The sequence below is a fragment of the Meriones unguiculatus genome, chromosome 16 (assembly GCF_030254825.1).
Source record: "Meriones unguiculatus strain TT.TT164.6M chromosome 16, Bangor_MerUng_6.1, whole genome shotgun sequence".
NCBI classification, from domain to species: domain Eukaryota; kingdom Metazoa; phylum Chordata; class Mammalia; order Rodentia; family Muridae; genus Meriones; species Meriones unguiculatus.
This window is the reverse complement of record NC_083363.1, coordinates 39,300,117-39,424,989: the sequence shown is the minus strand read 5'-3', so window position 1 is coordinate 39,424,989 and position 124,873 is coordinate 39,300,117. Positions and strand designations below refer to the sequence as shown.

The window sequence follows — 124,873 nt, the reverse complement described above, 5'->3', positions numbered from 1 at the left end:
TCTATATAGTGGATTTCAGGACGGCTAGAGCTACATAGTGAGGCCCTGTGTCACAAAACAAAGCAAACAGACAAAAGGGCCGGGGATGCCCCTCTAAACATTCCGGTCCAAGGTGTGGTTCGGCCCTACAGAGACTCATCACCATCTGGGCTTCAGTCTCATCCGTAAGGCGGCCCTACAAGTTGTCAAAATGTCCGCAAAGAAGACAAGTCATCTTTACCCACTCCTCCACATGGGGACTCTTACTTCTCCTAGCTTGAGATTCCTGGGGAAACTCCCATTTCCTTAAGGTTCATTGTTTCTGATAGTCAAATTGAGAGCTACAGGTGTACCTTTAGAATATCTTCATTTCTGCCTGGCCTCCATAACCCTAACATGTCAAGGGATGGCCACTATACGCTGACTTCCTCCTAAGTGTCTCAGTGTTCTCCTTCACCTGTTCCTGCGGTAGTTAGTTGTTCATTTTTTCCCAATCTTACTCTCCTGTGGGAAAGAAAAGTGGATATTATTTTTTAAGTTGAACCACTACACTGTGATGATTAAGGTCCAACTAAGTTATCTACTGTTCTTTATCATGCAAAATATTTTCATTCCTATTAAAAAGTATGAGCTCCCCTCCCCCCTATTAGTCCTGAGAGGCCTGTGCCTTCAGTAAAGTAGGGGAAGGGGATATTTTAATTCTAATCCTGTATTAAGGGTTAAAGGCCAGAAATGAGATGAGATGCAAAATATCTGAGAAGGGTTTGAGTTATTTTAATGTTTTTGTGTTTTTTTTTTTTTTTTTTAGAAAATGAGATCCCCCAAATTGGGAAAAATCAAATGATACTTTTCGCTATGCTGTTCAGATAGCTCTACATGAAGAACTCTGAGCCAAACAAGGCAGAGTCTAGTCCATTATGTTTATTTTTAAAATTGGTATTAGGTTTGTATATTTTATGTGAGAGTGCTTTGCCTGCTAATATATCTGTGCACCATGTGTGTGCTTGGTGAGAGCGTCAGCAGTCACAGACAGTTTAGAAGCACAGTGTAGGGGCTGGTAATCAAACCTGGATCCTCTGTAAGAACAGTCAGTGCTTTTAACTACTGAGATGTCTCTGTAGCATGTTTAAAGATGCTTAGGTTACTGTTCAGTTAATATTTAAGAAATAATTCAAGCAAGAAAACATTGTTGTGAGAATGAAAACCGTAAGCTACATATTCTGAGAAAATCTGTGCAAATGACATCTTCATCCTTATACCAACAACATGTTCATCCTTTTATCTATAACCTGTTCAGACTTATATCTACAATACATAAAATAACTTCCCAAAACTCAGTAGTAAAAAATCCAATGCGAAGCTGGGCATAGTGCTACAAGCCTTTAATTTTAGTACTCAGGAGGCAGAAGCAGGGAGAACTATGTGAGTTCTAGTATACAGTGAGTTCTAGGACGTAGAGAGACCCTCTCTCAAGCCCCCCTCTCACACCCTCCCACTCAAAAAATCTCCACCAACCAAAAATAATCTAATGTAAAGGTGGGCAAAAACCATTAGCCTCAAAGGCCAACCTGACACAGCCCGAGATCTGAGTAAAACCTCAGCTGAGGAGTTGCCCAGATCACATTGGCATGTGGGCATTTCTGTGGGACACTGCCCTGGTTGCTGACTAATGTAGGAGAGACCCAACCACTCTGGGAGAAAACCTCCCTAGGCAGGTGGGCCTGGTTGGTGAAAGACAGCTAGCTGAGTTTGAGACGGAGAGCAAGTCAGAGAGCCAACTGGCAAGCCATAAACTGTTGGTTTATCCGTGGTTCTTACCTCCAGATTCTGGCTTGAGTTCCTACCTTGACTTCCCTGAATGATGGACTGTGACCTGAAAGTCTACACCAAATAACCCCTCCCACCCCATCCCCCAAGCTGCTTTTGGCTGTGGTGTTTATCACAGCAGCAGGAAAGCAAACGAGAACAATTTCAGAGTGACATCTTACCAAAGAGGGTATACAGCTGGCAAAGAAGAACACGAAAATGTTTCAGTCTCATTAGCTGCTGGGGAAAACAAAAACACAGTCCTAACAACTAAGAGACAAGGCGTTAGATCCCACACAGGGAGAGGGCACATGACTACGCAATAAAGGTGGTGATTTTCCAAGATGGCCAGCTTCTTCCTCACTTAAGCTGGGCAGCTTAAAAGAAAGGCCCCACAGGCATTTTCTCTGTCCATAGGATGCCTCAGCCTGTAGACAGATCAAGATGAATTTACCCCTGACTCGTGGATCTACCAGCTTCCTTGTCTTTGTTCAAACCGACCAACCCTAAGTTGGGGGATAAAGACACTTCAAACTCCCAGCCCTCCAGGAGAGCCAGAGCTCCTGCGTTTGGCCTGCAGAGTGTCCTTACCGTATGTCTTTCTGTGTGTTTCCTCACCCCATAGTAAGAAAAGCTCTTCCCTCCTGGCTGCTGCTGGCTGCTGCTCTCTACTATGTCTGCAATTTCCCCTTTGCTTCCTGCCACACTTAGGGTTATTTCTGCTTTTTCATTCTTTAATTGACACAGATAATGAACCAGTTGAGACCCCTAGACAGTAACATGTCCACCCTTAAACTGGCACTGACAGGACAGTGAGAAGGCCTCTCAAGTAAAGTTTGCCAAGTCTGGCTCACTGAGTTCAATTCCCAGGACCCATATAGTGGAAAAAAAGAGGCAACTCACCCAGGTTGCTGTGGTCCTCCTCCACACAGGCACTGTGCCATGCATGCACATACCTACCACACCTATAAATAAACAGCTTGATTTTCTTTTGAAATTTAAGGTGATGGTAATGTCAATAATGACAAGAGCACGGAGAAAGTCATGTACAGTGCTACTGGGAATAGTATGGCTAAAATTTACAAATCTAGATGTGTAGTTCCTATGTGACCTGCACTGGGAATTTATCTTAGAGGAGTGAAAACTTGTTCATGAGGCAAACCTCACACTGATGTGTGTGTGTGTGTGTGTGTGTGTGTGTGTGTGTGTGTTGCTAAATCTGTAAAAGCCTCACACTATAAATAACCCGAATAACTTTCACTAGACAGGTGGTTAAACAGAAACTGTTTTTATCTTCGTATTTTATGAGGCAACTCAGCAACAAAAAAGAAAAGGAATGATCTATTAGGTGTAAAGGCTCCTCAGGGCCATAAGCTCAGGCTGCAGAAAACCAGGCAGAGGCGGCCTTTCTTTTTCAGATACCAACGGACACCTCCCTGAGGGCTTTGTCTGCGAATCTCTAATTTCTAGAGGCCAGGATCTCTCACCTGGGAAGACAGTTGACATCAAAGGAGTTACTGATGGCTGCATAACCTGTTCGCCATCCTCTTCCCTGCCTCCTGCCTGCAAAGTGGGGTCTGGCTGCAGGCTTGTGTGGTAAAGCACCCCCAGGGTCAGACTGTCTCTGTCATGTGGACTCTGAGAGACCCCACCATGCTGTCAGCCTCTGGTGCTGGAGCCTGAACTCTTCCCAGAGTCTCCCTATTGTTTGCCTGTCTGTCTGTGTGCCCATGTTAAGTAACTCTTCTCATGAACCCCGACTCCCCAAGGATCCATTGCAATGCCTCACAGGCCTTCAACCTATGAGTCGTGACGGCTTTGGGGTTATGTATCAGATACCCTGCACATCAGGTATTTATGATTCGTAACAGTACGCAATTACAATTATGAAGTAGCAATGGTGTAATTTTATGGTTGGGGGACTATAGAACATGAGGAGCTACATTAAAGGGTCACAGCGTTAGGAAGGCTGAGAACTACTGCCTTGTAGGTAACCCACCAGAGATGATCACTAGCTACAAACTGTGTCTGAGTGATCATCTCCGTTCACTGAGACTAGACCCAGGCATTCAGAACCTAAGTGTAGCCCTGAACATTTAGAGCAAGAGGCTTTTAAAGACAAAAATCATGTCTTTATGTTCCTCACTCAGCAGCTGCAGGGGGAGGTTTGCACAAACAGGCAAACAGGCAGTTTAACAGATGCCAAATTAGCCAGGGCATCATAACCTCGGAGCCTAGTCAAACCTGAAATGGCCTCATCAAGAATACAAGATGGAGGAACCTCTGCACTGTCCTGCCCTCTCACAGACGTGCCTCTTAAACCCCCATCCAAGACCTTTCAGCTAAGGGATGGAAAATAAAACTCAAAAGACTACCTATAGTATAATTCTCATTGTATAGTATTAGTAGATTGACAAATCTGGAGCAATAAAGAGGTCAGTGAGGGTGGAGGAGGCAGGAGTATGCCTACAAAGGGTGGAAACTGTGCCGAGATCACTATTTGGACTTGCTACTGAAGCCATGCAGAGGTGATGGATTGAATATAATGAGCCCCACCTCTGTCCCTCAAATGGGTAGAAATGCGTGTGAATGGGTGAAATCCAGGTTTATTGAGAGCCTAGTACGGGTGTGGGGTTGCCAAACTCAGCATAGACGTCACAGAAACCATGTTCCTTTGCAGTCAAAGTGAACAAGCTTTGCAGCAAAACTTTAAGGAGTTGGAAGCTAGGAGAAGGTGATAGAGACAGACCAGCAGCTGCCAACTTCGTGGAGGATGACGTGAAAGGAAGCAAGCCAGGAGTGAAGAGTAGATGTGGTGTCAAAGATGCTCTCGTTCTGCAGCTGATGGCTGTCCTTCTGCCAGTGATTGTGCCCAGAACAACTGCATGAGCTGGGAATACTCATAACATTGAAAATTTTTTTTATAGCTACAAAATATAACTCCCTCTTTGGCTGGTATTAAATACTTCAAACCCAAGACCCCAAATCAAGCCTGTTTCAATTTCCACGATGAACGGTAAAGTTTAAAAAAGATAAGTCCCTACGTTGTGATTATCTCGAAACCATAATGGATCGAAAAATAACCACTTACTCAATCAGTCATTTAAGAGCATTTATTTTTAAAATCCAGACTAGCACACTTTATTTACTTACATATATTCTTGTTCATTACCAGGTATTTTCAGCAAACACATCTCTTTAAGCATCTTCATCTGCTTTAATCAAACCTTCAAAGTGGCTCCTGCTGCTTGCTGGCAATCACAGCAGCCTGTCAGGGGTAAAGTATGGGGGGTGGGAGGGGATAGGAGGTGTAGGGGAGGGGAGGAAAAAAAAACAATCATGCCATGTGCTCCTCACTGTTCAGAAATGCTGAGATGCTTGAGTTGGGGCGGGGGAGGGCGGGGAAACATGCATTTGTCGGGTATTAAATAAAGGCCACATTTCCAGAGCCGCTCTAAAATGAAGAATGACAATCATATTGGTTTATTAGCTATTGACCAACTAATTGAATGTTGTATTATGTAAAAATACCCAATTTTAGCCTATAGAGGAGGCATTTTTTTTAACTTTGTGTGTACGATGTGTGTATTTGGGGGGGGGGGCATGAAATGTGTCACAATGTGTGTGTAGAGGTCAGGGGGGTCTATTCTACCGTGTGGGTGCTGGGGGTGAAACTCGGACTGTCAGGCTTGTCGCAGGTACACGTGCTCACCGACCCATCTTCCCAACCCACTGCGAAAGGGTTTAAACAGATGAAGATGGTTCGTCTTAAAAATTATAATCCATTTGAGCACCAACGATCTTTTCAGTGGGAAACTAAGCATTTCACAAATAACTTAATGAGGTTAGAGGTGCTACTCAGCATAATTCTTTCGAAGATAGAGCGAAATAAAATATAACCATCTGCCCCTAAATATTTTCTTCTCTATGTCGAAGAAGAAGAAGAAGAAGAAGAAGAAGAAGAAGAAGAAGAAGAAGAAGAAGAAGAAGAAGACCTCCTGATTTAACAGATGTCCTTCATGTGGCTCACAGTGAACTATTATAGAATTGTTATCAGGCAGCTCCATCGTGTAGGGGAAAATGGCACTTATATCCACTTAGCAGGGGAAGCAATGGGACCCATGGGTGCTATGGCTCTTGAAAGCTTCTGATAGACAACATCAGCAATAAAGAGGTCAGTGGATCTAACTAGCCAACCAAAATGAAGACAGATGGGTGGGGTGCTCAGAAGGCAGTCAGGTGCAGGACAGGCAAGTGGACCGAATCTCTATGGAAATGAGCAGAGTGCTGTGCATCTGAAAGGGGGAAGAGATGCAAACACAGGGAGGGGCGGAGGTAATGCTATGTGGTGATGCATCCCAATTACTAAGAGAAATTGTCCTGAGAAAAGCAAAATTCATGGTGAGAAAGACTAGATCAAGGTGCTTATATTAAAGAGTCTGAATGGAGCTTTTTCTAACCTTTGGAATAAGAAGAAATAATTACACTCAGGGTAAAGCAAATCTAAATGTAAGAAAAAAACATTTTTTTAAAACAGGGTATCAGAACCTGTTCAGAGCAGGTTAAGATACAGAGAACAGTGGCTTCTCTGTTCCTTCCCATGAAGAAACAGAAACCTAGAGATGTGAAGGGCTAGACCATAGTGTCAAAGTTCTGCTCTGTTAAAAGAGCCTAGACTGTGAGGAAGGTCCTGGGATTTCAGGGCCAGGCTTCCTTCAAGTTAACTGGCTGGCACTTAGTAGCAATATGTGCTTGCCAGGTAATCATTGAAGTAGAGCATTGGTTTAACTTGGAGGAAGAGAATGGTTTTCTTTTTTGTTTCTGTTTTGTCATTTGAAGACATGGTCTTTCATGTAGCCCAGGCTGGCTCAGGACTTACCAAATAGTCAAAATGACCCTGAACTCCAATCCTCCTACATGTGCCACCATGCCATGTCAAAATCCATATTTGAACCATTAAATATTAAAATGATGCATTTTCTCCAAGAGATGTCTTGATGACATCTGTTTTTGTTCATGGGCTTTGTGTGTGCAACCCTCGCAATTGCAAATAAATGTAGTTGAAAAATCTGAAGTTTCAAAATCAAAGTTTTTCATTTAAATCTTCAATTTGTTTCCTTTTTAAATTAAAAAGGTGAAAGATACATTTCAGACTCATATGACAGCAAGTCTTAAAATAATGAAAGCAAAACTAATATAGCAATAAACACTCTGAGTGCCTAACAGCCAAAACAAACAAAGCTATTAATGAAAGCTGAGATTCACAAAGAAAAGAGAAGACCTACCTAATCCTATCTGCAAAGGATTATGATCCATTTGGGGCCTGGAGCTATGTAAAAACATCTGCTACTTCCCAGGCTGGAGAAATAGCCTTGTGGTTAAGAGCATTGGCTGCTCTTTCAGAAGGTTTGGGCTCACATTTCCAACACCAACATGGAAGCTCTCAACTGTTGGTAACTCTAGTTCCCAGAGATTCAGTGCCCTCTTTTGGCCTCTTTAGGAACCACATGCAACTGGTACATACACACACAGGCAGGCAAAACACACATACATGAAAAACAAAACAAACAAAAACTCGTATTATTTCTAACTATATCAGCCTGAAGAAAGGCGATCCCTTTAATTAGATACACTTGTTAATTTGCCTCTAAAGATTAGAACCCTATTTATAACTAAAAGATGTGTAGATTTTTTTACAAAGGAAAAAGAAAGGATCATTTGACTAGAGAAAACTGTGAAAGCAAAGGAAAAGAAAAAAAAAAAACGCCTAGCGTCATTAACATCGAGCTGCAGAAAGCTTAAGAAGCTCCACAAGGTCACACAGCAGGGAAGTGTGAAAGTCACAGACAGGATGCTTCTGATGTGTTTATGGTGGCAAAGGACCAAGCATGTTCCAAGCAGGTACCAAAGAGTCGAGTTCTCTAGCAAAGCATCAGTGTCATGGTCTCTCCATCACAGACACCACAAGTGACCAGATGATAAAGAGGCTTATGTTCAAGTCCATTTCACCCTAAATGTTTTGTTGCAAGCGACACAGATTTACAGAAAATGCATGAGATAAAACAACAGTAATGTAAAGAAAAAAGAAAGAATAAAAATAAAAAGCTTGGAGATGACCCGGAACCTGTGATGGGGCTGTTCTGAAGCCACGCAGTAAGGGTTTGGCAACTGGACACCATTAGTGTGTTATGATGGTCCATTGGGATGGTATCATCATCAGGATCTTAGCAGTTTGCAGCAGGAGCAACCTTTTTTTTTTTTTTTTTTCCAGGTTTCAGCTTCCAGAGTTGTAAACTGACAGGCAGGATTCAATCAGATGATCCCAAAGGATAATTTCAAACAATTCCAGGGATTCACACTGATTCAGAGACCAAGGAAAAACAGTCGGGACATAGCTGGTGTTCCTGTCCCACGCCCCCAAAAGAATAAAGCTACGCCGATTGTTAACAGTCCAGCTTGGATATAATTATTTGATTCCATCTTTACTTAGTCATAAACATTACAAAACATAGAAAAAAAACAACATTTCCCCAAAGTGATTCAGTTTGTGCACAGAATACTCGGGGACCTTAAGCACATAATACAGACTACATGTATATTTTGCAACTCAATTACAGACTGACAAATGCAATGGAAAGACAGGCAACCTGAAGATGTAAAGAGATCGAACTCCCCCTCCTGCAAGTAGAAAAAGGAGACGGTTACACACATTGAAATGTCTTTAAAAGTGTGTTTCCTCCTTTAAGATGGCAGTGATTTTCCACCCGCACAGTCGCGCAGCACAGGTGCAGCTGTTTCTGTGGCCCAGCACCTGTGCGATCATAGCAGCTATTTGGTTGGCTCTGAAATCTTCCCCTTAGGCCTGAGTGGTTGGAGTTTTCCTAGTAACATCCCCAGCCTTTACCCCTAGCTGCAGCCATCCATCCCGAAATGCCCTGGGTCTGAGGCTGGGCGAGCAGGCGTCTACAGGTGAATCTGGAGAAACCTTTCTAAAACAAGAAAAAGGACTGAGTGCCAAGACTGGGGAGAGTCTCATGGACCGCAGATGGTGTGCACTTGCCACATTTCAGGCAAGCATGCGTAGGATTCGAAATGACTAATACTCAGGCTGCTGATCCCTCTCTCTGCCCTCCCTTCTGTGGAACAGAGAGATATGGAAGGAGAAATCTCAGCGTGGGCTGCCTTCATGTCAGTCCTTCTCCCAAAACATCCATGAAAAGCTGATGACCTAACGGGGTGCTTCGTAAGAAGAGCCTGAGAGCTGAATCTCGGTCAGGTATGCCGTGGTTCCCTTTGTTAGGATTTTCAGAGCTACCAACAAACGCGGCTGTAAAGGAATGTGTTACACAGCAAAGGTTCTGCCCTCACCACGTGATAGTCTGTGGCTGTCAGGGGACATTACTAGGCTGTTGCATGCATGAAGGGGTAGCAACCAGTGAGCACACATGTAAAGGTGGACCCCGTAAGCAAGCAGCCTCTTTCCTTGCAATCCAAACATAATTTCAAGTTGCCTTTGTTTAATCTTTCCATCCTCCTTGCAAGAAAAGGTAAAGCAACTTCTTTCATCACTAGGGAAACTCAAAAATGTTTATTTATGGATTATCATTTGCCTCCCTGTAGATTACAATATGAGCGCTCTATTAAACAGAAAAGTGACTTGTCAAGCTGTAACAATGAATACAGGCGCACAGGTTAAATGTGTATCCGGGCGCACAGGTTAAATGTTTATCCTAAGCACTGTAGTCTTCCACATCACTGGCGTCTACCCAGGTCTGAGGTGCTGGCTCCTGCTGGTGTTCCTCTAGGCAGAAACTTCTGCACAGCTCAGCAGGTCCAAGTCCAAACCTTCTGGCCCAAGGTCAAAAAGAGGTCCGGGTTCCGTTCTTTAGAAAATGCCACGCTGGGTCTCAGTGGTTGGTCTTGAGAGATTTGACAAGACAGATCGCTCTTAGATAAAAAGAGGAGTCAAAGAGAACTCGGGTTTCCATAGAAAGATAAACTGCTGCCCCCTGTAAATCGCAGTCTCTGTGGAGTAAAGTATCTTCCTAGAGAGGTAGAAATAATAGGGGTGTGTGTGCTGCAGATGCCCTTGTTCGGGAACAACGAGCACTCTAGCTTTAAGGGCTTAAAATGGACTGACTCCACTCATCTCTCTGATTTTTTCATAAGTGAGCCAGAACACCATTGACCAAGGGGTCTGAAAGATTAACCAAAGAGGTTAGTGCATATTTCAAAGCAATTATAAGTCTACACAGACACATATACATCTTTGAGTGACACAGTCATTTTCAATCCACTCATAAAAACAAAACAAAAAGCCTCACAAATAGCTTATTGTTTATTTCTAGAAATCACCTTGAAACTTACAAAGCATTCTCATGTCATGTTGACCACAGCTTTCTCTAAAAGCAGCTTGCAATAGGAACAGCAGCAACACAACAGAAAGGCCAGATGTTATCCCTATTTTACAGATGAGGATTCGTTGGCTGGCAGTCCACTGCCCACCTGCCCCAGTGCGGAACTGGACCACGGGGTGTTTTCTACCGGCTACAGCTATGATGTGGGATGCCTTGACTTTTGAACTAAGCTGCTGTTTAATTAGATTTTCAAGAGGTGAGGAAGATAAAGATCAGCCTATAAAAGCTGTGTCATAAAAAAATCAATTTCAGATGTTTTGCATAAACAGGTTCACACGAAATAAGAGAAAGGAGCTCCCAGTTCAGAATGGCCTGACCTTAATCTGCCTGGCCAAAGGCAGAGGAACTAGGATAAAGGGGCATGGATACTAGGAAGTAGGGATAATCGGAGAAAGAGTGCTTAGACCAAATGGTTTGGTTCGGATCAGTGACTAGAGATGATTTCCATTCTAGAGCGGAGTTTAGCTAGTTAGAACCTAGACTGGAGTTGCTAGATGTGTTTGTAAAGGAATGCATGTGCCTGCACTGGGGATTACTGAGCATGTTACACTGGCAGACTGATAATTTACCAAGTAGCAGTTGGTTGATCCGTGGAGACATAGCTGAAATAAGGAGCACAAAGCTGTGACTGTGCCATATCCCCATGTCATCAGAAATGGGGCAGTTAAGGAGGCAACTGCAGAGAGGCCAAGGAGGCAGGAGTTCTTGCTTAAGAAGGACTGGGCAGCCATTTCTAATGGTGTGGCGGTTGCCAGTTTTGCTCTTCACATGAATACAACATTACAGGTTCAAAAACGCAAGGGCAGGGTGAAGCAACTTCACGCCTTCTCTAACTAGGGAAGAGGATTGTGGTGGAGTTTAGTGCCGGGTATTAAATGAACTCATGACAAAGAAATCATGTTGCCAAAGATGGTGGGGAGCTAATGTGTGGGGTTGATGGAGCCTCTGTGCACCCTGGCTTCGGGCACACTCTCTCTACATACTGAGTTCCCCACCAGCACAGTTGTGACTACTGTAAATAATACAAGTGTGTGCATGGTTGTGTTGATGCCTTGGGTTGGTCCTGAGCCTACTGCAGTCATTTCTCATTCGTGATTCTGCAGAGCTAGCTATCCAAAAGCTCTCTTGGCTTGACAGCCTTGCATCTTAAGTTTATAAACAGACTCCTCCAGGTGTGATGCTTATCAAGTGACCTTCTCATGCTGACTTGGGCCCAGATAGGGCTTGAGCTTAGGGAGAACATGCTGGCCATGAGGCCCGCCAGGTACCTGCATACCAAATGTGTTGTGTAGTGTAAACATACTAGCTATTCTGACCCAGTTATAAGCTTCAGTGAATCTAGTACCTGAAGGTGCATAGGAGGCAGATGTCTGGGTTCAGTCATGCATAGCAGTGATCAACAAGACAGTAACGGGCACCACGATGATGACTGCTTGATGGGGCTCTACCCACTAATCCATCTCTTTGACCCCTGCACATGGGTATGCGTGGGGAGTCTTTGAAGGGTGCATCTGTCCCTGGCTTTTTCCTGTGGACAGCTCTTTACTTCCTGGACAGGGTGTGCGTGTGGGTAGCGGGGAGTCTTTGAAGGGTGCACTCATCCTCTCTTCCTGTAGGGAGTTTTCCACTTCCTGGCCATCATAAAGTGAGCAGCTTTGCTTTGCTATATCCTCCTGCCAGGATGTTCTACCTCACCAGCCCACAAAAGCAATGGAGCCAGCTGGCCACAGATTAAAACCTCTGAAACCAGGAGACCAAATAAACCCTTCTCTTCTTTCAGGTTGTTTTGTCCGGTGTTGGGTATTTGGTTACAGCAATGAAAGTCTGACTGGCGCAATTTATATCAGACATTGCTAAGAGCTTTTGCTGTTAATTTCTTACTAATAACCGTCTACAACCCCATACTGATAGACAGCGCATCTTCCCAGCTGCCATCTGTAAGCAGACAGTTCTTACTCTCCCTACATCTCCGTCCCTACATTCTTATCTAAGATTCTGCTATTGATCTAATTCTGGTAACAGTCTTTTGTGTAGCTATCTATTCAGATGTCCGACAGGTACCCAGAACTTTCTGTATCAAAAACTAAATTTATTGCCTTGCTCCTCCAGGTCTCTGCAGCTTGTCCAGTTTGTGCTTCCCATATTTCCCTGCCCTTAGCCTCTCAGTAACGCCTCTCTCTCCAGAGACTGTTTTCTTAGCATTTTGCATGGTCAAGTCTTACGGATTCTTCAAACCTCAGTTCAGAAGTCTCTTGTAGGGAGGCCTTTGGCATTTCGGAGTGTAAGCTGTCCTTACTTGCTGTGTATCTCCAAAGCACTAGGAATGCTTCCTGTGGCTCCCACCATTTACAGTTTCTTATCCAAGGCTAAGCCCTCTCTACAGGGCATGTACTCGAATGTGTGTGTGTGTGTGTGTGTGTGTGTGTGTGTGTATTATTACTATATTGTGTTGATTTTCTGATTATTTGAGTTTCTAACCCCATGACTCATCTACATTTTCATATTTATAAGCATATCTTGCTTTTCATTATAGTTGCTACATCGCTAACTCTATCCAGTGCTATACTGAAGGGCACGGCAGTAAATGACAGAAGCACAGGGCACTCTCATTTAAAGCAGGATCTCTGTGGTATTAATGCCCCTATAACTCTGTCATCAAAACAAGTTCTGAAGCAGTAAACGCTTCTAGAAAATCTGAAACCTATATATCCATCCCAGCCTAGGATGTTTTAGCTAAGAAGACTACCAAAGGCTTTATATCAGTTTTTGAAAAACTCTGCCTTTATCTACTTATGTAATATATTATGAACCTGCTTATTAATAAATGTAACAGGTTCTCTTAGCCTTTAGTTTGTCAAGAAAAAAAAAACATTATTCTAAGACGAGGTAAAAAAAAAATCAAAAACCTAAAAAAATATTTTAAAAAGAAAGAATGGATGGGCCTCTTGTGTGGGCCATGCCACACATCAGAGGAGAGAATGAAAAGTATCTGCAAAGTACAAGTAATTGAAATACAAAGAAAACAAAAATAAAGGAAGAAACAGAAATATCCTCCATCTTTACCATTCTCAGCCATGACGGTAAAAAGCCTTTATACAGGCTCAGGAAGCCTTCCCCTTGAACAGCCTGGAGCAAGCAGTCAGTTGATGACTTATACAAAAGTCCTCTGGAAGAAGAAAGAGACCTTTGTCAAATTTCATCACATATAAACATAGATGTAAATAGAGCCATCCAAGGAGGGTCATTATGAGCTAAATATTTTCTGCTCATTTAGAACAAACAGTATCACCGTTCCGTTTACATAGGTATCTTCATTTGGTCTTAGGCATGTCCCTGCTGACTCTTTTTTTTTTTCCCATGACCCCCTTGGTCCTCTCTAGAGTTCAGTCCATCTGACGTCTTCCAAAGAGAACATGCTGTTTAACACCACATCAAAATCTGTTACCTGAAAGGCCCACGCCTTGCAGGGTGGTCTGCAGATTCTCAGCAGAGTATGATCTCTGAATGCTTTGAGAACAATAAAGTCACAATGCCTTCTTTGTGTCTAAATAACATGACTGTTAGCTCAACTCCCCAAAGGCTTAGTGTAGTTTCATCAGATAAAGAGAAGGTAATTTTATATGAACAACTGCCTTGCTCAACAGGAAAACACAGGAATACATCTCTATTGCATAAATGTTATGGGATGGCTTTGTGAATAGTGTTTTTATTTCTGTACCCAGAGATCTGGTTGCCATCCAAATGCTGGCATTTGTATTTCTATGAATCATCTCTTGTCTCAATGTTGTGTAAGAATTGTTCTCCAACACTTCTGATTGTTTAATAAAGAGCTGAGCAGCCTATGGTTGGCATGAGAGTTAGGGCAGGACTTGCAATCCCAGGAGAGGTTCCCAGGTGGAAGAGGGATGAGGAGGTCACCGTGACAACATGGATGAAGCATGAGCAGCTGGGGTGAGACTAGTTGGCAGGTAACAGGGCATGTGTCTGAGAAGTAGGCCAGGCCAGGCCAGGCAGGTCAGGTTAATATAGGTGAGTAACTGCCCAACTATAGTGATTGAAACTTATTAATAAACGTAATAAGTCTCTGTGTCATTATTTGGGAGCTAGAGCAGGCATTTAAAAGACCTTTAATTGTAGACACAGATCTAAAAGAAAGCATCTTTTAAATACCCCGAGTGCCACAGACACTCCAGCCCATGGGCACTAAGGGCTTTATCTACCTTCCTTGTTTGTCTCGAGGCTGGTTCATTATTCGGCTTTTGATGACATCAGCTGGTGTTCCCAGGATAGAGGCTACCAGTCCAGAACACAAACTGTAGGGCACAAATAATGAAATTTAAAGAGAATAGTCCATATCTCCCAAATTCTAGGTATAGGCATTTGACATTTAAAAAGAACACAGTGCAAAATACTCCTTGAGATTAAAATGAATGCTTAATTCAGTAAAGAGAAAAAGGCATTTAAAGCCTGATCAGTCAGGAGATATGTACCTCCTGGAACCAGGCTTCTTTTTATAGCAGGCAACAGGAGAGACAATATTCTCCCTTTGAGATCGCTTGGGAAATAAAGGTGCTTGTCAGGCAGGCTTGATGACCTGCATCCTGATTTCAGTTCCTAGAACCCACAGAAGGAGAGAGCTGAGTCCTGAAATTTGTCCTTTGACCTCCACATGCATGCTCTGGCATGCACACATACCTCCAACCCCTGCATAAATAAATAAATAAATAAATAAATAAATAAATAAATAAATGTTTAAGAAGATCCTGTTCTGGAGCTGTCTACACTCTATTCAGGGAGAGGCCGAGTGTCACTCACTGTAATAGAGAAGTTGAAAGTGTGTGTCAAGGAGAAGGAATGCCAGAAGAGCTGAATTCCCTCAAACCTTCATGTCTCATTCCGCTTCCTCTGTGTCCTCTTGCTTTTGTTTTGTTTTCCACTCCTCTGAGCCCTGAAGTAACTCATTCTTTTCTCTCCTTATTTGCTGTTCATGGTTTTCACATGTGTCTAGTGTCTAGCTCTCCCTGTTGGTGAGCTCCCTGGGCAGGGGCCGCTGCAAGATGAAGACTGGGAAACTCAACACAGAAGGCCACACAGATCTGCTGAGTTGAGTTAAAGAGACCACCATCAGAAACTGGCCCTGGGGCAGCCCCATCAAGTACAGATGTTGCTGAGTTTAGTCTGAACTATGCGGTGATTTTTATCTGTCTCTTCCACGTTTTAACCGCAACAGACTTGAAGGAAATGACTCTTTAAAAACATAGCATCATCCTTCTCACAGGGTGACGGCATGACAGTCTTGACGAAAAGATTCCCAAAGTTAGAATCTGTGCTGACAATTCAAGACCAGCTCATATACGTGTCTGGAGAGATGGCACGGGGATTAAGGGTTCTTGCTGCTCTTGCAGAGGACCAGCATGTGGTTCCCAGAACCTGTCACTCCAGCTCAAGGGGGTACAACAAACACTTCAGGTCTCAGGGGCCACCTGAACTCACATGCACACGTCCACAAACAGACACACGTGAATACACATTAATTACAAACCAAATTAAATCCTAAAGAAGAAAACAAGACAAGTGCGAACAGCCACCCACCTGGATAAGCCATGAGTGGCGATGTTCTCCTCAAGAGGTGTGTTCAGAACCAGGTAGTGCTTCACTGTATCATAAGTGGTTAAATCTGGCAAAGGAGAGAGGGTTGAGCATTCGTTCACTCGGCAGTGAATGTCTTCAGTGTCAAAAACATGCTGGGCTTGGGGCCGGACTGTGTGCCAGAATGAAAGACACCATTCTTGTTTTTAATCAGAAGCAGGCCAAGCTACAAACAGAATGGGCACTCATTGTATCTAGCTATGCTCATATTACCCTCGGGAATTTTTTGGGCTTCGGACTGAGAAATTCCTGCCTGAGGCTAAGTTAGACTGACCATTAAGTTAGATGCTGACCATTAAACAGATCTCGGCCACTGTTTCACACTAAGCCTGTTCTGTCTTCTTCTGGTGATAATAAGAAACTATTTAAAACAAGAAAGCTATACCACAGTGCTGAGGTTTTATGAGGAGAACCCACACTGAAGTATAGACAAATGGACGATAACGGGGTGAGAATGGACTGGCATGTTTGAGGGTAGAATGGTACTTTTCTAGAACTTGGGGTAAGAGTCGTTCGTAAGATGAGCATCTCTGCTCCCTGATGGCAGATGAAACAGCGAGCAAAACAAACTACCGGTTATCTAGATGTTAGTGCATTTTAAAGTCAGAACTCTGCAGACAAGCAGGAAAGGAAGAGGGAACCAAAAGAATGGACTATGTGATGGATTTTGAAGTTTGGGTGAAAAGGAAGGTCTCTTGCTAAAATGACACCTAGCAGACACCCAAAGGAAGCATAGAAAAATAACTGTTTAGATAGTCGAAAGAAAGTGCCCCTGATGCAAGGGAAGCATTTGCCATGAGGCAGGACTTGGCTTGGGTTGTGAATGATTATGCAGAAGGCTGGTATAACAGAGCAGGTGTGGGAGACAGAGAACTGTAGGAGCCAGCTCTGGGTCAGGCTACTGTGGAGAGGATCAGACATCAGACTGTAGGAAGACAAGGGGACTGGATATGAGACCATCATGCTAATCCCAGTAAGAGATAATGCTGGCTCAATAAAGTTATTGTGGAACCCTGCTCAGCCTCTGGATAAATTCTGAAAGCAGAAATAGCCAGCAGATTGAATATAGAGAAAGAAAGAAAAGATGAAGGCAATGTTCTAAGTGTGAACAATTTAAGGGGAAACAGAAAGCTTTTATTTTTGGAGATAAAGGTGGAAACAGACAGCTTTTATGTGTTTTTATAAGACAGCAGCAATGATCACCTTTGTAAAGCCAGTTCAGGGGCAGCAGGAAAAAGTGGCTATGTGGTACCTACAAAGGGACCATTGAGGAGGCTTCTGTAGTATCTGTGGAGAATGCAATAAGTCATGTATGAACCTAGAAGCTCCAGGATAAGAAGACAGAATTCACCGCATGCAGAGACTAATCAGCACAAGGAACAAGGAATGACAAAACTCATACCCAAATACCAAAACAGATTGTGGAGTATTTTGAGATGATGGAGAATGGAGAAGAAAGTGGTTTGACAATCAAGTTTGGTTTAAATACATTCAAAGTGATACTATAGAAACAGCCAAAGGAAGACCCTGAGAGAGAGCAAGTGGAACTTGGGAGAAGGTAAGGCTGTGATAAAACCCGAAGGCACAAATCGAGACACTACAGCACAAGGATTTCCTGGGGGAGGAATTAACTACCAATGAGACACAGCAGACATACCTGGAGTGACACAGAAAACCATTAACCATCAGTCCCTTAGAGTCATATCATCCATCTTAGAAATGATTCCTTCACCCACAAAGCCCTGAACATTTGATGAGTCTATGTGAAAAACTGGGGGGGGGGGGGGAAGATGAGTCAAACCATGCACATTGCCTTCAAGGTAGTGGAAGATAACTGCACAGGATTGTGGCGACATGGAAGAGCACATCTAACATGACCAGGTACGGGGAGGGGTTGTGAGAGGTTTGGGAATAGCCCAGAGCCGAGTATTAAAGGGATGCGTGGAAGAAAACCGAACGCAAGAGGGGACAAGACCCGCAGCAGAGAGGTGAGGAACAGCTTTGTACATGGAGGGATGGGGCCTCTCAGCTAGTGGCTTCGGTGGACTGCTCAGGCAGCTGACTGTGGTATCCTACATCCTACATGGTTACAAACTTTCCACTTTGCTATCTAACGAGAGGCCAGTGGCAGGACACCCAGGGCATGTTGGATCAGTGATTTAGATAAGTCTCTCTGGACAGGTAAGCTACACAGCTTTGAGGACGAGGGAAGAGGCCAGTTAGAGGGCTGTGGCAGAGGGCAAGCTGGGGAGGTTAGTGAAGTGGCAGGTACTGTGGTTGGCGATGGGCCTAAGATGATTTCAGAAGATGGAGGTAGCTGCTAGCCTTGCCATCTACGTTCCGAGAAGTTCTGTGCATATATACAGGAAATGGCCATCCTCAGAGATGAAAACCTAAGCTGACAGGGACGCATCTTTCATTTCTGTGCCCTAAATTCTGTATTCTCAACAAGAAAGACAAGCTGCTTCTTTAGTGTTTACTGTTGCTTGTGACCTTATATTCCAATTCTTGTGAAGATTTTATGTTCATTTTGGTGAGTAAACATGGCTAGCATAACAGTAACCATGGTGTAGACATCCCCACTCTATGTCTAAAACACAGACATTGCCAATTTCAGAACTATGTGTCTAGTGGTGAAATGGCCATTAGCCTTTTGAAGCTATGATCGCTATTTCCATATATTTTTATCTGTTTTAGATTTTGAAGTTATAAATTTAGGCATATACATTTAAAATAATTACTCTTCTTAGGGAAGGCCATATCTAACTTTTTAGTAAAGGTATCTGTCAACATATAATTTGGTTTTAAAATGGCTTCCCTCTTATATATTCTCTAGTATAACTTGTAGCTTCACTAGTAAGGTATTACCATATTAATAACATTTCCTTAATAAGAATATTCATCTGATATATCTTAATTTTTTTTTACATAAGGTCTAATTTTATGATTCAGGCTGGCCTTGAACTCATGATCCTCCCAGCTCAGCCTTCAAAAAAAAAATCTTTTTTCAATTCCCTGACCAATTGAAACTTTCTGGTTATGTTAATTAAAAAAAGAAACTAATAAGTAAAAATGATAAGTGAGGGATAGAGATTGTTTGTGTGAGGAATGCTCCCATTTCCAGGCTGCATGCCATGCTGTTCAGGAGCAATGCCAAAGGAGCAGGGGCAGAGGCTCAGGAAGAGAGCTGGGCATCTGGGCAGAGCGACTGTCTGCCGATTGGTTCCACAGTTTTCATCTCAGAGGGCAACCTGGACTGGGGCAGGAGGTCTTAGGAACAATTTGCTCTTAACTCCTTACGGGAACAATTTTCCTGCCTTTGGTCCTTTTCATACATCACCAGGATAAAAACGTTCAGTTACCATTGCTGATTCCCGTTATTGAAAAACCAAACCGTGCCTTCCGCACCCTGATGCCAGGGCTCATAACTCGTTGACTATGGCCGAGAGATTAAAGAAGTTTTCCGTTACCTCCCATATTCACAAGCGCTGCTCTTTGAATATTGGGTACCCAGCCTGCCCACAGCCCACGTACTCCTCCTTCGGCTAGGATTTTTGTAAACGCGTGATGTACTCCACGGAATCTAAGAACAGTAACAGAGAAATGTTATTCTGTGTAGCCTTGTGTTTGGAAGGCAGATGTGGAGAGTTCACTTTCAGCTGAGACCGCTGGAGCAGCGGCCAAAGGAACGAACAATGCTCCAGGAGAGAAAGAAGAAGGCCTTTGACCTCAGGTGTGTTTTTGTTCTGCACTGTTCTTGAATGTGATGTTGTGCCTCCTGTGACAAATATGTGGCTTCAATTTACATGTTTATTTTTGATGGCTGTCAGAACATAGCTATAGAACCCAATCTGGTGAAAGGACATGCTGAATGCTGTCCTTTGTGTATTCTGAATCTAGAGATAAGGCCTTCTGCCCCACTTTCCCAGGTACAATCTATAGTATGTGCCAGGCAATTGTGTTGAAATTGTTCTGTCCTGAGAAAGTGTGGGAAAAGGGTAGCTCTGTTAATGTTCAGTTTGTGCTTACAGGCATTTATTTACATATTTTTCTGATCGTGTTTTTCTGAATTCAAACAAACTTCCTTGGATCCTGATCTCTTTGTTACATTCGTGTATGAAAGTATACTGAAACTGAAGTAAAGCTGTCTGCACCATCAGACTGTAGTATGCCCCATTCCTTAAGGTGCTCAAATCCCAGGCCTGGCAGAAAGATCTAACACAGGTCAATGAAAGTTGACAGAGACAGTTATTTAGAATCATTAGAAATTAGAGGCTATAAAAGTCTGATTTCCAGATAAACTGAATAATTTGTTGTTGAAGGACCAGTCTCAAACATTTCCCTTTAAAAAAAAAAAAGTTATTTCTTCTATGTGTCTGAGTGGTTTGTCTGCATGTACATAAGCGCTCTGTTTGCCTGGGATCTACAGAGCCAGCAGTGAGCACTGGATTCTGCTTGAACTGGAGCAGTAGGTGGCTGTGAACTACCATGTGGGTGCTGGGAACTGACCCAGGGCCTTCTGCAAGAGCAGCCAGTGCTCTCAACTGCTGAACCAGATCTCTAACCCAGCATTTTCCTCCCCTCCCCATTATTTCTTTTCTTTTTTCTTTCTAGTTTTGTGTCTTGTTAGCATAGGCTGGCCTCAAGCTTGCAAATCTCTTGCCTCAACCTCTTGAGTACTAGGGTTACAGGAATACACTATGCCATGCCTGAAATGACTGAAACATTTTTTAGTGGGCAGCACTGCAAATTCTGTTATCATTTTCTCTTCTTAGTAAAATGATCAAAATACCACTTTTGGTATTTTTGCATTGTCAATTCCGACATTAATTACAGGAGGAAGCAATAGTTGTTAGCCTTCATTTAACTGGAAATACATGGACTGTTATACTATACAGTCACAATATATACACATATATTCAAAAACACGAACAGGCCACTGACTTGAGGCTCAGTGGTCGATTACTTCCCTAACATGACCAAGGTCCTGCCTTGATCCTAAAACCAAACAAAGGAACCCAAACCCAGCAAACACTGACTCTCTCATAATCTTTTATCATCTCGGGTTGGAGAGATGGCTCAGTGCTTAAGAGCTCTTCCTGAGGACCTGGGTTCAATTCCTAGCACCCGTTTGGCAGTTCACAATTGTGAATAACGCCAGTGTCCTTGATCCAATGTGCTCTTCTGGCTTCTTCCACATGTGGTGCAGACATACATGCAGGCAAAGGTATATGCCCATACATATAACATAATAATAACAGAATTTAAAAAATCATTTATCTCAGAAGCAAGATGATTTTTTAAAGTAAAAAACTAAAAACAAACAAAAACAACCCTCCCCAAAAAAAGTCTAAGAATTCTTAAAATTAGGTATTGTCACTTTTGTGAAAATTACTATCCTATCTTGATTTTGGCTCTTACTTTTGTTTGCAGGTGAAAACCTGCAGCTGAACCTGAGACAAGTGCCAGTGTCTATTACAGAAGAAACATGGGCTCAGCCCCGTAGGATCTGGAGTGGAATTTCCTGCTTTTTCACTTGCTAGCTGTGTGGCTTTTATGTAGGGCTTGTTGTCCCGGAATCTCGCCAAGGGACGATGTGGCACTTTGACATGCACAATCACTCTGTGTTTTGTCTACATGGCAACTGTGGGATCTAAAGGTCCCGAGATTCACACGTGTTTCCTTTTTCTTCTCATTTCCCTTTTCTCTCTCTCTCTCTTTCTCCCTTCCTTCCTTCCTTCCTTCCTTCCTTCCTTCCTTCCTTCCTTCCTTCCTTCCTTCCTTCCTTCCTTTCTCAATGACATCAAGTACAGTCAAACAAAAATTCCCAACATTAGGGACAAAGGAAAGCAAGCAAGCCAGCCAGCCAGCCAACATAAAAAAACAAAGAACCAGAGCCCAGCTGAAGACAACTCTCTCTGGGTTTCTGTAGCTGTTTTTCTTCCTCTGCAGACAAACATGCCTCTTTTTCTGATTCACAGATTAGAAGCATCAGGACAGGTCCTTGGGTTGTTTATCCCCTGGCTGAGTCAGAGTGCTGTCTTTAGGCCCGCTGTGCATTTCCCCTCCCCCCACCCCCTTCAAAGCTGTAGGGAAGCCCAGGCTGCAGCTGAGCAGGCTAGAGAGGCCAGTAAAGCAGTGTTCGATGGTGAATGATCAAGGAAGGCCTCAGCCCTTCTCATTAAAGTCCAGCTCAGCAAGAGACAGAGTGTTCCCAGAAGCAGACCTCTTCAGACTCCACTCAAATAGCCAGCACTTTCCCTCTTTCCTGAGAGGGATGGGGGGGTCTGTCTTTCAGAGCTCGACCTTCCCCAGGAGAAACATTAGCAATGAGAGAAATTAGCAATGTTGACCTTTCTACATTCTTTGCAAGAGCAAAGGCAAGTGTTTTAGCGACAGTGGTGTTAAGCATCAAGAATCCCCTTTAAAGAGGAAGATACTGAGACTGTGTAGTAAGTGACTTCCAAGATACCAGCCCACAGTGACAGAGTCAGGGCTTATAACAGGGCACATGATCAAATTCATCTCTCTCCATCCTTTTGAAACATAGTATCACCTTTAGACCAGACTGGCCTTGAGTTCATGATGTATTACAGGTTGGCCTCAAACTCTCAGCAATTCTACCCAGCTCAGATGACAGCTCTGAATGGCAAGGCCCTGCTTTCTAAATTCTTTACACCAACTCAGGACAGGCGGCTGGTCTAATATTAGGAGAAGGAACAAAGAATTGCAAACACATATAGTTTGCCCAGCCCAGAGCACACACACATCTGTATGCACAAGAACGATTTGGGCTAGCTCTGCTCTTCACAAATGTAACCAAGGAGAAGAATTGGTGTTAATTTCTTTAGTGAAGATTAGATTACAAAGCTGAGAGTGCATTAGACAAATGTCCAAGAAACAGGGGACTGAAAACGGGGAAGGAGAGGTAACTGTTTCCTGGATGACTCACCTCAGCGGCTTCCCTTCCAGCTTCCGTTTTCCTTCCATTTGCATCTGAACCTTCACCAAGTCAGTGGGGTTGGCTATAAACTGTCCAATGACACCAGCCATCATCCCTCCAATGACCGACTTCCTAATTGTAAAAGGAGATATATATATATTTTTATACTGGCCACTAATTTCACAGATTTCACAAGGGAATCACACCAACCTTGCAGAGGCCCTGGTTAAAGACAGAGTAAACAGTAAAGTAAAGGTTAAAGATAGAGTAAAGGGTGACACAAAGGACAGAAAAGCAGGCAGTCTGAGTGGTGGCTTGTGGTTGGGTCCAGGGATCAAAAGGATCAAAAGTAGAGGAAAAATATGAAATCCTTCCATCTGAATCCAAACAAACAAACAAACAAAAAAGGGAGATGGCTTCCAAGGGAAGGATATTTGAACCGATCAGTTCTCTGCAGGTGGCATCGAAACAGCAGAGATGCAGTCAGCCTAGGAGGCAAAGGTCACAATTTTAACTGGTTTTTCCAAATGACAGGCTTTTCAGCATTCCTCTCTCTGAGGAACCGTGTCTGCAGGCCAAAGCTCCTTTACCCCCAGCCAACAGTGAGCAGGACTGAACCCTGACAATTACAGAGCCGTATCCCCAACTCACACAGAATAGGCAGTGCTTGTTACAAAGGGCTCCATTATTTTACATTCTCACAACAATTCAGAGGGAGTTTAAATTAGCTTATTAGTGATGCAACTTCTTTTCACAAGTGTAACGCACATATTTCTTCTGGGAGCTATGTTTCCCAACACCTTTCCCTTGTTTTTTTTTTTTTTTTTTTTTCAGGGTGCTTTTTGTTGTTTAATGGTGCTATGAGCATACTTTTAAGACAAACTACTTCAAAATCTCTCTCTGTGTGTGTATGTGTGCATATGTTGCCTGAAGGAACTAGAAGAAGGCATCAGAGAAGGCTCCTTGGAGCTGGAGTTACAGGAAGTTATAAACTGCCTATTAGGGGTGCTGAGATCTGAACTCTTGTCCTCTAGAAAAACAGGAAGTGCTCTTAACTGTTGAGCATCTCTCCAGCCCATGTGAACTACACTCTTTACATTTCTGTTATAAATTTAAAATTTCAAAGCAACAGGCAGTTGTACATTATCTCATCAAACACTACAAAACCGGAAGCCTAAAAGTGCTGTGAAGATAAGGGAGGGTAAAAAAGGCAAGGCAGTCTGTCCACAATCCTCCTTAAGGGAGCAGACACGGGACTCAAGCCCATCTGCAACTTCAGAGCCTTTCAAAAAGGAAGGATGCACAGGCCTGTGTGAAAGGCTGCCATAGGAATTCTGATGGTAAAAAGCTATAGTGGTTCTTCAAACAATTTCTTTTGAGTGTGTACGGGTGGGGCAGAGACAGAAAGAGACTTTTGGGAGTCATTTTTCTCCCTCTAGCATGTAAGTCCTCAAGGTTAACTCAGGTCATCAGGCTTGGCAGTAAGAGTAATCTCGTAGGGCTGCTACTGTGGATCTTAATAAGCAACGACATGGTGGAAATATGAGTCTTTCATATGAGCTCTTCCCTTCTGAGACGTTGATGACTACGGTTTGGTCCTTGCCTTGGCCTTTCACCAGTCAGTTCGCAGCCCGTGTAAGAAAGAAAGACTAAAGAAAGGAAAAAGGAGGGGGCCAAAGAGATGCTGAAAGAGTCCAAGGGCACAGCGTCCAGGAAGTCAAAGAAGTGAGTAACTCAAAAGAAGGATCAGCGGCAGCTAAGCACCCAGAACAACGAGGATTTGGGTTAAAGTACATCAAATGTGTTTGTCGTTCTTACATCTTGGGAATGGAGTACATTAGTGTATAGGCTCAAGTCCCACAACTGTTAACGCTCTTTTCCAAACTTCTACATTTACAACCTAAAAACAAAAGAAAGAAAAAAAAAGACATATAAAAATGAAAAAAAAAAGAAAGAAAGGACAACAGAAAAAAATTAAGGTGACAATATAAACGTCATAAAAAATTACATAACAACCTAGGCTTTCGGGAATGAGAAGCTTCGAATATAAAACCATTTGCTCAACATGCTTTGACAGACGCTGTGTCTTCAGTATAGTGTCTTCCTGCTGTTATAAATATGTCCAAACAACACAAAACAAGTTCCGGAAGAAAGCCTTCTATCATTTCTTCGGCTGGAGAATCCATTCCTAGGTTTTATTTGTTTTTTTTTCCTTTAAGAAGTTTCAAATGATTCCTAAGGGAGGTTACAATAATCCACTGACTGAAAACATGTAAGCGCCATCCAGCACAGAAGGCACTGGGCTTTATTGGTAGGGATTTATTAATAAGAACTGATACAAAACTGTCAGTTTTGCTCAGCAGGACCACCTGGCCAGGGGTGGTACCTCCCACGATGGGATGTCTTACTTCCTGGATACAGGCTTTAAAAACTAGACCACACAAACCTTCTAATAATACAAAGCCTGACCCTAAAAGAAAAACAAACAAACAAGCCAAAAAAAAAAAAAAAAAAACACAAAGAACCAAAAAATCAAAAACCCATGCATACATCATGAGTTATCTTGACTTGGTTTGTTTATTCCTGGGTGACATTTTCTGAGAAAAAAAAAATTTTCATTCAGAAAATTAAATCCTTTGGGATTAATGACATCTAAATAAAGGCACATGTGGAAATGTGTTGAGATGTAAAGGACTCAAAGTTCTTTATCAAACATGTAGTGTCTTGAATTTGACAAAACAATTCTGAAAATAAGACTGGTGTCTTTTGATTATAATCATAAAGGTACATGATGTAATGATTTAATGTGTTACTTTTATATTTATCAAAAAAGACTAGCTATAATAGAAGTCAAGTGCTGGCTAGTCTTGTATTAACTTGACACAAGCTAGAGACATTCAAGAAGAGGGATCCTAAATTTAAAAAAAAATGCCTTCCATCAGATTGGCCCATAGGCAAGTCTGTGGGGACATTTTCTTCATTAATATCTGAAGTTCTGAGAGGGTCCATCCCACTGTGGGAGGTGCCACCCCTGGCCAGGTGATCCTGCTGAGCCAGCCATTGGGAGCGAGCTAGTAAGCAGTATTCCTCTGTGGCCTCTGCCTCTGTTCCTGCCTCCAGGTTCCTGCTTTGAGTTCCTGCCTTTATGACCCTCTGTGATGGAACTGTGAGTTACTTCTGGTCGTGGTATTTTATCACAACAATGAAAAGCTAACTAAGAAAATAGCATTTGAAAAAGGGAGCCACAATAGAAGATGTTCCAAAATTATTATTATTATTTATTATTATTATTATTATTATTATTATTATTATTATTATTTGAGACAGGGTTTTACGTAATAAAGGCTGGCTTCTAACTATCTTCCTGCCTCCGCTTCTCAAGGGTTGGAGTTATAGGCATGTACCCTCCCCCCAAGTCTTTGAATTTGTTAAGATTAAAATATTAAATAATAACACGTGAACAATTCACAGATGTATCTCTGTTGTACCTGTATACAATATGCAAAGAACTCTTACTTATTTGAATTTCTATTCTTTATTAAGTCTGCTACTAAAAGCAATTTTAGTACAAATGGATAATTTTACATATACTATAATCAATAAACATTAAAGCCTTTGGGAGTCACAGCATGTATGTGCATATATATATATGATATATTTATATGTATATCATATATATATGTATGTTTTTGTTTCTGTTTTTCAAAACTAAACTTACCAGAGGGGATAATGCTTATCTTCACTTTTGCCAAAGACAGCTTCCCGGAGATGTTCATAGGTGACCATCCGACCTCCAGAATACACTGCATAAAACAGACCATGAAAACACAAATTCAATTCTATGTCTAACAAAATGAGAGGATCTGACTTGACCTCGTCAGTCTTTCAATGGAGAAAGTTTTAGTCTTCGTCTGATCTCTCTAGAGTAAAGCTTCCCTTCTCTGTTTTCTTTAGACCTCTTCATTTCTCAGGACTCAACTCTATACATTTTTTGGAAAGTTTCTCTTTGGCCTTCTTCTCAGTATCCTGGGCCCGCACTGTGTGTTCTAACACAACAACCGTCAACTTCATTAGCAACTAGTTTGTTCTTATCTTCCCTTCAGACATACCCCAGGCCAGTTCTGAGTGTTGATTTTTTTTTCTTTTGACTGACATTAATTCACCAAACTTGAGTCCATTTATGAACTTGTACACACACAACTTGGGTTTTAAGGGTTTCTAAGTTATGGAGTTTGAAGTGAGGTTAGGGATCTACGGTGGAGAAGAGATCTACAGCTGTCTTCTTTTTTCAATTCTGACCATCTTGAAAATTGCCACATAGACTCATGTGTTTGAATGTTTAGTCCATAGAGAGTGGCACTCTTAGGAGGTGTGGCCTTGGTGGAGTAGGTGTGGCCTTGGTGGAGGAAGTGTGTCCCTGTGGAGGTGGGCTTTGAGGTTTTACATGCTCAAGCCAGGCCTATATGGCCTCTGCTGCCTGTGGATCAAGATGTAGCTCTCTCAGCTCCTTCTCCAGCTCCATGGCTGCCTGCATGCCGCCATGATTCTCAACATGATGATAATGGACTAAACCTCTGAAATTGTGAGCCAGCTTCAATTAAAGGTTTTCCTTTATAAGAGTGGCCTGGTGTCTCTCCACAGCAATAAAACCCTAACCAAGACAGCCACAGAAAGGGGAGGAGAAACAGAATGAAAACGAACCTCACAAAATAGCTCTATATACTGATTTAAGCTCAAACAGGCAACTGTGGGGCTTGGTGCACAAAGGCTATTCTCTTTGAAAAAACACATGTAACCATACTGGAGAATTCATTGACATTTCTTCCCTTAACGGTTTTAAGCACATGAGAAAGGTCTTAACTGGAGAACAATGAAGTGTCTAACACAAATGAAAAGAGGCCCAGAAAAATATTCTCAAAGGTGGAAAGCGGTATCATTAAAATCAGTTCCATGGTGCCCATACAAGAGATTTTCTTGATATTTTAGGAAGTTGGACTTGGCATTTCATAAAAAATAAACACAAATTATAAGAACAGTCCAAGTTTCTGTGCATAATTCTGACCCTTTTAAAAATCATATGCTAGCCTACTCATGTGAAGAGTGGAATATTAATTCTAGCAAGCTTGCACATGATTAGAACTGGTGCTGTTTGGGCCAGGGAAACAGCACAGAGGTGGAGGTACAGAAGAGCTAAACTTATCCCATCATCTCTTTCGAATCTGTTTACAGGTCGCTATGTCAGCTACACCGATTCCTGTGACTGCTGCCTTGGAAGCAGGGTTAGAGGGGTTTTCTCTGTGACAGTGACCACTAACAACCCACAGAAAAGGTTAGCCTGGGAACAGAGGCAAATGTTCACCCCTGTTGTTCCATCTACATCACTACCACAGCTGACATCTAGTGCCAAGTCTGGATGAGGCAAGACTTCTTGCCCTCTGTCAGGTCAGCCTACTTGGTCTTTGATGTACAGGGTGAAGATAAATATATTTTAACTTTCAAAGAACAGGAAAGTTAACTGAAAGTTCCTTTAATTTTCACCATATTTAAGGCTAAGGGAAAATTATATAAATTATCATATAAATAAAAAAATCGACATAAATCATTCATGTTTCTCTACCTTGTATTGTTAAAGAGCTTACAGGAAAAATTTTCAAGCACACAGCTAAGTAGAAACAGTTATAACTTTATATCTGGATTTATTAAGTGGCAATACTCGTTGAATTATCTCAAAGTGTTTCATAGAAATGGTGGCAGTTTATTTTTTTTTCACATGTGTTATAGGGTGAGGTTGGTGCATCGATATGCCCACAGGTGTGGAATCATATTTGTGTGTAGGTACGAATGCCTGTGCAAAGGTCTGAGGCTGACATCAGTTGTACCTCTGTCATTTCCCACTTCATTTATTGCTCACCGTTTCCAGCTAGCCTAGTTGGCCAGCTTGTCCCAAGGATCTCCTGGACAGTTTAAATACTTCCATCTGCTACTCTCAAAGTTTAGGACAGTAACTCCTTAAAAATAATTGAAAATATTTCCTTCTAATGATTTATTGTGTCCGTGTGTGTGTGTGGGAATAATACAATGTCTTTGCTGGATTTTGGATACAGCTGAAGAGGAAAGCAAAGGATACTGAACTCATAACAAACTTACCAGCTGGAATCAAGATAAATACCTACGTGTCTGTAAATGGCGGGCGTCACTCCTTGCCACAACTTTAGAAAGCCTTCCTCCTGGACAATCCCCAGGGCCGTGCGTACCATGCCCCTATAAGGGGCAGATGCCATTGCGCCATCTCCCAACCTAGCAAGGGCGGCTTCTCCTTGCATCTGAAGTCGGGTTTTTGTAAGATCGAGGGGAAAGGTTGCTAATGAAATAAAAAAGAACAAATGAAGGGAAGGAAAACTCCAAAACACTCCGACCAACAAACCCTCTAAAATCATAGGGTTCATATTCTACCAAGATTTTGAGATTTTGAGGTATGAAAATATAGTGAAATTAGCTAGGGAATCTAAAAAGTACACACTTCCTGACCCATTCCCACATACTCTGATATAGTAGATGGATGATTTACAAAGTACATTCTCATGCCTTCCCAAATCCCAAATCCAAGACTCACTGCCCCAAAGCATCCCCAAATACAAAAAACAAACAAACAAAAAACAAACAAACAAAAAAAGAATCCCACAAAAGTAGGGCAACTCTTGAGCTCTTCTCAATTAAAAAAATAATAATCTCAAACCCACTTCAATTTTCCCAAAGACAAATGCCTTCCTTGACCACAGGCACTGTCATTTGAGATCTAATACAAATTTAGAACAAATCTGAGATGGAATTCTCATGATTTCATAAGAATTTCCTTTTCCATGAGAATCAATCACAACACTGATGTTTGAGATGTACAAGACTCAAGGAAGTTAGAATGTCTTCTGTATACAGGGGTGCCAATGCTTGACATTCTTCAAATCGAGGCAAATACTCAATTATTTTTTTTTTTCTGAACTGATAAGCTTTATACATGACCTCTTATTCCGGAGTTCTTTGTGAGTCCCAACTTTATTCATTGTAAAATTTATTTATATGTTTTGTTAGAGACAGATTATTTTTATATGAGAGCATATATTAGCTACCTAACTCATAATAACTTCAAACACACAATGTCCCTAAAAACTCTAAGAGAAGGGTATTGAGTCAAGTTATGCACATCGCTGACAGTACACAAAAATCTTCAGTAACCACTACCTGGTCTAGAATCCACGAATACCTTTTCTAAGATACGAGAGTGGGGGGAGGTGTTACGTATTTCCATTAGGTTTTGAAAAGGTTAGTATTTAACCTTTAGTATTTCTTTAAACAGATGTGTCTTATCTTGCACATACAAGTGCTATACTAACATGTGAAACTAAAATAAAATATGAAGTGACTCCATCCACCTGAGTACAAATTCTGCTTCTCAAAACATGCTCTTTGGTTTTGGCTATTTCCTAGTTCAGGCTCTCATGCTGAATTCGCGTGTACTCCCCTTCACCCACTAACTTTGATTCCGTAGCTTTTGATTTCTAGTCTTCATATAATTCTCTCCAGCACATGTCACATTTCTGTACAAGTCAGTGAGCTTCAGGGAGGAGTCAAACGGTTAAGGTATCTAGTCACTCAACCATCTGATTTTAGATGTTTTTAAAAGTTAGCAAATTTTATTTCAGAAAGTCGATTAAAAAATGCTTCATTGGCTTTGAGGGAAGAGAGGCAAATAGAGGGTCAAAGGGCAAGAAAGAAAGTGTCTAAAGGGCAAAACAACAGTGTGCTGACTCTGCTAGGTATAAAAGTAAATAACTTCTGCTAGAACAAGATTGAGTAACATTTACAAATTACTAATGCACCAGAAATGTCCTTCCCTTCCTTCCTTCCTTCCTTCCTTCCTTCCTTCCTTCCTTCCTTCCTTCCTTCCTTCCTTCCTTCCTTTCCTTTCCTTCCTTCCTTCCTTCCTTCCTTCCTGGACAAGACCACATGTGGTATTGACAACATGCCCTCCCTTGAAAAATACACCATCTGGTCTTGCCATGGCACCATAATCCACATAGTGGTCTGCTCGTGTTTTGTTTGTTTGTTTGCTTTGACTCAGGTAGGCAGATGAATCTTTTTTTCTATGATTTTTATCTGTCTATCTATCTAGTCATTCATTTATTTATTTGTTTGTTTGCTTGGTTGTTTGTTTTTTGAGATAGGGTTTCTCTGTGTGGCCTTGGATGTTCTGGACTTGCTTTGTAGACCAGGCTGGCCTCAAACCCCGAGATCCAACTGCCTCTGCCTCCTGAGTGCTGCGACCGCGCCTGGTTCTATGATGTTCTTGAAACAAAAACAGCTTCTCTGCAACAGGCAACAGTTGTAAATGCCTTCCTCTGCATGTGCCCCCACCAGCCTGGAATGAGGCCACACAGGGGTCTCCGCAACTGTGTAACCAGGACCCACTACTGTATCAACTGTAATAATGTCCCCAATTAAATAGCTGCCCTGCCTTGCATTTACCATTTATAAAATTACTTCTCAGGATTCCTCCTGTAGGTAAACACGGTATAGGCTCAAAGAAGTGATGTGGCTGACTGACTTAAAATAGATATTCAAGTGGAATGTTTAATAATTGAAGTCCCCCAAGGTGGGACTCTCGCACCCTCCCGCAAACCCGAATCTTAAAAGATTCTGAGGCTGCTTAAGACTATAAACCACGAAACAGACGATCCAAGGAAGGATAGGAAAAAATGTGAACAAATGGATTGTGGTTCTAAAAAGGTCATCCTCATGAAAGGGGGGATGTTTCCTAGAGAGGTATGAGGGCTCATGAAGAGCCCAAGTGTACTCACTCAGGCACAAGGCAACATCCCTGGGGATGGGAAGACAAGGACCCTGGACACCTCCAATCCATGCTCCTCCCGAAGCTGGCCTACTGGGCACCTGACCACATCCTTGCGAGGGCGCAACCTTTGAAGATGCTCCAGCCTGGAGTGGGGCTGCCCGCCCATCCCTCCCCCAGCACGATGCCGCGGCCACTCGCTGGGGAGGCCGAGGCGGGGAGGCCGGTACCTAGCTCGGCCACGGTTGCGGCGCAGCCGGACAGTAGGAACTTGCTCGTCCGGGGCCATCTCTGCGTGAGCGGCAGCAGCGTCTCCTCCTCCTCGGGAACAGACATTCAGCAGCAGGTCAGGACCACTGGGTACCGTTAGTTGCCTGTGCACCTGCCACCCTGCCGGCGCCGCCCCTTTTCAGCCCGAGACAGGTCAGGGAGGGATCACGTGCATCTATTAGGCTCAGCCAAGCTGACGCCCGCCTAGTCGCTGGACCGGTCCAGCGGCCTCAGGTACTGAAAAACAAAGCGGTACCCAAGAGGCTTCTGGGAAATGTAGTTCTTGGGAACGCAGTGTCTTCTCTGATTGGATGGTAGCTAGGCGCCCCGCTGCAAACTGCTAGCTACAGGAGCTCCTTGGCTACAGTGCCTGTCCCCGCCCACCCGTCCCAACGCAGGACAGCTCAGCTCAACTCATTGCTTTTTTCTTTCTTTTTTTTTTTTTTTTTTTTTTTTTTTTGGCCTACGGGCCAGAATTTGAAAGCAATGCGAAGGTGGAAGGGAGCCACGATACAAAAATTATATAAAAATTGGGGCGGGTCAAAGGAGCTACAGTTGCGGAAGAGAATTAGTTGCCAAAATTTCGGCTCAAAGTTTGGAAAACTGAGTGCGTTTTTCTCAGTCGGCAGAGGAGTAGGAAATGCCCCAGGAGAGGGACGCTTTCAAACGTCTGTTGGTTCTGGAAGATGGGCATTATGGAGCTTTTCTCACCAATAGTAATCGCCGTCCTGGGAAGCTGTGTTCTTTTCTTATTCTCTCGGTGGAAGAATTTGCGTGGACCGCCGTGCATCCAGGGATGGATTCCCTGGATTGGAGCTGGATTTGAGTTTGGGAAAGCCCCTCTTGAATTTATAGAAAAAGCAAGAATCAAGGTATGTAGCTGTGCCAGGGAGTATGGAGGGGGAAAGCATTTTCTTTTTAAATTTTTCTTTTGTTAAGCGCAGTGTTGGAACAGTAGACACACACATACTTTCCGGCAATTGAGCCTCTTCTATTTCTCTACTAATGATCCCCAGCTATGTCCTAAGCAAGGGATCTAGAAATGAAGTGAAGGACAACACAGCTTGTTGGAAGTAGAGATGTCTTTTGACTGTTAGTAAATTCCTGGCAGTCAATTTTTTTTTATTAGCATGCAGATATAAGCTTGTAATATTTGGGGTGGGGAGAGAAGAGTTTCTATGACTTTTGGTTTGTGAAAATAAGTAATAAGTTTCTACCACAAGTAGAGGTAATGCTCTGGTTTTCTAAAACTTGTTTTACAACAGTTGATCTTTACAGATTCAAGGCTGGCCATATCTACCCCCTACACTAGTTTTATGGGTGAGTCCCTACCTTCCATACACTGGAAGAGATGCAACTATAAGGGTTTTTGTCCTTAAAGCAGCTATTGAATGTTGAGCATGTTAGAAAAGACACTTTTACTGACCTTTTAATTTTTATTCGTATTTCAGCCGCCAAGATCTTACTGTATTTGTGGTTGGGAGGATGGCTTGGTGGATGAAGGGCTTTCTGCAACAAGCATGAGAGCCCAACTTCAGTCCCCAACCCTTACATTTAAGGGGTTGGATGGGCCAAAAGCATGGGGCACCAGAGATGACTCACTGTTAAGATCTCATTCATACTGCTCCTGCAGAGGACCCACGATCTGTTCCTAGCACCCTTGCTGGGTTGGATCACAATCACCTATAACTCTAGCTTCCAGTGATTTGAAGCCTCAGGCCTCCAAGGGCACACGCATATATCTGTGTACAGAGACGCGCATACACATAAACAAAAGGAATCTTAATGAAAAACAAGGAAGCCAGTGTGGCTAAATGCACCTCAAATTCCAGTGCAGGGGCGGCAGAGTCAGGAGAATGCATGGAGCGCCTTCACCAGTCAGTCTAGCTCAACCACCAAGCTCCAGGTTCAGTGACACAACTTGTCTCAAAAATAAGGTGGAGGGCCGGCAAGATGGCTCACTGGGTAATGGTGCCTGCTTGCACGTCTGACATCTTGAGATAGATCCCTAGAACCCACATGGGGGAAGGGGAAAGGCAACTCGCTCAGGTTGTTCTCAGACCTCTACATGGGCACTGTGATATGTGCATGCCCATAGACATGCAAACAGAATGTATGAATAATATTTTGTTATTTCCTTATCATTAAGTATTCCTCTCTCTCTCTCTCTCTCTCTCTCTCTCTTTCTTTCTCTCTCTCTCTCTCTCTCTCTCTCTGTGTGTGTGTGTGTGTGTGTGTGTGTCCATGCAGGAAGAAACACACAAACTTTAACAATTGACGCCAGAGCATTTTCCTAATTCACTTCTCCACTACATTTGGTTGGAGCTCATCCCTCCAGCTAGACTGGCTGTCTAGCAAGCCTCTGGGACCTGCTTGTCTCTGCTCCTCAGTGCTAGAGAGTTAGAGATGTGAACTTCTATGCCTGGCTTTTCTGTGGGTGCTGTGAATTTGAACTCTGATTCTCAAGTCTGCACAGTAAGCACTTTGTCCACTGAGCCATCTCCAGTCTTTAATGGCTGTGTTTCATCAAATAAGGGTAGGATATTTTACTTAAATCCCGATAGTTGGGGCTGTATAGGTTACTGCCAACTGCTTTTCATTGTTTCAACCAATAACTCAATAGATATTCTTATGTGTGTTTGTGTGGGTGTAAAGTTGTACATTTGCAACATATTTGACTATTTCATTAGGATAAACTCCAAAGATAGATTTGCCTGAGGGGGAATGCACAATTAAATTTTTTATGATTGTATTGTGTCATTGCACTTCTTTGAAAAAGATGTAATATGTACTTTTAATCTATGTCTTAGCATGTTGATTTGCTGAATATTAAATTCTGGACTGTACTGGATACTATAATTATGTGAAACCTTTACTAGTTTGATACATGAAAGATGAAAAGGGATCATTCCTAAAATAATATTTCTTTGTTTCCCACAGCCTCTCATGGGCATGCAAGTTTAGTAATTTTTAAGGAATATTTGACAAGCTTATCTCAGATCAAATATGTGTGACGGCTCTGTAGTTTTCTAGGTTAAATGAAAAAATAAGAGGCAACTATTATGTTATGTGACACAGTGCATGTGTATATGGGAAAGAGAGAGAGAGAGAGAGAGAGAGAGAGAGAGAGAGAGAGAGGTGTCTTTCTCTTGTACTATGGCTCCTTTGTTGGATGTTTGAATCCTAGAAGGTAATTTTAAGACCCACTCCTTAACCAACACAAACAAATGAAACACAGAAGGAAAAACAAACCAAGCCAAAGGTTTCTGCTTCTTTGTTTTTACAAGTTCTTACTGTTCTCATGGTAGCCTAGCTGGCCTTGAACTTAGAGTCCCCATGCCTGAGGACTCAGCCTTCTGGGAATAGGGATTCTGGTGTGCAGGGCCACACCTTGTTCCCAGTCAGCCTTCCCAGGCTACTTTCACATCAGTTGCTTTCTCAGGCCAGTCAAGAAAAACTCTATTGTGGATGTACAAAACTTTTTACAGCCTCTTTGCATGCTTGTGCTGTCATAAGTCTTAGCATTAGAAGGATATTTTGGAAAAGGATGTGATCTGCCTTTTGACAGTATCTGCAGTCAGTCCTAATTGGGCACTTTGATGGGCAGTTGCATTTATCGGAGAAACTGTATGGGAAACATATGGCTTGTTGGACCTTCAAGAAAGGACTGCCAGAAATCCATGGTGAGCATCCCTTCAGGTCCCTGAAGAAGACAGAGAAAACTACTGCAAAAGTCTTCCCTGTAGTTTAATTTAATCTTTGAATGGATTAGGTATTAATATTATTCAGCATCTTAAAATATTAACTCTTAGGAAAGGCTTGGAAGATGGCTCAGTCAGTAAAGTGCCAGATGTGCAGACATGAGATCCTGGCACACACCTGTGATCTCAGGTGGAGGAAAGCAGATCAGTGGGGTTTGGAGGCCACTCTAGCCAGTCCCTGAGTCCGAGGTTCAGGAAGAGAGACTGTCTCAAGAAATCAGATGAGAGCCAAGGAGGAAAACACTACTGTTGACCTCTGGCCTCTACTTGTGTGCCACGGACCAGCCCAGTCAGGCTCCCTGCATCCGCGGCAAAATCAGAGGTTTGGATGTCAGGAAGGCACAGTTTCAGGCGAATGACAGTCAGAGACGACACCGAGATGGCTTTGACCCTGCTGTAATTTTACTGAAGTCAGGCTAATAATTTTATAGTAATTACATAAGGAAACACCTTAAAGTTGGCATATTTCCCAGAACACTTAGATTTTTACCAAGAATACAAAGTTTACATTTTAACTCAAATTGCAGTCAAACATAAAGCAGTGCCCACAAGAAATCTTGGCCTGAGAACTTTTTGATCAAAGCAAACAAAGGAAAAGAAACCTCAAATATAGTTTTATTATTGCTAACCAATGAAGAGGAAAGTCAGGAGCTAAGTCAGATGCCTGCCAAAATCTTTCTCTGTATTAAAATCTAAACACACCTTTGTCAACCATCCTCCCATATGTCTTGCTAAATATTTACGATCCTCCCTAGAAACAAGATGCTCAAGGGGGGCAAGCTCGAGCCAGCTGTACTTCTCATGCTATTTTTTCCTAAGAAGGAGCCCATTATTTTTTCACTATTCTTATAATGCTTTTAATACTAAATCTAATTTATTACTTCTCTTAAAACTACTTTTCTTCCGCTCTATTCTTGTTAAAGCTTTTGGTAATCTATCAAAAATATATTTCCTTGAATAGTTAATTGTGCTGTTTCAGGAATCATAGAGAAAGATCAAAAAACTCATTAATCCAGCCCCACAACCGCAACCGAAAAAGTGTAGAGACTCTAGAATGGGTCTTTTTAACTTAGGTGGTCGGGGAGACCTGCCATTGACCTCCAGGGAGCGAATTTCCAAAGAAAGCGTGTCTCCCACCCTGTAGCACAATCTATTGATATGCCACACTGGCGATACTGGAGTGGGTGTAGCACTTGTGCACAGCTCTACACACATGTACACACAAACATGTAGACACAACTGTAGAGAAAAATGCTTTTGATTCTGTCTCCACTCCAACTAAATTCTCAACCCTCATTCCCAAGCCCTGTATTTCTATTCCTCAGACCTGTCACCAGTAGCTGGAAATAGTGTTCCCTGTGGTTGGCAGTGCAGGCTGAGAAATCCTGGGTACCTAGGTAGGGCTTTAGTCTGGCATACCCCAGTATTCCAAGTCCCCCACTGAAAAAAAGAATTTCAGTGACGCAGGATGAAGTAAAAGGTAGCGAGGCAGTGTTTTCTCAATCAACAAATGAAGCAGAATAAATACTAATAAATAATAAAGCAGAAAAGACACACTTGAGGGGAGCCAGGTGTGGGCTTAGGAAAGGAACCATCTGTATGTGGCATGAGGCTTTAAAGTGGCAGGATCTGCAGCTGCAGTGGTTGGTGTTGGATTCAGGGTGGAAGCCAAGACTTAAAATGCAAGCTCTATTTTCTGCCCGAGCACACTGAGGCAGCCCATTAGGGATCTGAATCTTGTCCTTGAGGGTAGATTATACAACATTTTCAAAGGATGGGAACAGAGCAGGGTGGGCTGTTGTATTGACCAGTCATATTTTGACACAGGGTGTTGAGCAAGGAAGTAAACATGGGTGCCTAGGTTTTTCTAGGTCATTTGGTTTCAGGACCTAGACTCAGCTTTTTGCAATCACCTCCTCTCTTGGACTTTGTCCTGGAATTTAGAATGATAAGGAAACAAAGGAGTGAACAACACATTTATAACCTGTGTGCCTTAGTTTAGATAAGAGGTAATATCAACTTCCCTTTTTACATCTTTGCTGGTTAACAGACAAACTTAAAAACACATGAAGAAGCAGAATAAGAGTTGGGTATCTGGGACTGGGAATACAAACTCATTTTGACTCTGCCAGCAAGATAGAACTTGTTCCTGAGATGGCTGGACCCAGAAAACTATCTCCTAACAGTGGGAGATTTGGCTGATATGGCTGGTACAGTTTAGTTTTCTTACCCATAAAATTGTGGCTTTGTAGAAGAAACTTTGATTGTTCAATGAGGGAGCTTTGGAGATAAGGTCAGAAGGAGGCTGGATTGAAGGTACAGGCCATTAGGCATATTAAGCAATCTGGTTGGGATCTTTTTCAGAAACTTGGGATTCATATATGTGAATTCAGAAAGGCTGCATGCGGGTACTGCCTGTGGCTGCACACAAGTGGGAGCTGCATATGTGTGGTTAAACATGCGATAGTCCTTATAGTCATTCAAACATATGAACAAATAGGTTTGTTCTGTATTTGCCAAGAGCCCCAAAATGCCAGTTAAAACTATCAGAGATCTAGCTGGGTGGTGATGGTTGCATGCCTTTAATTGAAGCATTTGGGAGACAGAGGCAGACTGGCCTCTGAATTTGAAGCCAGCCTGGTCTAAAAAGCTAGTTCTATGACAGCATGTGTATACAAAGAAACCCTGTCTTGAAAAACCATAATAATAATAATAATAATAATAATAATAATAATAATAAAGTGAAATAAAATAAAACATCAGAGATCCTAAGGGAAAGCTATGCAGTGGTTGTATACTGGAAAAGCCCACATAGTAAAGATGTTAGTTGTGTCCAAATTGAAATCCAGGAATTCTTTCAAATTCTCTGAAAGCTTTGTTTCAGATTCTGTGAACATTATTCTAAAATTTAGGTGGAAAGCCCAAAGGAATGGGATCCCTAAAACAGGTTTGGGGGAAGGAGGAACAATGACAAAACAACAACCAACAACAAAAACAGGAGAAATTGTTACCCTCAAGTTTCAATGCATAATATTCATCAAGACTATGGTGCTGATAGAAGAGTAAACACAGAGATGGATGGAACAGAATAGAGAATTTGGAAAACCATCCACGCACGTATGCGCACTGACTTGAGACAGAGACACAGAAACAAGTCAATGGGGTAAGGACAGCCTTTTCAAATGTTGGTGAAACAGTTCCATGCTCATGAGCCAGGAGGAAAGAAAAACCCAACAATTCAAAACAAAATAGGAACCTTGTAGTGAAAGTTTTGGTTTCTTTAAGAACTCAGTTAAATTATGTAAATATGTTTTTGTTTTAATCCCAAGAGTGGGATTTTAGTTTGGGCTTTAGTTTGCCACAGCTGATGATTGTTTCATGGGGGGGGGGGGGTGCAGGCAGGGTCTTTACTAGCTGTTAAGGGACTGCCTCTGCAGCATGGAGAGGGACATGATCTAGGCCCAGGAAAAGAAGGTGTGACAGCTTGGAGAGACCATAGATGGATGATGTGGCAGCTTGGAGAGACACTGGAGAGAAGCTTCAAGGTGCAGCAAGTGGGAGGAGATAGACTGAGGAGACTACTTGCTGCTTTTGCTGTTGAGGGAGATTAATATTGAACAAAAAGAACTCATTGACCCTTGTTGTTGTTATATAATATTTACTATTGACTTATCTTTTAGTTAAACAGTGGTTATTCCTAAACAGCTGTATAACCAAATCACCACACAGAGACTAGGATTTATTTAATTAACCTAGGGCACAATGCTGGGCAATAGTTACTCCATCCTAAACCTCCAAGCCCACATAGTTTCCTACCATTCAGATTTCAGCCATTATACTTTCTTTTAGTGATATCTTAGGTCTAGTTCATTTCTCCACGTGGTTCCAAGACCTATCCTGCAGATTCTCCTCCTCGCCTCCCTCTTGCTTTCTTCATCCTCCTGCCACTCTGGACAGTATGTTTACACAACTTGAGACAGGATCACAATACAATGTCTGGATTGAAACCAGATAGTGGGGTAGAGAAATCAGCATTTCAATGAACAAGGGTAAATTGTATACATTCCAAAAGAACATCATACCAACAGACCCTAAAGAGCCAGGAGAAGTAAAAATAGTTTACACCCTGTCTCTCCACTAACCTTTCTCTCTTATCTAGGGTTAAGGGGTAGAGGCTTAACTATCCCAAATAAAATAGTGTTAAAACCAAGATAAACAGAACCTCAACCTTACATCTTAGACAAAAAAAAAAAAAAAAAAAAAAAAAAAAAAGAATTCAAAATAGATCCCAGTCTTAACCAGAAAAATAAACAACAACGAAAGGCCCACCAAGGGACCTAACTACCTGGAGGTTTGCAAAGGAGACTCTGAGGCCAGAATGCTGCAATTAACAAGAGGTTTATTTACACCAGCGCGCCGGAGCTAACTCCACATTCAGGCTAGAGTTATTAGTAACTCTCGGTAGCCTCTGGTTTTTAAAGGGGTAGATGAGGAGGTTACAGGCCCGACTTCATGGGAGTGGATATAAGGTCTATTGTGGACACTAGGTCCAGTCAGGTAGATATCTGGGGGATATCTGTTCTTTCCTGATATGTGCAGATTCAGCTACTGTTAAAGGTGGGGGAAAAGATTAGTACATTCTGTGGTCAGACTAGGCCATTGTTAGAAGTGGGAAAAGCAACTTGCTCATCCTGTGGTTTCTCTGAGGGGCTACGTGCCTTTAGTCAAAAGGTTAGGGGCTATTCGGGAGGGGAATTAGGACCATCTGGACCCACTGCTATTTCCTTCTGCAACCTGGTAGAGGTCTCCTTATCTCCATCCGTGCAGGCGGCTAGGGTCAGGAGGGGCTGTTACATTCTCCTGTTCTCTGGAAGAGTACTGAAAGAATTAAAAAATATAGATTATATAAGGCCAGTCTGGTTCTTTCAACAAAATGTGCGAAAAGAAGAGAATTTCACCGTCATGTTGATCTAGGAAATAATTCTTGGATTGGCACTCAAAGTGCAGTTCATAAAAGGAAGAGGTGGTAAGCTGAACTCCATCAAAATCAAGAACATCTCCCTGTGACAGAACTCACAAAGAGGACAAAGAGAAAAGCTTCAGAGTGGGATGAAACATGTGCAAGTCCCATACCCTACAGAGGACCAGTGTGAAGACCAGTGCGTAGGAAGAACTATGGACACGCAAAATTACAGTCCAGCAAGAAAGTGGATGAGCGCAGACACGTCCACGATGAGGATTTCCAGCTGGCAGAGGCACAAGGACAGTGATGGTGACAGCTGCTGGTAAAGAGAAAATGAGCTGCTCCCATCTGCTGGAGAGGCCTAACAGTCCAACCACTGCTGGGGGCAAAACAAAAACAAAAACAAAAACAACTGTGTCAGCAGCTTATGAGCAGAACGTGCAGCTAATCACGTGACTCCCACAGAAACAGAAACTCAGGTGTATACTGTAACCTGGCCACAGCTTGATCCATAACCCCTTTTACAATACCTGAATCAGGGCCTGAATGTCCTTCAGCAAATGTTCTTTTGTGTTCCGTGGACTCCTGCCTGGAGAATTATAGAGGTGAAGCCTTGACAACACACAGAATCTGGATGACTCTGGAGAGTGGCTATAACGGGAAAAGCTACTCCCAGGGGTTCGTATGCAGCCTGACTCAGTTTATAGAGGATCTTGATGTTCAGTTACAGAATGAGGTAGATGAGAGGTCGCTAAAAGTTAATGGGGGGCTCAGGGTAAGAAAAGAGCTGGTGTCATTATAGAAGGGTGACAGGGCAGGACTTGGTGGTGGGGGGTATCTTGGCTGCATCCATGCCTGTAGCCTGGATGTTTTCTAAGCTATTAATACTAAACACAAGAGAGTAGTGCAGAGATTTCTGCACTAGTTCTTATTCCTACCTGTTTGTGTATATCACACATCACACACTGGATTTAAAAAGTGTCTGAGCACTCCTTTAAAACTTACCTGTTCTTTTAAACAGCGCTAGCTTGAGTCACCAGTCGTGTTAGTGGCTCACTGTGTTTGAACCTGGTCACTACTTGAAGCCCCTGACTAGCCATGTTACACAAGGCCACTTTCCTAATAGAAAGTTAAGAACACACATTTAAACAGAGCCTTCCTAGTAAGAGGCTCCACTTTCTTTTAAGTATTGACTAGGAAACAATGGTAGGCAGGTAATATTGGGAGGCAGTGTTGACGTCTGGGTCATGGATGTGAGAAAAGAGACTCCTTTTGTTTTTGTTTTGTCTTTTCTGGTGTGTGTGTGTGTGTGTGTGTGTGTGTGTGTGTGGTGTTTTAGTCATTCTTGAGCCTACGGTTTGTCTACTAACACCCAACAGTCTTATCAAGACTATAACGAGTGTCATTCTCATGATTAGTGTGGAAACGAGTAACACAGAAGTAGTGATGGGCGTAAATGATGTCTTTAGATACTTATGAGACTTGAAAGGGGATGTAAATGTGTGATGGGCTGTTTTCATGGTGTGCGGGTTGTTGCCAACATTTGTAATGGATGCTAACGCATAATTAGAACTCTCTGAAATTGGCATCTGTTTCCTCCATTAAGGTCATAAACTCTGTTCTAGTTTCCTTTCTGTTGCAGTGATAAAACACTGACCAACAGCAATTTAGGGGACGAATGTCTTGTACTTCCAGATCACAGTCCATGATTGAGGAACTCACAGGTGGAAACTATGGAGGAACACCGATTGCACGCTGATGTTTATCTTATACAGTTTAGGACCAGCTGACCAGGGAGTGGCGCCACCCACAATTGTCAGGGCCTTCCTACATGAGTGAAAAATTAGACAGCCTCCTCCAGCCAGCATGCCCACAGGCCTCATGATCTTAGCAGTCTGCACTGAGGCTCAGTTGCCTTGGCTGGGTCAAGTTCCACGGTTGAGGCTAACTAGGTCAGACTCCCGGAAGTCAAACCTCGTGCAGAAAGACTGTATAGTTTGTGAAGTCCGATCTCTGATGCCAGGAAAAGAGGAGGGTCACAGGAATCCAGGAAGACAAGAGAATGCTGGGAGTCCTAGATAGACAAGACACGGATTATGTCCAAGCAAACAGGCTACTCGGCACGCAGATACTGCCAGACACCCCAGCAAACGCTAGAACACGTAAATGTGTGATGGCTCATGTAGGCAGGAACACATACAGAATAGCACACAGGTTGGAGGTAGGCACACAGACCTACATAGGGTCTGGCATAAGGCAAAATATGACTTTGCCTGTAACTCCTACAAAGGTGACAATTTACCTGAAATGGTTATATAGCAGACTACATTATTGCTTGCTTTTGGGTTCTCTGAACATCTAGTATCAGTCAATTTTTGCTGACTTGTAGCCTCCTTATGCCTAGTATTGGCCTTCTTGGCCCAGGCTTGGTATCCATGTCAGCACTGTGATGTCTAAACATGAGCAGGTCTTCTGTTGCCATAAGCTTTGGATGCTTCTCTTGAACAGGGTTGAACTGTAAGTTGCTTAGAAATTTTTTCATGTCTTGAGTATATGATCCAAATATCACTATGGTGATATATATATATATATATTCTAATAGTTTGTTACTTTCTAATAATCAAGAAAGGAAGCTATAATACATCTCTTATTATGTACATTTTAAGACAGAATGAGTTATGATTCATACAATTTTAAATGTGGGCCAAAACAGAATTTCTAGTAACTACCAGATATAATTATATTTTCAACTCTAGGCCATTACTTAATCATGGTGTTCTTTATTTTATTTTATTTGAAAGAGAGATAGATGAGAGAGAGAGTGGTGTCCATGTGTGCTCCTGCATGGATGTGCACATGTGTGCAGGTGCTTGTGGAGGCCAGAAGAGGGCATCAGATCCCCTTGAGCTATATATAGATGACTGTTGAACTGTCTAGGCTCTAGAAGCTGAACTCAGGTCCTCTTTAAGGACAGTACACTCTTAGTCAAAGTGCCTGGAAGAAAACTGTGTTTTATGTAACCCATGATTTAGAAATGATTATTAATATATCTCTGCTTTTTGTGCTTTATTCTAGTATGGACCAATATTTACCATCTTTGCTATGGGAAAGCGAATGACCTTTATTACGGAAGAAGAGGGAATTGATGTGTTTCTGAAATCTAAACATGTAGATTTTGAACGGGCTGTAGAAAGTACTGTCTATCATGCAGGTAACTAATATTCTTAGATAGATCCTTTAAGGCATAACCTTGAAACCAAAGAGTAATTTTAAGTAAAATTACGTCCCCAGTCCTCTATTGAGAATAGCAAAGGGCAGTTATTTTGTATGTAAAGTAGGGATAGAAGCGGGGGGTGGGGGGGAGTATATGTGATAAACTGGGTCATTGAAAAAAATATTGGCAGCGTAATATGCGTAGGTTTCATTCAGACAAGCCCAGGAAGCCAGGCTTCCCTCAGTGGTGCATTGCAGAGACTATTTGTACTTTCTAGTGTGTTACAGCACCTACATGTTATTAGCTAAAGCCTTCTGCTGTGCACAGTGTCCCACAGGGTTCAGCTCTTGGCTTGACTATACTCTGCTTCCCCAGAGTAGAATTCCTCTGCTTAATCAACAGGTCGTTATTATGGCTGCTCTTGATAGTGCCCACAGGGTCCGTAAGGCTAGCTGGGCTCATTTCTCCTGTCTTACAGTCCCCATCTGTCTTTGAGCCTGCTTGCTATTGCTGGAGAATGTGCTCCTGGCGTGGCTGTGTCTTGGTTTCTCCCCAGGATGAAAATTTCAGTGCATTCTCCCCAGAATGTCTGCCCTAGCTTCTTCTTGCTCCAAAGGTGTCCTTTTTCTTCTTCCTTTCTTCCTTTCTATTTATTTTATTTTATTTTATTTTATTTTATTTTATTTTATTTTATTTTATTTTATTTTATTTTATTTTATTTTTGAGTCCTGTAATGCTATAATCAGACATGTATTTCTTGTCATTAAGACAAAAATCTGTGAAAAACCTCTCTGATTAAAAGTGTAACTAAATTTTCCTTGAAAGATCACAGCATATTGGCTGAATTCACTGCTCTCTAGGGTTTGGTGATAAATGAGCTATGGAGCTCCTGACTGATTAATATAAATATTTTGAAGGCCACTTTTTTTTTTAAATATGATAACATACTTCTTTAGTACTAATGTGCTAGAAGCACGGGGATATTATCAGAATGGTCATCCAGGTCTCCCCTGTGGCTTTTCATATTTGATCATTTCTATTGAATAGATACAGTCTATTAACATTTACTCTTGAGCCAACTTCTCTTTCCTATCAAGCGTTCCACTACCATGATCAGGAAATATAAATTTAATTTGAATTAATTTATACAAAATAAAACCTGAACAAAGCAGAATCATAAAATAAAAATTATTTTTAGAAGATGCTTCAAAGACAATCAAACTAGAAACACTAGATAAACGTGTTTTAGAAAGTAATCTTAAAAAAATAAATCAAAACCTTACCCCCTGCGCTAGCCTACTCAAGCTGATATTGTAGAAGCAAGAGGAATACTTCTATAAAGAAGTATTTTATAGTGAGGTCAAGGTTATCCTGCTGGAAGAAATATTCAAGAAGATACCTAAAAGGAGAAATTTGGGGATTTTGGGGTATGTGCAGAAATGAGGGTTTGGGTCAGAGGGTAGCGAATGCTCTAAGTATAAAAAACAGCATTCAGCATGCTGATAGTTTCAAGATAAAATGTATGCATTTTAAAATATTTCCCCCATAAATTGCGTCCTGACTACAGTCTCCCCTCCCTCCCCTCCTCTCAGTCTCTCATCAAACCTCGAACCTCTCCTCACTGCCCAACTCACCTCTACTCCTCCTCCATTTCCCCCCAGAAAAGGGCAGGCCTTCCATGGATAACAACCAAACATGGCATAGCAGATTGCAGAAGACTAGGCACCCCCGCCCCCATGTTAAGGCTTGACAAAGCAACTCAGTGTGAGGAACAGGGTCCCAAAATGAGGCAAAAAGAGTTAGAAACAGCCCCTGCTCCCACTAGTTAGGAGTTCACAAGAACACCAAGCTACACAACCATAACACAGATGCAAAGGGCTTACATCAAACACGTGCAGGCTCCCTGATTATCTGTGAGCCCCACGAGAGCCCAGGTTAGTTGATTCTGTGGGTTGTCCTTGAACCCTCTGGCTCCTACAGTTCTTCCTTCCCCTCTTTGGCAGGATTCCCTGAGCTCTGCTCAAAGTTTGGCAGTGGGTTTCTGCATCTGTTTCCATCAGTTACTGGGTGAAGCCTCTCTGGTGACAATTGTGCTAGGCACCAATCTATGAGGATAGCAGGATATCATTAGGCATCATTTCATTGACTTTTTAAAATAATTAACTAATTGTTATTATTTTTTAATGTATGAGTGCTCTATCTGCAGGCCATAAGAAGGCATCAGATCCTTTTATAGATGGTTGTAGTCACCATGTGGGTGCTGGGAGTTGAACTCAGGACATCTGGAAGAGCAACCAGGGCTCTTAACTGCTGAGCCATTGCACAAGTCCCGCCTTTTTTTTTTTTTTAATTTATTTTTAATTTTTTTATTTTTTTATTTTTTGGTCATGTTTGGTTCTGTCCTAGGTCTTTGGCCTATCCAGCCTCTGGTTCCTGGCCCTCCAGGCAGTGTCAGGTGTGGGCTCCCTCCTATGGCATGGGTCTAATGCTGGACCAGTCATTGGCTGGTCACTCCCACAATTTCTGCACCGCCTTTACCCTAGCACATCTTGCAAGCTGGACAAATTGTAGGTTGGAGGTTTTGTGGCTGCCTCAGCATTCCAGTTCCTCCACTGGAAGTCTTGCCTGCTTACAGGAGATGGCCAGTTCAGGCTCCATAACAACCTTCCTAGGAGTCTTAGCTGGGATCACCCTTGTAGCTTCCTGGGGGTTTCCATTGCCCTAGGTTTCTCCCTTGTTCTGAGATGCCCCCAAATTCCAGTTGTTTCTCCCAGAACTCTCTTCCTCCATCCCTGCCCGACCCCTAATGCGTGATCCCTTCTGTTCCCATACCCACCTGCCCCGAGTCCACTCCGAGATATACCTTGAACATAAATCTAGAAAAATCATCCCTCTCACTCATTTATAGAACATCTTGCAAATAGATTTACTGATTTTCTGTGCTTCGAGAACTTTGTTAATAGTCCTACTGGCCAGGTCATGGCAGAGACATACAAATTATAGAAGCAATATAGAAGCAAGGGATTGTTGCTTCTTTTAAAACATTTTCCTCTGTTCTTAGCATGGATTCCAAAGAACATCTTTTCAGCACTGCATGAAAAACTGTATGCTGTGATGAAGGGGAAGATGGGTACGTTAAACATTCATCAGTTTACTGGGCAGCTGGCTGAAGAATTTCATGAACAACTGGAAGATTTAGGCACTCAAGGAACAATGGACCTGAATGACTTTGTAAGGTAAATAGTAGTTGTTTTAATCCTCAAATAAAAACTTGAAACTAATACATTGGATTTCAAAATTCACCTGGTGGATTAATGTATTCTAACTAGGCCACTCTGAGATTTTGTTTTAAAAAGTCATTAAAAGTCTAATTAGCAGGAACTTTCCAGTTTAACATTCTCACTCTATGGGGAGCAAATGAACCAACAGTCATTTGACACATGCATAGTAATTTCCCCTTGGGTGTTGCCATATACAATTCCTGCTCACAATTGCTATGCGTCCACCAGGCATTGTGATTATTTGGGTAGGAAGATGAGAGTATGTAGGAGAAGATGCAGACAGAGGTGAATGCTAGGGACCCATGGGATACCTGTGAGGCTTAAGAGAGAAGCCAGATGAAAAGTCACTGACTGTGGGCACCAAGCCTTGGGGTTTCTGAGAGAGAGAAGGTCAGTCCCAAGAGACGAGAGAGATGTGGAGGAGCTATGCAGGTTGTCAGCCATACAGTAGCTCTCTGGAAAAGATGAGAGTGCGGGAAGCGTAAGAAACATCCTCCACGCCCATAATTCTCCACATGGGTGAAAATTTTCCACTTGCCTAGTAATCCTCCACACGTGTTAAACACTCATGTGTATAAAGGCTCTTCACGTGGACGAAAAATTCTCCCCATGTATAAAAAATTCTCCACACATGTGAACATTCTCCACGAGTATAAAAAACATCTCCATACGCACAGAAATTTCCCGCGTGCATATAGTCTCCACATGAAAAACTGAATTACCAAAGCACTTTCTCACCTCAGTAGAATCCCAAGACTCTAAAGGCAGGGGGAGTGAGGCAGAAGCGGAGCGAGGAGGTAAACTCTCAAAGCCAAGGCCCTCAGTGATTTCCTTCCCCCTGAAAAGCCCGTAACCTTCTCAAATAGTGTCACCGAGGAGACCAAGGGTTCAGGTACAGAATCCTGTGGGGGTCGTAGGGGTCGTTTCTCTTTTCAGTCATGCCACAGCAGATAACATCCATAGGGAATAGTTTGAACAAGCAGAATTTTGTGAGAAATTATTGAATTAGTGATTAACATTAAATTACCCTTTTATTTTATCCAGTGCATTTGCTGCTACACTCAAAAATAGTTGTTACTGTTTTCTAAATAAATTCCCAATGAATTGTATTCATTCAGTTTATTATTTCTGTTTATCATTTTGTGTTTTTTTTTGGGGGGGTGGTGGTGCTGAGATGCTTCCTTAGAGCGGATTTTCAAATTTTCAGGGCTGGAGAGAGGGCACAGCAGTTAAGAGCACAGAGCGCTCTTCCAGAGGGCCCAGGTGTGGTTCCCAGCACCTACATTGTACAACTCTATCGCCGGGAAGACCTGACTTACCTGACCTTCTGAGACACACGCACATACCTATACAGAGGCATCCAGTCCAGTTTCATTCATCCTTGAATCACAGCTTGACCTCCACCAGCAAGTGTGAAAGCTTCCTAAGACTGACCTTCCCCCATGGCCGTGTCATGTTGTCCACTGCTCATCTGTCATTTTAAGATAATGCTGCCTTTGTGTCTAGAGCAGTGCGACCTCAACCTTCCTGCCGCTGCGACCTTTTAACACAGTTCCTCATGTCGTGGTGACCCCCAACCATAAAATTATTTTGTTGGTATTTCACAACTGGAATTTTTCTGCTGTAATGAATCGTAACGTAAATATGATATTTGGGCCCCCGAGGGGGTTTTGACCCAACAGGTTGAGAATCGCCAATCTAGCGCCTTTCTTAGTGGCTGCTAGGTTGACTTCCTGAATGTTCCTGTCTTTGCAGGTATCTCTTTTATCCAGCCACAACCAACACTCTCTTAAAGAAAGGGTTGATTCTCACAGATGAGAGGAAAATCAAGGAGTTCTGCCAGAATTTTAAAACCTACGATGAGGGTTTTGAGTATGGATCCTCACTGCCGGAATGGCTTATGAGGTAGGGGTGTCCTTCTGTAATTGGTTCTTTCCAGCAACTTATATATGTTATTCTCTCTCTGATCCGTGTGGTGTGTGCACAGCTGTACCCACCCTTATGCATGCGTGTGGAGGCCAGAGGATGTCAACACGTATCTTTCTTTATCATTCTCCACTAAACCTAGAACTCACCATTTTGGCTAGACCGGCTGGTCATTAGGCCCTCGACATTCTCCATCTCTGCATGGGGTTACAAATGCATACTGCCGTGCTGGCTTTTACATCATGCTTATGGCTGGAACCCGGGTCCTTCCTCATGCTTGCACAACAGGCATTCTTTCTGAATTACCTGTCCATCTTTCATCTTTCATTTCTCTTACTTATTTTCTGCTTTTTTTTTTTTTAATTTTATGTAAGTATACATGTGTATGATATGTGTGTGTCGGGGCTGTATAGTGCACTTGCTATACTGTGTGTGTGGAGGTCAGAGGAAAATGTTGGGTTTTGGTACTTACCTCCCACCTTGCTTTTGACAGCATCTAAACATCTCAGCATAAATCAGGTTAGTTGACCAAGCTTCTAGGGATTCTACTGTCCTCCTCCCATCTCCCTGCAGGGTTGCAGGTTTACTGCACCCAACTTTTCGTAGGTTCTGGAGAATCAAACTCCTCTGGCCACAGTGGAGCATCCGCTAAGTCACAGCCACAGTTCTTTCTCTTAACTCCACTAACATCTGTTGAGGGGAAGTAAGCTTTTTTTTTTTTTTATGGTGGTGGGAGGGAGTGCAGTGTTCTCACTGAGTGGCCCAAGCTGGCCCTGAATCTCATGGCCTTGGCCTCCAGGGTGCAGTCACTGTGGGAGTGCACCATCATGCCGGGCTTTGTAAACTGCTTATTTCAGTGTACATGTGTGAAGTGAAGGAGGAACAAGAAGAGATAGACTTCTTCCTTCCCTTTTTTGTTCTTTCTTTCCTCCTTCCTGCCTCCCCCTCCATCTTTCCCCTCCCTTCCTTCCTGAAAAGCAGGGTGTTTGTGTGTGTGTGTGTGTGTGTGAGAGAGAGAGAGAGAGAGAAGAGTGGTGAGGGGGTGGAGAGGAAAAGAGGAGAGAGTTTGAGAGAAAGAGAATAAAGAGAACTTGAGATTCGGGGAGAAGATGACACAGAGAATGTATCTAAGGTCCTTCCAATGTACAGTGTATCATTATTAAGTTGATTCTGTTCGAATCCATGCTGAATCAGCCCCGTCCTCTGTAAGGTAAAACTAGGCATGATTAAGTGCGTTTGTCACCATTGGCTCAGATAAACATTTGTAAAATGCAGTTAAAACAACAACAACAACAGCTGCATTTTAAAAAGTTCTTGGCAATATCTCTATGTTTTATCCTATTTGGAAAGTCATAGGTAGCATGGACAAGTAACTTCTAAGCTGTAAAAATCTATTTTCCATAGTTACAGAGGTTGCAGCGTTCAAGATGAGGTTACCAGTAGGGTGCTTTCTGGAAATGAGTTTTGTTTTGTTTTGTTTTTGGTGGCAGACTGTCAACTGAGAGTGCTTTCGGGGTGGAGGAGGCAATCAAGTGCTTGCCAGTGTTTAATAAAGAAGCTAATTCCATTGATAAGAGGTTCATCCTATCATGTAATCATCATCTTCAGTGCCTGTTTCCTAATACCTTCATCCCAGGGTTGAGCATTTCAGCATTTGATTTTTACAGAGGACCAAGATCACTTGCAGTGGATGGTGGGAAAGGCTAGAAATGAATAAAATATCATTGTTTTGTTCAGCTCAGTCAGCATCTGGCCTCTGTGCTGATTTTCATTCTGCCATTCTTGGGACAGGCACATTGAACTTGAACCAAACAACTGACACACCATTTTCTCCTCCAGCTTCAGCCAAGTTGGAGTCCCAGCAGCTGTTTACAAAGCCACTAAAACGCATTGTCATCATGCACAGTTTCACCTGTGGTCTAGGAATTCAGAAGTAGAACTCTTTGGAAATTCTAACTGGGCACAGAGAAGAAGTTTGAGGACATTTTTCTACTTTCAGAGACATTCTTTCCTTTTATATTATGGTCCGTCACCCTAAACATACTTGCAAAACACTGCTTATGTGATTTTTTTTTTTTTCTTATGCAGAAACTGGTCAAAATCCAAAAGATGGCTCCTGGCACTGCTTGAGAAAGCTATTGACGAAATAAAACCTCATGGAACTGCAGGTCATTCTGGGGTAAGTATCCTTTTCCTTCACTAAGATATTTGTGTTGAACAGGGGAATAAACGGTGATTATTACAAAACCATTTTTCCTATGAAATGTAAATTATCTGATATAATTTTTGTACCACACGATACACGGGGCATACTTACGTATATTTTAATAGCATAAGCTCATGACATGAAGACATTCTGTTCTGAGGATAGCAAAGTGGATGCTACAATAACAACAAACCAAAAAAAAATGAATTTCAGAGATTTTTAATTTTTTTCTCACAGTTGCTGTGTCAAAGGACACAATTGCAACTTCAAGGTCTTTGTTGCTTTATGGAGTAATTCTTGAATTAGGCAACTCCCCATTCCATTGCAACAGATGAAATATTCTCATAGGGTGAGCAGAACAGATTGGTTTTGTAGAAAAGGGTGAGAAAAATAGGAAATTCATAAGCAAACAAAAACAAAAATGAAACTTTCCTTTTAAGACCTAGAACAAAGCAATGAAGCAAACACTGACTGGTTAAAACTGGATTATTCTGGTTACCTAAAGAGATAAGGAGTAAAATGGAGACGGCTTTCTTGTCATCCCACTTGGCCAGGTTGGGCAATGTCCACCTCTCAATCTCCCCTTGATTTCTAAGAAGGTCACAGAGCAACTTAGCTTCCATGCAGTGATATGGGACTTTGGTTTGTGCTACTCCATATTGATTTTTCAAAATTGTTACTTGGTTTTATTTTATTTTTGAGACAAAGTATATCACTATGGTCACTGTGTAGTCAAGATATAGCCTATAAATTCCTGGTCCCCTCTCCTCTGCCTCCTGAATATTGAGACTATAGGGATGGACCACCATTCTTGGCATCAATTTTGAGTGTTAATCTAGTCTTCTGGAACCAAAACTATGGCCTCCTATGGCAGTTTGAATAGGAAGATTCCCCCTAGACTCATGTGCATGGCTCAAAGAGAGTGGTACTACTGGGAGGTGTGGCCTTTTTGGAGGAAGTGTGTCACTTTGGAGGTGAGCTTTGAAGTCTCATGTTGTAGTAAATAAAATAAAATGGGTGATGGCCTAAATATTATTATTATTATCCCTATAACTATTGTGGCAGTATTATCTAGCCTGCTATCACAAATAATAAGACACAGACACATGTTAGATTTTATAATTGCCTTATTTACCTTGAGCTGGAAGAAAGTTTACCAATGCTGTCTCTATAACCTCACCATCTATCTCCCAGTCCCCATCCATTGTTATCTGCCTTAATCATCCTCATCTGGTCTATCTTTCATCCATAATTCCAATATACTTGCTTCTTTTTCTTTTTCTTTTTTATAATTTATTCAATATATATCTTAATGAAGACCCCTCCCTCTTCTCCTAGTCCAACCCCCACTCCCTCTTCCCTTCTATCCCCTTACGCTTGTCCACTGAAAGGGGGAGTTCTCTTTCCCTGCCATTTGCCCATAGCTTATCAAGTCTCATCAGGACTGCCTGGATCTTCTTCCTCTGTGGCCTGGCAAGGTTGCATCATCAGGGGCAAGTGATCAAAGAGCAGGGAACTGAGTTCATGACAGAGGAAGTCCCTGCTCCCCTTATTTGGCCACTCACATGGAGACTGAGCTCCCTATTGGCTGCATCTGAGCAGGGTCTAGGTCCTCTCCATGCATAGTCCTTGGTTTGTGTGTCAGTCTCTGCAGGACCACCTGGGCTCAGATTTTTCAGCTTTGTTGGTCTCCTTGTGGGGCTCCAGTTCCCTCTGTGTTCTTCTACCCCATCCCCTTTTCTTCCATAAGACTCCCTGTGCTCTGCCCAAAGTTTGGCTGTGAGTCTCTCAGCATCTGCTTCAGTCCCCTGTTGGGTGGAGCCTTTCAGGGGACCTTCTATAACAGGCTCCCATCCTCTCTTCCACCCCTCCTGGTGTCTATCCTGTTTGCCATTCTGAATGAGATTTAAGCATTCTTCCTAGGGTCCTCCTTAGTGTTTAGCTTCTTTAGGTCTGTAGATTTTGGGTTTTTTTTTTCCCATCCACACCATGCTCAGATTCCTTCCACCTTGCCCACATGGTTCCTTCTCCACCTAACCCATCATGGCATCCTTTTCCTCTCTTCCTATCCATCTGTGATTTCCTGTCCTCAAAGCCTTGGACCCTTAGCCATGCCACCCTATTCTGCCCTGCCCACATATAGGCCTTTAATCAGCCAATCAGGTAAAAGGTCTTAGGCAGGTTTACAAAATAAGGATAGGTGTAACCAGATCTTGTGAGCCAGTAATTAGCATCAAAATAAAGCAGCAAAACAACCCCCACCAGTCTCATATGCTCAAGCCACACCCGGTGAGAAGGTGGTCTCCTTCTGTTGCCTGTGGGTTAATGAGTAGAACTCTCAGCTCCTTCTCTAACACTGTGTCTACTTGCATGCTGCCATGTTTCCCTCTATGATAGCAATGGACTAAACCTCTGAAACTGTAAGCCAGCCCCAATTAAATGCTTTCCTTAATAAAAGCTGCTGTGGTCATGGTGTCTCTTTACAGCAATAGAACCCTAACTAAGACACATCCTGTACTTTTTATTCACACCTGTATGGATAGATAGTGAGATGTAGGGGTGGGCAAACTAGGAAAGGATAACAAGGCACTTTAAAGCAGGCTCTGTTCCTGACTCCTCTTCCGCTAGTTCTTTCTCTCTTTGAGTGCAAGGACCTGGTCCAGTGTGAGTTAAAGCAGGAAAGAGGAGGAGCAGATCCCAGGTTTGTTCAGGAGCCATGATTCTTGCAGTGTGGTCCACAGACTACCAGCATCACCTGGGTACCATGCACACACTATGGGGTGGAGCCCTGTGGGCTGGGTCAGCAGCTTTCCAGGCAGCCCTGATGCTTGGTAATTCGAGGTTTTTACCTCTGGGTGTGGTTAGAGTCACCTCTTGGCACTTCTTTAAATATGCCATGTCTGATAGATATGCCCTTCACCCTCAGAGCGTGGGTCCATTTGGTTTGGGTTACTAGGTTTCAAATTTTGTCACTGGGTATGTGACCTTGCACACAGGACCTAACATCTAACCCTCACTTTCCTCTCCTGCCTTGGAGAGAATTATGGGGTTAAGTTGTTAATTTTTGTAAAGGGCTCAGAACACAGAAAAGACCAGGTGAAAGCTTATTTTTTATCACCATTTAAAAACTCATCTCTCCATCTTCTGATATCCCCTCCATTTTTTCTTTTTTTTTTTTTTTTTCGAGAGACATGGAGTTTTTGTCATACAGGTCTTTCACTTGCTTGGTTAGAGTTACAAGATATTTTTTTTATTTTTTGTGGCTATTGTGAAGAGTGTTTCCCTGATTTTCTTTTTTTAGCCAAGTTTATCGTTTGTATATAGGAGGACTACTCTTTTTTTGTTTGTTTGTTTTGTTTTGTTTTTTAAATTAACCTTGTATCCAATTGTAAGAGTTCCCAGGTATAATTTTGGGGGTCACTTATGTGTACTATCATATCATCTGCAAATAGTGATACTTTGACTTCTTCCTATCCAATTTGTAACCTCTTGATCTCTTTTAGTTGTCTTACTGCTGCAGCTAGAATTTCAATTAAGATGTTAAATAGATGTGGACAACCTTGTCTTGATCTTGATTTTAGTGGATTTGCTTAGTGCAAAAATTGCTTTTGTGTAAAACTCAAAAGAGTTTTTCTCTCTTTAGTTTGATTTTGGCTATAAGCTTGGTGTAAACTGTCTTTATTATGTTTAGACATGTCCCTTTGCGAAAATGAGGACCTGAGAACCTACATATTAAATAAGGGCCATGGTGTTCAGTACTTATAATCCCACCCTGGTGGAAATTGGCAGGCCCCTGGAGTTCACTGGCCATCCAGACTAGCCTAATCTTCTATCTCTAGGCCAATGCAAGACCCCATATTCAAAAATAGAGCAGGAGGTGCCTCCTGGTGAGTGACAACACATGTTGCTTACTATTCTCTGATATCCACATATATGCACACACTTGTGCATGCAAACCCATACATATATATCTACCTGCACACCCATGAACACATGCAGAGAATACAGAGTCATTTAAAAACTGGGCCCGATGATTTATAACTCCAACTACTTAAAAGGCTTCTGCAGGAGGATGGCAAGTTTAAGGCCTGCCCAGACAACCTACTGAGACTGTCTCAAAATAAAAAAGAGAAGGCTGTGGATGTACTCAATGACAGAGTGATTTCCTAGCATGCTAAGGCTCTAGTTTCACTCTCTAGTACTAACAAACAAACAAACAACCCCCATACAAAACAACAACAAAACATCTCAAATATGTCAGCAATTAAATATGATATAGAAAGCTTCTGATTTTAGTTGTATGCTATGTGTTGCCAGCTAACAATGCTACTTAACTCTAGAGAGGAAGACAACCTCAGGAAAAGAACAGTGTAAATTATTTGACGGTTACTTTTAATTTTCAAGTTGACCTGCTCTAGGATCAGCTGGGAAGAATGCCTTCACGAGGGATTGTGCAGTGGGTGTTTCTTCCAGGGACTGTCTTGACTGCACTGTGGGTAGTAGCATCCCCTAGACAGGATCCTGGGTGGTGTAAGAGTGGAGAAAACCGGCTGAGCATTAGCATGAGTGCATTCACGGCTCTTTATTCTTGACTGTGGATGTGACTAGCTACTCAAGTTACCGCTGCCTTGACTTGCCCAGAATGATGGACTACAATCTGGAATTATGAGCTAAAATAGTTCTTTCCTTCCCTAAGTTGCTTTTGTCATTTTTTTTTTTTTAATCCAGGTACAGGAAATAAAACCAGTACAAGTAGCTTTCTCCTTGTCCTTGTCCCCTTTCTGTTGCTGTGATAAACATTGTGACCAAAGGGACTTGGCAGAGGAAAGGGTTTATTTCATCTTATACTTCCAGGTCATAATGTATCATTGAGGGAAGTCAGGGCAAGAACTCAAGGCAAGAGTGCTGGAGGCAAGGACCATCGAGGAACGGGGCTTGCTTAACGCTCTGACTCATTCTCAGGCGCATGTGTTTCACAGAGTGGCCTGGGCCCTCCTGTAGATAGGAACACAGTCAAGAAACTTCCTCACAGACACTTTACACAGCTAGATGTGATGGAGGGCAGCAGAAAATGAAACCCATAATTGGAATGACCAGATAATGGCACACCAGCTAACATGCAGAAGGCAGTTACTATGTGAGCTACCATCTCACAAAGTCATCTCTTGTTTTCTTTTCATAACAACTTTTATGCCGAGAAGACAGATTGGCAGGGCTAATCAACCTGGAAAACTTACAGGCTTCATTTAACAACAAGTGACACAAGCTACTCCATTTTGATCTTGTGTTTATGTGCATTTCTTTCACACTCACTTTATTATGCTTGTTTCCTCACGTGAATACTGAATGTGAATAATAGTAGCAGCTCCTTGGAGCCATACAAATGAGCTAAACACCTGTAGAGGCCTTAAAATTACACTGTTCCCAGGCAAGCAGGGGATAGATCATAGCTCCCGTATTGTTTTCCTATCACCTGTACCAGTTAAATAGGATTAAAAGCAAATCCCCATGCCTGACCGTCTGCTCTCTGATGGAGAAGCATGTGTGGGCGAAGGCGAATTAGAAAAAAAATATAGTCACTTTAATATAGTGAATATAGTCACTTTATAGAATTTCTGCAGCCACTTGGGAACAGCCAGAGTAAGTGAGTTAGGCTGTGCTCTGAGTTGGTACCATTTAAGTCAAAACTTTCTGTTTGTTTTCCCAGGAGCTTGGACCTAGGTCCTCTCATTTGCTAGGCAAGCCCTCTCCTTCTGGGATGTATCCCTAGCTCTCTTTCTTACTTCTTATTCTGAGAAAGAATTTCACTAAGTTGCCGGAACTGTCCTTGTCCAGGCTTTGAAGTTGATGTCTCCTGCCCCAATCTTCCGAGTCACTTGATGATAATCGTGCCCAACCAGGCCTAGCTATTTAATTTTTCTATGGGCAGAGATTTTCTTATTTTTAAAGGGAATATTTGGGTTGAGAATGTAGTTCAATTCGTGGAGTGCTTGCCTGCTATGCCAGAAAGTTTCAGTCTCTAGCCTTGCACAATAACAATCAAAACAACAAGTTCTGAGTGTGGTGGCACATGCCCTTATTCCTGGCATTTGCAAGGCAGAGGGAGGAAGTTCTTGTGAGTTCCAGGTCAGCCTTGTCTCAAAAACTAAACAGAGTATTTTTGAAACTACAAACATCGTAAGTAACCAAGTAGGAGGAGACAATGCTGGGGCTTAAGGTTGTAGCTCAGTTAGGAGAGTGCTGGCTTAACACACACAAGCCCCAGGTTCATTCCCAGCACTGACTAAACCAGGTGCAGTGCCACCCTCATGTAATCTCAATACTAAAGAGCGAGAGGTAGGAGGCCCAGGAGTTCAAGGTCATCTCCAGCTACGGAGAAAGTTAATTTTGTGTCAGGTATTTTATTGGCAACTGTACTAATTCTCAAAGTTTTATGAGGTAGGTACCATATCAAGGCCATCATAGGGATGAGGAAATTCAGTCACTGGTATATTAAGGTGATTTCTACGAGATCATTCATTTCTTTAATAGTGACGCCACAAGGCAGAAATACAGCTAAGCTCCACTGGAGTTCCTGTTCTCCAATCCCATGCTGCCACCCAGGGGACAAGGACCTTAGCATGCTGACACAATGTCTTTTGGGCCAAGACAAGTGAATGATTCCAGGGTCATGGTTCAGTCTGGGCAAAGTGCCTAACCAGCAAGCATGAGGATCTGAGTCCCCAGAGCCCATGTAAAAATCTGTGCATTGACACAGGTCAGTATCTTCAGCACAGGACAGACAGAGATCGGTAGATTGTTAAAGCTCATTGGCCAGCCCAGCTAGTGAACCAAGGCACTTGAGGCTCAGTCAGAGACTTTGTCTCAAAGATAAAGGTGGGGCATGATGAACAAAAGACACCCAGTGCCGACCTCTGTCCTTGCACACGTGTGCTTGCATACACATCCACACTAAGACGTGTATACAGCACATGGAAAGGAAATAACAGGATGATTTCCTGTTTATGGACATCAGTCTTTGTTACATAGCCATGGTCTAACAATAGTCATTCCTTCACACAGACCTTATTGGAGGCCGTGCTGGAGGTCGTGAAGACGGAAACACTTCAGCACTCTCCGAATTATGGACTGCTCCTGCTGTGGGCATCTCTGGCCAATGCTACTCCTGTAAGTCCACAGGAGACAATGAAGTTCATGCTCATCTGTTTAACTGTGTTTGCTTGTTTATTTTCATTATTTTCTCTTGCTCTTGAGTTCTTCGCTTACTTTGGGGAACAGAAATGACAGTGGATTGGGGGGAAAAAAGTCAATGCTTGATAGACGATGACTAGGTGGCTCAATGGGTGCTTCAGGAGCTACAGGATCTGATTCATAAATGCTGGCGGGTGTGACAGGCTGCCTGTAATCCCAGTTCTTGAGAGGCGGAGACCAGGGATTCTTGGGACAAGCTGCTAGCTAAACAAGCCTACTCAGTGGGCTCTGAGCTCAGTGAGAGATCTTGTCTCAGTGAATAAGGCAACGAGTGACTGAGAAAGGCATCTGCCACAACCCCCCCCCCCGGCCTCTACAGGCACGAGCATACATGTGCACACGTGCACACATGTGCACACACTTAGGCACAGACACACATGCAAACTCAGGCATACATGTGCACACACACATATGCCCATGTACACATTGCATACACATGCACAGCATTAAAAAAAAAAACGAAAAAAAACAACCCCAACACCTCCCCAAACCCACCTCTAAATACTCCATAGAGTAGTCTGCTCCCTGATGGACAACTAATCCAAGGAAAAGCCTGCCCATTGTAGGCTGTCTGCTCTGTGTGCTGCACAGTTGGACAAAGCCTAGCCTCAGCTTTGAACCAGGGTGAGAGTCCGCCAATTGCTGGTTTCATATGGAATTGCTGTCTCCAGCCCCAGTAGTCAGTGCAGATCTCTGTGCTTCCATTTCCTTTGAAGGAATAGGGGGGAGAGGGGAAGGGAAGGAGAGAATATGAATACGATCATAAACTGCTGACATGGTCCTAGGCCTGGGTTGTTTATTTCCCTGCACAGTCCCTGGGAGGATCCAACAAGATGCTCTAGTTAGTGTCCAGTGAATGTGAGCTCATCCTTTCCTTCTGGGTACCAACGCCATCTGCGTTTCTTGGCCTCTCAATTATACAAGCTTCTCAGCGAATGGAGCTTGTGGCATTGAAATTCACTGCACATCTAAAGATTACAGGGACCTATAAAACAAGAACCTATGAAAACCATTTATTTTTATGTACTTGCTTTAGTTGATTAATTCATGAACTCATTGGTTTGTTTTGAGGCATAAAGTCTTGCTTCGTAGCCTCGGGCTGCCCTTGAACTTGCAGTCTCAAATGCTGAGATTATAGACAACACACAGTGGTGGGCAACTGTTTCCTGTTCTTTTACTAGGTGAACAAAACAATGGGTTTCCATAGGACATCTTCATCCATGTGTATCATTGAACTTGGTTTGTGGTCAACCTCATTACCTCCTCTTGACCAAACCTCTATTCATTTCCTTCCTTCTTCCCAAAGAGTTCCCCCATCTGCTTCCATGGAGAGTGAGTTACTGTGTGTGTGAGAGAGTGTATGTGTATGTGTGTGTGTGTGTGTGTGTGTGTGTGTGTGTTTCATTTAAAGCTACTATGAACTATGTTAAAGCTAGGAGGTTTGTCTGTGATTCTCTGCTTAATCAGCCCTGATTCCTTATGTTGGCTGAGGTGGAAGAGTGGATGAATGGAAGAATGGCTGCCTGTGTGTTTGTGTTTGACAAAATGGGAACACTCAGCCATCTCTGGTAAGTGTGGCCATTTTTTCTTCTTTTCTTTAACCACTAGACGTAAAACTAATATTTGAGTATTATACATTTCTCCTTCCTGTTTCTGAACGGTCCCAAAAACTTTACTTCTTTTAACCCATTGTAAAGAACAAGGAACAGAGACAGATATTGCAGCATTTCTGCTCTAACATGTACCACCTGTGATAATATGTATTTCATCAGTGCTAGTTAAGTAAAGAGTACCATGTTTCCGCTTACTCTATATACTCTAATAGTCTTCTTTGACTCTTCTCAGCTGACTGAGCTACAGCAAAGCTGAGGAGCAACTTCCCAAACATGCACAAAACAGGGGATTAGTTCTCAGGGCCTCACCGGAAAGATCTCCTGAAGAAAGCTGCACAAAGCACTGTTGATCAGACACAGAGGTCAGTCCTTTGAGATCGGATCTGGCACTGGTCTGAAAGGATGTGTCTGATGATGACTGAATGTTTCATCTGGCTGGACCTTCCTTGTTGGCACCTCCCAGAGGCAATATTAAGCATGAGCAGAGACCTTGGAAAGGCCTTTGCATCAGATCTGAAGCCAGTTCCCGTAACTGGGTGACAGTGGGCCAGCTACTCCTTTAACCTCTCCCAGGCTGCATTCTTGTCCTCATCTGAACTGCCTCCGAGGATGCCTGGGACAATTTTACTCGAAATAACGAAAAGTGCTTAACCGCATTGGTGTTCAACAAATAATATGTGTGATGTATACGAAAACATCACTCTTATTTGAAAGCAAAGACTTCTTTCGATTGGCCCATTAATAATGCATATAGATTGCTATATTCCAAATGTTTGACACCTGTCTTAGTGAGGGTTTTATTGCTGTGAGTGACACCATGACCATGGCAATCTTATAAAGGAAAGTAAGTGGGGCTGGTTTACAGTTCAGAACTTTAGTCTATTTTCATCATGGTGGGAAGCATGGCGGCATCTATCCAGACATGGTGCTGAAGAAGGAGCTGAGAGTTCTGCATCTGGATTGGTAGAAAGCAGGAAGAAAAAAATGGTACACTTCCTACACCTACTTCACACCTACTCCAACAAGGCTGCATCTCCTAAGAGTGCCATTTACTATGAGCTTGGAGGCCATTTTCTTTCACATCACCACATTCCGCTCCCTGATCCCCATAGCCTTGTAGCCATATCATAATGTAGAAATGCATTAAGTCCAACTATAAAAGTCCTCATAGTCTATTACAGTCTCAACCCTGTAAAAGTTCAGAGTCTTTTCAGAGACTTACGGCAATCTCTTAACTGTAACCCACTGTAAAATCAAAATAAAAAGCAGATCCCATATTTTCAACATGCAGTGGCACAGGATGTACCAAAAGGATGGAAAGGGAAGATAGTGAGGAAATACTGGAACAAAGCATGACTGAAAACCAACTGGGCAAACTCTGCATCTCCATTTCTGATGTCAGTGTGCCCTTCTGATCCCTAACTCCTTTCAGCTTTGTTGACTGCAACACACTTCTTTCACTTGGGCTATTTCCATCCCTGCAGCTTTCTTTGGCAGATATCCCATGATTCTGGAATTGCCAACATATTGGGGTCTTCAAGGCAATCCAGGCTTCACCTTCATAGCTTCATACAAAAGCCTCCACACAGGGACACTCCTGACAAAGCCCTGGCCTCATTGGCTTTCCTTAGTCTTGGAGGGTGATTCCACAACTCGTTTCTCCTGTCCTTAACTCTTAAGTCAAAACCACATGGTGGAAGGTGGAAGCTGCCAAATTCTACTGCTTACTAGGGCTAAAACTTTGTCCCCTTGTTCAAATACATCTTCACCAGCTTCCTGTTTCCGATGGTTTCCTTCACTGTCTAAGCTTGCCTATCCTAAAACTAGCTCAATAGACTAGGCTGGCCTCAAACCCAGATATCTGCCTGCCTCTCCCTCTAGAGTGCCAGGATCAGAGGTATGTGCCACCACACCGGGCCCTATACTTTTCTTTATTTTCATGCATTGGAAGCTTAGCTGCATAGGATCTTGACCTGAGGTCACCACTCCTGTTATTCCATTTAACACCAGGATTTTCTTTAATCTGTCTATCACCTTGAACTCAGGATTCAGGTACATTACACTTCCTGGTGCTCCTTTTATTTTCCTTAAAATGTACATTTTATATTTTTCCTTGCTCAGCTTGCTCCTTTTCATTATAGATCTTCATAAGAGTGAGCATTAATAACCACAGGACAGAGTTGATACTAGGCTGTTTTGAGATTTCCTCTGCCAAAGCGATTAATCCAAAACTCTTCGATTTAGCCTCAGGCAGATTTTTTTTGGTCAAGGGCAGAAAGCAGCCACATTCTTCACCAAAATATAAGAATAGTTTGTAGGCCACATACTAATATTGTTTTCCTCTGAAATCCCTTAAGCTGGGTGCCTACAGTTAAAATCTCCCACTACATCACTGTCTTCCATACTCCTACTAGGATGATCCATTAGGCCCACTTAAAGTATTCAACTGGTTTTCTACTACAAAATACCAAAGTCCGTATTTCTCCAAACAAAAGCATCGCCAGGCCTATCACAGCAGTACCCCATTTCTGGTATCAGCTTCTAACTACGTTACAGTTGTATTTCTGCAAAGAGACACCAGGACCATGGCGATTCTTATACAAAAAAAAAAAAAAAAAAAAAAAATGAATTGGGGCTGGCTTACAGTTCAGAGGTTTATTCATTCCTTAGCGTGGTGGGAAACATGATGGAGTGCAGGCAGACATGGTGCTGGAGGAGGAGCTGAGAGTTCTACATCTGGATTGGCAGGGAGCAGGAAGAGAAAAATGCCACACTGGGCCTGGCTTGAGCATCTGAGACCTCAAAGCCCACCTCCAGTGACACACTTCCTCCAGCAATACCACGCCTACTCCAACAAGGTCGGACCTCCTAATAGTGCCATTCCCCAATGAGCCTCTGGGGGCTGTTTTCTTTCAAACTGCTACAACCTATCAATGGCCAGTATGGGCATGGCTCTGCTGTCTTGGCTTTTAGAATCACCCATTGCTAAAGAAGCCCTAAGAGCTGCAAGTGGTTGGCAGGTCTTTTCTTTGGCCCAGATGGGATCAGTACTTTCTCCCTCCTACCTTGAAGCTCATGGGATTCAGCCTGTTCTTGGAGACGGGATTGCTACCAGCCCACCACGAGGCTCTGTGGTGGCATCTCAAGGCACTGGCCATAGTTCATGAGATTATCTTGATGGAAAAACCATTTCCCAGGTCTAAGAAGTTTCTGACTAGCAAATGAGCTTTCTAGAACGTTTCTCCTGAAATATCAAAAGCTGACTTTTGCCATTTTTATCTGCTGCTTCTCTGAAGTACTGACTATGCTCAGCGGCCATCATGTTATAGGGACGAGGGGAGCCAAAGAATTAGGAAGCAATCCCTTCCCATCAGTTGTGTGGGTGAAAAAAAATTGGTCTATAGTATATTTACGTGTACTGTATATATTTTTAAATATATATACTGTATATATATTTAAATATACTGTATATTTAAGTATACTTTCTAGAAGGTGCTCTTACGCTATCTTGCCCAGCAGTTATTCATTTGTACAGCATGGAAATCTATACACATTGACAGACAAGAAATTAAAGCAGCCGTGTAAAACCAGACTCTGAAAGTCTTGATTTTGTGTTTTCGATGATGCCTAACAGACAGGATAGAATGTGAAGCTGTCACATTCTAATAAAAATTTCAACTACTATAGTACGCACTGAGACCCAATGGTCAGGTTATTATTATTATTATTATTATTATTATTATTATTATTTTGGCAGGAAAACGAGAACAAGTAGAAAAAGTAGATACAACTTTTTATTTTCAATGAGGAAAGAATTGTTTAGGTCACAGTTTCACAAGTTTCAACCGGTGGCCCCCTGTCTCCACAGTCAGCTCCATCACAAGGCAGGAGTGTCATGGAGGGAGGGTGAAGTAGGACAGCTGTTCATCCCATGGCAGATGGAAGGGAGGCAAAGGGCTGCTGATATGACACACTCTTTGAAGACACACCCCTATCCGTCTAAGTCCTCTAACTAGGCCCCTCCTCCTCCTAGCATCCAAAATTTAGCTAAGAATTCATCAGTGACTGAATCCATTGATGAGGTTGACAACCTTATGATCCAATCATCTCACAGCAACACCACCTATGGGAGGGCCAATCTTTTGACAAATAAGTCTTTAAGGGCATTTTATAACCCAACTGTAACATTCTGCCCCTGTGTGGTGAAAACCTGGGTCCATTTCATGATGAAAAATGTGTTGTCTGTCTCTGTGAGTCCCTAAAGTCTCAATGTCACCAGCATTACTCAAAAATCCAACTTCAACATCTGCTCTGAGGCTAAAACAAACTCTTAGCTATGAGGCTCTATTAAATAAACAGACAAGTTATATGCTTCTTAGCATATAATCATGAGACAGGGGCTATCTTCCTAGACCAAAGGGTAAAACAGGAAACTAGCAAGTCAAGATCAGACCAAGCCTGGGAAACATTAAATCTTCTGTCTTCACTTTTGGTATTCAGTTCATATGTGGCAGGATGTAAGCTTCAAAGGGCTAAGAAAAATCTGTCCCTTGCCTGCAGCCCCTTACAATGACTACCCTCTTGGGTTGACCAACTCCACTTCCAGCGCTAGCTACTCAGTAAGCTTAAACAACAAGCGGCAGTTAACTTATACAGAGGACATCCAGGAGCCCATCCACCTTCATCACTCCTTCTCTGGGATGCTCCTGAAGGAATGCACAACTCATTTCCTGGGATGCAGCCAGCCTTGGAGCCTCCTTCCTCATCTCTGCTTGGTTTTGTTTTTAACTCTGTTATTGTCATGGTGATACATGTGTGGCTTTGCACAATGATCTCTTCCCCCCTTTCCCCCCCATTGTGTGTATCTCACGTCTCTAACTCAATGTGCAATTCTTTGGTCAGAAATTGCTTTATATGTATGTGTGCTGTATGTGTGCTTGTCACGATTGACAGAAGATTATCCAGAATGTTATGAGGAGTTGTCCTTTACTTGTTTCAGAACATGACCTAGGATAGCTATCACTTTGAGTTTTTTTTAAAATGAGTTCATTTCTTAAGTATATAACAAGCCAAAGTAAAAGAATACATAGCAAGCGATGAATAGATGATAGATGGAAAGATGGCTGTCTGGCTGACTGGCTGGGTGGATGGATGCAAAGAGAAACATCAGATCAGGCACTCAAAACATCCAGCAGAGATCAACTGGAAATGCAGTTCAAGACACCCAGTTCTAGTTCCTCATGAAGAGAGTTTCAACCAGAGCAGTGTCCTCTCACATGAGGCTTCCAAGTAAAAGAACAAACAGTGACATAGATGACATCATCAGATCAGGTGCTCACCACATCAATCAGAAACCAACTGGGGAAGGCAGTCGGAGTTCCCAATTGCACTTACTCTCCATGGATGATCTCGCCGTGGCTATTATTTCTGGCTTCTCTTTCCCACTACATAAACTTTTACATCACGGAATAATGAGAGCATCTGCTGGAAATGGCCTACTTCCCTGCTGTTCTCAAGGGCACAGTGCTGTCCTGAGCTATTTTGCCAGCTGTTGTCTTTCTCCCCTCTCACATAAGGTCTTGGAGCACCCCTGGCATTAACACACTAGGGTCTGAAGTAGGAGGACCAACCCCACTTCCAGCGCTAGCTACTCAGTGAGCTTAAACAACACTCAACAGTTAACTTATATAGAGGACTTCCAGGAGCCCATCTGCCTTCATCACACCTTCTCTGGGATGCTCCTGAAGGAATGCACAACTCATTTCCTGGGATGCAGCCAGCCTTGGAGCCTCCTTCCTCTTCTCTGCTTGGTCTTGTTTTTAACTCTCCTGCAAGTGGTTTTGCACAGCAGCACTGCAGTTTAGTATCAGATGGCTCTCCTTTTTGCCCTGTGACCATGGACTTGACCCTTTTGGCATAATGTTATTCCATTGGGTAGCAATTTTGAAATAGTTTTCCAAATGTGTCAATGACCTCAGGGCCACATTTGCTTTTTGATTCAATATCACATAGAAATGTTAACTCTTTACTATGTCTTCTTATTTTTATCTATCTATCTATCTATCTATCTATCTATCTATCTATCTATCTATCTATTTATGTTTATTGAGACTGTCCCAGGCTGGCCTTGAGCTCATGATCCTCTTGCTTTGGTTTTCCAAGTCATGTCTAGGATTATAGGCATGAGCCATTCTGCTTAACCCATTTCCTACTTTTAAGAAGGTATCACTTCTTGTCCTCTTGGCTGAGGTGAAGTGCAGTATCTGTTCTTGTCAGATTAATATTGGATAGTCCCCTCTCTGAGGACAGCACAGCAAATGGGCTTTGGGCGCTAGGAGATGGAATGGAGCTGGCTGTGTGCGCTTCATGCAATCGTCCGGTATTGCAGCACCTCTGGGAACAGTGATCCCCTCTTGAGGAACTCCTGAAAGAAAGAAGTGCTTCCTCTCCCCTGACTATTGTAGGAGGGGACAAGGTCTCCTGTAGTCATGTAGCCCAGGCTGACCTCACCCTGGCTGTGTTGGGGAGGGTGGCCTTGAACTCCTTATCCTCTTGCCTCTACATCCCAGGTGCTGGGATTACCAGCCTGTACTTTGTTTGTTTTGATTTATTTTTTTTTCACTTTATGTGTGAGCATTTTACCTGCACACGTGTGCCCTGTGTACATACCTCGTGGCAAGATGACATCCGTTGCCCTGGAACTAGAGTTCCAGGGGGTGGTTGTGAGCTGATGCACAGGTGCTGGGAAATTCTCTTGCTCTGCAAGAGTAACAAGTGCTGTTAACCTCTTATCTGACCCACCAGTCCTCAAAAAAAGTACTGTCTTAAAGACAGAAAAACAGTAGCCTTTAAAAAGGAAAAAAAAAAAAAAAAAAAGAACTGTTAAGGAAAAAAGGCACTTAGCACGATTGTGCAGCCATGTGTTATTGAGCTGAATTCTACTGCTTGTCATAAAAATGTATGGTACCAAATTTTAGTGATTCTCAAAACCAGTCAGGTACACAGGACTTCGAGCTCTTCTGGTGTTACTGGGGATCTATGATCATCCCTGAAATTCTTTACGCAATGTGAAATCCAACTTCAAACTATGTCGAATTGAGTGTGGAGTGATTATCAATCAACTCCAATACCTCAGCGCTTCCACTGATAGCTGACAGGAGGAGTAACTCAAAGACGGAGCCAGGAGAGAGCTGTCTGTGCAGTGTGTGAACGTGAGCTAGATAATCCCCAGGCTACATCCTTCCTAATCTGATGCTTTCCTAGAAGGACTGCATTTCTGGGGTCTTGGTCTTCTCATTCCTTTCTCTGTATCTAGGCTGTGAGATACAGAGAAAGGAATAACACGCCAGAGAGAAACCAGCAGCCTGGGCTTGGCTCCTTTCAGTGCTGTTCTTCCTTTTTTGACCACAAGGGGGAGGATTGGGATCATTTCAAGGGACACCCTGTTTCACAAAAGCAACAGAGAGATGAAAAAAAACTTACCTTATACAAAGGGTTACCTTGTTCACCTCAGAATTGATTAAAAATTTTTTTTGTCACCTACAGTTATTTTATTTATTTTTATTTGAATGTTTTATTTTTTGAGAACTTGATATGAGGACTGTATTTACATCATTTCCACCCCAAAGCCTCCTGTGCCCACTTCCCCTTCCTGTCATGTTCATGATCTCTTCTTTAATAGTCTTTAATAAACTATAATAATAATAGATGCTTATGAGAAAAAAGTGAAGGGGAAGTCAAAGCTTCTCAAGACTTTATATATCCTTGTGTTGTCTAGCCTTAGAAGCAAAAACTGCCTCAGCAGGAAGTGCATTTTTAAGAGGAACATTTTTATCTTACATATCTTATATAGGGAAGACATGAAGTACTCTTTTTTATTGAAACATTTTATTTTGATAAATATTAGAAATGAAGAAAAATCAGTCTCCAAATATATGTTAGCTCTAGAATAAGAAGGAGAACATGAAGACTGTCACAGGGCATTATTTTGGGGGCAGAAGTGTAAACGAAAGGGGTAATCCACAGAAGCGTTCAAAGCTGGCTGGCCGAGTGACCCAGGGTAGAAACAGGATTCTCACACAATCAAGAAGATGGATGCAGTATACTTGATCAGAGACATTTACATTTTGTTACGAATTTCAATAGAGAGCTTTGCTGTCCAATCTATATTGGAAGCAGCTGCATTCAACTTAGGGTTCAAACCTCAGACTGAGGTTCTAAGCTCCTATGAATAGCAACTAAGAAATCATTCATATATTACCTTGAGTTACCACTGGACATTGAAAATTACATTATTAGATACAAAATAATCCTGATGGGTCAAAAGAGAGAGTTTACAGATATACTTGGGTCCAAAATGGCTTTATTTTTCTTGTAGTGAACTTTCACACTTTGTCTTTATTTTATTTTAATTTTGTGGGAGTGTTAGGTATTGAACCCAGGACCTTGGATGTTCATACCCAACAAGTGTCCTACCATTGAGCTACACCTTCAGCTCCTCATAATTTGCTTAATTATATTCAAGTGTGATTTTCTGGAATTATTTAAAATTAATATGTTTCATTTTTTAAGAAGAAAAATTTCTGGTTCATTCTCATTCTCTCTTTCTCTTTCTCTCTCTTTCTTTATCTCTCCTCTCTCAACATAGTCTTGCTGTATAGGCCTGGCTGCTATGAAATCCACATGCAAGCCAAATGGTCCATGAACTTGTGGCAATCCTTCTGCCTCTGCTCCCCTAGTGCTCAGATTATAGCTATGTGCCACTATCCTATGCTGCTTTATTTATATTTTAAGGAAATTAAATCATGACAACATTTTTATGTTTTATTATTAACATTCTAAAGTGTTACGATTTGCTCTGAATATTTAGTGTATGGCAGCATGACATTTGACGTTGCTTGTCAGTCAACATAATCCCAAACCTCTCCCGCTTCAGCAAAGACAGTTTACTCTATACTACAGAGGTAGGATCAGTGTTGAGACTTGACCCCGTAGAAGTATGTGATGTCACTCTTGTTCATAAAATCAAGTTGTTTTGAATGGTGGTATTTAATAGCATGCTTTCTTAAAAAAATGTTTTTTTTTTCTTTTCTTTTCTATGTGTGGATGTTTTGCCTGCAAATGTCTTGGCACCACCCACGTGTGTGCAATGCCCACGGAGGCCAGAAAGCGATGTCAGATCCTCCCAGGCCTGAAATTACAGATGGCTATAAACTGTGATGTAGGCTTTTGAAAATGCAGCCTGTGTCCTTTGGAAAGGCAGCCAGTGCTCTTGACTGCTAAGCCACCTCTCCAGCTCCCAACAGTGTGCTTTAGAGGCTGGCTGAAACACTGTCCTTGCTTCTTTCGGCCATCTGTGGCTAACAGTATAACTGCTCTCATTCCCTCGTGAGGGGGCCTCATGCTGTATACATTTCTCTTTTCCAGGTTGCATTCTGGACCCTGGCGTTTATTCTGTCTCACCCTGATATCCACAGGACCGTTTTAGAAAGCATCTCTTCTGTGTTTGGCCCTGCAGGTACTAAATTAATTTGCACAATCAAGAAAACATTTTGTATACACGGGTTTGATCTTGAACGTCTACTATGTTTTAAAGTCTGGAACCAGGGCTGAGGAGATGGCTCAGTTGGTAAAATGGTGGCTACTCCAGTGTGAGGACCTATGCTTGTTCTATCCCCAGCATTCAAAGAAAAGAAAGTCTGGGCCTGGTGATACGTGCTTGTGATCCCAGGGCTTAACATGCAAAACCGTGGGCTGTGAAATAAGACATTAAAAATAATTTGATTTTTTTTTTCTTATTCAAAAGTATTAAAGCGTTGTATAAGATCTGAGGCCTTTCTCGCCGTCCCTATGGCTGAAAAATATCATTTGAAAATGTTTTGTTTGGAGTTTCATCCAAAGCCAAACACACTTGACTACCTTGGGTACCTAAGCAATGCCCTGGTCCTGCCAGCCCAGGAGAAGAACCCAGCAGTGCTGTGCTGTAGCTTGTGGAACATGAGCATTAGAATCATCGAGAATGAGTGGTGCTCCGAGTTGGGATTCCAGGAACGCAGATGAAGGCGAGGAAAGGCCATTGCCCTTCACAGAGCTCAGGTCTGTAGAGCTCATCAGAGGTGTGCAAAGGCACGTGTCATCTACAGGCGAGTAAACCTCAAGCACCCTGACTTCCACGCTCTGTCCTCATTTACCAGAGTCTTTCCTGATGTCCAGAGAATAATTTGGAGAACCCAAGCAACCCAGAGTCCACAACTAGAGTGTGACGTTAATCTGAGTGACCACAGGGCTTGAATTCAAAGCTCTTGTATGTGGCTCCAGGATAAGAAGACAAAACTCTCTCTCCTTCTGCACCCTCATCTATTCTCAGAATCTCTTATTCTCTCTTTACTAGAAAAACATTGCTTCAGGCAGCGTTTCATGGTATTAGCAGCACTGTATCGACGACTCTCATTGTAAGTCATTCCTGTAGAATAGAAAGCCACTTGTAAAAATATAAAACTTAAAATTAAATATGCATGCAGCAGTACCTCAGAGCACTCTGAATAAATAAAATAGATCCAGAACCACGTGTGGCTAAGCTCAGAAGTTCAGGTGTGGGATGAGGCCACGAGGCCACGATCTTGAGGAAGCTATTCATGACTGTCCACAGAGGAACACGTCAAAGAGGGAAGAGCAGAGTGTCATGTATTATCAGGTATTCTCCAGAAAAACAGAAACCAGTAAGAGACGGCTGGATAGATGGATAGATGACAGGTCGTTTGGTATATGATTAGGGGATGATAAATGGGTAGATCTAGAAAGAGATTTATCCTCTATGTTTAAAGCTTATTTTTACTTCTAAATGTATGGACCTGCATGTGGGTGGGTATAAGCCAGGTGAGTGCAGGTGCCTTGCCACACAGTCACATCCTGTATAGTATAGCTGGAGTGACAGACAGTTGTGAGCCATCTGATGTGGGTCCTGGGAACTGAACTTGGGTCCTTTGCCAGAACAGCAGCAGGAGTTCTAACCACAGAGCCATCTCTCCAGCCCGCAGAAAGAGATGTGTTATGAGAAATTGGTTGGCATGGTCTCCGGATCCTAATATTACAGTTCTTGTCATGTATGCCCCCTGAAGTCTGTTCTCTGAGTTTAGAGGTTTCTTCACGAGTGGACATAGATTCATTTATACTAGGACTCTATGTTCCTCCTATTCTTTGCCAAGGGCCTCTGTGTGTCTGCCAGGAACTTTCCGCATCCCGCCAGCCATTGGGAACTCTGCCTTAGCTCCTGCCCTCTGCTTGTGCAGAGCCTCATGGGTAGCCGCAGCGTGGAGCTCAGGGTGTTTCTTGAGTTCAAGTCCAGCCCTGGACAACTGAATGAATGGCCTTTGACTTGTGTAGGAATACGCTCCTTGTCAAAGCCACTACAGACACCTGGGCTTTCGTTTCCATCTTTGCAGGTTCCCCATTGTTGGTCTCATCTGCTGTCAACTGCCCCAGGGGGCTGCAAAGGTGAACCTTTAAAGATTTTGCTCCCAGCATCCCTCAGGAAAAAGGCCCCTCCTTTTCTGCTTTAGAAGCTTGGAAGACGTAAACAAGGATTACATTCTTCTTGGTGTCTATATTCTGGGAGGCAAGACAACGATCGGTTTAATACATGAATAAACTAAGACTGTTAGCAGGTATCAAATACTACATAAAAAGGAAAACAGAATTGAATGTGGATAATCACCGGTGCCAGGAGTGAATCAGGCTCAGCCTTGTCGGCGAGATGGATTTGGGTGAGCACTTGAAGCGGTTTGGGGTTAGGCAGGCAGGAATCTAGAGGAAGAGACGGCAAGCAGGTGTGACCACACCGTGTGCCCACAGGTTCTGCTATTCTGTGAGAATGGTCTTGTTGGTCTTGTCATTTATCCCAGAGCAGCATGTGTAAGAAGTGGATTTGCCATATAGAGAGAGGAAGTCTAAGGTCCCACCTCTCCTGCCGCCTTCCCCTGACAAGCATATGCCCTGTCCTTCCTAGGTTTTTTTTTTTTTTTTTTTATTTCCTTACCACAGAACTTGCCTGGCTCATGGCTTCAACTTTTCCTTTTACTTGGCTGTATGCTCCCAAGTCATTTCTAGAAACTTCTAACATGAGTGTCTCTCTGGGGAGACGCATCTCCTCTCGTCCATCTTGCTTCTTTCCCTCCTGAGACTCCATTTATTTCCCAGCACCTGGCCTTTCTCTCCCCCTCCCCCATCTCTGGATCTGCTTTCTGCCTCTTTGTATTATCAGCAGGGTTTCCCAGAGTGGGCAGCAGGAGCTCACTCCAGATGATCAAGGCTGTTTTTTTGTTTGTTCTGTTTTTTAATAAATTTGTTAAAATGTTGTGGAGCTTCTAGAAGGGCTGGATGTGCTGTGCCCAGAGGGCATAGCCAGAAACTGTGCTCTGAACCAGGCCTCGGACTATCTGGCAACCCCAGTGTGTGCATGAATGCCAAGCACAGGGTGACACTGGCAGGGGACGCTAAATGTCGTTGTGTCTTTGGGAACATCAGCCTGTGAAATCTGCGACTGGTGCCAGGAAAATCAAAATCTCAGTCTCCATTTCTTTCTATCATTAGCCTTTTCTTCACCCCTTTCTACTTCTTATTTTATTTTTTATTCATGTGTAGGTATGTGTGTATATGTATATTCATAGGTATATGTGTATATATGTATTCATAGGTATGTGTGTATATGTATATTCATAGGTATATGTGTATATGTGTATTCATAGGTATATGTGTATATGTGTGTATGTGTGAGTATATGTGTATTCACAGATGTGTGTGTGTATATGTGTGAGTGAGTGCATATGTGAGAATCTGTGTGTGTGTGTGTGTGTGTGTGTGTGTGTGTGTGTGTGTGTGAATATGAGTGTGCCTAAGAGGGCGAGAAGAGCATTGGCTCTTCTAGAGCTGGAGTTGCAGCTGGAGGTGTTCTAGACATGGCGTCCGGGTCCTCTGTGAGAGCATCAAGTGCTCTTCACCGTTGAGCAGCCATTTCTCTAGCCTTGTTACCACTAACTCTTACTTCAAGATAAGAGACTGTTGATCTGATCTGCAGCCCTTCTTCAGGGTAATGGCTGAGCTTCATGGGAGACAAGGAGAGCAGGCATCCCAAGGTTTCTACTCTGTGGTGCTCAGGCAAGCTTCTGCTGAAACGCAGACCATGATGTTGTGTGTAAATTACATATGTTATGCATGAATGTGAGTAAAAGTAGTGTGTTATATGATATTATTATAAAAATACATCTCTCTGTGTATGTTTATATGTACACAAATGGATGTACAAAGGATACATGGAGAGGTCAGAGGAGGGTGTCAGGTGTTCTGTCTAGCTCTGCCTTTCTTTGAGACAGGGTCTCTCTTTGAACTTGGAGCTTGTGTTTCTTCAGCTAGCCTGGAGGGCTGTAATTCTCAAGGATCCTCCTGTTTTCACCCATTTTGGTGCTGGAGTATCAGGCATTCACTGGACTCCTGACTTACTGTGTGGGTTGTAGGATCCAAACTCCAATCCTTGTGTTTGCACAGCAACCCATCTCTCAAGCCCACAAATGGCAGTTAATAATAATAATAATAGTAATAATAATTAAAAAAAACATGCAATGATTTCCTTAGGTTGCTGTGTGCTAGCCAAAACCAAATGTTCATTCCATTTATTGTTTTTTTTAATTAAAGAATCCACAAACTGATAGTTCAATTAGGTTCTGATTCTCTGTTCAATGAAGAGAAGTTTTTCCCCCAAATATCTTTCTCCTGTGAAGTTCATTTGTCTTCAGAATGGTGGGTATTGTTGTGCCCACACAGCTGAGGAAGAAAATTAAAATCCTTATTTCTTTCCTTTATATGAAATTACATATCAATTATTTAGGTGCATTTTAGTTATTAGTTATTTTTTAGACACACACATATTTTTCTTTTTCCAGGGCAGGTTTTCTGTGTGTCCAAGGCTAGGCAGGCTCACCGCAGCCTTGCAAGAATCCTTCTGAGTGCTGGGAGTACAGGCTGTACCATCACCCTGGCTTTTGGTTTGTTCAGTAGCATCCCACTCACTCACCACTGAGCTCTGCTGTCTTCATCTTGGTGAAAACACTGAAGTCCGTGTTGATAGGCTTCTTGAAACATGTATTCATTTCTCTTCGAGTTGTTCTTTCAAGGCAACAGTGGACCACAAATGCCTAAGTAAGTCAGCATGTGCATGTCTCGCTCCTGGCAGGTGACTTAAAATAATCTATGCCTGTAATATGTAGGTTCTGTGTCCACTGTGTTAGAAGCAGTTTTCTTTCCTCGGTCAGGACTGTCTCCATGGGAATTTGCCCATCAGCAATGCTTGTTCCGTAATAAAAACAAGCAGACAGCAGGCAGATAAAAAAATCGCTCATTTGTCTTTTCTACATACTCATCATGTTTTATTTTGTCAACATTTTTATTTATCTATTTCATTTTTAAAATACGGGGTGGCACACACAGCACTCCCTTTCTGCCTATACTCTTACTGTGCTTTATTTCAGGATTAAATTTATTTATTGTTTAATTTTGAGATTTTAATTTAATTACAACATTTCTCCCTTCCCTTTTCTCCCTCCGAGTCCTCCTGTATTTCCCTCCTCACACTCCTTCAAATTCCTAGCCTCTCTTTTATCATCAATTGTTATTGCATGTATATATTTATTTGTATATACACATATATCATCAAGAATAAGCTGTTAAGTCAATCTCTCCTACCCCCCATTGAATTACAAGGAATTGGATTCATTAACACAAATACACTTAGGTAGGATTGATTCTTTGAAGTATAAGTAGTAAAAGGTGCATGGAAAAACATGTTCATTTGGGGGTTGGAGAGACGGCTCAGTAGTTAAGAGCCCTCCCTGTTCTTACCGAGGTCTAAAGCACCATTCCCAGTACCATATCAGGTGAGTCACAAGCTCCTGTAACTCACGCTCCAGGACATGTAATGCCCTCTTTTGGACTCTGCGGGTACCTGCATTCGTGAGCACATACCCATCCACAGACATAATACTAAAAATAAATCTTAAACAAAACAAAACAAAACATTGGATTAGAGTCAGAAGTCGAGCTGTGCATTTTCATCCTCTTAGTCACTAAGTTGTGACGTTGACAACGAGAGAAACCTTAGGCACAGCCAATGCTATTTTTATGCCTGTTTGTTCTGCTTTTGTTCGGGGCACCACTGCGTTTGCACGGAACAGCAACCCTGATGGAATGGACTGACACTGTAGGGCAGCCACGGGCAGATCCAGAATAACCTGTGTCTTTGCTAGTAAATATAAACAAGACTTCAAGTGAGCAAACTCAAAATGAAGCCCAGGCCCCAGGGTGACATTCTAGGTGAGCATGGCAGTGCCCTCGCTAGCTTCATCAGCTCGCCAGTCCCATGCCGTTTGCATCGCTGCATTTGCATTTACTCCTAGTTCAGAGCGCACAGCCCGTCATCACTTGCTTATACACCGTCCCAGCTTCTCTCCACTTGGACGCGTTCTCTGTACCCTCTTGCCAACCAATAACAGCATTCTTGGAAGGGTCCATCATGCCTTCTCCGCTGACTTAATAATCTCACTCATTACTCTTCCCTAGCCAGCCAGGGCTCTATGGCTGATAACCGTAGAGTTATGACTGGAATGGATCTTTTTGGCCCTTTTTGTTGCAAATTGTCCAAAAGAATGAAGAAAAGGGTCAAGTAATAATAGAGCAAAGGTAACTCTAGTGGCGTTACAGACACAGAATACTTATTTTATTAAAACTGTTCCCACTCCCACTTGAAATTTGATAACCTGAATCTAATGTGGGGATTTAGAGGCTAATGCATATCACCCAGGAAATGTTTCACAGGGCTCATTTTCCTTTGCTGCCCTGGCCTTTATAAGCTGGCTTGGACCAGGGATGCAATAAATTACACAGAAGCGTATTGCAGCGGTGAAACTGTTTCTAACTATGTATAAAAGCAAGAGGTTTCATTGAACCTACCCCACATCCCAGCTTATCGAGCCCAAATGTATAATTTTATCCTTTCCCCCTTCTTCGCCCAAAGGGTAGGGCTAAGATGATGCCATTGGGAACACATAGCCTGTGAATTCTAGCCCAAGACCCCAGTCAAGCAGACCCCAGCCAGGCAGACATCAGTGTATGATAATGGGCTGAGAAGAGACCACAGAGGTTATTTCTAATACCGTTTCCTCTATGAAATGCTGGAAAGCGGCCCTTGTAATGGCCCAAGTCAAGAGATTTTCTACAAAGTGACTTTCTTCTCCATCACCTAGCTCCAGCAGGCAAAGTGATCCTGCTGATAGCTGTAGGTTACTTGACAGCCCCATCGCTTTTATGATCTGGGAGAAAAGTGTTGCTCTGCAGCATCTAGCTTCATCAATCCACATCTCACTCCCATGCAACAGCCTTCCTCTGCTTCATTCATTTTCTACACTTTTCTTTTCAGTGCACTTCTTGTTTTTCAGTGTGTTCTGATGGGGAGTCATCAAGGCATTTGGTTAATCTCTCTCTCTCTCTCACTCTTTCTCTTTTCTATACAGAAAATGCTGAAATGTAGGGGTTATTTTTATATCAAGATTTTATTTTATGTTTTATTTACCCAGTATTCTCTCACTCCTGTTTACTATAGATGAGGCTAGGTTCTTTAATTCCTTTCAAAGATGGAAAGGGGGTCACCATTTAGAAGCAGGCTTCACTTTGTCTTCTTACCAACATAGACATTAAAAACCTCCCCCTTTAATATAGGAAGTAGGGCTCTTGAAATTAACATGACATGCAGGTTTTTAATCAGAAGAGCCTATATGCTTGACTTAGCATAGCCTCACTGACCCTGTTTGAAATGACAGACTGGAATGTGTGTTTTCTTTACATGTGCATGCATGCGTAGAGCGAAAGGGCAGAGAGGGTCAGTCTGTGGCTCCTCTTCATCTCCTCTGGCTGTATATTATCTGTTCTAGGCAATGTGTAGTCCTTGCTGTCTTTCCCACGCCAAACTGTTCTCACTGTCTCTTTCATCTTCAGCACCGGGGGTGTCAGGATGAAGCCACTCTGCTTCCAGAAGCTTATTGCTTGCGCTTTTTCAGAAGGAACTCATATCCCTGAGGGCAAAATTTATCACAAAATACCTGAGATGTTAAAAACCATGCCCACTTCTCAAAAACTTACAAGAACCAGCACATAAAACTCAGAAATGACTCTGAAGCGTGAAAAAGCCGTTGCCTGGAGGGTGGGGCAGGGGGGTTGAAGATGTGGTCTGTCAGGCTCCTGCTGTGTTTTTGAGTCCCAGGGCACTTAGAGCCCGTGGACAATCCTTTGGTTTCCAGCATTTATTTACCAGAGGTACCTAAAGCGGCTGCTCAGGCCTTGCCTCCAGCCTCCAGACCTTCCCCTCTCTGTTTTCAGTGCAAGGCACAGAGAAGTTGGGGTCCAGGGCGATGGCTTGGTGAATAGAAGCATTTATGAGGGTGTGAGCTCAAATGCTAAGGAGCCACATGTAAAGCTTGGAATGGCTGTATCACCGTGTGTAACAACAGCTCTGTGGGAGGCAGCCGAGGGAGGGAGACCCGTGCTCATGTCACTGAGGGTCAGTTCCCTCATACTTTGTCCCTTGTTTAAACACCTGAGTCCTGTGGCCTTGGTGATTCACTAATTCTTGTGATCATTTTTTCTCATCTGTTCTTTTCTAGCTTCTATGTCCCTGTTCTGGCATATAACCTATTACAGGCATTTTTTTTCTCACTATCTCAGTCCTCAGAAATAGAGAAGACATTATTTGGACAGGGAAGAAGTAATTAGGACCTTTAGCTAAAACTTAATGTTTCTTTACAACAACAAAGATATGTTTCACAGTGGTTTTCTTTTCTCCCTCTCCCCAAATTAAAAAACAACATTTATGGAATGAGTTTTATTGTTATACTCATTTGGAAGACAAACAGAATTAAATCTTATCCCACCAAAGTTCTCACAAACTTGTGATCAGCCCATTTTCATTACCTATAAGTAACTATTAAAGGATTGCTAGACATAGAAAATTGATTGCAAATGCTATGGCCCCTAGGACCTTTTCATCCACTCTTACTCAGTGAGAGATGTGCTAACTATTGTAAGAAATTATGGATTTTCTCTGAGAAAAAAAAAGTTTTAATTATGGGAATATGTTTCTGAACTCAAATGTATATATAACTTAAAAACAGGAGTTCTCAAACATTACTTATACTGAGATCTTAAAATTTCTAAAATGAAAGGGGAGATAGAAAATCTGCCGCCAATCCCAGAATACAGTAAATTCTTATTTTCTGATTCTCTTTAGGGTTCCCTCTCCTTTCTAAACAACAGACTTTCTAGTAAGCTGGTCTTCGAGTCTGTGGCAGAGGAGATAAAAGCCAGGAACATTTGACATCTTTATTTCCTGACAGCAGTTGATATCATTGCTTCATTTTTTTGTGACTAGGAGTCTAAGAAAGATTATAATTTTTCAAAATTATTTTATAATCTTCTGAGATGACAATCTAAACTGCTTGAACTGGGGACATGGCTCAGCGGTTAACAACTTGCCAGGCCGGCAGAGGGAGTGGGGTTTGGATCTCCAGAACCCACATGAACGTTGGGGTGGGTGTGATGGCCCAGTAAAAGCAAAGCCAGTGGAGAGCCGAGATGGGAAGTCCCCTGAGCAAGTTGGCTATCAGGTGAGCTCTGGTTTTGATTGAGAAATCTTGCCCCATTCAATACAATACAAGTGTGATGAAGGATAATTCCTGGCACAGACTTCTGACCTCCACACGGACATGTGCCTACACACAGGTGTGCTCACAACATCCAAATGCATGTGTGTGCGCACATGCACAGACACACACACACACACACACACTCACACACACACACACTCACACTCAGGTATACCACACACACTTGTGAAAATGAAGGGGAGGGAGTCTAAAATACTAACATTATTATAAAATTTAGGAAGTGGATCTCTGGACCCAACTTTGATAGGAGTCATTGCCAGATGATGTCCCGTCAGCTCCTGTTTTGCAAAGGTCACGTCACATGTTTTTATTGCCAGCCACTCTTCATGGATGCTGACCTTTATACCCACAGATAAACTTGGACTGTCTGAAGCAAGCTGGCCTATGAATATGGAGTGATAGTGTCTGTGTAGGAGAGCAAACAGAAGCAAGGGCCCAGCATTTCCAGTGTAAAGAAGGAACGTGGGCACTTTAGCTTTTCAGGGAGTTTTTTTTTTTTTTTTTTTTTTTTTTTTTTTTTTTTTTTTCTGCTTTCTTCCTTCCCCACATCTCTGGACAGCACTGCAACACCTATTTTAGAATACCGGGAGCCTGGAGTCAGGGAATACCTCACTGTCCAACCTTACCTCGCAACCTACTTTCTGTATCTGTCTCTTTTGAGTTGTGTCTCAAAAATATAATGAATGACTCAGAGCTCTATGCCATTTTCCTCACCTTCTCCCAAAACACCAGCTCTTTCCCCAGTTGTTATTCAGGCCCTTAAAGAATGCTATTCCATTGTCACGGGAGAATCAGGGTTCCCTTCTGTGGAACTGATGAAAGAAATTTAAAAACAGAATCGGAAAGAAACCTTGAGGACCATTTTATTAGTGTCCGAGAGAAGCCCAGCAGGCAGGCTTTATAGAAGCCATGGCAACAGCTGGGAGGAGGGGGATGGGTAAGAGGAGGAAAGCCTGTCATGTCTTCTGTGCTAGGGTCGGAGGTGATGGAGCCCTGCAGGCCGCTGCAGAAGTTGTAGGACGTTCAGAGCAAGAGTGAGAAAGCTCAGCATGTCAAGGGAAGTGTGCCATGGATCTGGGCACACTAAATCCAATCAAACCAGAAAGGTGTGAGAGAAGAAGTTGTTCTTTTTCACACTTAGCAGTAAAGATCTGGAAACAACTGCCTTGAGGGAGGGATTCTGGAAGGTGTGAGTTTATTTTCTCCTTATGGGGATGATTATTTCAATGGCTTGTCTTCGAGGGAATCAGTGATTTTGTTTGTTTGTTTGTTTGTTTGTTTATGACCAGTAGGGATTAGATTTTCTTCAATAGGCTTCATCAAAGCCCACCTTTTCATAGGATATTTTTAATCTTAGGGAGGGGAAACAGTCCAGAACTGATAATGAGGTAGCCCTCCATCCTTAACGTCCTCTAAGTCTGCTGGTGTCTGTTTGGCTACCTAATATTAGGACTACAGAGACACTTCCTCTATATATTTATTATATATGTGTGTGTATCTATTTGTGTGACGAAGGGGGCTTAAACTATGAAAAAGCAGTGGGATTATCCATGAAGTCCTCCTTTGGTGTTCTAGCTGACGCACGTTCTTTCTTAAGTCCAAAAAAAAAAAATCATAGTTTCGTGATTTATTTTAGAATCTGTTCTTTTTCTTTCTGCCTGGGTGACTCCTACCCACATTTCTAGGTTTATTCCAGCCACAGGCTAGAGGAGCTGAATCCCACTGCTGCCTGAATCCTCTGTGTTATAGTTATTTATATCCTGATGAATTGTCTTATGCTCTTGTGTCTAAGATCCTTTAAGGCTGCGATTTTTGTCATTTTGATTCCTTGCTCTTCTCTGGGAAACAGTGTGGGGATATTAGCACTAGTGTGGCTTCTTGTGAGCCTTAAAGGCTGCCGTGATACTGTCAACATGTCTCTCTGTTGGAAAAGAATACTATAATATTTATGACGTCTCACATCCAGATGTACAAACAGTGTCAAAGTCGCTGGGCAGGATGAGTAATGACCTAAACTGAGAGAGCAAGTACATCTGGATGGGAAGCTCTCTTCGCTGTTATTCTGATGTGAGGGAGGGCCCCGCGGCTCACTCCATTGTTGGGATATTGACCTCGCAGTCAGATGGGATTGGCTAATTTGTAATCAGCAGGAAGGGGAAGCCTCTGTAGAGAGTGAAGTTCCAGGGACATCTGTTACCTGGGGTTTAGGCTAACAAGCCCTACATGAGAGTTTCACTAGATAGAAGACTGGCCTTTGGTGCACTGGCCATCTTTGATAGAAAAAGATGTCTCTCACAATGTCTCACATTAATTTGCCTGAGACTGGGGTATTAGGTGGCATATATGAAGACTCAGTGAAGGATCTAAAATATCTGTGCTGTTAGGTAGCCAATCCATTACAAACACTGGTGATCCTACAACATCTGTTTAGGCTACATATAACACAGACATGTTCTGAGTGTTCAATGTCATAAGCCTGTGGTCATGTTTGTGTCTTCTCTCAGTGCCAGAATCACTGACTAACAACAAATTACAGGGCATACCAATTTCATGGCAGCAATTGGCCAGCCATTCCCTCTTTCCTTGGTAATCTTGGCCTAGGTGAATAAGATCCACTTTTATTCCAGTCTTCATTGCTAATATTAACCCTCAAATCACACATTACATACCAAAACAATATCTAAATCATCTGTGTCTATGTATATACGTATTTATGTCTATGTGTAGGTTGCAGAAAGGGTAGAAAGGGTTAAAAGGCCACCGCAGAATTTGAGAAGCTTCAGAAGTCTGGAGAAGCTAGGAAGCTGATAGGAATCTACGGAGAGTCTTGCTAAGATGAAGCGTGGACAGAGCTGTTGGGAAGTAGCTGGTGTTGTGGGTCAGGCCACTGCAGGTCACGGGCTGGAAGCGAAACTGCATGGTTAGATTCAACTTCAAAGCTCACAGAGTCCAGGTGAAGGAACTGGCAGACAGACCAGTCACCTGCCAGTCCAGACAGGCAAATGACAAGGTGGGCGGTGTGAACAGTGGGGCCAGAGCCAAGCTGAAAGCCCAGGGGCCAGTTGGGAGTTCTCTGACTATTGGTCCTTGACATGGGTGGTCACGTGACAAGTGGGAGGGCGGGGGTCAAGCAATCGCAGGACTATATGTTCCCTCTTCATGGGGTCTGGGTGAGAGAGTTGTATCCTTTCCTTGGCCTGGTGTGTCTGGTAAGCTTTGGGGTCTAGTTTCCCTCATAGGATTTTCCATGTGTTCGCGTGACCCTACAGTCTCAGTTCACCTCAGTTAATTTGTAGGATGCGGTGTTTTGAAATAGAATGGTGCCCATAGGCTCCTGTGTTTGAATACTTGGTCCCCAGTTGGTAGAACTGTCCGGGAAGGATTAGGAGGTGTGGCCTGGTTGGTGGATGTCTATCACCAGAGGCGGGTGTGGGTGAGGAGGACTGGGCTTTAAGGCTTCAAACAATCCACAGCATTCAAAGTGTGCTCTTTGCCTTCTCCTTGCGAACCAAGATGTGAGCTTCCAGCTATTTCATTTTGCCACACCTTTGCTCTGCTTTCATGGACTCTGATCTTTTGGAACCATAGGCCCTAACTAAACCCTTCCTTCTATAAGTTGCCTTCATCGTGGCATTTTTTAAGCAGCCTTTCAACACCCAGAAACAAGCCATTGGCCAGTCTATGTCGTGTGAGTGATAACTCCTCACACGCCCACCCAGGCACAGTTATCCTGTATGTCAAAATGGAGTAAAGTTCTGCTTGTAAGATGGAATTTCTTGAAGAAAGTCTGAAAAATGAGTATTTTACAAAATATGGCATAAGTTTTGGGCAGAGTATAGGCTGTTGTCAGCGGATACATAGCACGTTTGTAGTGTAAATGAATTAGTAACTGAAATAACAGCGTTTAAATCTACCATTTATACATAACAAATACAGTTTTTAGGTCTCCGTGTGATGACTTTCATCAAAAAACTAAGTGGATACATTAAAAGTTTGTTTGTTTGTTTCTTTCTTTCTTTGTTTCCTTTTTTACTATTTCTGAGTACAAGCATCATCCTTTATTTTATTTGGTTTCAAATGTTCTAAGTTTGATTTTATTGCATTTATGCTAAGAGTTAAACAGTAAAATTTCTAAATTTTACCCAAGATCCCCCTTAGCTCTTTCCCTGGTCTCTTTCAGCCTCTGTTATGCTCCAGCCCTTCTGGTGATTACCTTGGAATGCTCCCAAGTGGAGCTTTCTAAATTTAGAGCCACGGGACAGAGTTGAGCACTGAACGCCCAGCAGTGTGGGTGCAGAGCCATTTCTGAGCGCTTTTTGCAAAACTGCTCTTTTATCAGAAAGATGTTTTGAAAACTTAGAATATTTCTTTTATTTCTTTGGTCTCATTCAGGAATGCTACTTTATCTTTCCCATATCACACTGGGATTTAAGAAGCAAAACACATGCAATTAAAATACTTCTTTTCCACAGCACATATACATGTGCACACCATAGCTTTAGCTATTTTCCAGTAGAAGCAAGCTTTCAGTTCTATATTATGTAATGTAATGTAAAACATTTCTATAGTGAAAATGGCTTAATAGCGGTCCTCCTCTCCTTCTATCTGACCCTAGCCTATCAGATCTCATCAGGACTGTGTGCATTGTCTTCCTCTGTGGCCTGGTAAAGCTACTCCCCCCTCAGGGGGAGGTGATCAAAGAGCCAGCCCATGAGTTCATGTCAGAGACAGCCCCTGTTCCCCTTACTAGGAAACCCACTTGGACACTGAGCTGCCAAGGGCTACATCTGTGCAGGGTTTCTAGGTTATCTCCATGTGTGGTCCTTGGTTGGAGTCAGCCTCAGAAAAGACCCCTGTGCCCAGGTTTTTTGGTTTTCTTGCTCTCTTTGTGGAGCACCTGTCCCCTCCAGGTCTATCTTCCCCTTCTTTACTGCCCCTATCAATGGTCTGGGGAAGGGGCATGGGAGGAGAAGAGGGAGGAAGGGTGGGTTTGGGAGGCTGACCACTTCACATCATGTCTGTGGTCAGGAAGGAGAGAGAGATGAATATGGGACTCGGCTGGCTGCTTTCTTTCTCATTTTTTTCATTTGGTCTGTGACTCCAGTGCATGAGATGTCACCAGCGTTCAGGACGTGTCTTTCCTCCTCTGTTCAACCTCTGTGGAAATGCTGCCCCAATCAGGCCCAGTAGTGTGTCTCGTAGGTGGGTCCTGTCAGGTTGACAGTGAGGATGAATGACACAGGTTTGGATCCCATTGGAGTCTCTCACATCTGATTTGGAGCATTTGTTTAGTCACCTTTGGTCTAGTAGAAAAAGTATTTATTCTGTACTAGTGCACTAAAACAGAAAAACCAACCAAACAAACAAAAGGAAAGGATGGTTGGTGAATTTTCTCCAAATTAAATTTCTGTAAATTTTTTTGGGGGAAGTCAGCTTTAGGATCTGAATCAGAGGACCCTGCTAACTTACTATAATGTCTGTTTATGAAGGGCCCTAGCTGGCCAGGTCTTCCATGGCTTTCAGGATCAAGAAGAAACTGGTCTGAAGCCCCTCTCAGATCTCTGATTTCTAGTGCTGATCACCAAACATTTCTCATCCCTGTTTCAATTTGCCATGGCCATAGACTTCCGGGTGAGCCTTAGCTCCTCGGCCAGTGACTGACAGCCTCACCGTTGAGGCAGAATCTCTGGGAGCCCAAATAGGAGACAAGACCTTCGACCGGGAGTTGTTCCCAGCCACAGTAGAACTTTGCCTTCCCCTTGTCTCATGGTTTTAATGCTTTGATAAAGTCAACTGACACTTCAAGTGACAGTCTGATCTAGGTGGCATGCAGAGAGGCAGTCCAGTGCAGAAAGGAGGCAGAACATGCGAAGGCCAGAGAGCAGATGTGAAGAAGGACAGCTCAGGAACAAGGACTCCAGGGACAATGGGACTCCCTCGTCTCCTGCTGCCTCCCTTTCTAGAAATCGCCAGCTGCCCCCTCATAATACACACAGCAGTAGTGCCCATACCTTCCCCTTTCTGCTGTCTCCCCCCCCCCCCGCCACATTGCAGGCTTTCTACAACAGGCTTTCATCTCTTAATACATACCATTAAAGGCTATTTTTCCCTCCTTTTCTTTTCTTCTGTGTTCTTTTCTCTCAGTACATTTTAGAGGGTTTGTGTTTCCCCACACACTTTCAGGTTGCTGTAGATCACTTACCATCTCACTTTTAACTGTTTACAAAGGCCAGGGCTCCCAGTTGTCAGCATTTTCTTGTTTTGTGTAAAACATCCAGATACCAGAAATTGCAGGCAATTTGGACCATTCAGTTATCGAAAATGGCTGACCTATATCATCCAATACCCAAAGCTAGTCCTAACTATCAAAGTTCTCAACCAATCCAACTTTTCTAGCAGAAATAATATATCTTTGTTATTTTTCAATTTATGTGGGCTTCTATGACACACACCTCACATGAATTGTAATTCCTTGAATAACATAGGAAGACATACATGGAAATAGATGGGTAGTTCTTGAGCTCGGCTGGTTTATAAACAGACAGAAAGGCACACATCTGCTGTCAGGATTTTTTTCCAGTGCTTTACTTGAATTCCAAAGGATTTTCCCTTAGGTACCATATGTTACCTAATTTGCTCTTTCTGTTTGGTACCCAGGAGATGTTTGTACCACAGGGAAAATGGAGCCGACTGAAAAACAGCACAGCTGAGAGAAAAACCACTCTCTCTATGATAATGTGAGGAAAGGGGCATGGGGGCGATGGAGGACTCAACTACAGTGCTTTCTTAGATCTCTTAGAAAAGAGCAAATGTAGAAACTAAGGGTCAGGAAACAGATTTCTTCAACACATCTGCTAGCATGTGCTCTCTGAGTACATAAGCATTATCATCACAGCGATCATGTTCTATATAAGCAGGCCTTCCCCCTGGTCATGTAGTCTATATTTTCCTAATAACATGCATTTTACAGGGCTACTAAACTTCTATAGAACTGATAAGGGCAGAGAAGGCCACACAGAATTTAATCTCACTTGTAAAATTCAGGGGCCAAGTAAAACCTGGCCTTTTGAGCAAACCCAATAATAGCTCATTCTCTTCCTGCCCTGTGTGCAAGAGTAAACTTTTTTTTTGTACAGGGCCCCTATTTTAGATTTTATGGCCCATAAAACCTCTGCTGTGGCCTTCTCTTGTCTGCTATGGTAGTGCAAATGCAGCCACAAAAGAGTGCTGATGTTTTTATTGGGAAAAAATTTATACATTTATATTGTATTAAAAGCTTATACAATAAAGCAGTGAGCTAGATCTGGCCTGTTGTCACAGTTTACAAACTGCACTCTTATCTGTGGCTTCACACCAAAAGAAATTTGAGGTTGAGATAGATAGATAGATAGATAGATAGATAGATAGATAGATAGATAGAGCATAGCTATAGGTAGGTAGGTAGGTAGATGGGGTAGATAGGTAGACAGATTATAGACTATAGAAGATGATGGTTAGGTGATTGATAGGTGATAGGTAGGTAGGTAGATGATCAATTATAGATGATAGATAAATAGATGATAGATAGTAGGTAGGTAGGTAGATAGATGATAGAGACATATACATAAGTAGTTAGGTAGGAAAGTGGTAGGTAGGTTGGTAAGTTTGGCCAGTGGTCTCCGAGGCTCTACTGCTCAAGGGAGTTGACAGTTTTGTAGTTACAAGAACTACAAAACTGGGGACTGGTAAGATGGCAGAGGAGGTGACTGCACCTGCCACCAAGCCCGAAGACCCAAGTCTTATACTCTGGACCCCAGTACAAAAATTAAAATGTACTTTAAAATGGATGAAATTTCTGGATTAAAAGTTGTCAGAGTTAAGGAATGCACGGCACAGTTTTTCTTGGCTCAGCCTAAGAGCTAAAAGTCCTTTCTTGCACTGACGGGAATCAGAGGAGAGTGATGTTTGGTGTCAATATGTCCACTTGAAATTTCGGATTTGGGCTCCGATTTAAATCGTAGTTCTTACGCTCTAAGTTTACTTACCTTTGTTTTTAAAAAGAAGAAGTGATTTCGTAATTAGTATGGTAATAAGAGCAGCTTTAAAATGAGAATATTTAGTAAATAAAACAGAAGAGAATCATTTACTTGTTTACTGATTTCTCGTACTAGGAATTCAACCCAGGGCTTTCTATGTCTAAGTCAGTGCTCTCTCACTGAGAGTAGCCATTGCTCCCTTCTTTTTCTTTTAATCTGTCACTGTGCTTTTGTTTTTTCTTAATGTATGGTCTTCATACCGGCAGTGTAACAGCATTGGGGAATGTCCCAGAACTACCAATTCTTGGGTCTGGTATATGTAACGTTTTCACTAAATTCTATTTCATTTAAACATTTCCCCATTCTTCCTCAGAATTGTCTCTGAATCTTTCTCACCATCTGCACACGAGCTACAGCTTTTGAAAAGTAATCTTTTCTTGCCCTGTTTTAGACATCAGCCAATTTGTTCATTCATTTAACCCATCAATAATAATAATGTACAGACTGCTTCCCATGCCAAAGACAGTGTATTAGATCGTAAGTACACATCAATGGATGTTAAAGGAACGAGATAAAGAAACGAAATGTTAATACATTTGGGGAACCTCATGATAAAATTATAAGCTGAATTAATTTATGTATCAAACCCATGAAGATATCATGGTGTTGTGGTGAGTTGGGAAAGAACTGGGGTAGTCAGAGAAAGGCTCTCTCAGGGGATGTTTTACCTGTGGCCTGAAGGGTGATGGGAGACAGCCTTTCAGACAGTTGCAAAGGGCAGAGACAATCATAACGATGGGTAACATTTGCTGAGTTCTTGCCATTTGACAGTTAAGACTCTGAGAGATTTACGTGCATTTACCCTCACAATCCTGACAACTCTGTAAGGCGGGTATAGGCAATGTTCCTATTGTATATGAGGTAAACCAACTGAGTCAGGCAAACAGGCTATGCAATGTACAAAGGTCAGCCAGGCTCCAAGATTCCATGTGAGGTGTGATAAAAGGAGTATATCAACTGCGTTTTCCAAAGGGAAAACATTGGCATTATCTCTCTACACCAAGGCATTTTATACCTCTCTCCAGGCACCCAATTCAGTTCTGATACTTGCTGCCTGGACTTAGGGCTCCCTGAAAGTTCTGGGCTCAACCCCACACTACTGCCACTGCTTGAAATAACCATAGAAAGTAGTAGGTCCCAGGTCACTCCTACTGTGTCTGTTTTAACTGCAGGTTGCTGTCCTCAAGGCTCACTGGTTTACCCTAATGACTCACAGAATTCAGAGAAATGCTTTACTTACTATTACGTGTTTATGATGAAGGGTGCTCTTACAGGGGTGGCCAGAGAGAGAGAGAGAAGCATCTGGAAGGGGGCAGCAATGGGAGTGTCTTGCCCCTTGGAGCTGGTACATGTGACCCTCCCAGCACATGGGTATATTTGAAAACCCAAAGGAGATTTTAGGACAGTTACTCTGCACAGGCATGGTTGATTCAGTCACAAAATTAAACTTCCAGTTCTCCAGAAGTTGAGGTGTGGGTTAAGAGCTAAGAGTCCCAGTTTTCTGATCACATGGTTGATGAGTTCTCTCCCCCCCAATACTCCCAGGGTCACCTCAATAGCTTAAATTCAAGGATGGGTACAAGACACTCCTCTCTCCACTGCCACACGGTAGTTTGGCAAAGGTTGAGAAGACAAAGCCAAGTGCAAAGCATATTCACATTATTATATTATATCCACAATACTATATTATAGTCATCTTGTATCACTTCCTGTTATATTGTAGTGTCAGTCAGAGGCAGCTCCAGCAACTTGGCAGATCCCAACCATTTTCTGTCATGACAAGACGGTGTGGTCGGGAGTGCGTGTTTACTTCAGTGGGGGAAGATAAGGGTTCGCAGTTTGGCATGACTGTCTTAAGAGGGGGTGTTTTTACTGAACCACCAACTAGAGAGCATGCATGGGACAGACCCAAGCCCTCTGCACATATGTAACATTTGTGCAGCTTTCCTTCATGTGGGACGCCTGCCAGTGCGAGGGACGGCTGTCCCTGACTCTGTTGCCTGCCCCTGGGACTCTTTCCTATAACTGGACTGCCTCCTCTTCCCTCAATAGGAGATGTGCCTTCTCTTACTGAAAGCTGACATGCCAAAGCAGGTTGATACCCATGGGAAGCCTCCTATTTTCTGAAAGGTTTGCAGGTGGTGGGGAAGGTGAGGGGGGGGGGAACTAGACAGAGAGGAGGGAGAAGCCAAGCTCAGGATATGAAATAAATAAGTAAATTAATTAACAACAACAGCAATATGGAGCTGAGAAGAACTGCCCTCCGGAGAATATACATCTAATCATCAAATTCTGCATTCTGAGAAAAGCTGAGCTGTGAATGCCATGGTCCAGGTCTACTAAAGGCCACTTCTCTGTCTTATCCATTGGCAAAGCAATATATATATATTAGTTAATGATTAAATCTTTAGAGGTGTCCAATATTTAAAAAAAAAAAAAGAGGGTGTGCTCCATTTCAGAGAAGTCAACCTCCTCACCCTAATGACCTTGTTGGGTCTTCCATAGTAAACGATTAAATAGAAAAGTAAAAGGTGGTGCATGCCTTCAGTCAAAGCAACCAGAAGGATAAGGCTGCAGGGTCATGAGTTCAAGGCCCGAGTTTATTGTGAAATCTGGTTTCCAATCACCAAACGGGTCACCTTTAGTGTCCTCTCTCTCTGTTTTGTTTTTTTTTTTTAATTAAAATTTGGTTAACATACAAAGAAATAATGTTTCATTGTGATGAAACACATCTCTTTCTCTGTACTTTTGTTCTCCTTCATCCCTTTGTTGCCCTTACCTGTCTGACCTCTCCTCATTCTGACCCCTTACTCCCCATGCATATACATTCCATTACCCCCTCTTGTTCTCTTCCTAAACATGCTTTTTCCTCTCTTGGTTCCTATCTACTGTCATGTCATATATATGTGTACATACATACATTTAAATGTAGATTCTGCACATGAGAGAAAACAAAATAAAATTTCTTTCCCAATCTGGCACATTTTGCATAATATAATCATCTCCATTACTTAAAAAAAGACTTAACTATTTTTATTTTATGTCTATGTGTGTCGATGTGTCTGTGTGCATGTATGCGTGCTATATGCTTACCTGGTACCAGAGAGGGTGTTGAATCTATCTGGAATTGAAGTCATGTGTGGCTGTAAGTTCTGTGAACCAAATCCAGACCCTCTTCGAGAGCAACAAGTTCTCTTAACTGCTGATCCATCTTGGCAGCTCCAATGGTCTCCAGCTGGAGCCATTTCCCAGTGGATCCCATTTCCCTCCTCTTTCCATCTGAATAAGGTTCCGTTGCGTATATGTACCACATTTTCTTTATCTGTTCATCTGTGGATGGGTGTCTAGCCATTCCCAAATCTTTACTATCGTGACCAGAGCAACAATAAATGCGTTCAAGCAAGCCTCTCGGTGGCTTGGAGTTCTTTGGGAAGGTACGAAGTCATACAACTGCATCGTTCGGTAGTTTCCATTTTAATTTCACCAGGACGTTCTATACCGAGCTCAGTAGAGGCTGTACCAGTTTACTGTCCCACCAGTAGTGTGTAAGGGCTCTGCTTACTCTATATACCTGCCAAGATTTGCTCTCATTTGCTTGTCTGATAATATCTATTCTTCCTGGAATGAGATGGAATCTTAGAGTGTGTTTGTGTATGTGTATGTATGTGTGTATGTGTGTATTATATGAATATGTGAGTGCATATGAGAGAAAGGTGATAATTATTTTTCACAGCTATGCTTAGTTTGCAATATGATGATCGCCATAACTTAAAAAAAAAAAAAGTTTGCTTTTAGTGTTTTACTTGCACGTACCATATGCATGCAGTGCCTGTGGGGGCCAAAAGAGGGCAGCAGAGTCCCTGGACCATTCTGTGCAGCTGCTTGTGGAGGCCAGAGGTTGATGGTGGATGTCTTCTATGGATGCTTTTTTACCTTACTTCTTGAGACAGCCTGTCTCAGCAGACCTGGAACTCATTGATTCTGCTAGGCTAGCTGGCCTGCAAGGCCCAGGGACCCTCCATCTCCGCTTCCCTAGTGCTGACATTCAGCTCCATCCTAGCTTTTTCACAGGGGCCTCCATGCCTGGATGGCAAGCCTTAACCAATTGAGCCATCTCCTAGCCCTGCAAGGCAATGCGGATTTGCACTTCCCCAATGGCTAAAGCATGTCCGGGACTTTTTGGAAACATTTACTTTTCTGACCTCTTGTAGTTTCTCCTTGTACTGCCAATCTTTCATTGAGGTTTCTTTAAACGCAGTGAGGATTTTGGCAAGGAAGAATGAGATGAGGAAAAACTGAACCCTTTTCCACACAGGGACCATCTTAGCCACCTTGTGGGCACAGGAGTGTTACAGCTGGGTTGGGAGCCAGTCCATCCTGTCAGAGAAAAGCCAAATCAATATATCAGTGGTATTTTCCTTGTTAGGGAGTTTATCCTGTGTCGACAAGCCTCAAAGTCTTCAAACTCTTCATTAAACTCACAGAAACTAGCTTTGGTCTCTCTAGTGCATCTCTTCTTTAATCTTTAAAATCTCTTTACAGGGAAAGGGAAGATTAAAGTGTCTGAAGATGACTTGAAGAGGCTCGATCTAGTTAAGTGGTGTGTTCTGGAATCCATCCGCTTGAGAGCCCCTGGTATTATCAGTAGAAAAGTAGTGAAGCCTGTTAAGATTCTGGTAAGCACTGGTTTTGTTTGAAAATGATGAACTTTCAACAACAACGACAACAAAACAAAAAACCCCACACAACCAAAAAACGTTTTGTGCATACATTTTCTAGATTGATGTATTATTGATTTCTTTGATTTCTTATAACTGAATATAAATGACATTTGTCCATAATAGACAACATACTTTGAAATATGTATACATTTTGTAATGGTCGAATCCAATCATTAACCTGTATATTGTTTCACACACCATTCTTGCATGAAAATACTGGTGCACTCACTCAGCAGCTCTCCATTATTTCTAACTATAGTGACTACATGGTGTACCATATCTCTTTAACCTGTTCTCCTGTTTAAGTGGAATTTTGTGTTATTTGACCAGCATCCCTCATGTCTCCTCCTACCTCCCAGACTCTTCTTCTGCATGTAGGTATCCTATTATCCCAACACCATTTATTTAGAATACTGACATCTTCCCACTGGATAATCTTGGCACCTTTATAAAAAAAACGTCAGCTTGGCATAAATGAGTAAATTCATTTTAGGGCTCTCTGCTCTATTCTCTTGTTTTGTGTGTCCGGTGTTGCACTGTTTTGATTACTGTTAATTTGTTGCAACTTTTAGGTCATGTGATGTCCTGCCCCCTGCTTTCTTAATTTCAGTTAAAATTACTTTGGTTATTCGGAGCCTCTCATGATTACACACGAATATTAAGTTTTCATCTTTCCAATGAAATATGTCATTGGAGTTTTGGTAACATACACTGCTGTATGAGTCCTAAAGTTCCCCTGAGTACTCAGTGACTATAGGACAGTTTGAAACAGTGAGCTAAGTAACAACATCTCATTGAGAGGTTTGCCTTTTGGGAGATAGTTTAGCTAATGTATAACATTTACATTAGAAATCTGGCCATGTCACCCTATATCAGAGTTACGTAATGCTGTTCAAATCAGGTGGGTGGGCTCTTGTCAGCTGACTCCACAAAGCAGTTTTTTTTTTAATTTTTGTTTATTCCTGAGAATCTTATAGATGCATGTGGTGTATTTCAGTCACGTTCACCCCTTTTCCAGGTCCTTTCAGTTCCCTTTCCACGTCTGCCTCCAAACTTGGCATTCTCTTTTTGTAGTTGACACCCACGGAGCCTACCTAGTGCTGCTCATACAGGCATGAAGGCAGGGCCTGGCTAACCTAAAGAAAGGGAATCCCTCCTCCCCTAGCAGCCATCAGCTGTACAAAGCCCCTCAGCTAGGGGTGGGACTTGTGTGCCCGTCCCCCGTTCTTGTTGGCTGGTTCTTGGGCAGGTCTGGAGCAGGTGGCCATAGCTGGCATGGGCTCATGAGCACAACAGCTCCGCCATGTCCAGAAAACACAGTACTCCCGCCCAGTTCCTCTCTTAGAATCCTCCACTCCTTCCTCAGGGCTGTGCCCTGAGCCTTGTCACAGGGAGAGGCAATACCGATGTGCGTGCCATTTATAGGCGTGCACTTTACGGACACCTATTTTCTGCACTGTGAGTCTCCACAAGTATTTTTGAGTAGAATCAGGGAGTGGAAGTGAGAGCAACTCCTCTGAACGAATGCAAGAAGTTTCTAGCTGCAGGTGAGTAGGTGTGAGGAGAGAGCAGGAGAGGCATGGGTCAGCCTGGCATGGGCATGGCAGTAGAGCGAGGACAGAATGGGGGAGAATGATCCAGCTCACCGTGTGAAGTTTGTGCACTCGGTAGATTGCATGCTGCAGAGAAATATTTGTGAATCATTCACCAGAACCAAGATTTATTTGTTGTTGTTGTTTTTACCAGAATTGTTTGCCTACAGGGCCTGCATTACCCAGAGAGCTCACACGGATTCCCTTCACTCTCTTGTTTGCCTTTTTATACACAGCTGGAGAGTTTGGGGATCGATACCCGGGGATTTTGGTAGAACACAGAAGAGATAAAACTCCCAATTTATAACAGTTAGAGCATTTGCACCCCTGTGAAGACCAAGTTAGTTTCACTGATCTTACATAAATCACAGCGTTTTGTTTTACTGGGATTTAGATGGTTTTCTTTTAATTAATCTATTGATTACTTCAAACTGTGAGTGTGCTCTGAGAGGAAATTGTCTGCTTGTAAGAATGAAGTGGAGAGACATGTTTGCTCCTCTGAATGTCAGTAGAATCCTGACTGAATTTGTATTCTGGTTAATATATATATATCAGACTTGGCACAGCTGTCCCTGTCTCAGTGGGTTTCATGGTGGCTCTTTCAGGCAAACAAGAGTTTTAAAGCAAGATTTATTTCTAGTATTTCATAGATTTTAGAACATCTGTAAGCGGTCATTTGGGGCAGGCCGTTGAGCAGGGTCTCATTCAGAAGAGAACACGTGTACATCCCAGTTAGGCCTGGGACTTGGAATGATCCCCCTGCCTCGACCTTTAAAGTACTAGTACTGGAAGTGTGATATACTCTATCTGGCATATAGGTGTGTGTGTGTGTGTGTGTGTGTGTGTGTGTGTTCTCTTGTTGCTTCAGCTTTCAGTTTTAAGCCACTGGTGTGTAGAAATACGATTGTTCCTGATTTCTGTGGTAACAGGGATGGGAACCAGCATGCCTGTCATGCTCCCTCCCCACAAGCTACATTTCCTGTCCAGCATCTAGGAGTGTTTGTAGATTTGGGTGATTTCTTTGATGTGGACAATGTTTTTATTTCTGTCTTCTTTTTGTTTTCTTATATTATCACCCCCCCTCCCACCCCCTCTAGTGTCCAGCACTCTCCTGACGACTAGTGGTGTCTGAAAGTGCTTTGTTCTGGTCTCGAGGGGAAAGCTGTGTATTTCCACCGTTAGGTACAATGCTGGGTAGAGAATTTTTATAGATGCTCTTTTTCAAGTTCAAGACAATTTATTTCTTCTCGGCTGAGAATTTTGTTCATCATACATTACTACTGGATTTTCTCTCTTGCTTTTCTGCATCAACTGATATAATCACATGCTTGTCTTTGTCCTGTTGATATGGGTTCATTTACTAACGACCAAATAACTGAATCAGCCTTTCGTTTCTCTGATAAATCGCTTGATTGTGGTGTGTGTGCACTGTATGTGTGTGTGTGAGTATGTGTTTGTTTGTCTGTGTGTGTGCTGTATGAATGGATGTGCTGTATGGGGTGTGTGTGTGTGTGTGTGTGTGTGTTTTGTATATGCATGTCTCTGGATGATAGAGATTCACAGAGATTGACATAGGGTGCCTCCTTAACCACTCTACTGACTCATATTTTTAAATTTTATTTTTATTTTACATATTTACTTTTAAATCATGATCATAGCCCACTCCCTTCTCTCCATCCAGTCCCTCTCTCCCTCCCTCCTACCCACCCTCTTCATCCTATCTCTTTTCCTCTTGTCTTCAGAAAAGGGGAGCTCACCCCCCCTCCAACCCACCCCAGCACATCAAGTTGTATCAGGGCCAAGCTCATCCTCATCCACTATGGCCAGGCAAGGCAGCCCAGCTGGGGCAAAGAGATCAAAAGCAGGAAACAGTGTCCATGCCATAGACATCACCCACTCAACTTACTAGAGGACGCACATGAGGATCAAAATGTTCATTGATTAAATATGGGTAGGGGGCCTAAGTCAAGTCCATGCATGTTCTTTGGTTGGCACTTCTGCCTCTGTAAGCTGCCATGGGTCTAATTTAGTTGACTCTGTTTGTCTTTTTGCAGTATTTTTGTTCTCTCCAGGTCCTTCTAACCTACCCTTCCACTCTTCCACAGGACTCTCTGAGCTCTACCTGATGATTGGCTCTGAGTCGGGGGTGAGGGCTCTCAGAGAATGCTTAAGTTAGGTTCCTATCTGTAAACATAGCAGAGTATGGTTAATGGTGTCAGGGATTGGCTGTCTCCCATCGGGTGGGTCTCAGGTTGGGCCAGGGATGGGTTGGTCATTTCCTCAGCCTCTACTCTGTCTTTATCTCTGAACATCTTGTAGACATCTCCATATCCTCGCTGGAGCCTACCCTGTCCAGGCCTCCAGTTTGTCTCTGCTGCCCTAGCCTTCAGTTTCCCTTTTCTCGCCAGGATACTGATATCATTGGATTTGTTTTGTTGATTTCTTAAAATTTTAAATATTTTTGTTGAAAAAAATAAGCACAAGAGGAAACAATGGATGTTTAATTAAGTAAGTATTAATAATACTAAGAGGTGTGGTGGTCATTCTTTTTTGATATCCATCATGCTACACACATACACACAAACACATACACATATATGTTTATATACATACACAACTATATACATATACATACATAAATACATAAGTACATATACACATGTGTATATACACCTCTTTCCTGCCTGGTTTGTTTTTAACACCCGAGCTGGATGGCTTACAACGGCCTACAATGCCAAGTCTAGAGAATATGACACCTTCTTCTGGCCTCTGTAGTCACTAGCACTCATGTGCATATACATACAGATACACACACATACACCTACTTAAAAATAAATAGTCAGGGTTGGGGAGATGGCTCAGTGGTTAAGAGCATGTGCTGCTTTTGCAGAGGACCCAAGTTCCCAGCACCCATGTGGCAACTCTCAACTGTTTACAATTCCTGTTCCAGGGGAACCCAATGTCCTCTTCCAGACTCCCCAATGAGTCTTCTAGACTCATGTACAGAAATAGAGAGATACATATATAGAAATATAATCAAAATAAAATCTTTAAGAAAATACAATGTTGACATTCAAAAACATCTGCGCCTGTATAGTCAAACACATATGCATATGTGACTAATATGTAGAATTAGAAATCAGTCTTCTCCTAATTGGACCATAGAAATGATCTATTTAGGGAGTAAGGAGAATTTGTTAAAGATCTTGTCTTGCAAGCATGAAGACCTGAGTTCAGATCCCCAGCATCTATACACAAAGCCAGTGTGGCAGTGACCACTCATTAGCACAGTGCCAACAGAAAAGAGACAGGCAGATTCCGGGAACGTGCTCGCCAGCAAGTGAATCCTGAGTGATATTAGCTCCAGGCTGAGCAAGAGACCCTGTATCTAACTAAAACATGAGGGTTAGTGAGAAAGCTCAGTGGGTAAAGGCACTTGCCACCAAGGGGAGAGAGAGAGAGAGAAAGAGGGAGAGCGAGTGCTAGAAAAATTAGTTTTTTCTCACACTTATTAGAAATGTCTCTGTTTTTCACAGTATAGTTGTAGCTTTGTTTTCAGTGACCACAAATCTCCTTAAAACATATTTCAAAATAATTTTTTTTCTATTTTTAGAATCATACAGTTCCTTCTGGTGATATGTTGATGTTGTCTCCATTCTGGCTACACAGAAATCCAAAATATTTTCCTGAACCTGAGTCATTCAAACCTGTAAGTTGTCTCCTTCAATATAATCTCTGTGTTTCTTGTCAAGAATATGAATGCATAAATTAGCTGAGTCTGTATCAGAAAGCAGCCATATTTTTCTACTAACTGTCCCTAATCATGGCTACAATGGACTAATAAGCATTTGCAATGTAGATGTTACAACATTTACAGATTGGATAGAGGAGTGTGGAAAGAGCATCCTCAAAGATGAATTTTTATGTAAAACCAGGAAGGGACATTAAAGTCAGTATCTCTGGTTCTGCAGGAAGCCTTATTTTGTATTCTTTAGGCAAATGCTTCTGTTACTGGTTTCCAAGGAGCCCACAAAATAAAAACAGAGCAAATTAAGACAGCGATCGCTCACTTCCTGTGCTTGGGGAGTGACAGCGCTGAGCAGTCCCAAGATACATCTCGTTCATTCCTTGCCTTTAGGTAAGTCTAGGAGAACTGGCACCTAGATATGCTTATTCCTCACCCAGGCTTCCTCCAGCAAGCAGTTCTGTCAGCGTCTTGCTTCTAGATTTACTATTATGAGTAATTTTATGATAAAGCCTGAAACCTTGTCATGAATGCCTTCCTTTCCTTAAGTCATTCCGAAGGTGATTTACGTTGTCATTTACATTTGCCACTTAAGAGAATTCTTGTTAAGCCTTTTTTGTTTGTAAGTTCATGTTCCAGAACCACAGTTATGTCTGATATTAATAACAGGTTGGGGGGAAAAAATGACCCGAGACTCTGCAGCTCTGTGTGCAAGGATTAGCTGTACAGCATAATTTTTAGCCCAGAGAAGCAGAGTTAAGCTTATTTATATAAGACTGATTTAGGAAAAAAAAAAGTGTTTTCTTCCCACAGGAACGCTGGAAAGAGGCAAATTTAGATAAGTATGTTTTCTTGGACGGCTTCATGGCATTTGGATACGGGAAGTTCCAGTGTCCTGGAAGGTCAGTGTGACAGCTGGGCAGCGTGGATGCAGAAAGTGTGGCTTAGGGGGAAATTGGCCCTCCAGTCTTTTATTATCAAGTTACAGGGAAATCCAGGAGGGCACATTTTGGTCAGGGGTGGTGTGGGATGTCTGTGGTCACTTCTCACAGGAGACCTCAGGAGAAGACACTACACTTGTTGGTGACAGAAAATATTGAGGCTTCTGTAGTTCATGCATGGGTGGTTTGAAGCATTACCTACCTCTGTGTGTGTGTGTGTGTGTGTGTGTGTGTGTGTGTGTGTGCACATGTGTCATGGGAGGAGTATGTGATGCATGTGTGCAGGTACATATGTACATGTGTGCATGTGGAAGCACGCAGAGTGAAACCTTAGGTCTTCTTCCTCAGGTACTCCTCACATTTTCTTTGAGTCTTTTATTGGTCTGCAACTGACTAAGCAGGCTATGGTGGCTGGCCAGTGGGTCCCTGTGCCCACCTCCTCAGAACGGGGATTAAAGGCATATGCATAGTCCCTATCTGTTAGCTTTGGTCCTGTGAAGCCTCCCCCTTGGCACCTTTTATAGTTCAATCCATTTGCATTCCACACACTTTCCTGTTCTAGAACAATTGCCCATCATTTAGTGGATTGTTTGCAGTATTTATCCAACCAGGAAAAAGAAAAAAGAAAAAAAAAAAAGAAAAGAACATCTCCTTTCACAAACTATGCTAAATAAGGCCATGTCTTCATTGAGGAAGGCCCATTGAGTTAGGGTAAGATGGGCATTTATTTTTAATAATCTCACTCAGTGAAATCATTACAAATCCCTTTTAAAAACTTATATGTAGGCATAAGGATATTGTGTAATTTAAATGCTGATTTTTGTACTCCATCCCCATACCTGATTGTAATCCAAATTCCCAGAATCTCCTGTCTTAATGTTGTGTAAAAACTGCTTTCCATTTGTCTTCTGATATGCCAATAAAGCAGCTTACAGCCAATTGCTGAGCAGGAGAGAGAATAGGGCTGGACTTCCTGCCAACCTGGGGAGAAGGAGTTAGAGGAGGAAGAAGGGGAGTCAACCACAGGCAGATATCTAGGAGTTAGAAGGAGATGGAGTTCATCAAGGAAAGCTACAGAGTGAAAATATCTCTGGGATGCATGCTGGAAGACAAACAAATTAGCTTAGATGGTTGAGAATAGAATTAAAACTGCTCAGTTCTTATGCTGTGAAGTTTGTTTAGATCATTTAATAGAGTCTCAGTTATTTGTGTGAAAGCTGGGTTAAGAGAGAAACAGAGAAACAAACTCAGTTTTGTAAAAGCAACCATAACATGTATGTTTAAGAAACTGTAATTTCTTAATTAAAAAACCCAGTTATCTTCCTTATTTGAATAGTAATCTCAGTTCATATTTAAGGTTGTTATTCTGTAAACATCTATCTTATTCCTCTGTTCTGTGGGTTTCAGAGTATCAGCATGCTTTTAATAGCTTACATTTCTTGCCAAATGATTTTAATTTAGTTTTAGCCAGCCACGAAAAACTTAACCTCCTTTTCAGAACTGATTTCAGGGGCCTCAGTCTAAGCAGATTGGCTCATAGTGTTGACTTGAAGATTTGTCCTGGACTAGGTAGTTGACACAGAATGACCCAATCATACCAAAAGGAGACTTTAGTTTTCATAATTAGGAGATGTTCCCTTCAGCCCTCACTCCCCCATCAAATATCATCAACAACAATAACAACAAATCAGCCTGTGTTTAGAGCAGCAATCTTTGTGACACATTGGTGCCTCTGGATGAGAGAGCAGAGATCTGGAAAGAGCCTGGGCATGTGTAGATACCACTGGGTCACAGTATAGAATCATTTTTAAAGAGCTGTCCAGTTACTGTTTTATTTGATAGTGAATGTCCACATTTTAAAGACAGTGATAGTTGGTGGTTCCATCTTTAGAACTGGACCACATGCCCACATATCCATCCACCTTGCCTGCAAGAGCTAGATGCATGTCAGATATTTCAAGAGGGAAGTTTAAACAGTACAACAGCGGCAACAAATCTCAGCTCTTCCATTCTGACGCTCATTATTTCCACTTTAGAAAACCAGTTCATCAGAGAGAAAAAGATTTATTTTACTTTTTAAATTATATCTATGTGTATGTGCATATGTGTTGGTGCCCAAAGAGACCAGAAGGGGACATCAGAACCCACAGAACTCCTGTTACTAGCAGTCGTGACCTGGTAGTGTTGGTGCTTGAACCTGTGTCTTTTGTGTATTTGCTTTTGGCTCCTAAGCCATCTCTTCAGCCCCAGAAAAGCAGTTCTTAAACGAGAAGTTTATTATTTTTATCACCCTGTAAGTCATTATTCCAGGTGCCATTCTTCTGAAAGCAGTAGATGTTACTTTTTTCTGGTCTCTTTATACAAATAGATACTTAACAGCAACTTAAGACTTTTATATGCTGGTCATGCTTGGCTCTGAGCCTGATATTGAAGCCAAGGAGTGCAGTATTTCCAGGAAGACATGAGGCATGGACCAGCAAGGGACAGTTGCCTGATGAGTATTATTTCCAAGAGAAACTATTACCACCCTCCCTGGTAGTTTTAAGGCTGAGAGATATCTATTTGAATATGAAGGTAATAGGTACAATGAAGAGGATTAGGAAACTGTAATTCAATCAATAGTATTTTATTTGAACAAAAGTTGTATATTCAGAATGTATTGAGTTCCTCCTCTATGCAAAGCAATGTTCTGTGTACCTCAGAGGATTTGGATATGAGAGAGCCATATCCTCAGCTGTCATGAGGTGAACACTTTGTGCTGACAAGGTGGTCATGGGATTCATAAATATAAAGGAATGGAGAATAGCAATGTTGTACATGGCACTGAAGATTCAAGACAGATGAAGTAACTGGTTAGGGGAATCGGAGTTTATGATTTTACTGATGCTTGGGCCAGAGTAGATCAGGTTGGGATGAGGAGAAAGATTGGCTGTGAATGTTGGCTAATCTTGGATGTCAACTGGGCACACCTGGGAAGTCGTCAAAGAGGACTTACATCCATCAGATTGACCTGTGGGTGTCTGTAGGCTTTTTTTGTGATTGCTGACAAATGTAGGAAGGCCCAGTAACTGTGGGCAGTGCTATCCCTAGGCAAGTGGGTCTGGGCTGCATAAGAAAGGTAGCTACAAAAGCCATGGGGAGCAATCCCGTAAGCAGTATTCCACCAAGCTCTCTGCTTCAGTTCCTGCCTTGAGTTCCTGCCTTGACTTCCTTCAATGATGGACGATAACCTGTAAGATGAAATAAATTCTTTCCTCCACAAGTTGCTTCCAGAAGCCAAAATTAGGATGCTTTGAACATAACTGACTATCATAGATGGTGGAAATAGCTAAATTATGAGCAGGAGGGAGTTTGGAGGCAAGATATTAATCATTCCTTTCGACTATGAAATGTGGGAAACCATCTACCATATAATCAGACTACAGGTTGAACACAAATGTTTACTATTCTTTACCTGTTTTTAAAAATCTCATTAAGTCTAGTTTTCTACTAAGATTTTGTTTCAAAAATATTTTTCTTGTCACTTATTTTCAACAGGCAACTCATGAAACATTTTGTTTTTAAAGAGAGATAAAATAAGAATTGTTCAGGCAAACAAATGACTTCATTTGGGCAATGTACAACAAGAGAGCTTTTCACTGGGGAATTTAATCCCATGAATCCTTAGTATAAACACCAGCAAATGACACCCATTCCTAATTGGTATAACAGGCGCCAACTTATTTTCTCATGCACAAAACACTCAGTGAGTCAATGAAAGTTGCCTGCTTTGTAGCTGACCATCAAAGTTCATCACAAACACACACTCTTATGGCCTTGCAGCTGTTGTTTCTTAGAGTTTATGCCACTGGGGTCCTATGAGAGTCCCCCTCTTGGGTAAGCAGAAAATTTTTGCTGATATAAGTACTTGGTATAGCCACCAGCAACAAAAGACACAATGGCAGAGCTATAGCACCTCTTTGAGAAAATATGAGTTCTAAAGGGATTTACAGGGGAGCCCCTGTATAGACGCTTCTATACAGCAGTATAGGAAGACGAGAAAGGAAGCATCCATCATATACCAAGGCTCTACAGGCTGAACACAAATATTGACTATGTGTGACCTATTTTTTAATCCCACTAATTAAAAAAAATATCACTTAATTCTATTGCTAATGAAGTCCAGGTTTCCACACATAAGCAAGCAAGAGGAAGCAGTGTGAGTTTTCCTACTTCTTCAGCAACAGCAAGATGCAAAATGAAGAGCCCTGTCAGAGCAGACAGGCCCATCTCGAGCTATGAGAAACAAGTAGAAGAGAAAGAGGGGATTCTGTGTTGAGAATTTTCCTTGCATGGGACTTGCCGGGACCTGGTGATCTTCCAGCAAGGGGACATGCTTTCTCTCTTTGCTCCCTGGGATGTCCATCAAAAGCAAGCTGGCTTTACCTCCTCCCCACACTTACAAGAGGGTATCTGCTTGGCTGTACCAAATGATAGGGGTTTCATTCCATGACAAATCTGGGGCAAAAGAGTTGGCTTAGCAGTTAAAGAGTGCTTACTTTTCTTGTAGAGTAGAGGAAGTAGGTTCAGTTTCCAGCACCCAGTACAGGGTGGTTCACAGCTGCCCATAACCTTGTTCTCTGGGATCTGGGCCTACAAGGGCACCTGCATACATGTGGCTCATGTAAACTCATGAAGATAGATACACATACACATAAATAAGTAAGCACTTTTAAAGACCCTGATGTTCAGCAAGATTTAACACTGATCTGTAGCAAACAAGAAAGAAATGCTTGGATAAGATGGTGTGATAATAGCAAGGCTTTAATATTTGAAATGTAAAAGAGGAATTTGTGTTTCAAGAATGGGAACTAGTTCTCTCTCTCTCTGTCTCTCTCTTGTGTGTGTTTGTACATGTATTTTGTGCATGTAGGAAGGGAGGGAGTCTGTTCATTTATTCCATGGCAATGATAGGCTACAAAGTCACTGATGTGTTTTGCATTACTAGTGGAAACCATACAACCATTGAAAAATGACTTAAAAGTCTGGACCTAGCTAATAGAGATTAGAAGTACCGTTAGTCAACCAATGAAACACCTCTTGAGCAGTCAACATTAACACAATTATTCGCTGACACAGTAATTACTTTTTTTCTATTCACTATGTCTCACTGCAGGGTTCTGAACATTACCGTTGAGAACAAATCAGATGAAGCCGCTTCTTCCGTAGAGCATGTGTTCTAACTCAGTCACTTTGTTAGAAACTGTAGATTCAAAGATATGATGAGTAGTTTATTGTGGCTGGAGAGATTAGATACGGCAAAGCCAGCCCTGGTCTGGAGAGCTGGCTAGGCAGGCAGGGGCACTTGCCATGCCAGCTTGGCTCTCTGAGCTCACATGAAGGTGGAAGGGCAGGACTGGCTATGTGAAGTCTGACCTTCACATGCTCGTGCCTTCCTATGCACATGTGCGCTCACACAAATGTTTAATAAAACGCTGGCCCTGCTTAAAGGAAAACAGCACCTGGTAAGTGGCAGAGGACTAACTCCTCTAGCAGTGTGGAGTTTAAAGAAGTTTTGGACTCTATGGGAAAAAAAACGTTAAAAAAAATTTCAAGGATATGGTCTGTCAATCTGCAAAGCAATTTAAAAAATAAACAAAAAAGCACCCATAGGGTTTCAACTTACCTCTATGTTAGTATCAAGGCTATTATAATTTTGGGATTCATGAAGCTTCAAGCACATTCATTTCTATATATTTATCATGTCGATAATATAATTTTATGGTTATAAATTATGTTTGCATAATCTTGCATTTGAGAAGGGTCATGAATAGCTTTTACTATTTAATGCTTAGGAATGGCATGCTACTCTTGAAGAATGAGCAAATTTAAATCCCCATGGATTTAATGGCCAATGAATGAAATTACATGTTATTCTGAGGAATGTGTTCTATAAATAAATGTGTCCCTTAAATTTCATTAGTTAAATCTAATTAAATGAAAGCATTCACTCCTATATAATTTTTAACATTTTTCTGACACTTAGAAATGTATTGTAGTATTTTCAAAAACCATGGGCATGTCTCTTAGGGTCTATTAAAAAGGGATTAGGACTGAGGACAAATGATGGGTGAGTGTCATTAAGCCCAAGACTCTCAGCCAGACTGCCAGAACCCCTTATTAATTTTCAGCCACACTTCCCTTTCCTCAGTGCCTTGCAAAAGATCAGTGACTGATTGAGAAGAGCCCGGAAGCTACTGGCAGAATGGCAATCATTATTCTCCTGGCCACTTACTTAGTTGTGCTACTTCATCGTGAGGCTAAGATTTCAGTCTGTCGGGAGCTCAACAGCATCACAGGGTGATCTCTTGCACTTAGATAAGAATGCTTCCAAGACAAAACATGTTCTTTTCTGGCAAAGTTTTCAGAAAAGAGCCCGTTTTTCTTTTCATATGGAAAACAGAACCCTGAGCCCTCTGTGGTATGACAGGGTATTTGTCTATGGAGAGAAAGGAGACTCTTCTTGTGGGGTTCTGTCTTTCCTGTGACTGTCTCACACCGTCCAACTGAGCTGCCGAGTGCTCGTCTATCTCCACAGCGCTCCTGTTCAGAAAGAGGCTTTCAGAGACTGGTGTGGAGGTGCCTGTCTGTGATCCCTGCACTTGGGAGGTAGAGGATCAGGAGTTCAAGGCCAGCTTGAGCCACATGAGACCCCGTCTCAAAATAAAACCAGAAAGAGGATTTCATTCCTCAGAAAACGGTGCTGGAAGAGAAAGTATACCAAGCCCCTGTATCAGTCGCTGGCCACTGTCTTGCCATGACTTAATGCCTTCTCCTTTTCTGGTAGTCTTCATTTTCACACGGAGAGCCATGGTGTTCTGTGGTTCTGACTCCTCCACCCAACTCTACTGAGGTGGGCCGGCGCTGGATGGAGTCAGGTTGGCAGGTGTTTGAAGCAAGAACGTTAGGTATTTTGGTTCCTATTAAGACTTCAAAAATAGCCATTTCCTCTCAGATACGGTCTGCCAGATCAATATATACGTAAAGGCATACTCAACAGGGACCAAACTCCATTTCTCCGCAAGAGCTCTTTCGTTCTGCACCATTTCTTACCCCGTCAACCTTACCCCTCCACCATTCTTGCCTTCATGTTTTCTTCCATTTGACTTTCCTTACTCAGCACAAAGCATCTACCTTTCATCCTTCCGGTTTATGCTGTCATCTCCAGTCAAAGGTTTGGCACCACAGCCATAGTGCTTCACATGACCACTGAATTAGTGATTGTAACTTGGACATTGTGAGAGAAAATTAAGAGGAACGATAAATATATAACTCCCAGCACGCATCCCTTCCTTCTCTCCACTAAATTCTTCTAGATTTTTAAATTTTCAAATTGTGGGCTTCACATCACCAGGAGACATGCTACTGAGAAACCTGCACAAAACATAGATTCTTGTGTCTTGTTCCAGCCAGACCTCAGGAGTCAGAAACCCAGAGGATAAGGTACACTGAGCTGCGCCTTCCCAGTTCCCCGGGGGTATTCTGACAGACCCTAAAGTTGGAGAACCATTGAACCTGGATTCCTGCCATGCCCTTGATTTTTATCTTCCTCAACGATTTCTCAGGAGGGTGAGATTATGGAAACATACCTCCCCTTGGACTTTGAATAGCTGTGCTTCAATGCATGATGCCTCTGAAGCTGTGCCTGCCTGCTGCTGCCTTCTCCGAATTCCAGGGCAAGAGCATTCTATTTTCATGAGCTGCAGCTGGTAGCAACCAGGAATACACGGCAGAGCTCTTGCTGCTGGCACCGGGGACAGTTTTCCAGTCCGAGCTGGCATGGCCTGTGATGACTTCTAGGAGGGAAAAAGAGGTGTTTTTTTTTCTCTTCAAAAGTCAGAGGGAAGCCAGATGTGGTGGTGGTTCACAGCTGGAATCCAAGTACTTGGGAGGCTGAGGAGGTTCAAGGACAACTGAGGATTACATGTGGCAATTTAGGACCTCTCAGGCTCAAGGCCAACAGCCACAGCAACAAACAACAACAGCAACAGTAAATGCGCACTCAAAGCATCCGAAATGGAAACCAGTAATTCCATTTGATCCTAGCACTCCTTAAGCATTCTATTCCTTTGATATACATCGCTGTCCTCCAAGACACCCTCACCCCTACCCTGGCATACCACCTACATTCTCTCCTGTGGAACCAGCTTCTTGGGTGATGGCTTATCGACATTTCACCCAGCTCCTCACTCACTGTCTTCTGTGATCCATCTTTCCTTCTCTGCACTGATGAATTTTCCGGGAATGAGTCTGTGAATGCCACTGTCTCGTTAGGAGGCTGGCACCACTGCCGCTGTCCCGTTAGGACTCCATAACCTGACCCCAGCTGTACCTTTGTAAGCTCCTGGTCACCTCCCCCATCCTGAGGGGTGTCCTGCTTGTCCCCAGGCCCCCATCCTCCCTGCTCCTGGTGTGCTGGCTCTAAAATACCTTCAGTTGCCATGCCTGCTTATTTAAAGCCCGTCCTTCCTCAAGGTCTATCTCAAGTTTCCTTTTCGGGAATATCCAGGTCAGTGCTCTGTCTAGACCCCAGACGTCTGCAGCATCTTTTGTGCCTGCCTTTTCCCTGTCCCCTTGCACTTTCACCCTACTCAGTCTTAGCAGTGCATTTTCTGGGACCTCATTTTTCTCCAAGCCCCTGCAGCTGTGTCCAGACAAGTATTTACAATTGGGAAAAATGTACAAGTGCTAAGTATGCCAGGAATTTTTAACATGTTTGTGTTTTAATGAATTTTCTTCCTAGATGAGCATTCTCGTTCCTCTAAGTGTAGAAACTGAATCTGTTATAAATAATGCACCTCATCATTTTCAGTGTTTTGACATTGGAAGTGTTGGGAAAATATTCGTAGCATGAGCATGGCTCAGCTGGCTTCTGAAGAACTCTGAAAAAAAAACAAAATACAGATTTACAAACTTTCCATCCTGAAGTGCCACAGATGGTCAGCATCTAGAGTTAGCCATGGAAGAAAATGTAGTTAATGCCTAAAACTTTTATTTTGCCATTCAGTGGGTACTTGAGAAGCTTCTACTTAGAATGTCCAAATATTTAAATTTAGGCAAAATCGTATTTTCATATTTTTTATTTAGCTAAGATAACAATGTAAATGTTTTGATTTGCCTTTATTTCTACATCTGTGATGTGCCTGTGTGTCTGCTTATCTTATTGCTTCTCAGTGCACAAATGCACACTTGTACACTCATGCAAGCACATATACACACCTATATATAAAAATAAAGATGAAACAAACCTTCCTAAGTGTAGATTTTCATTTATTGTGTTCTCCTACTGACTAAGCATTTCATACATCTTCTAAAGCAGCTGAGCCGTCCCAATCACGCAGCCAGTAACATGTGGTATTAAGAAAGGAGTTAGGATCATCCTTCTTTTATAGACAAGTTAATTGTTTTCCGTTTTTACTTTCAGGTGGTTTGCTCTCTTAGAGATTCAAATATGCATTATCTTAGTGCTTTACAAATATGACTGCCATCTTCTGGACCCATTACCAAAACACGTAAGTGCCTTTAGAATTTCACACATTGCCATGGCTTCAGATAGGATATAACCTTTCAACACTAGCCAAGTGTTGGATGATTCCCTTAAATTTGACCTTGGTTCCATATAGAGAGGTCTTCTGTGGGTCTGTCATATGAACTCATTGATTCGGATGATGTCACTGATCCATTCAGAAAGTGACCAGATTCAGGGAAACCAATCCCCCAGTAAAGACAGTAAGAAGAAAGGAAAAGGATGGGCCGGCTTCCCTCCCCTACTGTTAAGGCTGTCACTTAACTCCATGTAGATGCAGTGGCTTCTGAATGGTCATGAGCCTCAGAATCCTGGGTCCTGGAGGGCCTGCGGAGCTTGGGTTGTCCACTCTCTTCCCTGTGGCTTCCAATCCAATAGTTCTGGGAAGGAACTCCACGTTCACACGTCTAACAAGTTAGAGGTGTGCCTCTGTGTAACTGTTAGAGTTAGTTTAAAAATGAGTTGATCAGAAAGTGTAGAAAGGGGCTGGAGAGATGGCTCAGCAGAGAAGAGCACTGGCTCCTTTTGCAGAGGTCCAGGGTTTTGTTCGCAGTTGTGACGAACAACCACCTGAAAGTCTAGTTCCAGTGGTCCTGAGACCCTCCTCCGGTCTCCATGGGCACTGAGTTCACTGATACACACACAGGTGAAACACTCAGAAACAAAAGTAAAAATAAATAAACCGTTCTTTAGTGTAGGAAGCGAACTCCAAATTTTGAACTTTGTGTAGAGGTTACAAGGTGTTGTCAAGGGCTGGGGGATCGATAGGATGTAAACCTGTTTCCCCTTTGGAGATTTTCTTGTACCATAGTCTTGTATCCAAGAGTAGAAACCTAAAATTCAGTTCTAAAATTGAGTTGTCCACTGTTTTCTTCTTCCTCTCTCATTTTTATTTGTAAGGTACTAGAGAGTGAACCATTGGGCTACACACACAGGCAAGCATATTACTCATGAGCTATTAAGAAATGTAATTGCTGTGGCTAGAAAGGTGGACCCATGGTTAAAAGTACATGTGGCTCTTGTAAAGGCCTTAAGTTCCCAGGCCCATGCTGGCAGCTTACAACCGCCTTGAATTCCAGTTCTGGGCTCTCCAGGCCTTGACAGGCACCTGAACTCCTGTGCACAGACATGTACACACGATTGCTTTTTATAAAAGAAACACAAGTTCGTATCTCCCTCACTATGAACCAGACAGCAAGGAAATACAACGAAGCTTTATTAAAGCTACGTGTTGTACCAGCGGCCCAATATTGTGAGCTTGGCACCCACTCATGAAACAGCTTCAAAGTCAGGCATGTGTACCACTGGTTCGGATGGTTCCGCTGTGCCCTTTTTAGGGTTTAGATCCCTAGAAAACGAAATTTGGTGCATCTCCTTGTAGAGAAGGATGTACGTCTTTTATGTACCACCGTGGGTTCTGTATGGTCCCTACCTGCTGCAGGGCATGGCTGGCACACCCTGCCCTCTCCTCTCCCAGAGGCCCTTCACTATGTAGTGCATGCCTTTTGGTTCCTCCATCCTTTCCCTCTCTCCCTCCTTCTCTTCCTCTTCCCATTCCTCCCCCTCCTCTCCTCTCTCTCTCTCTCTCTCTCTCTCTCTCTCTCTCTGTGTGTGTGTGTGTGTGTGTGTGTGTGTGTGTGTGTGTCTTTCCTCCTCTTCTCCCCTCTCTCTCTCCTACTCCCTCTCTGGCTGCTTCCAATAAACCCGCATTTATATAACTTAATCTCACCATTAGCTCGTTCCATTTTATTTCTAACAGGTTCAACTTAGGTGGGTTTGTGGAAACTATGAAATCCAGTGGAGTTAGGGAATGCATTCTGTGTCCTGTTGTGTTCACACTTGGAAATAAAAAAAAAGGCCGGTTACCTAAATTGTATTTCCCTCCTCTTTTCACTGACACCAAAGCTCAAGGCTGACAGAGTCTTTTAAAGCAAAAGCTTAGAGTCCTTTTTGTGTTCTTAGCAGTACATTGACACCTCTCCTTTTACCCCACAAACTCAGACACTCCTCTGTCATAAGGAAAAAAAAAAATCCACAAGTGATGGCCATACAACAGTGTGGCTTTTCTGCCTACCAACTCTAGGTACTTTTCGGGCATCTGATACAGGTGCCAATTTTCACCCAGTGATCGAATATAAGTGGGATGTGAGGTCCAAGCTCCAGAGCCAGGAAAAAAGAGGGAGGGGTATTAAAAGTTGGCCGGCTGAATAGATTGTAAGGAATCATATACATATAAGACATACTGTAATTGTTGGCAGGCAAGGGACACATACAGGTGGGCCCAGGCACACAAGCACACTATCACATATGCTTCAGGCAGGAAGGTGTGTTAGTTGCTTTTCTGTTGTTGTGATAAAACTCCATGGCCAAAGTAGCTCCTAAAAGGAAGTATTCCAGCCGAGCATGGTGGCACACACCTTTCCCTTCACTCGGGAGGCAGAGGCAGGTGGATTTCTATGAGTTCAAGGCCAGTCTGGTCTACAGAGAGAGTTCTAGGACAGCCAAGCCAGAGAAACAGAGAAAAACCTGTTTCAAAAAAACAAAACAAAACAAAAACAAAAACAAAACAAAACAACAACAATCCTCCCCCAAAACAAAAAGGGAGTTTTCCTTTTGGGGTATAGTTCCAGAGGGATAAGGGCTCATGAAGGCTTGGGGACATGGCAGCAGGCAGCAGACATGGCAGCAAGCAGCAGGCATGGCATGAGGAAAAAGAAGCTGAGTGTTACATCTTGAACCACAAGCAGGAAGCAGAAAGAGCAAACTGGAAGTAGGCCAGGCCTCTCATTCTCAGAGCCTGGCCCCAGTGACACACCTTCTTCAGCAGGGTTGCTCCTGGCACACCACCAGCTGGGAAATCGAGTGTCCCAATACCGTGGAGGGACTTTTCTTATTCAGACCACCAAAAAGGGAGGCAAAGAGACTCACCTCCAAGCTCAAGGCCACGTTTCTATAGAATCACAAAAAGTGGCACCTTCAGCTGTCTGTCTGTTGTAGCTTTTGAGCCAGGGATGTAGAAAGAGATCTATCTGTCTGTCTGTCTGTCTGTCTGTCTGTCTGTCTATCTATCTATCTATCTATCTATCTATCTATCTGTCTATCTGTCTATCTTTCTATCTTTCTGTCTAGCTATCTCTTATTTGTTTGTGGCATCCTCTTCTGTCTGAGAAAGTGAAGAGCATGCAGCAGGCAGGCCTGCAGGCCCCGCTGAGTGTGTGAAGCTGAGAGATGATTAGACTAAGCTTTCTTTCTCCTCTCTGCCCCTCAAATGGTAAAGCGGGGGCTTGATGTTGCGAACCTCAGTGACGTGAACATTCCCCAACCTCCCACCCTCCCTCTGCACCTTTTAGAAGAAATCACCATCGGGTCAGACTTAGGATTAAAACTGTTGCCTTCCTGCTCTTAGTTTCTGCATCTTGTCTACCTTTCTGCCTTTAGAGTTCTCTTCATTTGGTGGGTGTTCCCTGGCCAGGAGGAAAATGCCGAATCGAATATAAACAAAGAGCTTGACATTCGTTGGGTCTCAAGAACCTTCTAGAAGAGTGAAGTTACCCAGCCAACCACTACCCTCCCAGCACTTTGACCTGAAGACTGCCTAGTGGCACATATGCTTCATGTGTACATCCATGCACCTGATTTCACTGTCAGAATCACAGAGACCCCAACTCAACATTCACAGAAAGGGTGCAAATGATTTTTAAAAAGTTGATTAAAAGTTAAATTTGGTTTCATATCAAGCCATATCAAAACTTCAAGTGGAAATGTCATTTGAATGAAAATATTGGTACATTAAATTCACTATGGAGGGAGGAGAAACTGGTTGGAATGTACTGTATGAGAGATGAATAAATAAATAAAAAAAAAAAGAAATGCACATCTGATTTTTTTCCAGGTAAATAACCGCATGTGAATCTGTTACTTAAGTCTTATGACAACAAAACATTTGCCATTAAATTCTGGAGAGAAAAGCCAGCAGGTCCATAGGAACATGTGATTGTCATAACAATGAACTATGTGTCGTTGGTTACCCTCCAGAATCCAGTAAAAGTTCTCTTTGTCTCCTGTTTCATGGTAGCATTGGAGCGCATGCTGTTCTCCGGGCTTCTTCACTTACCTAACCCGGTTCCAGCTCCTGAAGTTGAGAACTGCTTGCTTATCTTTTCCTTACCAACAAGGACATGAATCTCTAAAAGACCAGTAGTGCTTTCAAGGGTGTGCTTTCAAGTGCTTTCACTTTTTCTTGAGAGTGAATTGATTTTGAAACATACCGAGCTGCTCGGAGCTTCTCCTAGCAGGCTCAGTGGGCTGGACATGGTAGCACCGAAGTCCACAGCAGCTCAGAGTATTGCAACCACAGCCTGGCAGGCTCTGCCACAGTCACAGCTGTGTTCTAAGGGAAGGGGTATTCATCCTCCCACGGCAAAGGCCCACAATGAACTGCTTCATTTGCATATATTTCCATACAGTTGAAATAAATTGTAAAGGCTGGTGTCTGCTTATCACTGCTTCCCAGGGGTCATTGTTTGCTAATGTGTCTACGTTCTTTAAGAACTATTAGAGAAAATGAAATCTGTTGATGTTTGGGGTGATGAAGAGTTAATATTTGGCGGTCCCATGTTTTTGTTTATATCTTGCTGGGTGTTTATATCATATGTAATATTCTTATATTAACTGGATTTTCCAGAAAGCAGAGCCTGAGACAGACTTGTATGCAGATAGTTTACTAGGGAGGCAGGAGACAGAGGGCAGGGAGAAAATAAGCTCAAGGAATGGATTAACAGGCTGTGTGTTATAGCCAAGGGTTCAATTTGGGGCCACATGAGAAGCCCCCAGGCATTGTCAGCTTAGGGGTATGAGGCAGGGGTGACTGAGCGCTCTGGAGATGATAAGCTACGCTCTGTAGCTTTTCATGGTCAAAGAAGCACCATTGCAGTGAGCAGACGAGCCTGAGAGTGGCTCTATTTGCTGAATTCTGTGAACTAAGGTTGGGTTGAGGAAACCTGGAATGGGGTCACAGTGACATCTGATGCCCTGTACCCCTTGCTCTTCTCAGATCTGCTGGTGCCATGCTTAGATCCACCCCACGATTGTCCAAGTGGTGGCCGCCAAACAATGACTTGTTAGGTTTAACTAAAGCTGCCGTCATAATATTTTGAGATGGGCCTAAGAGTCTCTCCACTCATAATGAACCAGAGAGCTGCTGTCATCTACTTCATAACTCACCCTTAGAATGTTTTGCTGCATCTTAGCCAATCCTTAAGTGGCCAGATAAGACAAGTGTGAGCTGTAACCACCTAGGCTCTATAACTCCATTCTATTTTCTACACATAGCTTTCTTGGCTTTGGCTATAACTTCATGGTATAACCCACCATGAAGTGGTGGGGTACATCATTCTGCACAGTTTCTAATCTAGACTGCTATCTGATTGTAGTATTGCAAATCAAACCAAGAGCTACAAAAATCTTGTTTGTCAATTTCCTAACCATTTCAGAGCTGTTAGAGCAGATGAGGGGAGTTGGTTGTCTCATGGAATTGGTTCCATATTGGCATTGGTGCTCTGTTTGCATTAAGCACCAAATATTTTTGGCTTCTGTCTTTTGGCTTTTGAGTCAGGTGCTCATTTGCACTACGAAGAATGCTGACCATTGGAAACTCCTGCAAAGGCTGGTGTTGGTCCAGGTTCGCAGTGAGTCCCATAAGTAATTGGTTTGGATCCAGTTGGAGGCCTCAGCTATCTGACTGGATGAGACAGAAACCAGCAGTAAGTGTTCTTACTGAGGGAAATGTGAGTCTTGGCTTTCCAGAATTTGCAGGGACTTCATGCTCTAGCCTCTGTTTTTCCTGTACGTTGTAGGAATATGACAGACTTCTTAAAACTTGGCAAATCAAGAATGGTAATGAGACTATCAGATCTGCATCTGTCTGCATTTCTGGGTTGTATACATTAACATGTAGTATGTAGATGCATGTATCTACTGAAATATATGAAGAGCTTATATTAGTTACTTTTCTCTTGCTGTGATAAAACACCATGGCCACTGTAACTTATATAAGGAAGAGTTTATTTGGGAGCTTATGGTTCCAGAGGGATAAGAGTCCACGTTTAAGATACGAACTCTCAGCTTTCTGCTCCCACAGTCTTGGCTCAGCTCTTAAACAGCCAATACAAAGTAGAAAGAGTATAACAGAAGTAGGACGAGGCTATGAACTCTTGAAGCCCACCCCAAGTAACATACTTCCTCCAGCAAGTGCACCAATTCTCAAACAGCGACACCAACTGGTGACCAAGTTCAAGTACTGGAGTCTGTGGAGGACATTTCTCTTTCAAACTACCGTAGAGCTCTGTTTAACTGACTTAAAGAAAAGAATAAGTGTTTGAATCTAGTTATTAATTACAGATATTTTTGTTTTTGTTTTGTTGGTTTTTCGAGACAGGGTTTCTCTGTGTAACCCTGGACTAACTTTGTAGACCAGGCTGGCCTCAAACTCACAGAGATTCTGTCTCTGCCTCCTGAGTGCTGGGATTATAGGTGTGCACCACCTCGCCCAGCTTAATTACAGATTTTAAAGTTAGATTTACTAGTTAAATAAGCTTACTATACCCTTGATATATTAGGCCATAAAGATGAGAGTTTAACTAAGGAGAAAAGCATATGAGGATGAAGTCTTTCATATATACAATCCTTGAGAGTAAAAAGAGAGGAAAGGGATTCATGTCTTACTGTTGGATTTAAGCTTCTTTATCTCTGTGATGCTTGTATTTGATCATTGTTAGGTAGGGTATGCTGTTGTCCAGGCTGGTTTGGAACTTATTATATAATAACAATGCTGGATTTCAGCTTGTCATCCTTCTGTGTCCACATCCCAAATCTGGTGATTACAGACACGCACAAACCTTCCTGGCTCCATTTATAATGTTGTTGGTTCCTTGATTTGTCTATGAGCTGAGACTTTGGGACCAACCACAGGGTTTTCTCAGTCCTTGAAAGAATCTTATGCAATTATGTATCTTTGGTTGGAAGCCTCTAGGATCAGGTGGTCAAGGTGAGGCCTTGGGACATAGATGTTTCTGTAGTACCTGTGCCACCAGATAACAAGTGAACCAGGCCTAGTGTGGTTGCCTCTGTCTTTTTTGCTTAGAATTGCCTCCTTCCTCACCCTGCTGGAAATTGTTGGGTTGGATCCTTTAGACAGCATTACCACAGATTCTTTTCTGTATTCCTGGGCTTATCACCTGGTATGTGAGTCAAAGCCCTTCCCAAGCCCTTTTATTTTTATCTATACTAGATACCATATGAGGACCCATGACCCAGGACAGCTGGGAGTGTACAATACACAGTAGACATTTGTGTCTGTCTTCTCAAGAGGATAGAACAAGGCTAACAGACAAAGTTTTAGTTTCATTTTGCTATTTTAAAAGAATAAAATAAGATGGCATTTAATAAGATTAGCATGGTTTCCCACAAGCAATTCAAATTTAATGATCAAAAATGAGAAAACTGGGTAAATATAAGTGATGTAAACATTTATAAATGAACATTTTATATTCTAGAAATCTTCTTGTAACTTAAGGCCTTGACATGAAGTGAAGTAATAGATGTCCATCTGGTAGTGTCTGTGTTATTTCTCACTAAGGTATACTATTAAGATGTTAATTATAAATATAACTTTAAGGTTTATGTATTTTGGCATCTTGCTTTTATGTGATTGAAATTAGCTAAATATTAGCTAAATAATTTAGCTAAATACCTATAATTTAGCTAAAAATTAGCCAAATAATTTAGGGTTAGTATAAGTAGGTCAGAGTGCATAGTATAATGATTGTGAAGTGCCCATCTTTAAATGGGACATCTATAACACACCCCTCCCCCTCAAGGCTCAGGGGACATTGTAGAAGAAGGGATAGAAAGACTGAAATACAACCAGAAACACTTCTGCAAACAGTGTCTTTTGGATATCACAAGGATGTTGTTTCCAGGACTCTCAGAGGCTGTGGTTGCCTGTACAAAACTCACACAAGATCAGACCAGTCAACATTCCAGCCAGGAAAGGGGAAGGGCTCATAAGACCCTGTTCCTGCTTGGGGAACGACAGGCAGTTGCTAGCTGCAGTGGGGATGGTCAGTTTTCTTCAGCGATGTGGCCATTGTTGGGTTGTTCATGCTCTAGTGGTCAGCCCTATACCCAAGTGCATATGGGCAATGCTAATTGGACTCAGTAGGTTATGTATACTTTTTTATAAAAAAGCAGCAGAAGAAGATGTAAATTTGAGAGGGAGGAATACTGAGGAGATTTGAAGGGAGTTGGAGGTGGAGGAAGTTAGGGATGGATATGATCAAAATGTATTATATTTGTGGATGAATTCTCAAAAAAAATAGTTTTTATGTGGAAACATACTTCTGAAAATTACCTCAAAATTCCTGATAGAGAGCACTTCAAATTGCTTACTATTTAGGTTTTATTAATGAGAAATTAAATTTGTTAAGGATGAAAATTCTAATTAGTGTGTAATAAGCAGAACTAGAGATAATAATGAAAATAAGAGAGCAGAGGTGAGCTACCTGCTGTCCTTGGAGCCCCATTGTCTGCATCCCAAGGATACCTGCAAGACCCCAAGAACATCCAAGCCTGCCTGAATACAGTCGGTTCCAGGTTAGACACCCTCATCCTGTCCTGCTAGTTCTTCTCCCCTCAGGGTCTACCTGGGGCACAGCCAGCAGAGGTAGGCAGCATGCTATCCTCTGAGTCCCGTAGGCCATATTTCCAAGGCCTATAGGTCTTGAGGTACATCCAGGTTAGACATCCCCACACTGCCACACCTGTCCTCTCCCAGCTGGGTCCACCTAGGCTACAGCCAGCAGAGGTGAGCTGCACACTATGTGTTCAGAGCTTCTTGGAGCTTCATAGCCCACATTCCTGAGGAGACAGACCTGCAGGGCCCCAGGAACATCCAGCTTCATTGTCAGGCCACCACACTAGGCTTACTATACTAGAAACATCCAGCCCAAGGCTCTCCACTGATGACCTGCTGCACCAGGGGCATGAGGTTAGGTCTGCTTTTTCGATGCCTGCTACATCAGGAACATCCCAGACAGAATATTGTGGGCAATATGATGGCTAAAAGCTGGCATAAAAACACAAACAACAAGAGCTAGGACAATATGGTACCTTCAGAGCACAGCTACCCTACCACAGCAAGCCATGGATATCCTAACTCAACCAAACCACAAGAAAATGATCTTAAATCCAATCTTATAAAGATAATAGAGGCCTTTAAAGAAGAAATGAATAAATCCATTAAAAATACAGAAAAATACACACAGGTAAAGAAAATGAATAAAGCAGTTCAAGTTCTGAAAATAAAAGTAGAATCAATAAAGAAAACACAGCTGGGGGAATCCTGGAAATTGAAAGAGAAAAGGAACAACAGAAACAAGCATCACCAACAGAGTATGAGAGATGGAAGAGACAATCTTAGGCATAGAAGAAAGTGATACACTAGTCAAAGAATGTGTTAAATCTATAAAATTTCCTGATGCAAAACAGCCAGTAAAGCTGTGATACTACATAAAGACCTAACTAAGAATAATGGGAATAGAAGAAGGTGAAGAGTCACAGCTCCAAGGACCAGAAAATATTTTCAACAAAATCATAGAAGAAAAATTTCCCAACCTAAAGAAACATACAAGAAGCAAACAGAACACCAATTAGATTGGAAAGAGATGGAGAAGGACGCTTCATACTCATCAAAGAAAAAAAAATCCACCAAGATGACATCTCACTTCTGAACATCTGTGCCCCAAATGCAAGAGTACCCATATTGGCACAGGAGACAACATCCTGAACAGAACACCAACAGCTCAGGCTATAAGATCAACAATTAATAAATGGGACCTCATGAAACTGAAAGCTTCTGTAAAGCAAAGGACACTCTCAACAGAACAAGAAAAAGGACAAGAAAAGAAAATCCTCCCAGCACATAATAATAAAAACACTAAACATACAGAAAAAAGAAAGAATATTAAAAGCTGCACGGGAAAAAGACCAAGTAACTTACAAATATGTACCTATCAGAATCACACCTAAATTCTCAAGAGAGACTCTAAAAGCTAGAAGGTTTTGGACAGATGTCTTAAAGCTTCTAAGATAGCACAGATGCCAACCTAAGCTACTATACATAGCAAAACTCTCAATTAACATAGATGAGGAAAACAATATATCCCAAGACAAAACCAAATTTAAATGATATCTATCTATGAATCCAGACCAACAGAAAAATAGTAGGAGAAAAACTCCAACCCAAGGAAGTTAACTACATCAGAAAAAACACAGGAAATAAATGATTCTACACCAGCAAAAACAAAAGAAGGGAAGTATACACACACACACACATACATATATTATCACCACTAATATCAAAATAACAAGAATTAACAACATTGGTCATTAATACCTCTCAAAGTCAATGGACTCAGTTCCCCAATAAAAAGACACAGGCTAACAGAATAGATGTGAAAACAGGAGCCAACATTCTGCTGCATACAAGAAACACACCTCAATAACAAAGATAGACATTAACTAAGAGTAAAGGGCTAGAAAAGGTTTTTCCAGCAGAGCCTAGAAGCAAGCTGGAGAAGCCATTCTATTACCTACTAAAATAGATTTTCAACCAAAATCGAAAGAGACGGAAAAGGACGCTTCATACTCATCAAAGAAAAAAAAAAATCCACCAAGATGACATCTCACTTCTGAACATCTGTGCCCCAAATGCAAGGGTACCCATATTGGCACAGGAGACAACGTTCTGAACAGAACACCAACAGCTCAGGCTCTAAGATCAACAATTAATAAATGGGACCTCATGAAACTGAAAGCTTCTGTAAGGCAAAGGACACTGTCAACAGAACAAAATGACAGCCTACAGACTGGGGAAAGATCTTTACCAATCCTACATCTGACAGACTGCTAATATCCACAATATATAAAGAACTCAAGAAATTAGACACAAACAAACAAAATAATGAAATTAAAATCTCAGAGAATTCTCGAGAAATATCAAATGGTGGAAAAATGCTTAAAGAAATACTCCACATCCTTAGTCTTCAGGGAATTGAAAATGACCCTGAGGTTTCACCTTACACGCATCAGAATGGCTAAGATAAAAAAATCTCAAGTGACTCTGGGAAGACCCCTGTGTTCAAATTTTCTGGTTCTGTTGCTCTCCTTGTAGAGTTGTTCCATGCATGGAGACAACATAGAATCCCTGCATAGATGTAGCCCATGGCAGTTTAGTGTCCAAATGGGTTACATAGTAATGGGAAGAGGGACTGCCTCTGACATAATCTGATTGGCCTGCTCTTTGATCACCTCTCCTGAGGGGGGAGCAGCCTTACCAGGCCACAGAAGATGACAATGCAGCCACTCCTGATGTGAGCTGATAGATCAGAAGGAAGGAGAGGAGGACCTCCCCTATCAGTGGACTTGAGGAGGGGCATGTGTGAAGAAGGGGGTGAGAGGGTGGGATTGGGAGGGGAGGAGGGAGTGGCTTATGGGGGGGATACAAAATGAGTAAAGTGTAATTAAAAAATAAATTAAAAATAAATTAAAAAAACCTCAAGTGACAACACATGCTGGAGAGAATGTGGATAAAGGGGAACCCCCTCCATTGCTGGTGGGAGTGCAAACTTGTACAACCGTTTTGGAAATAAATCTGGCACTTTATCAGAAAATTTGGAATAGCACTACCTCAAGATCCAGCTGTACCACTCCTGGGTATTTACTTGAAAGATGCTCTACCATTCAACAAGGATATTTGTTCAACTATATTCACAGCAGCTTTATTTGTGATATCCAGAATCTGGAAACAAACTAGATGTCCCTCAATGGAAGAATGGATACAGAAATTGTGGCATATTTACCCAGTGGAATACTGCTCAGCTATGAAAATCAAGGAAATCATGAAATTTTCAGGCAAATTGTTGGAACTAGAAAAGCTCATCCTCAGTGAAGTAAGCCGGAACCAGAAAGACATCCGTGGTATATACCCACTTATAAGTGGATATTAACCATATAATATAGGATAACCATATTAAAATCTACAGACCTAAAGAAGCTAAACAACAAGAAAGACCCTAGGGAGGGTGCTTAAATCTCATTAAGAATGACAAACAGGATAGACAGCAGAAGCTGTGGAAGAGAGGAAACAGGATGGAAGCCTACTATAGAAGGTCCTCTGAAAGGCTCCATCCAACTAGGGATTGAAGCAGATGCTGAGACTTTGGGCAGAGCTCAGGGAGTCTTATGGAAGAAGTGGGGGGATAGAAAGACCTGGAGGGGACAGGAGCTCCACAAGGAGACCAACAAAGCTAAAAATCTGAGCCCAGAGGTTCCTGCAGAAACTGATGTGCCAATCAAGGATCATACATGGAGAAGACCTAGACCCCCTGCTCAGATGTAGAAGTAGATGATAGGCAACTCAGTCTCTATGTGGGTTTCCAAGTAAGGGGAGCAGGGGCTGCCTCTGTCATGAACTCAGATGCCTGCTCATTGATCACTTGTGCCTGGTGATGTGGCCTTGCCTGGCCACGGAGGAAGAAGATCCAGGTAGTCCTGGTGATACTTGATAAGCTAGGGAAGGAGAATGCCCCCTTTCAGTGGACTAGGGTAAGGGGATAGGGGGAAGAGGGAAGGAGGGCAGGACCAGGAGGAGATGTGGAAGAGGGCTATAATCAGGATATAAAATGAATAAATTGTAAAAAAAAGAAAAAAAGAAAAGAAAAAAATGCTAAGGTAGTTTTGATGGGGAGAATTGTAAGAAAAATCCATAAAATTAATCTAAGTCAAAGTATGTGCGTCAGTCAATAAACCTGATGGGAAATCTGAGCTTTTATACAGGTGTTCTATTCAATTAGTGTTTTCATTACAGGATTTCTAAATCTATAGGATTTTTCATGTGAGAAGGCGGTGGTGGCTTGAGAGAGAAATGTTCTCATAGATTCATGTATGATCATGTGATTCCCTAGCAGGTGGCACTGTTCATGGAGACTATGGACCCTTTAATAAACGTGGCTCTTCTGGAGGAAGTGCATGACTGAATATGAGCTTTGAGGGTGTATGGTCTTGCTCACTTCCTGTGGTGCAGTTCACAGACCTCCAGGTTTTCAGTCACTGGGATACAAAGGTCAAGACCAGTGAGTATTTAAAAAACATGGATGCCATTGAGAAGGGAAAAGTCCTTTCCCACAGCCTGCACTGAAACTCCCTGTTTTCTATCACATCAGAACCTACCCGGGCAGTACGGGAGCTGAATAGCTCTGACTGATGTTCTTTCCTCATGGTTTTAATCCTCTTTTCTCCAGTCTGGTTTCTTCTAGATGAGGGGTGGGTACAACCTTTAGACATTGTGAAATGATGTTGTCATCAACAATGGGCACGCTATGCTGAGATTCTTAGAGGTCATGTGATCCCAATAAGAGCATCAGCATGTACGTACCAAAATGTTATCATGGATATACCCTGCAGGGATGTTTTTAAAGTCATAACATTTGCAGCCAAAATTATATGTGTGCTAATTTACTTCATTTTCTGAGTATTTAGTTGGCATACCACCAGAAAATAATTTCTACTGAGATTAATTCCCAAGTCATACAGGTTACTGACTCATGGGCTGGACATTCAACAGCACATTCATTAATCATATAACAGTTCCATGCCTGTGCTTATGAGAGTAGAACACATAATTTTGGAGTAGGGACATACTCGGATTGTTTGTGTTCAACTATTCTTTTCTGAGTGTGGGGGAGTCTTCAAGTCCCTCAGCCTCCCTGATCTGCAATGGGACTTGAAGGCATATTCACATCTACTGTTGCTTAAACTGGCAGGTAAAGCACCATTCACCATCCGTAAAATAAAGGCAGTTATTAGAGTGGACTGAACAGTTTCAACCCCCTCTGTCTTCTAAAGAAAACTGTACTTCTGTTCCATAAGAAAGTCTTGCTGCAATTTCTTGTCTTAAGTAAAAATAAAGTACCACTTAGCTTTGCATAACATTGCAAGATCGAAGACATCTTCTTGCCCAACAACCAAGAACATTCTGTCTCTCCATCTCTCTCTGCACAGAACCCTCTCAACATCAAGTCTCCTTGGCCCAAACCGAAGTGGTTAATTTGTTTTTTCCCCTCTCAACTTGTCATCCCAATGTGGTATATTGATTTGGTCCATGGGTTGTACATACCATGTTCATCTGCTCATTTTCACATTTCACATGACTACTATGGCAGAAAGTACTTTAGCAGGATCTATCTTCCCCCACTTTTAAGTGAAGGGAGTCATGGGAAACTGTGATGTGCAGATTTGCTGTGGTGGGAAATAAGGGGTTGAGATGTTGTCTCACAGTATCCATTGCATTCTGGAAACACATGGATTCAAGTCCAACATGGTCACAATGTTCTTCAAGAGGAGGCTGAGCTGATGATACTGTTTCACTGAGTGCCACTTTCACCCCACACTAAATATCACTTGACCCTTGGCAGCAAAGAAGGCATGTAAATTGTGCTATGAATTTCAAACTGGTCAAAAAAACAAAACAAAACAAAACAAAAAGAAGCAGAAAAGAGAAAGAAGTTATTGTGGATAAATACTGGACCTTGAAAACATTCTGAGAAGTAAAAGAAGCCAGACACAAAAGACTGCATAGGATGTGGAATATCTAGGCCATGCATCTTTGCAGAAAGAAAGTAGATTAGTGATTTCCTCTGACTGGGCAGGGATGGTGTGTGTGTGTGTGTGTCTGTGTGTGTGTCTGTGTATGTATTAGAGTTTTGTGTGTGTCTCTGTGTGTGGTCTGTGTGTCTTGTATATCTGTGTGTGTCATCTCTGTGTATGTGTACAAATCCTTGGTTTTTGAAACAGGTCTAAGGCCAGACTGACTGGTTACCAAGCCCCAGGGAAATACCTGTCACTGCCTCCTCAGCACTGGGATTGCATCACAAGCCTCTATGCCTTGCACTGCATTTTTAAGTTTCTGTGTAGGTTATGAGTTTCAAACTCAGGTCCTCCTATTTGTACAGCATGCTCCTTAGCAAGACTGCCTTTTCCCCAACCCCCAAGGATTATGGTCTTGATGTCTCATCAAACCCACAGCCACAGGAAACTGTAGGGCAACATCGGGCTTAGAATTAACTTATTTTCAGGATATGATAAAAATAGTTACACCCCACCAGAATAATTGAATTGCTGTATTAGAACTCAATGCAGGTTGATGTACCTAAATCCAGTGGAGAAATGACTAAACAAAAATAAGTTAATATTTAACATTATTCCATCTGGCATAATGCAAGCACTTGGCCTGTGTTTCCTTCCATCTTTCAAGAACAAATAGAGACCATACTCAAGAAAGAAACACTGGTTGGGAACAAGTAGGGACCATACTCAAGAAAGAAACACTGGTTGGGGTTCCCAGCTCCAAGAGGAGTAACAACCAGAACCATGAAATAAGCATTTCTCTGCAAACTGCCCTTAATACTTTGCTGGGTGACTTAGGAAAGAAACCAGATTCCTGACCTGAAGTTGTCTGCACACACGGAAACAAGTCAATGAGCTTTATTTTTTTGTTGCTGCTGTTTGTTTGACTTTTGTTTTGTTTTTACACAATTGATTTCTTCATCAAAAGAGAAGGAAATGGAGTTTGCACCAAAGAAAACCGTCTTTGTGGAAAACATTTCCTTTGCACAGAGTGTCACACTCGTACTGCGAGAATCCCGGATACAGGATGAACCTGACTGCACCAATTGGTGGGACTTGGAGAAAAAGCCCTTACCCCCCCAGTCCTGATGCATAGATAAGACACGTCTTCTGACCTTCCTTCCTCTACATCGTGAGAAGCCCTGCCTAGGCTCCTGGGTCTGTGATCCTTCTTCTGTCTATATCCCGTGATACACCTGGGCATGCAGTAAATACAGGAGAAATGAAGGCACAGCTTAAGCTTCTAGCATGTCACCTCCAGGGGTCTTTCTGTGCCTTTTGTCACAAAAGGCAAAACATTCTTGCTCAAAACTGTCCCAAGAATGATGACAGAGTCCCCAAGTTTCAGCATCATTTTCCCATGCTGTGTTAATTTTTCGTCTTGTCTGTGACAAAGTGTAAGCAAGGTGTTTTCACAGAGTCTGGGGCCAAAAGACAAGATTTGCACAAGGCTTCTAGGAGGCTCCCTCCAGAAGCCATCTGATTTTCAGACTCTGTGCCACATGAGAGGTGGCTGGGATCTGCTGACAGCATATGGTCTTCTAGGGTGGCTTTAGGGACAGCTGGAGACCAAGAGGACACTTGGTTACTGATTCATCCCTTACTTGGAGCAAGGGGTAGAGACTGAGGGAGGAAGACAAATAGAGACAGAGACAGAGAGACAGAGAGGTCATGTCTAGGGGGAAGTTACAGACCAGATCCTGCCAGCACGATGTGCCTCTGAAAACCTGAGTCACTCACAGGCTCTGCAGTTTTCAGAAGCGAGTGATTCACAGTGAAGGCAAATGACTAAGATCACATGGACAGTAGATGGAGAATAAGGATCCAGTGCAATCACCAATCTGCTTGGTCTCTCCTTTCTCATCTAGGGTCACTGTTGGCACTTAACCCCCAAAGAGTGAGTGGCGCAGACATTCAGATACCTGCTCAGAGCCTTCACATCCCCACATCTAGAAAGGCCAAGTATGCAGTCACAAAGGCCACCAAAATCTCAAACATACCCAAAAGTTTCTACATACCTTGAGCTGGTGCAACCCCCAAAGCACTGTGATTTTGAGGCAATTTAAAAATCCATTTTCTTCCTGTGTTTTCGTCCATTCCCTGACAATATTGAGAAGACCAGTACACCAGAGAGAAGTGATGCAGTCGTGAAATCTGCTCTCTCTGTCAGCTTGCTATGACGTCAAGATTCTTCAATGATTTCACTCTGAAAACCACTACCGGATTCTGTTAACGTTCTGTTTTTCCCTCAGGAATAATCTTCAGATCTTATGAGTAAGAGACAGTAAGCGCAGCCCATGCTGCACTTTGGACACAGGGTTTGGACACAGTTCCAACACAATAACTGCCGGCTTAACTGCCAGTCAGTCGGCAGTAACCAGCTTGGCTAGTGCTCAATGGTACAGTTGCGGGGAAAACAAATGTCCTTTTCATCTTCTGTAAACTCTCCCAGAAGGTTCATTCTTATGAATTATTTTTTTCACTAGTCTACTTCAGCCCTCTGCCTGCCTCCTCAATTACCATCTGTTACTTCCAGCAACATATGCTCTCTCTCTCTCTCTCTCTCTCTCTCTCTCTCTCTCTCTCCTCCCTGAGGTGTTTTTTACACAC

The 124,873-nt window shown here is 42.5% G+C and overlaps 2 protein-coding genes, 1 long non-coding RNA gene and 1 other non-coding gene across 9 annotated transcripts; 2 read left to right on the top strand and 2 right to left on the bottom strand.

Moving 5' to 3' along the window:
- Positions 1-8,241: 8,241 nt before the first annotated feature.
- On the bottom strand, positions 8,242-32,186 carry Slc25a27 (solute carrier family 25 member 27). 4 transcript variants are annotated; one of them, XM_060369690.1, is made up of 11 exons: positions 31,867-31,925; positions 31,143-31,171; positions 30,907-30,945; positions 28,964-29,155; positions 26,513-26,597; positions 22,804-22,926; positions 19,322-19,434; positions 15,795-15,879; positions 14,423-14,515; positions 13,266-13,368; positions 9,688-9,982 (listed from the first exon to the last, which is right to left on the bottom strand). In XM_060369690.1, exons 1-11 carry the CDS (start codon positions 31,923-31,925, stop codon positions 9,911-9,913), a joined length of 993 nt encoding a protein of 330 aa, XP_060225673.1. In that variant the 3' UTR covers positions 9,688-9,910. The 4 variants fall into 4 exon arrangements, with proteins under 4 accessions (XP_060225672.1, XP_060225671.1, XP_060225673.1 ...); XM_060369689.1 differs by lacking the exons at positions 30,907-30,945; positions 31,143-31,171 and having other exon boundaries at positions 8,242-9,704; positions 31,867-32,186; XM_060369688.1 differs by lacking the exons at positions 30,907-30,945; positions 31,143-31,171 and having other exon boundaries at positions 8,242-9,830; positions 31,867-32,183.
- Positions 32,187-32,347: 161 nt separating this feature from the next.
- Positions 32,348-111,391, top strand: LOC110552112 (24-hydroxycholesterol 7-alpha-hydroxylase). 2 transcript variants are annotated; one of them, XM_021643191.2, is made up of 12 exons: positions 32,348-32,778; positions 43,706-43,841; positions 46,906-47,080; positions 48,881-49,030; positions 51,140-51,230; positions 58,320-58,424; positions 69,548-69,638; positions 91,500-91,633; positions 96,884-96,979; positions 97,829-97,917; positions 107,420-107,507; positions 110,960-111,391. In XM_021643191.2, exons 1-12 carry the CDS (start codon positions 32,593-32,595, stop codon positions 111,029-111,031), a joined length of 1,413 nt encoding a protein of 470 aa, XP_021498866.1. In that variant the 5' UTR covers positions 32,348-32,592; the 3' UTR covers positions 111,032-111,391. The 2 variants fall into 2 exon arrangements, with proteins under 2 accessions (XP_021498866.1, XP_060225670.1); XM_060369687.1 differs by lacking the exon at positions 107,420-107,507 and having other exon boundaries at positions 32,349-32,778.
- On the top strand, positions 66,346-66,534 carry LOC132648464 (U2 spliceosomal RNA). The gene has a single exon (XR_009586862.1). It is a non-coding gene; the product is annotated as a U2 spliceosomal RNA (small nuclear RNA).
- Positions 89,420-124,567, bottom strand: LOC110552113 (uncharacterized). 2 transcript variants are annotated; one of them, XR_002476628.2, is made up of 3 exons: positions 124,282-124,566; positions 105,585-105,791; positions 89,420-91,334 (listed from the first exon to the last, which is right to left on the bottom strand). It is a non-coding gene; the product is annotated as an uncharacterized LOC110552113 (long non-coding RNA). The 2 variants fall into 2 exon arrangements; XR_009586793.1 differs by lacking the exon at positions 89,420-91,334 and adding an exon at positions 100,376-101,186 and having other exon boundaries at positions 124,282-124,567.
- Positions 124,568-124,873: the final 306 nt, after the last annotated feature.

Bases quoted from the DNA above. Each gene is read 5' to 3' on its own strand.
- Slc25a27 (XM_060369688.1), bottom strand. From the start codon at position 31,972: ATGTCTGTTCCCGAGGAGGAGGAGACGCTGCTGCCGCTCACGCAGAGA. The intron at 14,516-15,794 runs GTGGGTGGCTGT...TGTGCCCTACAG, and splicing joins GCCACTCATGGCTTATCCAG to TTTGTGTTCTGGACTGGTAG. The intron at 9,831-13,265 runs GTAAAGATGGAG...CTACCTCTCTAG, and splicing joins TACCGTCATGGCTGAGAATG to GAAGATACTTTACTCCACAG.
- LOC110552112 (XM_021643191.2), top strand. From the start codon at position 32,593: ATGGGCATTATGGAGCTTTTCTCACCAATAGTAATCGCCGTCCTGGGA. The intron at 43,842-46,905 runs GTAACTAATATT...CTCTGTTCTTAG, and splicing joins AAGTACTGTCTATCATGCAG to CATGGATTCCAAAGAACATC. The intron at 96,980-97,828 runs GTAAGTTGTCTC...TTCTTCCCACAG, and splicing joins AACCTGAGTCATTCAAACCT to GAACGCTGGAAAGAGGCAAA.